The sequence below is a fragment of the Globicephala melas genome, chromosome 10 (genome assembly GCF_963455315.2).
Source record: "Globicephala melas chromosome 10, mGloMel1.2, whole genome shotgun sequence".
Lineage (NCBI taxonomy): Eukaryota > Metazoa > Chordata > Mammalia > Artiodactyla > Delphinidae > Globicephala > Globicephala melas.
Window position 1 is genome coordinate 4,560,090 of NC_083323.1, and position 123,900 is coordinate 4,683,989.

The window sequence follows — 123,900 nt, forward strand, 5'->3', positions numbered from 1 at the left end:
TGGCCGCGAGAAACGTGGGATCCTAGCTCCCTGACCAGAGATCGATCCTGCACCCCGTGCGTTGGACGGCGAAGTCTTAGCCACTGGACCACCAGGGAAGTCCCGACATGTCCACACTGGCTGCTTGACTTGGATTTGTGTAAATGGACTGACTTCTACATTGTGGTTCTTCTCCGGGTACGTGCTGTCACACATCCAATATCCTACGGAGAATATTAAGCAGAAGAAAGGCTTTAAATAACGTAAGAACTACCAAATCTCTCTGCCCTCATTTCTTTTAATAAACTAAATTCCTTCCCTCCCTCCTAAATATAGTGCCGACTGTATCCACTCCTGTTCACCTGGAGTTAGGGAAAAACAAACCCTTTGATAACAAGCAAACTCCTGTTAAAATTTCCACCCTGTACTTTGGGGCTACTCCCCAGATTCTGAGCTGAAATCTCAGAGTTCGGCTCCGTCGAGTTTAGCAATCTTTGCCCACAAGGCAGGAACCGAGCATCATAAGCCCCACCCCCTGAAAAAGACCTGCCCCGCCCCCAGCACGGCTTGGAGAGGAGGCCGCTGCGAGGGAGTGGGCCCTTCCCGTTGGCCCTGGGCAAGGGTTTCAACCTGTGTGTACCTTTGGGGTAATGGTTGTATCTGCCTGGTCCAGTTGGTCTCATCAATAAGTGGGGCTCCCATCTTGGCACTCGAATTCCGTTGCAACACCTGAATTCTTGCTCCAGGGATGCACTAGTTTCCCAGGACTGCCTTTAACAAACTTCGTGGCTTAAAACAAGAGAAATTTACTCTGTCACAGTTCTGGAGGCCAGGAGTCTGAAATCAGGGTGTCTGCAGAGGTGCACTCCCTCTGGAGGCTCTAAAGAAGGATGCTTCTTGCTCCTTCCGGCTCCTGGGGCCCCAGGAGTTCCTTGCCTTTTGGCTCCATCAGGCCAACTTCTGCCTCTGTCTTCACGTGGCCTCCTGCCCTGCTCCCTCTGGGTGTCTCTTACAACGACACTTGTCGTGGGGTAACCCAGGCTTACAATGACACTTGTCGTGGGGTAACCCAGGATGGTCTCATCTTGAGACCTGTAAGTTAATTGCATCTGCAAAGACCCTTTCTTCCAAATAAGATCACAGTCACAGGTTCCAGGAGTTGTGATGTGGATACCTTTTTTTTTGAGGCTACCGCTCGACCCACTATGGGTACTATGCCCAAATATCCTCCTGTTGACTGCATGGTACCAACCTGGGCTAGTTCCGGTCAGAAACAATTACTTACCAGCTGTGCTTCCTTAGCTAAGTCATTAGATAAGTTGGCCTCAGTTTCCTCATCTGTATAATGGGGTTGCTAACACCTACCTCAAAGGATCATTGTGAAGGATTAAAATGAGACAACACGGAAAGCCCTTAGCATGATGTCTGGCATTTGACATGCACTTCATTCAATAAGCAGCTTATTCTTATGATAACTTTAAAAGCCTCTCAGGTACTTGGCACACGGTGGGTGCTAACAAGGGCTCTCTAATTTGGAACCTGCGTGCGAGATGAGAAGCAGGGAGACAGGGTGGGTGAGACAGGAAGCAAGGCCCTCTTCTCTTCTGCTGCTTTGGCATTCAGCTAACTGAATGGGTAGAGAATAAAAGAGATTTTTTCGAAAGTCCTTGAAAGTTTTTGATGAACTATGGAAAAAAATGTGGGCGGAATATGTGAAGGAATAATTGAACTCGCCTTCTAGGCCTGCATCCGTCAGCCACCGAGGGAAGAGGGGGCGGGATTTGAGGACAGCAGAGTATCCAGGCTGAAGATGGGAGAACGCCCTCATCACGACCAGAGGCAGAATGTTAAACCCAACCCTCTGGAGAGTATGGGAAGCACCACCTGACGAAGCCAGGCCGGGTTGACACTGATTAGGAGAATCAGGTCCAGCCTCAACCCTCCAACCAAGGAGATTTAGGACTTTGATCAGGGTGGCTCCGAGAAGGAGGTGGAATTCTCAGGTAGGGTGAGGGGTGAGCCTTGGTTCGGGAAGGAAAGACGGGGAGTGTATTGGTGCCCTGGGGTGGCCATAACGGAGTCCCACCGTGGGCAGCTTTACTTTATTTTAATTTATTTTATTTTTTGACTGAGCTGTGCAGCATGTGGGATCTCCTTTCCCTGACTAGGGATCCAACCCGCGCCCCTGCATTGGAAGCGTAGAGTCTTAACCACTGGACCACCAGGGAAGTCCTCCGGTGGGCAGCTTCAAACAGCGGAAATGTATCCTCCGAAGGTTCTGGCGGCCAGAAGTTTGAGATCAAGGCGTTGGCAGGGCCATGCTCTGTCTGAAGGCCCTAGGAAGGAATCTGCTCCGTGCTTCTCCTTTGGCTTCTGTGTTGCCGGCAGTCCTAGGTCTGATGTCACGTGGAGTTCTCCTCGGTGTCTGTCTCCGTGTCTCTCCTCTTCTTGTAAGGACACCAGTCATACTGGACGAAGGGCCCACCCTACCCCAGGACGACCTCATCTTAACTTGATAACATCTGCAAAGACCCTGTTTCCAAATAAGGTCACCTTCTGAGGTTCTGGGAAGGTTGTGAGTTTTTCGGGGACATATCCGACCCCATGCAGGAAGGAACGTGAAGGAGAGAAGGAACAAGCGGGGCTGACCACAAGTCTTGCTCCCCCCGTGCCTGCCCTGCACCAGGACCCAGCCGTGTGTGGTTCACAAAATGTCCCCCAAACAAGCTTGGGGTAGGGTGGGACCATAGCACCCCAACCTTGTCATCTCCCCAGCCTCCCCTTCCCCACTCACCCAAACCCGCTCCACTGTCCCCTCCCCCAGGTCAGAATCCTGAGGCTGCCCTGGACGCCCTCCTCTCTCTCGCTCCCCTCCCCTCCCCTGTCAACCTGTGTCACTTTCACCCTTCCTACCCCATGGGCCCCACTGCTTCGCTCCATCCTGGGTCCCCGTCCCAGCCTCCAGGGTCGGGGGCTGAAACCCCTCCATCCAGTGGTGGCCGAGTGACTGCTGATGACCGGGCAGGTCCTCGCCCCAAACCTTCAAGGCCTGTCCTCTTGGCCTTTGATGCTGGGACCTCCTCCAGGTGGCTGCTTCGCAGGGGTGCCATGTGCGCTTTGGGGATCCAGCTGAACCCAGCACTGGCAGTTCAGGGGTGGGGGCCACCTTGCCTCCCGCCCACTGCAGCCCGGGCACTGGTCCATCCCAGCACCCACTGCACAGCTCACCTAGCAGTGTTGCCCGGGAGGAGGAATTCCATTCGCTTACTTAACGTTCCCCCGGCACGCAGTGCGCATCCTGTAACTGTCTGCAAGGGCACGATCCCCATTTTATACGGAGAGATGGACACTCAGAGCAAACAGCTCACATCATTCAGCCAGTGGGTGTGACAGCCAAGCTTCAGACCCCCCGGCCTCAGGCAGCGGAAAAGACACGCGCAGGATCCCAGAGTGACACCGTGGAGCCCCGTCACCTGCCCCCAGGAGGCTGACGTCTGGGCAGATTTGGGGCAGCACATCAGGGACCACAGAGGGTTATTGAGCTCTTCTCTCGGTGCTCAGACCAAACTTGCAGCCCCTGCTTGGGATCCCACCCAGGTACCCTAACCATCAGAGTCTCCCTCGGCCGCAAACCCTCCCTGACCTGCCTCTCAGCCCATCAACCTGGTTTGTTCGGGGCAAGATCACCGTCCACTTGGGCTCACGGGTCAGACACGCAGGAGTACTGGGGCGTCCCCTCTGCCCCGCGGTCTCGCCTGAGGTTGGCCTCAGCTCTAAGCACCCCCTCAACCCACCTGCCTCTCCACCTGGGCAGGGCCAGATCTGGCCCGTCCTCCCAGGGCTGCATCCTAACCTGTCGCCCTGACCCACATCCCCTGACACCTGGAATCTGCAGACAGTGACGCTGTCACGGCACTTTACGTGTCAATGGCTCCCCTCACCTACTGACCACCCCAACTGCTTTGGGAAGCGTCTGGCCTCTGCCTCTGTTCCTGGCATACCTCCTATCCTCTCCATAGGGCAGTTGCCGCCCTGCCCTGTCCCTCCCGTGCCCCCTGAGGCTTCTGTGATCACCTGGGACGCTCCAGTCTCCCGAGTGGGCGTGGCCTATGGGTTCAGAATCAACAAGAGAGAAGTAGCTCAGCTCTCTCCCCTTGAGTAGGACAAGTCGGGAACCCTGGGTCCCATCGCGGTAAACTGCTCCTTAAGTCACCTTGCTTGCACTTCCTTCTTAGACCCCACAGGTGCTTCGTGGGATCACCCCCGGGGATCACCTCCCAGCTAAACTCCTTCAATAGAATCCTAGTTCAGGGCCAGCTTCTGGCTTAAATCCAAGCTAAGCCACCACCTCCTTCCTCTCCCGGCATAGCTGTGTCCACACCCACCTATGCATTTATTCCTCCACGCCAGGGCTCACGGGGCCCCTTGCCCTGCAAGGCCCTGCCCCACAGCTATACTGTGAAAGCAACGGAGCTCAGACTCAAGCCCAAGCTTCCAGGATCTCCATCGTCACCGACATCCACCAACTAGGTGACTTGCAAGTAAACTAACCGCCTAGAGCCTCAGTTTCCCCACGCAGAGTGGAGGTGACGGCAATCACCCCAGGGCGTCGTGAGGGGTTAGGGAGATCATAGAGTGTGAGGCTCGCCAGTGGAGATGGGGACTGCCTTCTCGGTGCTCCCCACCCTGTTTATGCCTCTTGCTGGCATCTATCCTGGGCCCTCTTCTGAGGTGCTGGGTTGGCGGTGTCGTCCCCGTCAGCCTGGGAGCCCCTTGAAGGTACCAATGTCCCCATAGCCTCCAGCGCGACACCTGTCACATGAAGCAAGAGCACTCTGCTCCCTGATAATCACTCCCCGGAAGCACTTCGGCTTAGTCCACGGAGAGGAGAAGCAGGCTTGGGGTGAGACAAGTGAAAGAGAACTTCCTCTCTTGCTCTGCAGAAAGGCTCCAGGCTCAGAATCACGGCTGGGTCATGAGTCTGGAAGTAAAACCATCAGCAAATGAGAGAGGAAAGCAGAGAACCAATTCCACTCTCGGCTTCGTTCGGTCTCGCACGTGCAAAGGTGAGAGAGACCGAGGGCTTGTCCCCCTTCCCCTCTCCACCTGCGTGTTCGTGCAAAGGTGAGAGAGACCGAGGGCTTGTCCCCCTTCCCCTCCCCGCCTGCGTGTTCCCTTCCTCCTTATAAGGGTCATCCTCCACGTATGTACAACACATGGACACGTTCTTGAACAAGAACTGCACAGCTGACTTAGAGCCTCTGATGATGTGGGTGTGAAAGTACTAATTAGGATGGAGCTCTAATAATAGGAGCTTTGGGGCAGAGACAGTGTCAGGTGGGACCGAGGCTCGGCTCCCGTGGGGACTGCACTTGCCTTTGCGGTACCCGCAGTGGGGCTGCAGGCCATCAGGGGTGCACCTGGGGAGCACCTATCCTTCTCTGGGCACTTTCTCACTTGATGCACGTCAGCCACTTTTACCAGGGGAACCAGGCCTTGAAAGCAGTTTCTGACTCCCAAGATGGCCAGGTACCACCTTCCCACTCTGTCCTTCCCAGAGAAGTTTGTGCTGGGAGGTGGTGCGGGGATGCTCCGCTGAGGCTGTGGGCATGGCGGCCGCACCTTGCGTACAACCCCAGTCTCTCCAGTTCCCCGCACTCCTCCCGGCGGGGGTCCCGGAGCGTCTTCCTTTGGGGCTACCTCCTCTCGAATTACTGAGAGCTGGCATTCGGGGACCTGGCAGACCCGGGTTCAAATATAGGGCTCCCAACACACAGCTGGGTGCCTGGGTTAGTTCACATCGCTGCACCTCAGTTTTCCCATCTGTAAATGGGGCATCATGTTACTATGTCCCAGGGCTATTAGGAGGAGACAATCAAATAACATATGTAACAATACCTAGTCAGTGCTGGTGCTTGAACGTCCTCTGCAAGTGCTAATTCTAGTCTCCTCCCCAGCCCAGCCGCCACCTTCCTGGTTCTACTCCTCTACCTCAGCCCAGCCGACATCTGTTTTGGGGGAACAGAGGTGTCCACTGGGGCCGAGGCAGAGGAACAGATTGGAGGTCTGCTGTAGCACCTAGCACCTATCATTGGCAGTGCTGCATGGAATACTTAAAATTCTGCCAACAGGGTAGATCTGGTGTCATGTGCCCTTACCACAAAAGAAAAAAGTAAGTGAAAAACAAGTTTTTAATAAAGGAGGCGGAGGGAAACTTTTGGATGAATAAGTTCATGGTCTCCATTGTGGCGATGGTCTCATGGGTGTACCCCTATCTCCGAAACTCATCAAGTTGTACACAGGAAATATATACAGCTTTTTGTATTCCAGTCATACCTCAATCATGTGGTTTCTCTGGGTTTTAAATTCGGTCTCTGAAAATCATACTGTTGCTTGCAGCGTAGGTAAGAAAATGCATGTGTAATAGGAAAACAGCCACCCCACCTCTGCAAAGCTTTTGATCCTGAACCTGTAATAACACCAGGAAGGAGACCCAACTAGAAGGGCAGGTGGCCAGAGGTGGTGGAAACGCCCTGGGTTTGGAATCAGCCCTGAGCTGGAATCTTTTTTTTAAAATAGACTTATTTATTTTTATTGATTTATTTTTGGCTGCATTGGGTCTTTGTTTCTGCTCGCAGGCTTTCTCTAGTTGCGGCGAGCGGGGGCTACTCTTCGTTGCGGTGCGCGGGCTTCTCGTTGCTGTGGCTTCTCTTGTTGCAGAGCACGGGCTCTAGGTGCGCGGGCTTCAGTAGTTGTGGCACGTGGGCTCAGTAGTTGTGGCTCACGGGCTCTAGAGCGCAGGCTCAGTAGTTGTGGAACATGGGCTTAGTTGCGGCACACGGGCTTAGTTGCTTCGCGGCATGTGGGATCTTCCTGGGCCAGGGAAGATCCTGGACCCGAGTCCCTTGTATTGTCAGGCGGATTCTTAACCACTGTGCCACCAGGGAAGTCCCCTGAGTTGGAATCTTGACTCTAGCCCACTCTGGCCAAGACCTGGGACAAGTTATTAGCTTCCCTGGGCTTCTAAAAAGTCCTTTACAAGAAGCGAGTAATTACATCTGCCGCCCGGGTGCGCAGGAGGCATGAGATTTACTTAGATGATGACGTAGTGAAACAGTCTAGTCGGCCTGGCGGGGTGGGCACATATGGTGATGGGTAACCCATCCGTGCCGGTTTCCTTTCTCATCTCTCCCTCTTTAAATACCCAGGGAGCCTCAGCCTGGCACCCTGAGGACCTCCATCTCAACCCATCAGAACCTCCCCCATCCTGCCCCTCCAGGGCAGTCTTGCGTGTGTGTGAAGCGACTTGGGACTGCAGGAACAACCTGGTCTGGTTGACTGTCAACCTATAATCCACAACACAGAGGACGCGTCCTTCCTTGTCAGCTGACTTATCAAGAGGTGTATAGTGTAGAAATGCGACTGTGGATCAGCGAAGGTTTTTGCAGGGAAAAGCTTTGGGACTTCTTGGAATAAGTGTATTTGAAACAAAAATTTCAAACTGTAGTCAACCAATGTCTGGCTGCTATCCATGAGGGGAACCCAGGAGGCCGGAGCTCCAGTCCGTCTCCCCCCTGACCTTGAACAAGGTCTTTCCACTGAGTGCTGGGGCAGGAAGGGCCCTTACAGGTCAGAGAGGGGAAGCACCACCCAGGGATCCCTGGTCAGGGAACTAAGATCCCCCATGCCGTGCGGCGGGGCGTGGTCAAAATAAATGAAAAAAAAAAAAAAAAGCGTGGGGGGGGGAGTGGGTGGGATTTGGACACAGGCACAGAGGGTGGAGACCACGCCAAGACCTAGGCAGACGTCGGGGTGACGCGTCTACAAGCGAAGGAGTGCCAAAGACGGTCAGAAAACCTTCAGAAGCCAGGGGAGAGGCCTGGAACTGTCTCCCTGGGAGCCCTCGGAAGGAACCTGCCCTGTGCACACCTTGATCTCGGATTCCGGCCTCAGACTATGCGAGAGTACGTGTCTGTTGTTTAAGCCTCCCTGTGCGCGGTGCTTTGTTAAGACGGCCCCAGGAAACTTCCACAGGGGCCCCGTAGTAAGTGTTAATTTCTGCTCTGGACCAATCAGCCACACAGAGTTCCTCAAACTCACTTGAGCCAGGCTGCATCCAGGGTGGTTGGATCCCTCTACTGAGAGGCTGTGGGAGGGATTAAGTGAGCATCAGCAGGGGACAGATGCTCAAGGGAAGAACATCCTTTCTGGAGATCATTTCCTTTTTTTTCTTTTTTTGGAAAACAGCACTTTTAGGAAAAAATATATCTATAAGTCTGCGTTCAGAGCAGAGGCCTTGAACACTGCAGGGCGAGTGGGTCCTGTCTGGCGCCTGGAGGAGGGGATGGGCAGCCCTCCCTCCAGTGCGTCAGCGAGGGTCCAAGGGGTGGGGACTGTGCTGTGCTGGACGTGTGTCCAGGGCATTCGTGGCGCCCCAGGTCGTGTCCCCGTGACCGTGAACAGGTCCTGGTCGCTCCTCTGTGCCTGCGTTTCCTCACTCGCTGGGGGGTGGCCATCACTCCTGCCCTCGCAGGCCTCTGCAGCTGCTGTGTTGGTGGCGTCAAGCAGACCCTCCAAGGGCCGGGGCATGGAGTTGACAAGGGATATCGACACGTTTCTGGCGAGCCGTCCATGTGCACAGCCCCCCGGGGGGGAATTCTGAGGCCCCAAACGTCCTGAGTTTCCTCCACCACCAAATGTGATGCTTATTTGGCGGGAAACCCTGCCCTGAGCTGACAGGAGGCTCTTCGCTGCTCTCATTGCACTTCTGGTGAGTAGAAGTGCATCTGGCTGTGGAAATACCGAGGTTTGATTATTGAGGAATGAGGTGACCCGCTGGAGAGGTCAGGAATGTTTGGTACACGCTTCAGGTGACTATTAAAATCTGAGAAATTTTGGTCAGTGTGTATCAGAACGTACCTGGCCCCGTGCTGGGTGCTTGCTAGACCTCGCGCCGTCTTCTAATGAGGAGACGCAGGAGCGAGGGTCCCACAAGCCGCCCAAGAGGCCAGAGAGCCGCGGGGCAGTGGGACCTGGGGTAGAGCCTGTGCCTGCTCGTTGGAACTAAACTGTGTGTGGGATTCCAGGGGCCACTGTAACAAGGTACCACCGACTGGGGAGGGGGCGCTTAAAACCACAGAAATGTTTTTGTTCACGGTCTGGAGGCCAGAAGTCCTAGATCAAGGCGTCAGCAGGGCTGGTTCCTTTTGGAGGAGAATCCTTCCCAAGTCTCCTCCAGCTTCCTGTGGTTCCGACAGTCCTCGGCGTTCCTCGGCTTACAGACGCCAACCTCTGTCTCTGTCGTCACAGGGCCTTCTCCCTGTGTGTCTCTCTCCGCTCCCCTACTTATAAGGACACCAGTCACATTGGACTTAGGGCCCGCCCTGATCCAGTACAACTTCATCTTAACTAACGAGCAGAAGTGTGTGTGATATGGGGCTGGAGAGGGGAGAGGATGCCTCCAGGAACTGATGGGTGGGGCCGATGCCCTGTGGGGCTGCTGAGCTCACACTGGCATGTGTTGAGTGGAGTTGCCCAGCAACCTCCAAGGAGATGCACCGGGGCCGCTGGGGCACAGGTCCGAGCCTGCCAGTGTCCGGCAGGTGTCTCCCAGGTACGATATCGCGCAGCCTCTGAGCTGGTAGGCAAGTGACTGGACAGGGTCTGGCCACGCACTTTGCAGGAAGCAGAGTGACAGTCTGTCATGCTGCTGTTGGCTCTATGGCTCGACGCGAGTGAGGCCTGAGTCTTCTGCACCAGCGTCCCAGGCTCTAGACAGCACCATCCCTGACCTCTAGCCACTGCTCTGGACCAAGGGGAACTGTGCCAGGGTAAGATGAAGTGGAGCATTGGGAAGACAGCCATCCCTGGAGTCACAAAAACTGGAGGGTGACTCCTGTCTCCATCCCTACAGCTGGCTGACCCTGTAATTCATCACCCAAGCAGGGACACATCTGAGAGTAGAAGGGGGCACTGTTAAATATTACCCAGGGCAATAGGCATAAACGGGACAGTCCTAGGCACCTGACGTGTGTGGATACCCCATCTGCAGCTCAGGGAAGTTACTGAACCACTTTGAGCCTCAGTGTGCTTATCTGTAAAGTGGGCATAGCTGGACTCACCTTCATAGGATCCAATGAAATACAGGACGCCTTCTAGAGCGGGCAGAGGAAAGGCTCTCAATAAATGGTGCCTACAACAGTAACACTCATGGAAGTCAAATCTGTACCCTCCCTGAGAACTCACTCACATGCCTGTTCAGACACTCAAGCCCCCCCAGACCCTCACTTCCTCTGTGCCGAGTCTGTGGTAGCCCCAGGAATCTGCACCTGCCTCCCTGAGCTGCTTGTGAAGTCCTTTTTCAACATGCACCTTGGCCTTTTAGGAATCTTTCCCAGGGGGAAGAAACTGAAGACTCATTCTTTATTCTGAGAATATTCACGAAGATGTTCGGTTCTTTCCGGTGGACTAAGGGCTTTTGTAGATGGGCTCTCATTAACCCTCCCCAGAGCGCTGCGTTATGAGAGCTACAGCTATTCCCCTTCTGAGTCGGGTCCTTCCAAAGCACAGGGCAAATCGCGCTTAAAGTCTGTTTCTGAGGCGCAATCCCAGGGCAGCAGGAGTAAGGGAGAGAAGGAGAGAAAAACCACGGGGACGGATTATTGGGCTGTCCGCCACTTCCCACGAACGACAGCTGTTCGCTGGGTTCTGTGGGACGCTTAACAGGCCTCCTGGTGGGCCCACTGGGCCCCAGAGCATTCTAACCAGCTAGGGACGGAGCGATGTTGATTTGCTGGCTCCTTCCTGAATCCTGTTTCTAGTTGGTCCAAGTTCATTTGATGAAGTAACTCGCTCCCCTGGACTTCTGAGTTGTGTTTTTCAGCCCGTTGGTCGGTCCACCCCAAGGTGCAGAGCTTCACACAGAAGCCAGAACAGGCGGGAGCAGCAGGGCCCCCAAGGGTCCACAGGGTTGGACACGGTGCTGGAGCCACTGCAGCTCCCCCTGTGGCAGGAGCGTGGCCGAGGCTGTGCTCCGGCCCTCACTTCGAGGCCAGTTAAGCTGGGGGTGGGCAGAGACTGTGATTGGGGCTCTCCACTGAGCAAGCAGCCAAGGTCTGGGGCCGGGAGGCACCGAGTGGGTCTGGGGGTAACTGTGGTTGGGTGGATAATTCCCATTTTACATCCGAAGAAATGGAGGCTAGGAGATGTTCAGTAACTTGTCAAGAGGTGGACCCAAGTCTCGAACCCAGATATCCAGGCTCTAGTCCAGGCCCCCGTCCACCTGACCACAATGCAAGTAAGAGAAATGTGGACGCTGGGATGAATTGCAGACACGGCTCGTGTCTATGGCCATGATTAACAGCTCACCTTTCCAAAAATGGAACCTACCTTCCTTTCAGCCTTCATTCATTCATCCCCTCGCTCACTTATCCATCAGGTAAACACCTACTTGACTCCAGGGCCCTGTGCCTTCCGTCAACACTCGTATACTATGCTCTGCCCACAAGCCAGACCCAGAGTCGGCTCAGGCTCCAGCGGGGAAGCAGTTACCTTTACTCTGGGGCGGAATGTCCCCCTTGCTAAGTAAGCTCTTCACGGCGAGTCTTCAGAGGGAGGAGTGAAGAATTGATGTGTAGAAATTAGAAGAAGTTCCCAGAAAAGGTGGCATTTGAAGTGACTCTTGGGGGATGAAGAGGATTTTAAAAAGCGGGTTCTGAGAGAAAGGGCATTCCAGATGGACAGCATGGGCCAAGGGAGGGTGTCCCGGCGTGCAGGACGCTTTCAGGGAAAAGTATGTCTGAAGCAGCAGCACAGGACTCCTTGTAGGTTTTGTTTTTGTTTTCTTTTTTCTCCACATAACCAGTTCCCTCACTGTCAGAGAGCACCCAGCCCTAGGCCTTTGTCACTTGCTCAGGAATTAGGTAACTGAAAACAACAGAGAAGAGGATCATTGACGGAAACTTGCCAACAGCACCATCCCCCCAGTCCGCGTCTGCCTGAGGCTGTGTAGGTCATGGACAGCTTGAATATCCTCTCTGTTGATTTAATTACATACATGGTCAATGAAATGATTATGAAATTTTACTAAAAAGCCAGTGACATTTACAGAGATTACAATAGGAACCCTCTCGCATGCACTCTCCCTCTGGCCCTGGGAACACTGGTCCCTGCGCAGTCCACTTTCCCTGGCTGGCGTCCAGGCCAGCTCAAGTGCTAAGTAGAGGGGACACCATCCAAGTTGGGCTGAACCTGGAGTGGAAGGAGCCAGAGTCAGACTTTTTGTTTTGCATTTGGTGAGCCCTGCTTCTCCCCAGCTGGCGCTAGACGAAACCGATGACAGCACTTAGCACACGCATTAGTTTTTTGAGTTTTTAACAAAGCTCACAAAGTAATCAGTGATTCCTCACTGAGTGTTTCCCAAAGGCTAGGTGCTGGGGGTGGGGAGAAGACCCTGGTGTTCGGGGGGGCCCAAGAAACACAGCGAGTCACTTGTGGTAAATGTCCTGAATAGGAGGTCAGAACAACACTGGGGTCCCGACCTGAAAAAAATTCCAACAACTTCTGCTGACAGTAGAAGCAAGGGGCGGCTCGTTGGCACATGCTGAAAGGGGCCATTTGTTAACTGCCTGTGCCTGGGTATTTTTTGTGCTGCAGAGGAATACGAAGCTATAATGATTTATCGGTGTAAACGTTTAACGTTTACTTTGAGTAATACGGTTGCACCATTTCTCCCCAGCATCTCTCAAACATACCAGGATGCTACCGATACGGCACAAAGCTTTCCGACGTTAATTGGTAAAGATGGTAACTCCACGATGCTTATCGACTCGGAGACATTAACCTCCTGGCTGCGGGACTGGGAGTTTTGAAATGGGATCTCGGCAGCTGTAGTTATAATTGTTTAATGTCACATTGACCGGGCACGTTTACGATTTTTAACAAGTCTTAAAAAGTCCAATGACATCTGTTGAGAGTTTAATTGTGAGTGTAAAAAAAAATCATTAAAGGAACAGTCAAGAGATCAATTTTCATACTGTTTAAATAACACGGTGGCCATCAGGCGGTGGCGGAATCTGGCGACATGAGTAATTTAATCTCCCAAGTCGCAGCGCCAGTGCACTGGAGGCAGTAGGGGAGGGAGGCGGACGGAGAGAGAGAAAGAGGCAGCAGCGGGAAAGAGGGATCGGCGAGAGCCAGAGGAGAACAGAAATGGAAAAGTGGACATATCCCCTCCCACCGGAAAGTATCTCCAACCCCGGCCTCAAGCTGGGCGTCCAAGGTTTTCCTCGGGTTTGGCTGGGGGCGGGGGCAGAAAAGAGGAGGAGCGGCCGGCGCGAGCGGTCCGGGGGCTGGCGCCCCAAGCCGCGGGCTCGGGAGTTTGCGCCCCTCCGCGCCGCCACTTTTGTTCTGCGCTCCAGGCGCCGGGCCGCGGCGGGGCGGCAGTGCGCACGCGCGGGCGGGGCGGGGGCGGGGCGGGCGGCGGGCTCCGGCACCGCCCCCCGCCGCCCCGGCCCGCTCCATCCGGGCACTGCCGAATTAGCATCGTGCCGAGGCACAACTTTGCCGAGGCCCAGCGAGATCCAGGCGCGCGCTCCGCAGGAAATATAGTCCCTGCTGGCTGGCGGCTCTCGCGGGCGGCGGCGGCGGCGGCGGCGGCGGCGGGGCGGGCGCGCGCGAGGCTGCGCGGGGCTCCCGGCGCCGGGGGGCCATGCGCCGGGCCGCGCCGGCAGCCTGGGGACCCGGCGCAACTTGCCGGGCAGCCTGAGGAGTTGGGGCGGCCGCGGGCTCGGCGCCGCGGCGCCCGGCCGCCTTTCTTCCCCCTCGCCAGAACCCGCCTCCCTTTTGGCCGTGGGGGAGGGGGCTCGTGTCCCCCCCTCCTCGGAGACCCGGTCGGCCCCCGTCCGCTCCAGCCCCCGCGGAGCCGCGCAACTTCCCCGGAGCTGGGGCCAAAGTGAGCGCAAAGTGCTGCCCAAGTTGCCGGGATGGAGCTACAGAGCCGGCCCGAGGCGCTCGCCGTGGAACTCGCGCGCCACCAGGTAGGCGGTCGGGGGCTGCGGGCCTGGGGTCGGGGCTCCAGGCGCCGGAGACCCGCGTCCTCTTCCCCGTCGCAGGGTCTTCAGGGCTGGAGGGGCTCGGAGGGGCCCCTCCTTGAGCCTGCCCCAGGGGCGGGGGGAGTATGTACATGAACGGACCCCCCTTTGGGCTTCCCCTCTGCCCCCTCCTTTCGTACAATCCTGCACAGTTTGGGGGTCGAGGGCCCTTGGGACCCGAGCCTGGAGTCTTCTCTTTCTCGAGCAGGGTCTGCAGGACAGGGGTCCCGGGAGGGGACCCCTTGGTGCGCCTGCCCGGGGTGCGTGTGAGTGTGTGCGCCGACCCCCTCCGGCCCCCATCCCCCGGTGCAATCCTGCACAGTTTGCAAAAGTAGTTTTGGCGATTGTTGCTCGGGCGAGCAGCGGCGTGGCGGCCGGAGCCCGAGCGGTATTGCGGCGTGCGCGTGTGTGTGTTGGGGAGATTAGGACGCGACTTGAATATTTATGAGCTTTGCTCGACACGGACTCGCCGTGTTTACTTGGCTCTTTGTTCCTCCCCCCTCCCCCGGCACACACTCACACTCACTCGCACACGTACCCCGGCCTGCAAACTTGCACGGCTCGGGCCGCGCCGCCGGGTGGCCACGGCCCCCGCCCCGCCCCGCGAGCTGCCCAGATGCGGCGGCAGCCACAGGTAAGCGGCCCCGTGCGGCACTGCCCGGCCGCCGCGCGTGCGGGACGCGGCCGGGGGAACTTGGGGCGCGCGGCTGGCGGCCCGGGCCGGGGGCTGCGGCCCGCGGGGCTCCGGGCGCACTTGACGCCCGGGGCGGCCGGCCTGAGCCCGCTCCTCCGTGTTTCCGCAGAACGGCGACCTCAAGAAACAGCTCCACGAGAGGCAGCCGCGGATCGCCGCGCTCAGCGACAAACAAGTAAGCGAGCTGGAGCCTGCCCCCCGCCTCCCGCCCGGGGTGGGGAGGAGGGGTCGCCGGGCACTTTGGCAGCACCCTGAAAAGTGCCGGCCTCGGCGCCGCGCGCTCAGACTCCCAAAGGAGTCTCTCCAGCCCTCAAAGTTACCCGCACCCCCTTTTCTGGAAAGAAAGAGCCGGATTCTTGGAGGCCGAGGGGGGAGAGCGCGGCTCCCGCGGTGGCCGAAAGAGAGAAGCTGCACTTAAAAGGCGGCGAGCAGCCCGGCGTCCATTTTGAGTTGGTGGACATGTTTTTGGAATGTGGAAATTCTCCCGGCTCAGTGTCCCCCGCCTCACGCTGTTGTAAGGGTGGGGGGAGAGGGGGCGGTAATTCGGGCCTGGACACCAAACTACTTGGAAGCGATTTCTGGGTTCCGTTGCAAATCTTATTTAAAGAATCGTTCCTCCGGGCCCCCTTCCCCTCCACTTCTCCAGCATCACTTTTATTCTTGGAACCTGACGCCAGCTCCCGGGGAACAAAAGAAAGGCGCCCCCAGGACCCCCCCAGTTCCGCCCCAACTTTGGTCTCCGGGCATCAGGTGTAGACTGGGACACGCAAGAAGCTCATTGCGATGGGGGGCACGGCCGCCAACCCCTCCTGGCCCCTCGGCGAGGAAAAGTTGTCCATTGTGACTTAGTTGCGCTGAGCTCAGCGGTACGGGTTTCAGCACCACGAACAGATGCCGCCGCCGGAGCGCGGCCGGCCGCGCGCCCCCGCCCCCTCCCTCCCCGCCGCTCGCTCCCCTCCTCCTCCGCCCCTCCCCCTGCGCTCCCTGCCGGCACACGCACTCCCGCCCCTTCCCCGAGCCGCCCCGAGCCGAGAACTTTGAGCGGCACAGCCAATGGCGCTCTCGGGGCTCCGAGGCTGGCGGGGGCGGGGGCGCCGGCGCCCTCCCCGCTGCCCCCTCCCCTTCCTCCGCCCGCCCCGCGCGCCCGCCCCCGCCCCGCCGCGCCCCCGGGCCATCGATCGCGCTTCCTTCGGAATGCCGGCCGCCGCCGTCAGCATCAAACTTGGCCCGCGCTGGCCCCCGCCCCCCCACCGGCCGCTGAGCTGGCCCCCTTCTTCCTCCCTCAACTCCCGGCGGGGGCGGCCCGTGCAGAAGCCCCCTCCCCGGAGGGATTGGCGGTGCGGGGAGAGACGTGGACGAGACTGGCGGGGGAGAACTCGGAGGCCGAGTGTTCATTTCGAGTCTTTAAAGTTGAAAAGTGGTGGGAGGGGGCGTGCGGGAGAGGAGGGGGCCGGGGGTTGCGGAAAGAAAGATGGCTGTTCCCGCGGGTCCGCGCCTGGTCGGGGGCGCCCGGCCGGACGGGAGGGTTGGGACGAATGCATTAACCCCTTTCTGGCGGTGCCGCGGCCCCCCTCCCCGGCCGCGCGCGCCCGCCCGCCCGGCCCGCGCCCCCGCTCAGGAGTGGAAGCTTCCATTCCCGCCGGAGGGTGGGGGGGCGGCGCGCGGCCCCGGCGAAGTCGGGGAGTTCGCGGGGGGAGGGGACCCAGGCCCGGCATTACCATTTTGATTGCTTTGATGCCATTTTTGGAGGGGGAGGGGTTGGAAGACCCTTCTCCGCTGAGCACAAAGATGTTTAATCACGGTATGGAATCAAATCAAATACTTTCTTTAAAAAAAAAAAATCCACCACCAAATCTGGTACAGTGTGATAGCCGAGGGTTACTAAGCCTTTTTTCCACTGGGTAAAACGGCAAGTTGTTGACTCTTATGCTCGGAGTAGAAGATTTAAAAGAGAGAGAGAGAAAATCCAATAATCCGGCAGCTTTTATCGCAACAATGTCTCTTTATGTGTGCTTCTGCATGGCAGTAGTTTTACTGTTTGGAGTGGCTTTTCGGAGCTTAGGTTTGATCATTTCTGTATTGTAGCCAACTATTTCAAGGCTGTTTAAATTTTTATGATGATAGTAAATGAGTGGCGATTTATTATCTGTCATGCTTGAATTTAGACGAGGCAGAGAGAAACATTTGAAAATCATGTTTGAAGGTTGCGGTGCCGCCCGGCGAAGGAACTGTCCTACTCCAGGCTGCCTTTCCCTTTAAAATTGAACTCGGAGAAGGATGCTTGTGAACGGCACGTACCTCCATCTTTTTGTGTGTGTGTGAGTGTGTGTTTAAAAAGAAAGAAAGAAAAAAAACAGAAACTTTTGTTTTCTGGCCTTTTAAAAACATTTCTCTTTTAAACGACTAAAAATAACATCCGGTAAGTATCCGGCGTTTGTCCTGGCCGTTGGAACTTGTGTTTGTAACTGTAAGTGTGGTGTTTTTCCTTTTTCCTTTGTGGCATTTTATATAGCAAGGGCTCATAAAAGAGGGAGGGAGGGCCTGGGGCTGTGGTGTAGCATGTTAATAAAGCTGCCTTGTCTCTCCCACGCTCCGCGGTGAAATCCTTCAGAGGTCACCTACGAAATGAGTTGGGCAGACGTAACATTTACTGTCTTTCTCTCCTTGGGAGAGTTTGGTGGAGATTGGCAGCTTGGCTGGGGAAAGGTTGATGCATGAGCCCTTGGCGGTGATTGGGGCTGCACCCAGGGCTTCGAAGAGGAGAAGCAGGCTCTGCTTAGTCACCCCAGCGCCTGCCCAGGAGGAGCGGAAATGCCGGATCAGGGATTAAAAAGCCAGTGTTTCAGAGTTTGCTTTTAACGCAACAGAAGAGTAAAGGTAGTGTCCCTTTAGTGATGTGCTTGGGGAAGAGCTCACACCATCTTCCTCTCGGGAGATGTGGTTTTTTTGTCCTGCTCCCGCTTGGAATATGGGGTAGAAAGGTTACGTTTCAATTAAAGGTGTACACGAGGAGGATGAGCTTGATAGTAAAACGGACAGATGACCCCATTATCCACATTTGTTAGAGGTACAGTAGCGGCGAGTGATACCTTTTGGTGCCTAGCCACCAATTTCCCATTCATGCCCTTGGCACTGGACTTTACTTAGTTACTTCTAGAAACATGGACAGGTGCTTAAAGATGTTTATCAAGGACTCCTAGAAGAAGATGGGTTGTTTGTTGGTCAGAAGTAGAGAGATACAAAGTCTGTGTAAGTGTCCAGCGTTTCTCCCACCATTGGTGGACTAGGGGATAAACAAGAAACCAGCTTCCATAGGACCGTGCTATTTGAAAACAGAGTTCATATTTTTTCCTTAAAGAAAAAATAATGAAGAGAGCTGTGGGGCAGGTGGTCGGATCTGAGTTGTGGGCCAGCCCACTTTGGCCAGGCTGCATTCCCAGGTGTGGCGGCCCCTCACCACTGGGTTGTGATTCCGGTGGAAGATGGACCCCGTCCGTGTCTTTAACAAGATATGATGTGTGAAGACTTCATTAGTTGCTCCAGTGGTTTTATGCCGTGAATTTGCAGCACATGCAGAGAGGCAGTAACATTTTCATCTAAATTGTCAAGCAACAAGCACATCCGTGTAAATAACAGACCCGTCATAAATCCTGGAGGGTTTGTGTTTTTTTCCTCCCTCTTTGGAGTTCTCGGCACAACATGTAGATGCCACGGGAAGCAGGCATCTTCAGACCTGAACTTCACGCAAGTCCAGCTTCCCCACAGAGCGTGAGAGGAGCCTCCTGTCTCAACTGCAGTCCGAGCTGGCATGGCAGAGAGAGCACCGGCCTCCGCCCCAGTGAACTTGGGGCCTTGTGTGCCGCTCCATCCGTCGACTTGATGGACTCCGGATTCCAAGGGGATGTCCTCAAGTGCAGCAATAAAAATGTCTTCTTGAAAGGTATCACGTATGTGGCATTCGCCCAGGCGCTGAATCACATCTTCACAGTGATTCACTAGCTATTGTACCTTGGACACCAGAGGGATTCTACAGTGGAAGCGTCCACCAAACAAAATTGCAGGGTGGGTTTATTGTGAAAGCTCCCCAGTTGTTTTCAGTCCTTCAGTAAAAGGATGCGCCATTGTCCAAGCTCTGCCCCCGAGTCTGCTCTCAGCCAGGAGGCCAAATTTTAATCTTCCTGACCTAGAGTTCAAGATCGCATTCTTAAACTAACACCATTACATGTGAAAGAGAAAACTAATGCTGTCTCTCCAAGCTCCGCCTTTCATGTTCTGGAAAAGAGCATGGGGTTGAGACAGCAGGGGCCTAGTCCTGGCTTTGCCTGCTGCCACCTGCTTGGCCTTGACCCCTGACTCCCCCTCCCACAGCCAGAGTCTCCCAGACCCACACTTTGATCTGAGCCATATTCCTGGGGCCCCTCTTCCCCTCCATCTGTCCACCCCTCTGGTCCCTCCCGCATCATCTCTTAGCTGGAAGATTACAGTAGCCTCCACACTGCATCCACTTAAAAAAAAAAGCTTTATTGAAATATAATTCACATATCACATAATTCACCCATTTAAAGTTTACAGTTAAGTATTGTTTTGTACGTTCACAGATATTTGCAGCCGATCACCACCATCGATTTTAGAACATTTTCATCATCTCAGAAAGAAACCCTTTGGGTGTCATCCCCGCTGCACACCCCACCCCCAGGCCCTAAGCAACCGCTAAGCTACTCTCTGTCTTTATAAATCTACTTTTTATCGCTATAGAGTTACTCATTCTGGACTTTTATGTGAATGGAGTTATATAACGTGTGGTCTTATCTGACGCGCTTCTTTCACTGAGCGTAATGTTTCAGGGTTCTTCCAAGTTGTAGCGCGTGTCAGTACTCGATTCTTTCTTATGTCTGAGTAATAGTCCATTGTATGGGAGACGGCGTTTTGCATCCGTTCACCAGCTGGTGGGCACTGGGCTGGTTTCCACCTTCAGGCTCCTGTGAACAGTGTACTGCGTTTCCTCATGCCCCCTCTGGCTCATCCTCCACCAGAGTAAGTGTCTTAAAACTTGAACAGGATCACGGCGCTCCCTTGCTTGAGACCTTCCAGTGGTTTCCCCGCTGCTCTCTGCGGGGGCTGACCCTGCCCCCCTGCTCGGCCCCCAGCAGTGCGGCTCCTTGGCTGTTACCCAGCAGGGCCTCGGGTACCGCAAGCGTCTTCCTGTCCTGGAGCCTGCTGACCGTCATCCGTCCTCATCTTTTCCTGAACGTCCGACGTCTCTGCTGGACCGTAAGCTCCCTGAGGAGCAGGGGCCACGCTGCTCCGCCCCCCCCCCCCCCGGGATCCGAGAGCAGTGCCCTGTCGGGCTGGATGCTTATGGGGTGAACGAGCAGGTGACCGTGAGAAGATAGGTGTGCGATCGGTGGTGGTGAGCAGCGGGGCCCAACTGGAGTCCCTGGGAGCCATCCTTTTTAGGCCTGCAGTGAACAGAGTCTTAAAATCATATGTTTGGAACGAGCAGGCAGAGATGAATAAGACTGGAAGCTCCCTGGTCTCGGAAACCTCACAGGAGAGTGAGGTGTAGGTAACCACGTGTCAAGGAAATTCCAGAAAAGTTCTGCGAAAACCACGCCTTGTGGCCCTTGGGGATGGAAGACAGCTTCCTGGGGGAGGGGGTCCCCAAGGGCGCCTGGGGTCGTGGACAGGAGGAGCCGGTGGCCCAGTTGACGGCTGATGGCCTGAGGAAACCTGCACGTGCTGGCGAGTTTCTGGCAGTTGAACCATGGGAGAGAGACAGACAGACAGACAGCAGAGAAGGCAGGCTGGGGCCGGAGCCAGGAAAGCACCGAATGCCAGGTGAAGGGCCTGGGTTTTGTGCCAGGGCTGGGAAATGGCCGGGGGCTTTCAGGGCTCTGGTGCTGAGGGGAGATTAGAAGGGGGAAGCGTGAAGGAGGCCTGAACCCACTCCCAGCTTGGCCCGGCCATGTGAGCTCCCTGATGCCTGTCACCTGCGTAGGAGGCTCTTGCAGGGATGGTGACACCCGCGTGTGACGTGGGAGAGGAGAGGAGGCTGCTGGACCCTGGGTGACCGGCACATAACAGGCTGTGAGGGCAGGGACTTGTGCGGACCCTCCCCCTCCTGCCTTCACCAGAGCTTCTTAAGGCTGAGAAGTTAGTGGGGGGACACTTCTGGAACCCTCTAGAAGATGACTCGGTGGGCATCTCTGCGCGGTTGGTTTAAGGGAAAAAAATGTGTGTGTGTATATAACATATTTGCGTGTATAGATTATATTTTTATTGTTGACTTTGGTTTTTTTTTTTTTTTACTGTTTATAGAGTGTATGATAACAAATAGTAATTACAGTTGACCCTTGAGCAACGCGGGGGTCAGAGGTGGCGACCTTCTGCACAGACGCTGTGTATATAGTTGGTCCTACATATAAGGCAGGGCCTCCGTATCCGTGGATTCAACCACCCGTGGATCACATAGGACTGCAGTATGCACTGCTGAAAAAATCTGTGTGTAAGTGGACCCGCATAGAAGTGGACCCGCGCAGTTGAAACCCACGTTGTTCAGGGGTCAACTGTGTATTGATTTGTGCCGGTAAATACGCGTGAAGTCTATGCAGTGTATGTGACATCGGTTGACAGTTTGTCCAGGATTATATTACTAAAATGAGAGGAAGAATTTGTTGAAATAAGACAAATAATTACCATGCCCCTGCTAAAGTAAAACCTTGCTGAGGAAGGCGGTGATTCTTGTTATTATTTCTGTAACATTAGGAGCTAAGGAAGAATTCGACTTTTAACAAAGTTTTTATTGTGAAAGCAACACCTGCTCGTTGGGGGAAAATTCGCAGCGCAGATGTGAGAGTCATAAAGCGTGACCCCTCTTCTGCCCCGTCCTACGCATGGACGAGAGCAGCGCTGGCTCTGAGGTGTGATCGTAGGATGTGCTCTGTGCGCATGCGGCGTCTGTAACATGGATAAACGTGCTTAGTGGATACGCTACTAAGCACGCTATGCCTAAACTTGCTTTTGACCGTTGACATTGTGTTCCGGACATCTCTTGAGACCAATGCAGTTTAATTCCACAAACGTTTAATGATGGGCTCCTGCCTGGCGGAGGATGCGGGGGTGACGGTGGGTGATGTGCTATTGTTAATAATCGCAGCATTGCATGTTATAAGGCTTTACCCTTGCGAGGTGGTGTCGCTTGGTCTCTGCTTGCAGAAAGTTTCACATGTAGTTCGGGAGGCTGGCGTACCCACCGTTACCCCTCCCGTGAGTTCTCTGCAGGAGAGGTTTAGCTCGGGGGCTCAGCCAGCAGCAGACGGGGTGATGTGCTGTGATGAGGTGCATGGGATTGCTCTCAGGAGGTGACATTTGCACCTGTGGGGAAGCAGAGACCTTGCACACCCAGCACCCTGCTCTGTGCAGCACTGGTATTCTTCGGTGGGTCTGTTCCATCGCGTCTTTTAATTTGATTGGCGTGATCATCTCACGGCTTGGGTCAGGCGGGGCAGGTGAGAGAAGGGCAGCTTCCCAAGGTCAGACGGCTTGGGACCCCGGAGAGGGTGCCCTCTGTTTCAGTCCTTGCCTGGCCTCTAGCTGGCCCCCTGCCTCTAGGGTCTGACAAAGCATAGCTGGAAGAGCAGAGGCCGGACAGTCAGGACACCAGGGTTCCTATCCCAGCTCTTTGCCTCCGGCTGTGTGGCCTCGAGCAAGTCATTCTGCTTCCTTGAGCTCTGTTTCCTCTCTGTAAAGTGGGTGTAGTAGTTGTAAAAACTACCCCACCGGGTTATTGTGATGAAATCAGATCAAAGATGAGAAAGTGCATCTAAACTCCCGAGCAGAGCAAAGGGGTTGATTTGAAGAGAACTTTGTTGGCTGCATCAGTGACCCCAGGACACTCCTGCCACGCCCTGCCCTGCACCTGGGGGGCTGGAGCCTTTGCACTGTCGCTGGTCCCTCTTCGGGGCGTATGCTGTTCGTCCCTCCTGGTAGAGGTTGACGGTGACTGCGCCGCCTTCCTGCCAGTCCAAGGAGTTGGCTCTGATACGTTAGCCTCTTAAAACACCTGCTGTCGGAACCGTACAATTGATTTCAATCAACTTTGAATTTTTTCAAGGCGATGACTCTGATAATAACTTTGGAAATCCCATGATGCCTCATTAGAGCTGCTGGCTATGATGATTAGCCCTGTGATTTAGCAAGTTTTTCCTCCAACGCCTTTGTCTTTTCAGGACCGAATCGCGGGCTTGCCGCCGTTTCTGCTCCACTTGCGCGAGCTGCTGCCTGAACGTGGCTGCTATCCGGTCCGCCAGCGAGCCCGGCTCGGGGCCTGAGCACGTGGGGGGCCCTGCCCGCGGGGCAGCGTCCCGGGCACACCCTGGTCACGCACGGAGGGCTTGAGGAGGCCCCTTTGCGGGGTGTGTGTTGGCTCGCCCTCCAAGGCCCTTGCCGCAGACACGGGAGGGCTTTGGGGGCAGAGGCGGTTTTCTGGAGGAGGGTGCAGCTGCTGTTCACCTTCTCCACACTGTTGGAATTTACAGCTTTTCAGGAAATAGGACTCTGGGTTTGACTTCACTTGCAGAAGAGTCCCGCTAAGAAGGCTTTTCACTTTTTTCTCCGAGGAGCACGTAAGAAAGAGGTTAAGCACCGGCTTTACAACTGGGTAGACTGGAGTTGTAAACCCCGCTCCGCGCTTCGAAGGCCGTAAAATGGGGTAACAGTGCAGCGCCCGTGAGACAGCCGAGTGCTGGCGTGTGGGGTGCTCGGGGGACGACACGCACGTGGCGCTGGCGGGATTAAATGAGATGAGACGTGACCCTCGGGCCATGGTGAGCCCTCAGCAGGTGGGGTGCAGGCGTCACAAGTCACAGCTTTCCCATCTGATGCTGACCCTGGGCCAGGCCCCTTCTAGCTCTCCAGGGACCAAGTCGGTCACTGTTCACACAGCCCTTTAGGGAAGGCCCAGGGGACGGCTGAAGCCCAGAGAGGTTGAGTGGCTTCTTGTCATCACACAGCTGGCAAGGGAAGGAGCTGCAGTCCAGTTCTGGGCCCTTGTGGCCTCACTATCTTAGCGCCTACGCTGGAGCATGTGGCGGAGACATGACAACACTGTGCCCTGCGTATGAAAAGTTTGGTGTGTCGTGTAACTCCAGGGCATGTGTTCCAGTAAAAGGAAATGGAGATGGTACGTCAGAGAGAGCCACCAGCAGGCTAGCAGCTGTTCGTGATAACGAGTGGGAATTTTACCCTGAAGTGCAAGGTCGTGGAACTTGGGAGGGGGCCTGGGTCTGCATCCGGTCTCTGCCTCTGGCACCGGGCTGGGGAGCGTGGGGCAGGCTGGGTGAAGTGAGGGGTCTCGGCAGTGCAGAAGCTGAGCCGGCGGCAGGCGGGAGGTTTGGACTTGACCCCGAAGCAGATACTCCTCCACCCCCTGCTTTGTCATCCCTGCTGTGGCCTGCGCTGCTCTCTGGCTTGGCTACTTCAGTATTTCCTGTTATCACTGTTGCTGTTGTTTTCTACTTTAAGGTGGAGGCATCTTTCTCATTTGGAAACGGCCTGTATTCTCCAAAGGAACGAACACGCTTCTTAAGTTTTTTTCCCCCTTTGGGTCATTACTTATTGTTTGGTAGTAGTTTCCGAGCGTGTGATGAGAAACGCTGATGCAGCTTCTTCTGGTGATGACCTCTGACTGCCACCAGCGGGCGTCCCTGAAGCCTCAGATGGGCTGCGCTTTGCTTTTTTTTTTTTTTTGGCTAGGCACCTGTGTCGGTCTTGTTAAAGTGCAGCAGAAGGAAGTACATCCATGGGGGATTTTTTTTTTTCTTTTTTAGTTCAGGGTTGAGCGGTCCTTAGCCCCCAGGTAAGATAAGGTCAGGTTGTGTGGGTCCTTGTCTCAAAATGGGGACAGTGCTACTTCCCAAGCAGGGTTGTCCCAAGGGTCAATGAGGACGCGTGTCTCGAGTGCCAGGTGTAATTCCTGGCTGGCCTGCAGCGGGGCAGCTGAGTAATAGGGGAACTGTTATCAGCATAGTTTATTAACAATCATACGAGAAGCAGCGATCTGGCTGTGCCCCAGAGATGCTACTGCCATGGAGATGTAGACGGGCAACTGTAGCTTTTTGTTGGGACAGAGACCTCTGGGTTGCTTCTTTGTCTCCACGGACGGGTGTGTCCGCAGTTGGGACTGGGCCCTAAATTTGGGATTTGGTCTTTGGACCCGAGACTTGGTCTGACGGCGTAAAACATAGGATGTGCAAGGCCGGGGGGGCCTTTGCGGGGCGCCTCCCCAAGCCCCCTTTTTCCAACTGGAACTACGGCCCTGAGTAGAGGTGGTGATGACACCCGGGGGCCCCGGGGGTCCCAGGGCTCCAGTCGTCCTGACCGCGGCGCAGCCACACGAGAAGCCCGTGGTTCTCCTTTAAGCCATTAAGTTCTTTCTGTTCGCTGGTGTTTTGTTTCAGAAGCGGCTTGCCCACGAGGGTGGCCGCTGTTTGAGACATGCTGGGGTCCCACACACGATGTTCTCGTGCCGACAGTAGGGCCGCTGGGGGCACAGCACGGTGGTTTTCAGAAGGTGGTCGTACTTTCAGAGCAGCTGGCTTCCGGTTGGCACAGGTCGGGGTGGCAGCTCTGGCAGGACACGGTGCATTCCGGAACTGTCCGTTTCATGAAACTTACTGCATCAAATTGACTGTCGACCTCTAGGTACAGGTACATTGCAGGAGGATGAGTACCTGCCGAGCCTGCTTGCCGCCCAGGCCGCCTGCACGCGCGTCTGCACTGGGGGGTGGAGACTGGTTGCGGACGTGTGTATGGCCGAGGCCGTAACCTACACGTTCACAAACAGGGAAGCGTCTATCAGATTCTGCAAAGTCACCCTCCAAAGTAGAAAAGGTGATAAAAAACACTAATTTGGGGGGGATCCATCTTTAGGGGAGATAATGGCTGCCTTTTGATCTCTTGGGTGGAGGCAGCAGAAAGTTACTTGAAATGGCAGATGGGGGGTTGGCTGTTGGGGCCTCCCTGGGGGACACATCCCAGCAGGCCATCGTGGGGGACACCGTCATCAGTTTGGGGAGAAGCTTTTTGCCCCAGGAAAGAGAACAAGACAGGGATGGGGCAGGCAGAGAGGAAGGGAGAGGGGTGTGTTTCTTTTCGATGTAACTCAGGCGGAAAGCGAATCTGCACCTGTAAATGAACTTGAAAATGCAATTAAAAATATATACGTATTAGAGACTGTGATCCAGAATTTCCTGCGAGATGCAGGTTACCAGGTGACAAGCCGCATTCCTTACAACCAGTGGCACCAACTCTTCTCCGTGATTAATGCGTCTCAGTGGTGACGAACGCACCCCAGGTGAACGCCGCTTTATTCCTTAAGCTACGGCCCCGCTGAGTGCAGGGTTTTCTGTACCTTCAGCACCAGCGTCCTTCTCCCAGCTGTCACTGCCAAGGGGACACGGGCTCAGGAAGCTTCCTCCAAGGGCCTGTCCTGGCTCGACGAGAGGTGACAAAACAGTCAGCCGTGTTGTTGTGGACAGAGGTCAGAGGGGCCCTGGACGCTGTTACGGCTGCAGGCGCTGGGAAGTGGGCACATGGCAAAGAGTGCCCGGCTGGGTCTTAGAGCAGGATCCGGGGCCTGGGAGGCCAGGGAGGTGCGGCGTCTGGAGCTGGAAGGGGACAGGGTGGCAGAGCCCCTGTGTCTCGTGCTCCTTTGTGTTTCCTCCGGGGTGTGCCCACCAGCGTGTGCAGAAGTGAGCGCTTGGGTGGTGAGGGTGGCAGCCACAGCTCAGTACCAAGTTGGGACGTTTGGCACGTGCCACTGGGCACCCAGTCTGTGCTGGGCACTGGGGACACAGCAGTGGACAGAAGAGGCCCTTGAGATGTGCTCACAGTCCGAGAGGGGAAACAGGCAACAGGCAGAAACCATCGTAAATGAGTTACGGAGTTGGTGGGAAGGTGACCAGCGCTCTGGCAGAGGTAGAGCGGGCGAGGCGCGCGGAGCTGGGGGCAGGCGGCTATTTTAAATTTTTAAATAGTGTGTTCGAGAGGGGCCTCGGGCCTTGGAGCCAAGGCCTGCAGGAGTAGCTGGAGGAGTGAGCCCTGGGGCTCTCTGCAGGAGGAGTGTCCCAGGGAGAAGGAACAGCTCGTGCAAAGGCCCTGAGGTGGGTCGTGCCTGGCGTTTCCCACGGAGGCCAGTGCGGCCGGGAGAGTGAGTGACAGGTGAGTGGGGGGGGGTCAGAGAGCTGATGGAGCAGGGCGGCGACTGGTCTGTCCAGCACGGCTGACCCCCCCCTTTAAATCACCGACTGGCCGTGATGAAGAAGCGAAAGCGGCCCTTTCGTGGGGCAGAATTTTGACTAGAAGCTGGAAGGTACTAGAAGGCCAGTTTCAGCTCCAGGTCTGGCGGAATTCCCTTACAGAGGGATCTGCCTGGGGCTAGAATTGGTTGTTCTGAGACCTTTGACCGCCAAGCCAGCACCTCATAGCAAAGGGGAAGTGGCACCAACGCCAGCTGGATGGGAGGCCCGGCTGGCTGGCCCTGTGCTGAGGTTCTGTGGTTCAGAAAAGCCCAGGCTCATCAGGGTTCCATCCCTGACCAATCCCAACCTGAGATGCTCTGACCTTCTCAGGATCACAGACTCTGACGCTGCGGGCAGGCCGGAGAGCGGTCCTGCTGAGGGCCGGGCCTGCTGGGGAGTCATGCCCTGCGGTATGAGGGGACGGGGTCGGGGGCAGGGGTGGGGGCAGCCAGGCCAGCGCCACCCCTGCCATCACTTGGCGTGGGCCCCAGGCAGCCTGCTTTTTTGATTTTTTTCAAGAGGAGCCAGAAACCCATGCTTATGAGAAATCTGCAGTTTAGATGTGGGTGGTACGTTACGGCCTTTTCTAGACGCATTGGCCCAAAGGACACTCCGCAGCCCAGACCGAACCTGCATCCTCTGGTCGCCCTTCCGAGTCCCCTCGTCCGGCTCCATCAGGCTGGCCGTGATCCGGTAATTCCCTGCCTCCGTGTCCCCCGCTCACCATCCCGCGTGGTACCTACATTCAGAGCTATGGGGCGAGTTGGAGTCAGATCGTGAGCCCTGAGGTCCAGCGAGCCCGCCGCCCTGGAGCCCCCAGCGCTGTTATGGGGGGAACGGTCGATGATGCTGCGACTAGAGGGCCGCTGAGTTTCTTCAAGAGCCTTCATCTCTCATTTAGATAAAGAAGTGGCGCTCAAATATATTTCTGTAAATAAAACAGTCCCGCCCCCAGCCCGGGCCCAAGGCGGTGGCTTGTTGAAGTTACTTTATTAATGAGCCTGCTGAGTGGGCTTGAATGGGGGCTGCGCTCTCATATCGCGGATCTAATTATAAACACGAGGGACGGTACCAAATAAGCAGCCTTTAAAGGGAGAAGAGTCTGACAGCTTGGTTTAAAGTGTCCTTTAATGAACTTCTTTGGCACTTGTATCTTAGCAACACATATTATTACGTCCCGGTGCAGCTGGACTCGGGCACGGTAATTTATCCCCCCCCCCAGCTCCCCCCACTCTGACTTTCTTTGGTGACTGGAGGGAGGAATGTACTGACCCGATTTTTCATGGCTGGGCTTGCATCCCTTCTGCTTTGTTTAGTTGATGAAAAAGGCAAACAGGGTGCCAGGAGCAGGGGACCTTGCAGGCCGGCAGGAGGGACGGTGGCCGCAGCCTGGAGGGTGGGCGGCCGCCCAGCTCGGATGCCGGTGTCGCAGGCTGCCTTGTGGACATGCTGAATCTCTCTCCAGCGCACCCTGGGTTTGGGTATTTTTATCTGGACTTCTTTCCTGTTTTGACACTAATTTGGATACGGCGGAAGTAGGGACATTTGCAAATCTTTCCTCGTAATCAGCAAGCCTGTAAGTGGGGGTGGGCAGCGTTCTAGATGAAGTGGACATGGGGGAGGGCAGCACAGGAGCGGGGCTGGGGCACTGGGCTGGGGGGATCTTCCGGCCTGGCTGCTCCTGAGCCCAGGGACCTCGGCCGGTACTTCCCTTCCCTGAGTCTCAACTCCCTCTCGTCTGCTGTGTGAGGCTCCTGCGGCTGCTGTAACAGAGCGCCACGTGCCGGGCAGCTTACACTTACTCCTTCCTGGTCTAGAGGTCGGAAGCCTGAAATCAAGGTGCCTGCACGGCCGCGCTCCCTCCAGAGCCAAGGGGAGGATCCTTCCTGCCGCTTCCAGCTCCTGCGGGCCGCCGGCGCTGCTGGGCTTGCGGCCGCACCACCCTGGTCTCTGCCTCTGTCTTCACGTGGCCGTCTTCCCTCTGAATCTGTGTCTTCTCTTCTTACAAGGACCCAAATCATTATATTTAGGGCCCCCCAATCCAGTATGATCTCAACTAATTATATCTGCAGAGACCCAATTACCAAATAAGGTCACGCTCTGAGGTTTTGGGTGGATGTGAATTCTGGGGGGGACACTGTTTAACCCACTCTAGCTACCAGTTGAAGCTAGTCACGCCTGCCTCAGGTTATGGTTGGGGGTCCAAGTAGGTGGAGGCTGCTCCCTGCTGACCCTGCCAGGGCCGCCTTCCCTACAGCCAGGAGCCGAGATGGAGAAACAAAGGCAACCTGCCCCATTGCGGGAGTGGGCTGGCTGTGTCTGCTGAACGCATTACCTTCTGTGGGTGGGAAGATGGAGCCTGCACCCCGCTGTGGCAGGTGAGAATGTGCCTTTACTTCTTCCAACAACTGTACTGCCGTCCTCATTTTTCTTACTTGTTTTTTTTGGGGGCCGCACCGCACAGCCTGCGGGATCCCAGTTCCCCGACCAGGGATCGAACCCAGGCCCCCCTGCAGTGGAAGCGCGGAGTCCCAAACACTGGACTGCCAGGGGATTTCCACCGCCCCCCGTTTTTCAGGGGAGGAAACAGGCTCAGAGGGGTGCAGTTACTCATCCAGGGGCTTAGCTTGGGCTGACACGAACCAGGGTGGTCTGGGTCCCCGGCCCCTGCACCGACTGTGTATCATACCGGCTGCCACCGAGACAGAACACCCAGCAGGGCCAGCGTGCTGCCAGCCCAGGGACGCCACACGTGTGTACGGCATCTGAGGTTCACCAATGCCCCCCTTCCCCGCATCTGATGCCATGTGGCCCTTGGCACCTCGGGGAGTGGCGGACTGGGGGGATCCCTGTTGCACTGAGGGTGAGGATGCCAAATCCCTGCCACATCCCCAGGGCTGATGGAGAAGCTTTGATCTTTCTGAGTCAGTTTCTGCATCTGTAAAATGGGCTAACACTTTACCATCTTCCTCAGAGGGTAATTGTGAGGGTGAGATGAAAAAACACAAGGGGAAGTCCGGCCTGTGGGCTCGGAGGGCTGGGTGTGGGGCCCACAGGATGAGCAAGGGCCCCAAGGGTCACGTGACAAAGGGCGGGATGTCATCCTGCCAAACTGTGTAGCTGGTTGCCCAGCAAGTCGCCTGCCCAAGTGGCTCCTTTGCACATGTGCATCCCATTCCCCTGAAAGGTCCTGGAGTCCAGGCGAGACTCAGGATGAGCTGTGGGAGTTGCCTCCCAGTGGACACAGGTGGGTCCACGTCCTGCCTCTGCCTCTGCCGTCTTGGCCGTAGAGACCTCTTCTGCCCTGTGCCCCGGGCCGCGCGCACGTGTGCTCTCCTGGCTCCCAGATCCTGCCAACAGGTCAGGGTTCAACCGTCGTCCTTTAGGCAGTGCCTCCCTGACACCCACTGCCCTGGGCCCCTGTTCTTTGCCTCCAGTACCGCCCCCCCCCCCGCCCCGATGCTGCTGCTCCAGTGATTACTAGAGAGTGGGAGCTGCGTGAGGTAGGGCCCCCCCGAGGCCTCTCCTGTCCTGCTGGCTCTGGGCACACTGCAGGAGCTGGCCAATGGCCTGGCCCCTGGGGGACTGGCCGTGTGTGGTTTGTAAAGGAATCCTTTCCCCCTGGGCCACTCTTTAATCAGCTGCTTCAGTGTGGACCTGCAGAAGCATTTGTTGAAAGACCATCATTGGTCATTCAGTTGGTCATTCAGCCAGTGAGTGACCATCGTGTCCTCGGCGCCAGGTGACCGTGGCCTGAGAGAGAAAGAGGAGGAGGTGGCCTGGGGTCATTGTTACTATCAATATTGGTGTCATCAGTCAAAGTCTGCTTTACCCCATGTGGGTGCTTGTGTGTCCTTTTACCCCTACCCCCGCCCCGCTCAATCCACCCCTCCTAATTCTCTAGGTCCTGCCCTGTGGCAGATGTCAGGGACTTGGATGTGTACGAGACACAGCCTCTGAGAACAAGAGTGAGAGGGAGATGGGGGGAGAGGGAGGGAGGGAGGGAGGAAATGAGGGAGGGGGAGCGAGCAGGCCGACAGCAGCTGCACCCAGTTGTCACGGGGGCTCCGGTACAAGCCTCTGGGGTGAAGCTGCCGGTGGGGGGGGTGGCGCTCAGTTCTTGCTGGGAAGCATTAGGGTGTGAATCTGCCCATTTGACAGATGAGGAAACCGAAAGGTAGAGAGATAAGGCGACCTGCCCAAGGCCCACAGCGAGTGAGGGGCAGCACCTGGATTCTGGAAGCATCTGCTTGACTGCAGGAGGCCCTCTCATCCCCACTTTGCAGATGAAGAAACTGAGGCCCTGCGAGGCCAAGTAACTTTCCCACGTCACCAGCTCCAGGCCCCCAGCCAGGTCTTCGACCCCAGAGCTTTCCCTTCCCCTGGGCTGTGCTAGAGGAGGAGGCCTGCAGCCGCGGTTGGAGGAGCCCTGCCGTCCTGACCTCGAGCTGGCTCGGCCGTGCTCACGCTGCCTGCTCCCTTCCCTTTCTGCTGTCCGCTCCCCTCCCAGCTCAGAGTCCAGCTCGGGCTGCAGCTCGTTCGCGTTGCTCTGCGCCCATCACCACGGTCCTCCCGAGCGTCCCCTCTGACCCGGCAGGCAGGGCAGCACTGTCCTTCCATGCCACGTAAGCTTCAAGTGGCTCTGTCCAAACCCTTGCAGAATCCTTCCCTGGAGGGGAAGTTAGTGGTACTTCCTGAGACTGCAGAGGGTGTGGAGGGACGGGAATCGCACGGAGCTGAATTTTGTCCTAACCTCAAGGACTTCCTAAGGAGCAGGGTGTGCATGGAGAGAGCTGGCCACCCCAGGAGGTAACAAGCTTCTGCCACAATGAGGGATGCTGGGGGTATTTGCACGTGGGGTTAGACGGGGCCAAGTGGGATCCCCTCCGACCAGGAGTTGGCGCAGCAGCCTGTGGCCCCGGCCCCGGCTCCGTTCTCTAGCTACCTCATCGACCCGTTACTGAGTGCATTCTGGGAGGCACCAAAGGAAGGGAAGTCCAGGGTTCTTGGCAGCCCCTTCCCTCTCCAAACCCAGCTGACCCCCTGGCCAGCACAGAAAAACCAGTGGGGACGCTGTCCCGTGTCCCTAGGTGAGTCCTCCTGCCATGTGCCTGGATGGAGGCCAGCAGAGCCAAGAGTCAGGCTGGAGGAGGGGCCACATGGGGCACAACTGGGAGGCGGGGGAGGCGGGGGAGGCGAGCGGCAGCACAGAGCCGCCAGCCAGGACACGGCCTCTGGAAAGACCCTTCTTTCTCCAGGCAGGTTTACTCATTCTCACTTCACATCCTTGGTGCACAAAGGCGAAAATTACAAACGTTCATGACTGACTTGTGCCCCAGCTGGAGTAAGCCCCGCTTGCACTGCTCTGGACAGCAGCTGAGGCTGTCCCGTCCCCCGTGACAGCCCCGAGGGGTGGGCAGGCCCAGAAGTAGGCTCAGGAGGGGGACCTGTGTTGACCCCACCGTTGACCGTTGCAGCGTCCCTTCGGAGGTGCACAGAGCTCGCCTCGGACGGGCAGTTAGTGGACTTCTGCCGTTTCTTCTTTTGTTAACACGCCATGGATTTGTTAAGTAACACTGAATATTCCATTGTGGAAAAGTATATAAAACGTAAGGTTTACCATCTCAACCATTTTCAAGGGGACAATTCAGTGGCATTAAGTACATTCACAATGTTATGCACCCCTCACCGTCATCTGTTCCCAAACTGAAACTGTGTCCCCACTCAACACAACTCCCCCCCCCACCAGCTCCTGTCAACCGCCATTCTACGTTCTGTCTCTGAATTTGATGAGTCGGTCCCTCTCTAAGTGGGATCATGCAGTGTGTGTCCTTCTGTATCTGACTTATTTCACTGAGCGTAATGTCCTCGAGGTCCATCCGTGTTGTAGCCTGTATCAGGGCTTCCTTCCTTTTTAAGGCTGGATGACATTCCATCCTATGTATACACCACCTCTTGTTCATCCGTTCACCTGTTGATGGACGTTTTAGTGATTTCCACCTTTTGGCTCCTGGGAATCATGCTGCTGTGAACGTGGGGATACAGGTATCTGTTCAAATCCTCGCTTTCAGTTATTTTGGGTACATACCAGAAGTGTAATTGCTGGGCTGGACTTTCGCTTTTCATCCTAGACAAACCCATGGCAGAGAGAAGCCTGAGCAGTTGCCCGAGTCGTCCCGAGCGTAGACAGTCTAGGGTCAGTCCCCTCCATCAGACCGACGTCCTGTGACCTCGGGATCCCTAGTTTCAACATCATCATCTTCTAGAGAACTTGGGGTGTCCCCGCTGGCTTCCCAGTCCCTGGCCAGTCTCTGCACCGTGGAGGTGGGTGTGGGTCATGTGGGTGCAGCAGAAGCGTCCGTGAAGCCTGTCGGCTCCTTCAGAGCACACTTTACAAAGGGGAGTTCGCGTCTGCAAGGATTTCTCCTGCTGGAGTTTTGTGTTGACATTAAAAACATGGACAATGGGCTTTCCTGGTGGCGCAGTGGTTAAGAATCTGCCTGCCAATGCAGGAGACACGGGTTCGAGCCCTGGTCCCGGAAGATCCCACATGCCGCGGAGCAACTAAGCCCGTGCACCACAGCTACTGAGCCTGCGCTCTGCAGCCCGCGAGCCACAACTACTGAAGCTTGTGTGCCTAGAGCCTGTGCGCTCTGCAACAAAGAGTAGCCCCTGCTCGCCGCAACTAGAGAAAGCCTGCGCGCAGCAACGAAGACCCAACGCAGCCAAAAATAAATGAAATTAAAAAAAAAAAACGGACATTAAACATGTAACCTGCTTTTGGTAGTTTGTGCAAACGTTACAGCATGTGATTTATTTTCCATTTTTTTTCTCTTACAATGATTAGTTAATGCAGATGTGGGACCGATTCCCTGGAGTCCTCTCACTCATTAACGACTAACATCTATACAGCGGTGTTTCGGTGTATCCAGCACTGCCACATATATTAACCTACTGGAAGGTCACGTTTCACGGGTGAAAAAGCCACGTCCACGGCCCCCATGGGTAAGAACCCAGAGGAGGGAGGCCCGTGGGCTTGGGAGGCCGCTTCCTGGAGCCACTGTCACCACGGCCGAGTCTTGCCCATTCCCTGACCAGGCGTTCAGAGGTGTCATTGTTGAAAGGTTCCCCGAGTCTGCTAATGAAGTGGCTGGCTCTTTGAGGGAACCCTCAGCTGGGTTCCCTCGCTGTGTTGGCCTGGCCTGGCCCAGGGTGAGGTGCGCGCCCGCCAGCTTGTACACGGGCTCCTCCCGATGTGCAGAAGGGAGTAGCGTGCACAGACTCTTCGCAGTTAAGCTTCTTTTCCTGGCGTTAGTGTTGCTTAAACTCTTGTTGTTTGGGCTCTAGCGGAGGACAGAGTGACGTAAGTAGCGGACAAAAACGTACAGTTGGCTGCGATTATTTTGAAGACTCGGAGGATGCCTGTTTTTACGTGTAGATAAATGCAGTTCTCTTTTCTACAGTGAAGTCTTTTCTTGCTGGGATTAGGTGTGTCAGTAGTTCATGGTGTTCTGCAGTACGTTATCTCTAGGCTCTGCTTTCTAGAGAAATTTGACAGATGCTGACCAAGTTCTCCAAGGATTCCCTCTTCATCGTTCCCACTGGTTGAGTCCTTTCTGTGACGGGGAGCTTACTACCTCCTGACAGGTCCACCCAGGCCTGGACAGCTCTGAGTTTCAGGGCAGTCCACCTTGTTTTGAGGCCCATCAGTTCTCATACTTCCCATCCATCCATCTACCCACTGGGGGAGACCTTTATGATCCACGGACTGGTAGGCAATGGAGTGCGTGTGTGTGCGTGTTTGTGTGTGTGTGGTGTGTGTTGGGTGTGTTGGGTGCTCCATAGAATTAAGAACCGTAAGCCTCAATGTCTGCTGTCAGGGAGCCACTCATTACCATGGAGGGCAGTTAGGCAGCAGCCTGGGATCAGGATGTGATGACCAGAGATGGCAGCCAGCTGTGCTCCAGGAGGTCAGAAGACGGGGAGACTTCTTGCTCTAAACCTTGACCCTGAACAATTCCGTGTGGTTTCAACTCTCAGGCCCCATCTCTGATTCTTGTTTGTCTTGTGACCTTGAGCAGGTTATTGACTATCCTTCAGCTTCCTTTTACTCACCTGAGAAGTAGAGATAATACGAGCAATTGCCCGTAGAACTCGAAGGATGGGGCAGGGTGATGGGTGGTAGGAGCTTAGCAAAGAGCCTGGTGCACAGTGAGGGCTCCGGAGAAACGAGTTCTCACCCTGTGTCTCCAGGCCAGGCCGTTATCCTCTGCTGCTGAGTTTCGGAGACACCCATCTCTCTGGAGTCCCACTGGCCTCAGCTCTCATCCCTACCACCGTCTTGCCAATTTCACCTCCTAAATATTTCTCTCACTTTTTCCTGCCTCTGCTACTCCAGTTCACCTCTCAGCAGCCTCCTGACTGCTCTCTTTGCCTTTGGGGTCTGTCTTCCACACCACCACTAAGGTTGTCTTTTTAAAGTATAGTCCTTAGGTGACTTCTCTGTGCTTAAAAAGTATGTCCCACACCCCACTGCCCACAGCAAGAGCTTCACATCTTCCTTAACCTCTTGCCCAGGTGAGCTGAGTCAGACAGAGGAGCTGCTGTGTTGAAGCTGGGGCCGGGCCTAGAGCCCCACCATACAGCCTCAGGTCCAACTCCAGGACCACTGGCAGGTGGAGACACCTGGGGCAGCGGGGAACACAGTCTGTAAGTCAGTAACTTGAGGAGGAAGGTTCAGAAGTTCTCTGCAGTCAATAGACAGGGCCTTTCATTTTCTGGTTTCACATAACTTCTTCACCCTCATCTCCCAACACGGAATTGTTAACCATTTCCCAGACATAATAAATGCCTGTGGGTCACGGGTCTTAACCTAGGGCAGCGCTCCTGCCTGGACTGCCCTTTTCTCTTGAACAAGATCCTGCCCACCCCCCAAAGCCCAGATTAGCTCCTTACCCTCAAGGAAGGCACCTCTGGATTCATGTGGACTGGGTCCTACTGGTGGTAATGATGGTCACGGTGGTGATGGTGGTTGTGGCGGTGTTGGTGATGGTGGTGGCGGTGTTGATGATGGTGGGGCCAAAGGGGGTGGCAGGGATGGTGATGCTGGTGGTTATGGTGGTGATAAAGGTGAGGATGGTGATATTGGTGGTAAGGATGGTGAGATGATGGTAATAAAGGGGATGGTGAGGAAGGTGATGTAATGATGCTAGTGATGATAAAGGTGATGGTGATGATGGTGATGATGGTGATGGGGATGATGATGACAACATCAGTGATGCTGGTGGAACTACCATGTACTGGCCACTTCCTGTGGTAGGTCTGAGAGTTTCCAGTTTAACTTACTTACCGTCACAACACATCCCTATGAGGAAATGTCGTCTCCACTATACACTGGAGAGAACAGAGACACGTATCGGGTACTAGTGCTGCTCAGTCTTGGCTTTATTACTTCGTGGCGATCAGACTCCTCAGTAAAATGTCTGTGTCTGACACACAGGCTCACGGCAGTTACGTTTGAATTAATGGATAGTGGATGTGCCTTAGAAACTGTAAATGTGATGGAAATGTTGTTGCTGTTATATTATGTCCTAAAGACAAGATGTTTGTGTAAAGAAGAAGGAAAAAGCTTTAAGAGTTCTAAAGTCACTGACGTGGACACCCACGCAACAAAGTCCCTTGTGTCCCACCCGGGAACCCCCTGCAGAGTTAAACACAAGATGACATAAAACACGAAATGCTGCCAACATTACTTTTAAAGACTGTGGGGCTCAGATTGCGTGTCTCAATGCAAACGCATCTTTCTTTGCAGTTATTTTTGTGACATTTGATGTCACTCAGGTCTGAACATCCCAGGTCAGCTCCTTGGAAGCTGTCTGTCCCTCTTCTGTCTGAGCCTGCAGCTCTGTTGGCCGCCAGTGGGCACCGCTGAGGTCCTGGAAGGAAATCACAGGCGTGGAAAATGGTGTATGATTTTTCTTGAAAATTAAAACGTTAAGTGAAAAACAACAACAAGATAAGTAATCCTACCACCTTAAAAATGTACTTGATAAATTGTGGAGCAAGATTTAATACAGATGAGTATACGTGACAAGTATTTTCACTGATGTAATTGCTGCTTAACATTTTTTAACTCTCAGGTGACCCTTTACTCTTGACTAGTGGTTTCAGGCTTGGCAAAGACTCGGGCCCTGCTTGAATCTTCGCTCAGGGTCCCTCAGAGCCTGCCCCTTGGCTGCCTGCATCTGAATCTCCCAGGATTTGCCAGCAGATGCCTGGTGTCACCCCACACTTGCGGAACCAGGAGCTTCACCACTGGGCCCAAGAGTGTGTGTGACAGGCTCCCCTCAAGATTCTGGAGCCCCTGAAGTGTGAGAACCAGGGCTCAGGGTGAGGATAACCCTTCCCCTGGCCACCTGACCAAACGGAAAGGTATGGACAGCATGCTTCTTCAGCCCTTATTGGGTCTTTTCCTCTTCTGTGCTGATCATGGTGATTATTGTGGTGGTGGCAGTGTTGATGTGATGGTGGTGATGATGTGACGGTGATGATGATGGTGGTGGTGATGATGATGTGATGGTGTTGATGATGGTGGTGATGGTGGTGGTGGTGATGATGTGATGGTGATGATGATGGTGGTGGTGATGATGATGTGATGGTGGTGGTGATGGGGTGGTGGTAATGATGGTGATGGCGGTGTTGATGGTGATGGTGATGATGGTGGTGATGGTGGTGGTGGTGATGATGTGATGGTGATGGTGGTGGTGGTGATGATGTGATGGTGGTGATGATGTGATGGTGGTGATGGTGATGACGGTGGTGATGGTTGGGGTGGTGGTAATGATGGTGATGGCGGTGTTGATGGTGATGGTGATGATGGTGTTGATGATGGTGGTGATGGTGGTGATGGTGGTGGTGGTGATGATGTGATGGTGGTGATGATGGTGGTGATGTCATCCCTTGCTATAACCTCAGGGAAAGATTGAGGAGATTAGAGCCTGGAAGGAGAGGCCAGCTGAGTCCTCAGATTACTCGTCTCACACACTTGGGTAAGGCGTGGAAACTTCCTGAACCGCATCTGCCCTGCCTGCAAAGTGGAAGTAGCAATATCTTTACTAGCTGTAAGGCTTCTGCAAATATTCGTGGTTTTATTATTCAAACTCAGAGGACTGTGCTCGATTCTAATCATGTGACATCGTTGCGTAAAGAGGGAGAGGTGGAAGGAGGGCCAACGGTTTGTGAACGGTCTGATGTCAGGCTGTTGTCCCTTATATCTGATGTATTTAGACATTTCTGTTCACTTGCATTGGTCCCTCTAGGTTGAATTTTAAAACATATTCCTTTTAAAACTTTAAAAAACAAACACAGACAGTGCAAAAGATAATCTTAGAGTCGTCGTCACCTGCCTTTTGGCCTGGGTCCCGTGTCCCCTGTCCTGGCCCTTCCAGGCTGGCCGCTGGTACCCGCGGGCCGCCCCTCCTCACAGCCTCGGCTCTGCCCTCCTCGCGGGGGCCTTGCCGCTCACGGTGCTGCCACCGCCGCAGCCTCTGCCCGGGTTGGTGAGGTCCCCGTGCCGAGTGGCCTGGGCGGCCGGTCGTCGCCAAGAGTCACCAGCCAAGGCTGAGGAGTGAAAGCAGCGTGGCTCTCTTTTCCCCTTTTAGGTTATTGGAAAGGTTTCCCCCCACTTGGCCTTTGCTCCATCCAAATCAGATTTTGTTTCGTCCACTGGAGCTTCATCCCCTAACTCCGCGGGCTTTGATCTCGCCGTCGCAGTTGCGGCGTCTTCTCTTGCTGGCCTCGCCCCCCGTGCCTCCTTCCTGACACAGAGCACGCTGCTCCCGTAATACGTACTCACCCCTGATGAGCTACTTAAAAAATAAGCATTGATTTCCAGATAAAAATCACAATTAGTTTTAAATGTCCTCTGTAAACCTTGTTACAGATAATTGCCAGAAACGCACAGAGTCTGAAATTAATGAAAATCGACGGCCTCATTTGACGCAGGCTGTGCTGCTAATTTTTTCAGTTCTGTATCTGAGCCGTGTGGACATTGCTTGGGTAGAAGCCGTGCCTGCGAGAGGCCGGGTGGGGGCGTTTGCTGGAGGACACCATGCAGGAGTGGGAAGAACATGGGTTTGGGGTTGCCCAGTCGCTGCTGGCAGCCCTGCCTCCTCTTCTGGTGGTTGGATGACCTTCTGAGCCTCAGGCTCCTCATCTGTGAAATGGGTTTAGGAGTAGCAGTCTCCCAGCATCGCTGGCCAGCGATGGCAAGGATGTGCCTGGTCAGAGTCAGTGGTCCGGGCTTGGTCTCACCCGTCTCCCTCCCCACTCTCCCTGCGGCAAACCAGCCTTGCAAAGTCTCCGTGGTTTCATTCATTCCCTCCCTCCCTCACTTCTGCTGCCAGATAAACAGAAGCTGATAGGAGGCAGAGAGGACAGGGATGCCAGACAGTTCCTGTCGTCTGGACACAAGCACTGGCCTGGGGGTGGGGGAATGACGTGGTCCAGGCCGGGCCTGCAGACCCATCCGTGAGGACCTGTTCCCACCAGCCCCACTCCTGTGCTCTCGAGGCTGGCGGGGTGGTCGGAGTTGGCGTTTTCCGAGGCAGAGGGAGCCGCTGAGGGCCGTGGCTGGGAAGCTCTGTGATCACCTGCCCGTCTCTCAGCACTGGGTGGATGTGTAGGGTGAGGAACTTCTTCTGCAGGATCGCTGTAGTAACTGGGTGCCTTTATATTAAGTTGCATTCACGGTCAGCCCTTTGTCAGTTTCCGTTCCGGAATTCTCAGAATCGCGCGGTGCGTCCTTGGGCAGAGCACCCTGGAGCCTTCACTTCCTCATCGGTCCCTGTGTGGCTACTGTTGAGGCCCACGGAGGGGCCAGCGCCACCTTCCTCCCCCTTCCCCTTCCTGAAGGAGCACAGGTGCGGGGCGGACCTGCCCAGGACTGACTCTTAGGTCCTGCTCTTTACTGGTCACAAATGCTAGGCGGGTACTTAGCACCTCAGTCTCCTCAGTCTGCAGGCAGGTAGAGGGGCGTCTGCCTAGTCGTGAGGCTGTTTGTTCGGTGCTGGGGAAGCAGACCAGCAGCACGGGGCCCCTGCCCTCGACAAGCTCACAGCCAGGTCTGGCGACAGATCAGAGCAGCCCCACTGGTGAGTGGCAGTGGGGGGCTCAGAGGTCTGTGGGGTCCTGAGAAGGAGCCACCGGTCCAGCCAGGGGTGCAGGAGACTGCATCCCCGAGAGGGTGAAGGTGACACAGGAAGGGTGCTTAACAGATCATGCAGGCTCCACTGTGACAGTTTCTTGCCTCCCTTCCTTCCCTCCCTCCCTGCCTCCCTCTGTGTCTGCTCCCCGCTCCCCTCCCAGTCCCCAGGTGTGTCTTTCCCTCTGTCTCTTCGGAAGCTCTGGACGGTAAACGCTGGTTCCGCATCAGATTCCTTCTATGCCTTTGGTCCCAGAGACAAATAAATGCCCCCCCGCTCACGTCTCTGCAGACAGGGGCTACAGAAAGGAGAGAACAAAGCTCGGGAGTTACTTACTTATTTCTCGCTCTGCAGAAATGTTTATTGGAAAGCAGCGCGGCAAGGTGGAATGGTTTGATTTGATTAGCAAGTCTAACTGTATTAGCAGCAAGACAGAAACGATATTACAATTAGCGGTAATTAGCTGTGCTGATGACCCTGGGTGGCAGTGCCGGGTGACAGATGTTGCTTCCTGGTCCCGGGTTAGACTGGGAGGGCACTTCTACCCTTGTGAAGGGACTCGGCTCCCCGGAGCGCCTAGGACCCCAGCCCAGTTGTCAGCAAGTCTGAGTAACAGCTAATTAGTCACATCACACAGACGTATGCCAGACCTGCTGGTGCTGTGTAAAGTGACTTCGTGATGTTTGGGGGGCAGTGGGCTTGACTTTGGGGGAGTCTGAGCCCCTCCCAGCCTGCCCTGCGTTGGCACCACTGATGACAGCAGCCGTGGATGGTTTCGTTCCTTTCACATCTCTTTATAGGTCCTTTGTCATAACACAGCCCCTCCCAACGCTGTTCATTCAGGTTTACCTGTGGCCTCTCTCCCCGAGACCAGGGCCCGGCCAGGGCTGCAGCGAGGACCTCTGGGGTGCCTTTGCTGATGCGTGGTGCACGCCAGTAGTGCTTTAAGGTGCTGGCATAGACTCAGAAGACACCAGGAGCTATGTAACTGCATGTTTACAAGTTAGTTGACCTCAACTTGTGTTGTCAGTCACCTTGACAAAGATGGAGGATGGGATGGAAATGCCCAAGACTCTACCTGTCCTCCAGGAGTTTCCAGACTTGCGATGGGGACGCCAGAGAAGCAGCCATCCTGCAGAAGCAACCGAGAGCTTCTTGCTGAGAGATGAAAATGTTGTGGAACTAGATGGGAGGTAGTGGTTGCCCAGCTTTGTGAATGCACTAAATGCCTCTGAATTGTTCACTTTAACATTTTTTTTTTTTTTTGTGGTACGCGGGCCTCTCACTGTCGCGGCCTCTCCCATTGCGGAGCACAGGCTCCGGACGCACAGGCTCAGCGGCCATGGCTCACGGACCCAGCGGCTCCGCGGCATGTGGGACCCTCCCGAACCGGGGCACGAACCCACGTGCCCCGCATCGGCAGGCGGACTCTCAACCACTGCGCCACCAGGGAAGCCCTAAAATGGTTATTTTTATGTCAGTTTCACCTCAATTAAAAAAAAAAAAGTGCCAAGAGATATTTTGGAAGTCCAAACACTAAACTGGGCGCATCTCAGGGGCTTTAGTGAGATAAAGTTTCTGAAAACTCAGCGCTCGTAAGGGGAGATGATCATGGATGCCGAGTCTGCCTCTGAGGTGGGAAAGAGCTGGAAGGGAGAGGAGGGGAGAGGCGTGTCCGTGAGGCCTGGGGTGCAGGGAAGACCCAGGCGCAGAGGTGCGGTGCATCCTTTGGGGGAGAGGTGGAGAGAGAAGCCGGCAGAGGTAAGACTGTGTTTCCTTTCTGCTCCTGGCTGCCCTCCAGGGACTGCAGGAAGGGAGCAGTGTGGGCCATCTTTATGGCTGGGAGGAGGCTGCCCCGATGGCCCCAGGCTGCCTGGGCACATTAGGGACCAGAGCAGCCTCTGGAGTGTGGCCACCCTTTTCCCTGGCATCACGGGTGGACTTGGCCTCAGCAGCTGCATCTGCCAGGGCTGCTCAGAGGGGCGGCCCCCAGACAGCATCTCCCCCCATCCCCGCAGCCCCCAAGCCATCAGGAGGGTCCGGACCGAGTGCAGCAGAGAAAGACAGATGTGGTCTGCCCACGGGAGCCGGGCAGGGGCGCTGTTTGTCCAGAGCTGCCCGAGGCCATGTGGTGGGAGTGTCAGGGGAGCTGGAAGGGGTACAGCTTGAGGAAATGCTTTGTGAACTCAAAGTTCAGTTTCAGTTTAAGGGATTATGGGGGGGCAGCGAAAGGAATGTTCAGCTGTGAACTGGGAACATGAGTTCCCCTGTAAAGCGAGGTCCCTAGGGTGGGTGGGTGGCCTGCCTCGCTAGGGGACTCTGTGCAGAGCCCACACAGAACCCTAGCCTGTACAGTCCCTCAAAGGACACGCGTTTGGTCCCTTGGAATGAAACCGTGGTCCAGAGCTTTCCTACCGGACCTGGGGGATTGGACAGGCCTTCCTAGAAGAGGAAAAGCATAGCTGGTCAACATGTGAAAAGCCCCTCGGCCCTACCTGAGTGCAGGAAACGCCGGTGAAAACCACGGTGAGATTCCATTTCCTCCTCATCACGTTAACCTCGGTGGAAAGTGCTGACAGTGTCCAGGGCTGGTGGGCGTGTGGACCACCTGAACTCTATGCAGTGCTTGTGGGCCAGAAACTGGCTAATTTTGAAAACAATTTGGAGTCGTCTAGTAGAGCTGAAGATAGATACACACACCCTGTGACCAGAAATCCTACTTCTAGGTACATACCTTAGAGAACTTCTTGTACGGTGTACCAGGAGGCCCGCACATTCCCAACAAATAAAAGCGGTGAGAACTTGGATGCCCCCTGACGGTAAATTGATACACAGCTACATGCCTGGCTCGTGTAGCAGCAGAAAGGGATGAGCCGGGTTACGTGCGATGACACAGTGAACTTAGGAAAGTGTACTTGAGTCCAAAAAGGAAGTTGCAGAAAAATGCTTTGGTATGAGTCCATTTATAGAAAGTTCAAACCGTGTAAATATATATATGTTTATATATTTATGTATATTCATAAACATATTTATAAATATATATGATATATAAAATGTATATATATAAATGTATATTATATTTATAAACATATTTGGTAAACTATAAAGAAAAGTCAGGGAATGATAAATACGAAATAATAGTTACTCATGTGGGAGGGAGTAGGGAGGGCAGGCAGGGGTGTTTCAAAGCTAGTGTTCATTTTCTTTTTTTTTTTTTTTAATTAATTTGTGTATTTTTGGCTGCATTGGGTCTTCATTGCTGTGCGCAGGCTTTCTCTAGTTGCGGCGAGCGGTGGCTATTCTTCATTGCGGTGTGCAAGCTTCTCATTGCAGTGGCTTCTCTTGTTGTGGAGCGTGGGCTCAGTAGTTGTGGCTCACGGGCTTGGCTCTAGGGCACAGGCTCAGTAGTTGTGGCGCACGGGCTTAGTTGCTGCACAGCATGTGGGATCTTCCCAGACCAGAGATCGAACCCATGCCCCCTGCATTGGCAGGCGGATTCTTAACCACTGGACCACCTGGGAAGTCCCTCATTTTCTTTTCTTAAGCTGGTACTTTGTACACAGATGGTATTATTATTCTTTAAATGATATGCACTTTATTATCTCTAGGATCTCTTCAGTACTTAATAAAAACCTTAATAAAGTGAACCTGCGGAATGGGGCATCCTGCCTCAAACCCACTGTGAGATTATGTGCTTTAGGCAGGCAGATGGGTCAGGGCTGTCCTTGGCCGTAAAACCTACAGGGACAGGGCACCTCCAGCTTTCTAGAGGAAAAAAGTTGTGTAACTTTTGGAAATAAGGCAGAATGGTCAAAAGTGTATGAAGCCAGCTGCGTATATGGTGAAACATAAGTCATAAGTTTGCTTTTTTCCCTAAAGTAGCGTAAAGGCCACATTTTAAAAGTTTTGTTTTTAACCAAGATGTATCTGGAAATGAAGCAGCACTGATTAGCGCCCCCTCCTGGGCAAGGTGAGAAGGAGCCTTGGCGACTCCAGCGGGAGGAGGGCTGTGCCCGCGCTGGTTCAGCACCACGGACAGCGCCCGCGACCCCCGCGTCCCTGCTTTGGCGCAGGCGCACCGTGCCGAGTGGGGCAGCTTTGCCAGTGAGGACGCCTGGAGCCCGGAGCCCTGGGTTGGCATCCTGCCTCTTGCGCTTGTTAGCTGTGTGGGCTTGGGCATATTTCTTAGGGCCCTGGAGCCTCAGTTCCCTCCTGCCTTCCTTGGAGGGGAGATAAGCCGGGTCCCCAGCGTGTGCTCTGGGAGTGGGCGTCCTGGTTAGAAAACCCTTTGTGCTGTGGGAGGGGAAGAGGCTCCTTTCCCCAACACAGGTGGGTCCAGCACGTGTCTCTGTGAAGTGTCTAATTAGGTGACAGGATGGTTATGGGGGCTAGGGTGAGCAGGTCAGGGTGGGAGAAGCCAGATTCGTCCTGCCTCTGGGAGTCATGTGACATGTGGAGGACATCATGAGTGGTGACTAGTGTCACCAGGCTCTTCACACACTTCCTAGGCTGCTGGCACAGGGGGCAGGGGCGGAGGGGAGCCCTGCTGTCGCTCTGCAAGGTACCTGCCCGTCTGCCACCTGCACTTCCTGCTCAGGACCAGCCTCAGGGTGGCCAGAGGAGGACGAGGCCAGGAGGGTGCCAGCACCGCCTCGGGCTTGTCCCAGGGGTGGGGCAGGTGCAGGGAGCAGAGGTGTCTCGGTCAGGAGCTTGGACCCTTGACCGTCAGTCTCCGGAGAGGGTGGCTTGATGCACATGGCGGCGGTGGTGGCAGCAGCTTCTGGAAAGTTCTCTGCTCTTTTCTCAGTGAAGTGAGAAGCAAGGCCCTCGACCATGCGTGCGGCTGGGGAGCAGGTGGAGGAGGCATGAGGACAGAGGCGAGGGTGGGGAGTCGTCCGTCCAGGAGGGGATTCTCTCAGCTTTAAATTTTGGGGCATCTGCTTCTAGTCACAACAACACCCATCTGTTAATGCACATTTCTTTCTTATTTATTTGTTCAGTGATTGGGTACTGGGAGTATTATATGATCTAGACTCTCAATAGCAAGGAAAACATTCCATCAGTTGAAACAAGTTGGTTGGCATCTTCATCTCCATATCCCACCCTGGCCTTATGAAGTCTAAATCACATTCACACTGGGCAGCTCTGTTTTGAACTCTGAGCCCAGCATGGGTGCAAGGATTCCTGCTGTTTGAAGACCTGTCCTCCTTTCTCCTTGATTTCTGGCCTGACGTGTCATACGCTGTAGTCAGAGCTGGTGAGGTGGTGACAAGGGCTGGAAGTGACCAGCTGTGGGCAGTGTTTGTCTAGCGATAAAACTCAACCTAAGTCCAAGGGAGCCGGTGCTGTGTGGCGCTAGCACATTTGGGTGTGCAGGTTGTGTCTGTGAGAAGGTAAGCGTGGGTCACGTCAGGGCATGTTCGTGAGACCCCTGTGTCCTTACACATATGCGTGTTTACACCATCGCACACCAACGCTTCAGGGCCAAGAGTGGAACTGATGTTTCACTCCTGTCTGTTATCATAACTGCTGTGACCCCAGCCCAAAGCTGATGGTGCTTTTTGGGCAGGGAGGGGTCAACTTAGTCCAGGGCTCCACGGACACAATGGCCCCTGCCAAGCCATAGATTGGATGATCCGTCAAGTGTCCAAAACATATGCACCCGGTGCTGTTTCTGCTCATCCTGCCTGTGTTGTCTCTTTCCTGCCTCTTCTGACCTGCTAATCCTTTTTTTTTTTTTTTAATTTATTTTTTGGCTGCGTTGGGTCTTCGTTGCGGTGCGCGGGCTTCTCATTGCCGTGGCTTCTCTTGTCGCGGAGCACGGGCTCTAGAGCACGGAGTCAGTAGTTGTGGCGCACGGGCTTAGTTGCTCCGTGGCATGCGGGATCTTCCCCGACCAGGGCTCGATCCCATGTCCCCTGCATTGGTAGGCGGATTCTTAACCACTGAGACACCAGGGAAATCCCCCTGCTAATCCTTTAAAAATTGATTTGGCACCTCCTCTGAGAAGTCTTCCCTGACTGCACAGTGCTGGGCTAGGTCTTCCCCTGCTGGTTGCACAGCTCTGGGAACAGGGGCCACATTCTTTTCCCATGGTGCCCCATCCACCTCTCCTGGTGCCTTGCCAAAGCTGGGAACACAGTAGGTGCTCAACGTGTGTTCGTTATATTTCGGAATAGTTATTTTCGCCCTCCCCTTGCCAAACGTGAGAGGACTTTTCTTCAGGTTCACTGTGAGAACCTGATGGGATTCCTGGAGGTAAAACTCAAAAATGCGGGCCCCACCCTTAGACTGGCCCCTAGGAGATTTTAGCTCTCAAACTCTTCTCCACTCAGCTTCTAGCAACTTGCTGAAGTTACCTTATCAGTGTTCCTGCCGGTACCCAGTTGCCCAGCTTCTGCTCCTGGTAAGCTGTGATTCTTTGTAGCCACCTGTCTGTCTGTGTGTCCAGGCAGCCTCCTGCCTCCATCCCCTGCCTCCCCTCCTTTGACCTGCCAGGTACCAGGCTGTACTAGGGCCCCAGTTGTCTGGCAGCAAAGACACCATCCCTGCTGAGTAAGGAGCTCCCTGTCTGTCGGGGCAAACACCCACGCAGCTCTGGTGGAGCTGGTGCACTGCTTTGGAGAGGGAAAGGGCTGGGATCAGATTAGTCCCAGGGGGACAGCTCCACCAGGGCCAGGCTCAGAAGAAGTGCTCCTTCAGTGTCTGTTGACTGACTGAGTGAGGGCTTGCACGTCCCAGCTCTGCACCTGGCTCTGCCCAGAGCACCCCTGAGCTATGCCCCCCAGAGAGAGGAGTTTGGGCTCAACCCTGTGGGCCGTAAGAGCCCCACCCGTTTCCTCCATCCACTCGGAAAGTCAGCTCAGCCAGGACTAGGTTCCAGACTTGTTTGGCTTTTCAGCGTTCCCCCTCCCTTAACAAAATGATGAAAAGCGTAATAGGTCAAAATGCCTAAATCCACAACTCATTACACATTTTCCCAAAGTAAAAAAAAAAAGAAATAAAACAAGAAAGAGGAAAAAAAAGAAAAGGAGTTCTCCTTAATCACCTTTCATATTTTCATTAACAACATCAAAGCGATTAGTTCTGGAAACACCAACCTGAGGTCATAGTCATCTCGGAAGAAGTTGGTGAAGAACGCAAGGCATTTAAATTGCAGAGCCCAGCCTTCATCTCTCATTGACGTTTTCTGCTCTGAGGGCTCCCCCAAGACTCAGCTGTGGTCCGTCAGGGAGCTCACGAGTGTGAACGAAGTGGCATCAGTGCTCACTCTGAAGCATCGGCTGCCGCAGTGTGGGCAGCGCCGTCGTGAGCCCGCGGGAGCCTCTTCCTCACCCCTCCCCACCCGCCCTAACCTGGGAGTGCTTAGCCTCGAGGATCCGAGCCGGCTTCCTTTCTGTCTGTCTGCAGCTGTGGGGCGCCTGTCCAGTGCCCAGGGGGGCTGCGAGGCTTGTGGGATGTAGCACCTCTTAGGGCGCCCTCGGTCCAGCGGGGAGACAGACCCGACTCCTGTGTGTGAAGGGTCAGCACAGCCTCAAGTCACGGCACACTGGGACCCAGGGGACAGAGTGTCTACTGGGCATGTGGCGGGGGCATGGGTGGGTCTGTTCTCCAGCGGGCAGGCGGGCGGGACAGCGTGGGGAAACCAGACTGCCCGAAGGCCAGGCCCCCTCTCGGCTGCCCGTCCTGTCCTGGAGGTAATCAGGGCTGCGTTGGGTCCCTCGGGCGCCTGCAGGTACCTGCGGTCAGTGGTGGACACACTGTGGACACGCCCAGGGTGGAAGTGTAAAGCCCCTTCTTCCCATCTTCCCGACTCGGGAGGGTGGGTCTGCCTTGCGTGCTGGGTGCCTCGGGCCAGTCCGGCCAGCCCTCATTGGCCCCTGCAAGAGGCTGAAATCCTGAATCCAGCTGCAGTGTGTGAAGGGCCACGTCCCAGGGACTTGTAACAGGCTTTGTGGGCACGGGGTGTGGGGCGTTGAATGAGGAAATGCCATGAGTGGAAGACCCCCAGGGTGTGTTAGCACCCCCTTCCGTCCCGTCCAGCCCTGGGGGCAAGGAGGGGAACACTTGAAGTGGAGGCCGGACCCGGACGCCAAGGCGTCGTTCCCCAGAGCAGCCGGGGGAGCCTTGACCACACAGGTGCCCAGCCCCACCTTTGCCCGCCGAGCCCATAGCTATAGGGAGGGCGGGTGAGTCCAGCCTGGGAATTGCTGCTGCTGAGGGTGCCAGCGCTGCAGAGGTCACTCCTCTGCGCAGGCAGGGGTGGGGGTCACCTGCACGTGTGACCTGCGCAGGAGAGGTGGGAACGGGCAGCGTGGTAGGGGATGTGCTGTCCAGGGCGGCAGTGCAAGCACAGCTCCCGAAGGACCAGCATCTGGTGGGTGGGGAGGGGCCGGAGGCTGGGGGAGGGGAAGTCCCACAAAGCCCACCTCCAGGCTGGTGGTTCAGGCCGATCCGCGGCTTCCAAGGCTGAGACTCAGAGCAGCTGGGGCGTCCGCACCAGGCGAGGCAGCCTAGCGGGAGACCCACCAGCCACAGAGGAGAGGAAGGGTGGTAACGAGCCCTGCGAGCATCGTTTCCCAGCTGCCTCATCTCCGCCGTACGGACAGGGAGCTGAGATCAGCGAGGGTAAGGCGCTTGCCCGGGCTCACACAGCAGAAAGCAGCGAGAATAGGTTTGAGCCACAGGCTCCGCTCTGAGAACCGTGCAGAGAGGCAGCTCCAGGCTCAGCGTTCAGTGAGTCTCCGGGACGCCCAGCGGCACGTCTCTCCCTTTGGGTGACTTGGGCCTAAACCGGGGATGGAAGAGCTTTGATCCTCCCACCGCCACATAAATAAATAAGTCGAGGAGACCCGTTTCTTGTCTAAAGCCACATTAGAACCTTTGCTGCAGGCAAGAACTTTCCCCCAGGAAGCTCGCCCTGGGAGGTATCTCCCTTTAAGACGTACTTATTACTCACTGTAGCTGAAATTAGCATAATTGGTTCGTTGGAATGCGGGGCACAGTGACTGGGGCTCTCTCCTGTGGGGTAGGGGGGCTGCTGTCCTACTGCTGGAGGCGGGGTGTGGAAGGGACGCCCAGAGGGAGGGGTCAGGGCCAGGGGTGGGCCACACGCCGTCCCCGCCCTCTCTCAGGGCTGGAGCGCTCCGTCAGCAGAGGGACTCGACTGCAGAGTGTGTCTCGGGGGGTTCTGTGTTTTGAGGGAGATGATGGTAAACACCATGCGGGGAGGACAGGGGCCTGGGACCTGCGTCAGGAATCATGTCATCTGGCGGCAGCCCAGCCAGATGCCTTCTCGTTGGCCTCGTGGTGCTGAAGGGAAGCTGAGACCTCCAGGGCCCTTCCCGACACTCAGCTGGACACGACGGGGCTTGGGTGGGAACGCAGGCCGTCTTTCTCTGGAGCCGGTGCCCTTTCGGAGAGCTCTGAGTGCCCTCTGTCTGCCAGGCTTTTCTCCATCACGAGGGATTCAGTGAGTTGAGCTGAAGGCGGGTCACACGCATGTTCACAGAATCGATCTTTGGGACTGGTCCCCGGCATGTCCCTCCATGTGGAGAGAGAAGCCCTGAGCAGAGGGTTCGGGCTGGGCCCTGACTTCGCGGGTGTTTGCCCTTACAAGAGTTTCCTGGCTCCTGTGGTGCAGACGGTCAGGGAAAGGCCTCGGGGTCTCGGAATTAAAGCGGAGTCTTTGGTTAGCGGTTAGCGTCTGAACTCTGCCGGGCTGCTTAGAAAGCACCGTCCTTCCTCGAGCAGCACTTTGGGCTTGGGATGATGGTAATGATGACAATGATTGCCCCAAAGACTCGGAGAAACAGCAGTTGAGCCATCTTGGGGCCACCGGACCGGCTCCCTGGAGGGGCCTTCGTAGCAGTCGCTCTTTTCTGGGTAAAAACAAACCCGTAGGCACTGGAACAGCAAGAGTCGCTTCATCCCGAGTGCCCTGCATGTCCGGCGTTCCCGTGTGACATTCACCCTGTACTTATCAGCGGTTGCCTCACTCCCCGGGCCACCGCCCAGGCTCATGGGACCGTTCCCTTCTCATCCCCAGATGAAGAGGGGGCCGGGAACCCATTCCACAGCTGGCAGAGGGTCCCTGTGGAGAGAGCACTTGGCTTGGGGCAAGACCTGGATTCTGCTACGAGGTGAGGCCTGGGGTGAGCGCCTGCCACCCAGAGAGCCCAGTTTCCTCATCTGCAGAATGGACTTAGTGCGGCCTGCTCCCTGGGTTGCCGAGAGAACCAAATGCACATGGAGGAGCCGGTCCTCTGTCCACCACGAGACGCTGCACAACTCGCAGGAATCGTTGCTGGTTTTAGCCCCGTGGTCACCTTGGCGCTTGGAAGAACAGCCCTGCAGTGTGTCGATCTGTATCAGGCCAGCAAGGCACTCCTGGGAGACCTCGGTCCTCTGGCCACGTCGTGAATAGGGTCTGCCTTCCTCTGTCCCCCGCCCTGCACCCCAACCCCTGTTCTATGAGGAATGAGAGCAGCTCTCCTTGTATCCACCCCACATGGTGTCCCCTGTGAACGAGACACGGGGGTACAAGCGACTCAGCTTGTGTTAGCTTCTCCAGGGAAACAGGACCAGTAGAATGGGGATAGATAAAGTATAGATATAGACGTACAGCTGACCCTTGAACACAACGCAGGGTTAGGGGCGCCGACCCCCTGAGTGGTCAAAAATTCGCTTGTAACATTCCAGCCGGCCCTCTGTTTCTTTGGTTCCCCATCCACGGACTCTGGCAGCCTCGGGTCATGTAGTTACTACGGTCTGTATTTATTGAAAACATCTGCGTATTAGCGGACCACGCGGTTCAGACCTGTGTTGTTCAAGGGTATGTGACTTATGAGGAGGAATTGTCTTAGGCAGTCCTAGAGGCAGAGAATTCCCAGATCTACAGCCGGCCAGCTGGAGTCCCAGGAGAGCTGCTGGTGTGAGTTCCACCCCAGAAGCTGACGGGCTCGAGATCCCAGAAGGGCCCACGTCAGTTCAAGTCCAAAGGCAGGATCAGGCCGATGTCCCAGCTCAAACGGTCGGCAGGAGGGGCTCCCCGTTTCCCAGCCTTCTGTTCTCTTCAGACCCTCAGTGAATTGGGTGAGGCCCACTCACATCGGGGAGGGCGGTCTGCTGTCCTCAGTCCATGGAGTCAGGTGTGAATCCCAACCAGAAATGCCCTCACAGACACCCCCGGAATCAGGCGTGACCTCCTGTCTGCAGCCCCACAGCCCAGTCAAGCTGACATATATTAACCATCACACAGCTTTTGGGGGGACCGGGCCTTCGAAAGAGCCAGCAGCCCCGGGGGTGCAGGACACATCCCCTACTGCAGCCCGGAAGCGTGGCCAGCCACAAGTGACTTCTAACTGGCAGAGGAGAGACGGGGGCTTGGCGGGGGCGTGTTGCAGACAGGGGATGGCCTTGGGCCTCGAGGGACGGGAGGGCCCGCCGTGTCTGCACGGTGCCAAACCGCATCGCGCCAAACAGATTTCCTTAATCTTTAAGGCAGAAAAAGAAAGGAAGTCTCGACGTTCTCTCTCAAAGCCAGCGTTTGACGTTGAACTTAGGTGGCCGAGGATGGAGGTGGGCGGGGGATCGTCTCTGCAGACCTAGGACAACTGGACATAATCAGCAGAAATACGTTGGGGAAGTAGGTCCCTTGGCTCATGGAGCCTCCGAGGATGTCTCGGGATGGTGGTTTCTTCCAGGTGGATGTTTATTTAGCATTTACCCTGTGCCAGGCCTCGTGCTGGACATTGGCTGCACGATGGTGAGTAAGCGCCCTTGGAAGTGGGCTTTCAGTGAGGGTGGCACGTGGAGAGAAGCGTGAGGTTGCCGGAGCACCTTGGGAGGGCGTGCTCCCCACTGCACACGGGCGGCGCGTCCACCCTGCTCCGGTCCCGGGGCTCCCGTGAATTTGGGGAGCTGGCCGGGCTCACTTGTGCCTGGCTCGCCCCATGCCCTTGCCTTCGCTCCAGTTGGACCGCATCCCTGCGTATCCCTAAACACACTGGCCTTGTTCCCGCCTCTGGTCTTCGCCTAAGCTGTGTCCTCTCCTAGAGCGTCTTCCCTCCTGTTCACCCGTCTCCCATCCGCACGTTTTTCAATTCTCAGCTCTTCGTAAAGACCTTCTGGCTCTCCCTTCCCTTGGGTCCTTCCGCTGCACCCACCACGCTGTCCTCCAGAGCCCCGGGACCTCTCCTGCCTGTCTCTAACACCTGCCCACCTCCCCACCCCTACCCCCCGGCTTCCTCTGGGGGTCCGAGCCACTGCAGCAGGTGTTACAGATGCCTGCTGAGTGAGTGGACACTTCCAGAGGGCTTGGGGTGGGATCCTTCATCTGGAGCACAGTTAGAAGAGGGACCACAGCAGGAGCAAAGGCACTGAGGCACCGAGGGGCCTAGGAATTGTGACAAGTTCCGTAGTTGGAACATGAAGCATCCAGTGGGCACGTGAGAAGATGGATCAGGGCAAAGGGCCCCCATTTTGTAGAAAACTTTGATGACCCAGACAGACCCCCAGAAGGCTTTCCAGTCCCTTGTTCTGAAATGGGAACATATAGTCAGTGGTCACCGTGCATTCAGGGGTACTTCTAACAAGGAAGAGACCAAGACAGACAGAAAACAGGGTTGAAGAGGATGAGGAGAGGAGCTTCCCTGGTGGCGCAGTGGTTAAGAATCCGCCTGCCAATGCAAGGGACACAGGTTCGAGCCCTGGCCCGGGAAGATCCCACACGCCGCGGAGCAACTAAGCCCGTGCGCCACAACTACTGAGCCTGCGCTCCAGAGCCCGCGAGCCACAACTACTGAGCCCACGTGCCACAACTACTGAGCCCACGTGCTACAACTACTGAAGCCCGCGCGCCTAGAGCCTGTGCTCCTCAACAAGAGAAGCCACGACAATGAGAAGCCCGCGCACCACAACTAGAGAAAGCCCGCATGCAGTAACAAAGACCCAGCGCAGCCCAAAATAATAATAAATAAGTAAATTTATTTATAAAAAAAAAAAAGAGGATGAGGAGGCCATGCAGGAAGCAGGAGAAGCTCCCCCAAACTTTCAATCAAAATCCTCCAAGAGGGCTTCCCTGGTGGCACAGTGGTTGGGAGTCCGCCTGCCGATGCGGGGGACACGGGTTCGTGCCCCGGTCCGGGAGGGTCCAGCGTGTTGTGGAGCGGCTGGGCCCGTGAGCCATGGCTGCTGAGCCTACGCGTCCGGAGCCTGTGCTCCCCAATGGGAGAGGCCACAGCAGTGAGAGGCCCATGTACCGCAAAAAAAAAAAAAAAAGAAATGGGAACCACTGCCCTGGGAGGGCCCCGCAGTGGCCGTGGGGGCGGGCTCCCCGAGCAGTGAGTGGAGGGTCCCCCAGGGTTCCAGCCCCTGCTCGCCTGGCCAGCGGCTGCCTCGTGGAGAGAGCCCACCAATTCTGAGTCCCGTGATGCGTGATAAATCCCAGGATGTCTGCCATTAAACAATAGCATCACGAGGGCTGCCTTGCCACCCGCAATGAGTAAATTAAATATTGACAATTTCATTGACTGTTAGATTTAATTTGGAGCCATCTTGCTGGGGCTGTAATGGGGCTGGAGGTGACTTACTATTTAATCCTGCTGTCATCCCCGTTAAGAGTTGAGTAATGAGGAAAAGATGTACTTGTGACGGTGACACGGTCCTGACTGTCAGGCGCCTGGTCAGGCCTCCACCCCATCGATCTGGTGCCCGGGTGGTTGGGCCTGCTCTCCATCTGGACAGCCCCCGTCTCTGTCATTCCTACTCAGCCCCTGCCCAGGCCGGCTCGCAAAACCTCGTCCTCCTCCTGGGAGATCTCGCCTCACTTTAAAGTGTTTCCCACGGAGGAGCCCAGATCGCTGGCCTTCGGGAACAGCCTGTTGGGACTTAGCATCTGCTCCATCATTTCCTGTATCATGGCAGTTAATGGTCACAACCGCCCTGCGATCACAGGTCGTGATTACCCAGATGAGGAAACTGAAGCCCAGAGAGGTTCCTGATCTTCCCGAGGTCACACAGCCAAGGAGTAGTGAACGGGATTCTGCACCAGGCTAAGTCCAGAGCCATTGCTTCTGACCAGGAACCGTGCCACCACCTTCTGCCCACGCAGGCCTGAGCCAGCTGGATCGCTGGCCTGTGGTCCGTTCTGCGGTTGCTCTGGGCTTAGCTTGACCATGACTGCTGGGCTGCCTGCCTGCCCACCCCACCCCATGGCACTGCTGTCCTTGTTGGCTCACACCTTGCCTTGGACATCCCTTCTCTTGTTCCTGGAGGGCAGCCCCTGTGCCATGTGTCAAGATCTGCCCCTTCTTCAAAGCCCGACTGAGGTGCCCCGTCCAGCGCCACCTGTACGGTTGGGTGGGACGGCTCTTCCCCGGGGCACACCCTTGGATGGAGTGGATCTGGTGTCGGAAGACCCAGGTCTAGCCAGATCAGCTACATCTTGCTGCGTGGCCTCGGGCAGGTCACATCACCTCTCTGAATCTATTTCAAAAAATGTTAACAAGGATAAGAATACTTAGCCCACTATGTTGTTTGGGAACTGAGCTGAGACAGCCTGGTAATAAGAGCAGCAGCTACGATGTCCTGAGTACGTGCCCTGCGTTGGCATTTGTCCTTCTGCTTCACGTCCCTTCTCTCTATTCCTTACAGGAGTCCTTCAGAGTAGATAGTGGGGGAGATGAGGCCCAGGGGGCGTGTGCCCTCCCCAGACCCTCGCAGGTACGGAAGGACAGAGCTGGGAATCAAACCTGAGCCCATGGGATTGCTTAGCCCAGGCCCGGAGCCCCATCCCGTCGTGGTCCAGGCTGCCCTCAACTTGTCACAAGGCCACCACACTCCTCTGCTGTGGAGGCTTCTCTGTTTCCAGCTTCCTCAGTGCTGTGTAGGTGTTTGCGTTCGAAAAGCACCCCTCACGTCCCTCCTGACACTGGCAGCCTGGCTTCTGAGTAAACTGTGTTTCGTAGTAGCTGTACTGTGGGTGGCCTGTCCCTCTGGCTGTCCTGTCTGGAGCCCTTGGTGCAGTCAAGGCTCTTCCTCCTGAAAGGAGTGGATGGCGAGGCCCAGCCACAAGCTCCAGCCTTGTTTGACCCCCAAGTGTCCCCGGAAGTCACAAGCAGCCCCAGAAAGAAACGCATCGTCTGCACGCACATACACACGGTTGGGTCTGGACGTGCCCTTCATCTCGCTTAGCTGGGGTGGTCAGCAGACTTCCTGAAAAGGGCCGGACGGTGCATCTTCTCAGCTCTGTGGGCCGCAGGGCCTCTGTCGTAACTACTCAGCCCTGCAGCTAGCTGTCAGGCAGCTGTGGACAGTACGGAGAGAACAGGTGCGGTTGTGTTCCGGTAGGACTTCATTCGTGGACACCGAGTATGTGAATTTCATGTAATTTCCACATGACACAAAATATTCTTTTTTTTTAATTTTCTTTTTGGCTGCGTTGGGTCTTCGTTGCTGCACACAGGCTTTCTTTAGTGGCGAGCGGGGGCTACTCTTCGTTGTGGTGCGCGGGCTTCTCATTGTGGTGGCATCTCTTGTGGAGCACGGACTCTAGGCGCGTGGGCTTTAGTAGTTGCAGCTCTCGGGCTCTAGAGCGCAGGCTCAGTAGTTGTGGCGCACTGGCTTAATTGCTCCGCGGCACGTGGGATCTTCTCAGACCAGGGCTCGAACCCGTGTCCCCTACATTGGCAGGCGGATTCTTAACCACTGCGCCACCAGGGAAGCCCCTGAAATATTATTCTTTATTTGATTCCCACCCCCGCCCCCGCCACTGCCGCCGCGAACCATTTTGACAAATCCTAGCTGGGGGGCTGTACAGAAACAGGCAATGGGCCTGATTTGACCTGTGAACCGTAGAAGCCTGGTGGCCTTCCGGGGACCCAGGGCCCCCTCGTTAAAGACGGAAGGAGCAGAATCCGAGTCAGGATTCCTCGCTCTTCCACGTGTGTTCTGCAGGTGCGCTGTGGGAGGGTTTGAACCTGACGGGTAGACTCCATGGACTTGGTGCGGGAAAGGATGTTGCCGTTGGTGAAGTGATGGTTTTGTGCTTCTCAGTTAATCTGGAGACCCGAATGGCCCCAGAGAGACCAGACAGATGCCTGCAGAGAAACAGGTGTGACGGGGTGGAAGCTGGTAAAGTCGGGGCAGGACCTGACACGGGGATGCATCCCGTGTGGTTCAGGTTGGCTGGGTTGGTCCGAGGGGCCCCTCACCGCGGAGGCTCTGCTGGGGAGGGGGCAGCTTCATTCGCTGAGACCGTATAACCCAAGTCTTCCCAGGACCAGAGAAAAGAATTCGGCAAGATCCCTGTGTGTGCGGGGCTCAGAGGTGAAGAGGAGCCGCTTGCTCACAGGAGAGGCGCGAAGTCCCCCAGCGTCTCTGAGATGAAGGTGCTCGGCCCCAGAGGAGGGAGGGGCCGATGTGTCCTGGTGGCTGCGGACTCTTTCAGGGGCAGGAAAGTGCTGAACGAGTATCTTGCAAGGGGATTTGGGAAGAGAAAGGAAGAAGCTGTGGCGGATCAGTGCCTTCAGGGAAGGCGCCCTCGACAGCACTGCCTTCACCTCATGGGCTGTGCGGCCTCCCTCGCTCCCTGCAAAAGCAGAGGCCCTGCCAGGGGCCAAGGAAGGTCCTGAAGAAGGTGGGCCGAAGCTGGAGGGCCGGCCTGAGGCCTGGGAGCAGTGACGGGAGAAGGGCGGGTCCATCCGGGAGAGGAGGCAGATGGGGAGCCCCAGCTGAGGGGGGAGGGGGCACCTTCAGGGCCAAACAAGACAAAGTCGCAGCTTGGAGGCAGCGTAACCCCGGGAAGCCAAACCCGCACACCTGGAAGCTGCGGGTCTTGGGCGGGGTCGGGGCAAGCTCCCCCGGGGAGTCTCCATTGTAGCAGGAAGCCCCCGCTCCGCTCCGCTCCGCTCTCCTCCCCAGCGCCCTGGAAGAGAAGCAGTCAGAGGCGTTGGCTGCGTTAGAAGATCCCCTCCGGGGCCGGGATTACGTTGCGAGCAGAGAGACCAATGAATAACTCAGAGCAGGAGACATAAAACGAAAGGGAACATGGGAAACCGAAAAGTGGTCACACCACCAAAGCCCAGTGGTGCCTGTGACTGGTAGGGTCTGCGGAAGGCTTGGGGGCGACTGGAGGGGGCCCTCGGGAGCCCCCAAGGTGGAGCGCCCTCGTGTTACAGTTTCCAGTTAAAACCAAGCAAACGGGGAAGCCACAGTGAGACCAGCAAGCGCCTCCTGTCCCGAGGTGCGGGACCAGTGTCCCTTCCCTGGGACCAGCGTCCCTTCCCCGGGACCAGCGTCCCTTCCCTGGCAGGGGTCCTCGGTGTCCTGAGGAGGTCACAGTAGGGACTGTCTCCTCTGGCTCCAGTGCTCAGGCCGGGGTCCGGCCTGGAATGTGGGCTCCTGGCACCCAGCCCACCCACCCCCCGCCCTCCCTGGGCTGCTACGGAGGAAACCCCAGGGTCTCCAGAATGGGGAGGAGCTAGGTCAGTAGGCTGAGCGCCCCCTGCTCAGCTTTCCTGAGGGCCGGCCAAGGGGGGCCCTGAGAGTTTTCAGCGCCCCCAAGATTCCAAGCCCACCCCGTCGTGCAGTGAGTAAAGTGGTGATGTAGGCAGAGTGAGGAAAGAGTGATCCGGGCAGAAGGCACAACCGTCAGCCTTCTGTGGAGCCCCAAGATTCAGGTGTGTCCAGGCTGCCCGCCTTGTGCCTGTCCACAGCTGTCTGCCAAGGTCAAGGTAAGCAGGGACCAATTAGCCCTGCCCCCATCCTGCCATCAGTATTTGGGGGAGCCTTGTCGGGTGGCAGAAGATGGGGATCCCAGGACCCCCACCACTGTCCCTGCCTCCACTGCAGCCCTCTCAGAGGTGCTTTGCCCTGAGCCCAGGTGCAGGAGCCCTGAGCAGAGCAGAGATCTGGGGCCAGGGCCATGGATGGGAGACAAGCCCAGGCTGCCTGCTGCTGTCCCGGGACCCAGGCCACATTCACTCACAAAGCAGGGGGTTTGTAGAAAGCAGAAGCTTCACGAGCTCTGGGTTCCCTCTCGGGAGTGGAGGAGGTGTGTGTCTGCATGGGAAGCACCAGACCTCACATCATCTGGCCGGAATGAAATTGCCCCATTTCACAGAGGAGGGGGGAGCCGGATCAGACCCCCATCTCCCTCACCCTCTTCCTACCGGCTCCTGCGAAAACCACGTTGCCTATTCTTCCCGGAGAAGCACGGAGCCTACGGGCCTCCCAAGATGCAGGAGAAAGATGGAAGAATTTACTCGTGAATGAGAGCTTGAGTCCTCCTCCTGCAGCCCTTTCTGCGCACTAAGGGCGTTTCTACTCGTTGTGTTATTCAAGCGTCGTCACCGGCAGTTGACAGGAAATTAAGGCAGGAGGAGGTAGGAGCGGGCCATTAGTAAGCAGGTTCTAGACACACAGTCTAACCTTTATGCAGAAATCTCGTGTGATCCTATGAGGAAAGCATCTTGCTCCGGCTTACAGGGGAGGAAACTGAGGCTCAGAGAGGTGGATGTTGGACAAGGCGAGAACGAGTGAGTGAGCGAGGGTCCTGCTCTGCCTGACCCCGAGCCTGATGTGCTCTTCCCCGTGTCCTTCTTTGCACGTCCACGGCTTTATTTTTGGCTTCAGAACACGTCGTTCCTGGGCACTTCCTGGTGGCACGGTGGATAAGACTCCGTGCTCCCAATGCAGGAGGCCTGGGTTCGATCCCTGGTCAGGGAACTAGATCCCACATGCATGCCGCAACTAAGAGTTTGCATGCCACAACTAAGGAGCCCATGTGCTGCAACTAAGGAGCAGGCCTGCCGCAACTAAGGAGCTTGCGAGTCGCAGCTAAGACCTGGTGCCACCAAATACATAAATAAATAGATACGAAAAAAAGAAAAGAATGCGTCTCCTCAAGTCACTCACTCACTCACTCACTCTGAGGAGCCCTGCCCACTTCCTCCTCCCCTGCCCTGAGGACCCCACCCACGGTCCTGGCGTCCCACACCCATATCCACCGATGCGGAACCAGGGTGTGCCGGCCTAACCCAGGGTCGGGTCAGCTTGCTGATTGGCAGGCTGGCTTTGGAGCAGGCAGGGGCCAGGTGAGGCTGGGCGTCCTGTGTGACTGTCAGTACATCTTCCAGCTCTGCTCATGCCTGTCTGTGGGTCCCTGTACTGAGGCAATAATGCATTCGTGTTCCTGATGGCCAGGCCCTTGTCAGGGCCTCCTGGTGGCCGTCATTAAGTCATGATCATTCCCAGAATCCAGAGGGCCTTTAAGGGACTGGGGGAGGAAGAACAGCTTGAAATGGGTTTTAGAGGCAAATATATGGTCTGGAGGCACGCCCCCCGCCCCTCCCCCCCGGCCCAGGACGCCATCCCTGGTGCCACCAAGGCATGAAATGAGATGCACGTGGGAATGAGATGCACGTGGAAACGAAGCTTGTTTCCTCCTGAATTTCCCTGGAAGGGATGTGGTTTTAGAGCACATTCGTTGTCAGAGTGTACACAGCCCGGTGATGCGAGTGGTAGGTCAAGCTGCCTAGGTTCAGAGCCCTTCACAGCCTACAGAACGTCCTCCACATCCCACTTGATTCTTACCAGTGGGTGGTGGTGTCATTCCCACGTCACAGATGGGAAAACTGAGGCTTGAAGGGGGCTCAGCCTGTTACCGAAGGTGAAATTGTCCGTAGGGGACAGAGGATGGACGGTGAGTCCTGCACACCCTCTTCCTGCATTGACCCTTCACGTTGGACCTCAGGGCCCATCATACAAATGGGGAAACTGAGGTCCAGCCAAGACGAGGGCTTTGCTAGAAGTGAACCAGGTCCCTGCACACCCACCTCCTTCCCCGGCTGGTCTCCAAAGACGTACTTGTGTGTCCCTGGCAGCTCGGGCGGTCCTGCCCCTCACGCGATTTCTCAGCTGCTGCCCTGGGTCTCAGCTCAGATGCCAGGCTGTGCCCGAGCTGCAGGCGCACAGCTGTGAGAGCGGTTAGAGCAGCGGTCAGAGCACAAGCCCTGCGGCCAGGCGCTGGGTTCAGACTCAGCCCCCTACCCCTCCCAGCTTGGGCAAGTCGCTAAGCTGAGTTTCCTTTATGTTGAGTGGGGATGAGACCGGTGCTTTTTCAAAGGGCTGTCGGGGGAGATCAGCCGCGCCCGTGACGGGCCTGGACCAGGGCCGTTGTGCCCCGTGTCCCTGTGGCTGTTCTGACCCAGGTTCTGTGTTCCGTGGGGCCCGGGGCACTGCCCTGCGAGTGGTGCTGGCGCTGTGTTACCAGGCCCCACCTCCAGGTTTCAGGTGAATGTCAGTCTCTTTTGTGAGTCCAGCTGGGAAAGGGGAGTGAACCCTCGGGCAGTGCCAGCACGAGTGTGGCCCCTGAGCCTGGCCTCCGAGGCCCTTCTGGCCCCAAACTTGCTGCCTGGCGCAGGCTCCTCCCCGTCCCCGAGGGCCCCTGCTCCTGGCCAGGCTTTTGCTCAGCTGTGCCCTTTCCTTTTGTGGTCTGGTTCACTGTCGCCTCCTCTGGGAAGGTGACATGCTTCCTCTGCCTCCCATGAACAGAGCAGACGGTCTGTCCACACTGAACTGCAAGCCCTTGAGGATGGGCTGCACGGAACAGGATGCTGCACGAAGGAGGGGAGGCAGGAGGAAATCGATGAAGGAGTGAGTGCAGCTCCGAAGGCTGGGCAGGGCCTCCCCACTCCCTCTGATACGGCCCCCAGTGCCCTGACCTTGGCCTGTCACCACGGACTGGACCAAAGGCCTGCCCACAGCCCCCGTGCCTGGCACACAGTAGGTGCACAGCTCAGGTCTTTGAATGGGGGAGAGGCTCTGAGAGTCCAGGTTGAGGTCCCCGCACCGTTAGTGTGGCTGGTGGAGTTGGCCAAGTTTCACCAGTCTACACTCCGTGTCCAGCAGCAGGTCAGAGAATCAGGACATTCTCGGCTTCCATGGGACGTGTAATCTCTGGTCTTTCTGCCCCCCCCGCCCCCGGTCTCCTATGCCTGCTGTTGTTCTGAGCAATTGAGATGAAAAGCAGGGCTGCAGGAGAGGAGGGGGCGAGCCTGCAGGTGCAGGACCTGAGCCACAAAGGGGCAGGCTGGCCTGACCCACTCGGGCAGACCGCCACACCTGGCCCTTGCTGTGAGCCCAGTGCCATGCAGCTCGCGGGGAGGCCTGGTGCCGGGGACATGGGGAGGGGCTGGGAGGCAAGCCTGCAGCAGGGACCTGGTGGTCCTTGCTGCCCCACGACCCGGGGTCTCTGGGATTGCCCTCAAGTGGATCGCGGGCTCAAAGCCGAGTGACCTTGGGCAAGTCACTCAGCCCCTCTGGTCCTCCATGTCCTCCTGTGTGAAAGGGAACAGTCGTCGTGAGTGCTCTCCGGGGTCCTGAAGTAGTAAATAAATTCCGGGCTGCGTGACACACGGCAGGGGCTTGGTAAAGATGCTGGAATTATCATTCTCTAATTCCTCTTCTCATTCGACAAATATTGGTTGAGCTTTTAAAAATTGGAACAAGTTGGAGTGTTTAGAAGTTGGCATACTAACACGAAATTAAATTCCACGAAATGGCGGTAAGCTGGCCAGTCCCCCTTTGCAGGTCAGGTGGACGCCCCCCTCCCAGCCATGCCCTGCAGCCCTGCCCCCGCCCATCGCTTCTCCTCCCCCTGGACCGCAAGTCCGCCTCCCTGGAGGCCTCGGGCCCTGGTGTGTCCCACCCCACACCACCCCGGCCCCCCGGCCTGGCTGGAGCAAGTGGGCGGGAAGCGGAGGTCCCAGTGGTGGGAGAGCCCCCGTGTGTCTGCCGCGCCACTGCCCAGCCGACTCCTCAGCAGGGCGATTCGGGGAGCAGGTGTCCCAGGTGCACAGAGGCCTCGCGAGGGAGTTTGTCTGTTGGTGTCTGTTCCCGCCCTGGCCTCCCGTCTGGTCCTCTCCTTCCTCGAGGGCTGCTCGTTCACTGTTTTCACCCTCGGCACTTTGGGGGACTCCAGGGCACCCACCGTCTGCACCGGGGACAGGTGTGGGTGCGCTTGGAGGGCTCCCTGGCCAAGGGCGGGGGTCATGGCTGAGAGCGACCCTCCTTTTCCCCCTGAGTGAGGGCCAACGAGATGGGCTCCCTCTGAGCTGTGCCCCCTTTTGTGTCCTGGCCCCCCGGGTGTGCAGGGACAGACCCGGGCAGGGATGGTGCGAGGGGCCCACACATCTGTGCAGCTTGAACAGAAAGCCCCCCGCCCCCACCCCAAGAGCCCCGCCTCGCATCCCAGCCTGGTCCCCGACGTCCTCCGAGAGCCTGCCGGACCCGGGCAGTCTCTCGGCCTCCTGCTCTGGCCCCCTGGGGTCGTGCCTGCTTCTACCTCTGGTTGTCCCTCATAACGCGAGACCCCAGACGTGAAATTAAAATATCTCTCTATCCAGTGAGGCTTGGCGCTCCGCACGGCCTCGTTATTCCGGCTTATTAACACGAGGACGGGTAGGATGCAGTGCTGGACCACGGCCACCTAGGAAGTCGCTCGCAGCAGGAGGGCGGCAGTCAGCAGCGCTAACGCCGGTAATTAGAACCGCGCCGAGGACGCAGGCTCCCGCGGAATCTAAGGACCGGGTTTCCTGTTTGGAGTGTGGAGATAATTAAGTGGACCGGAGGGTTTGGAGCGGGCCTGCCCAGAGACCGCAGGATCAGGCCCTCTTGCCGTGAGGAGGCGTCCGTTTCCTTGTGATCTCACCGCATGGTGCCTGGTGCAGGATGATCATGTTTTGGGCACGTCCGCATTTTACCTTGACGGTTCCCTTTTACAGATGGGGAAATCGAGGCTCAGAGAGGCAGTAGTTTGCCCACACGCTGTACTCCCCCAAGCCCTGGTTGTGCGTTTCTTGAAGACGGGGACTTCACCTTTTTCATAGCTGTGTCCCGACCAATGAGCTCTGGGCTCTCGCTGGGTTTTTCATGACTTGTGTCACGTCCTGCTTGAAACACGCCCAGGTCTCCATGCTGCCTTGTCCGTCATATCATGTGGCCTCCCTGGGGCCCCCTGCACCTCCTCCCTGGCCTCCCTGCCTCCACTTGTGCAGCCTCTGGTCCCTGTTGCACCTCCGAGCTGTCCCTGCACTGCGGTGCTGCCGTTGACTGGTGCCGCTCTGCGCGTTTGCTGCAGGCATCGCGTGCCCGGCCCAGGAGCCTGAGTGAGGTTTGGGACGTCCTCCGTCCGTCTTAGTCCTCAACCGGCGCCCCTTCCCTGCTGTTTCAGGTGCTTTTGATGCTGTTCAGAGACATGAGAACAAAAGTACGTAACAGGACAGTAACGTCCTGTCCACGATTGTGAGGCCCGTCCGCATTTTAATTTCCATAAATGGCCCACGTCCATTCCAGTGCTTTCCTCAGCGCTCCCCAGAAATCATACCGATCCGATTCCAGTCCTGGGTTCCCTCCCGGAGACGGGACCTTGCTGTCCAGGCCCTCATTGGCAGAAGTAGGACTGCGGGTTCCTATCCAAATGCAGCCGGGTGCCTGTGAAGCCTCTGGAAGGCGGCAGGTGGGTGAGTGGGGTGATCTGGTGATCCCAGATCCGTGGGCGTGGGGGGGTCTGCACTCGCCTCCGGGGCACCGCCCCCCTTTTCCTTTCTTCCCACAAGTGCTGGAGGTACAGCTCTCGCTGTTGTTTTCTTAAATATATAATTTTTTTCTTTAAGATATAATTTACAAACTTTGAAATGTACAGGTCTTCATTGTACCGTTTGATGAATTTTGACAGTTGTATACGCCCGAGTAACTTACACCGCGATGGGGATGGAGATGCAGACGTTCCCATCTCCTCTGGAAGTTCTCTCAGGCACCTGCCCCATCAGCTCTCCCCCAGGGCAGCTGCTCCTCTCACCTCAATGAACTCCGTGTGGATGCAACTGTCAGTAAATGGCCCTCCTGTCCCCCTGGGTTCTCTCGAGGCCCCTCCCTGATGCTGGCATACCCACCATCCATTCCTGTGCGTCCCGCGGCCCTGCTGTGTCACCACGCTTGTCCACTCTCCAGTTGATGGACATTTGGGTTGTTTCCACTCTGGGGCAATTATGAATGAGGCTGCTCTGAGCATTGGTGCACACGTCGTTTTGAGGACACTTTTTCATTTCTCTGTGTCAGTACCTAGGAGTGAAATTGCCGGGTCCGAGGGCACAGGGTGTGTTTAATTTGCTGAGAAAACTACCAAATTCTTTTCCAAAGTGTTGCACCTTCTCCCACTCCCCAGCAGTTTGTGAGGGCCCCAGCTCCCACCTGGCCCGGGGAGACGGAGAAGGCTTCCAGGACAGGAAGAGGGGCAGGGATGAGCCCAGGTGTGACACGGGCAGAGAGGGGCAGTGAGGGGACCCCTTCCTGCTGTGGGAACCCAGGAGGAAGAGATGTCTTGAGAGGAAGGGGAGGGTCTGGAGCTCAGAGGAGAGGGGTTTGGGGATGGGTGCGTGCACAGTGAGAAGATGAGGGCTGTCGGCCAGGGGCCGGCGTTTCTGCCAGGTCAGGGGGAGAGCGTGTGGCCTTGTGGTTGGGTGCCCACGGAAGCCTCTGCACGGCGATGCTTTGAACTGGTCTGGTTGCTAGTGGCTTCTCCGTCCCTGTCCCCGCCGCCCCGGCAGCCCTGCCCCAAATGGACGCTGCTGGGAGGAGGCCTCCAAGGGCCCTGTAAGTGGGGGCAATGGAACAGGCCCAGCCCCGTTGCCGTAGCGCTCGCCATTCACCCCAGGAGTGAAGACAGCAGCGCTGCCTTCCTCAGGACCCTCCCACTGTTTTCCACTACATTTAGCCTATGAGGATCTGTCCCTCCCTGTTCCCCACTCCCCAGCACATTTACCTCAAATTCTAGAGCTTATTTTTAACACTTTACTCATTTCCAGCCGGAAGTACTGTTCCCTTGTAAAAAAGACCTCAGCGGAGAGGACAGAGTGTCGAGTGTCCTCCGAGGGCGGCGGGCTGGGGGCGCCCCATCCCCAGGCACGGCACAGCTCAGCAGGTCACTGGGTCCAGCTCGGCGGGCTCTGCGTGAAGCCTGGGTGTCCTGGGGGAGGGCAGAGACGGGGCAGGACCACCTCTTGGCGAGCTGGACTCCTTACGTTCGTGATCTCACTGACTCTCCACCACCCTGTGGAGCTGCTTTCCACACACCCATTTTATAGGTGAAGAAACTGAGGCTCAGGAGCGTAGGGAGCCTAATCAAAGTCCCGGCTGCCCGAGGACGTGTCGTCCTCCCTCTCACGGTAGCTACCGTTTTTTCCGGGACTCCTGGGCTCCAGGTGTGTGCCACACACTCCTCTGTTACCTGTCACAGCAGACCTGGGTGCATGTTACGTGTCGCTGCTTTGCAGATGAGAAAAGCAGGGGCTCTGAGTAACCTGTGCAGGGGCTCATAGCCCTGCGGTGGCAGGCCCCAGGCCGCTTTCCTGCTGCTCGCCGCTGGCCTCCTGGGGAGCGTGTTGGGGGCGCAGGTGACAGTGGACTCTTCCTGGGAACCATCAGTGGCGGCTCTCGTCCGTGTGGGCACTTGGCTGGAGTGGCATTTTGAAGGCGCTGCGTTTTTCCTTGATTCAGAGTAGGTATTTATGTTGTGTGGGCGTGTTTAACCAGGTGTCAAGATTTCAGAGGCCCCAGGAATTTCCCCTTGGGCGAAGCAGGCACTGCTCTAATTTCTAAAGCATAGAGCCGCCTGTACGGGGCTCCCATCCTGTGTTCTCCCCTCTACTCACTGTGAACCAGCCCAGTGGGGATGCTCTGGGGCCCCAGGGCTTGGGGGACAACCTCCGGTCCCTGAGCAAGGAGGACGGCCTCTCTCTCTGTGTCGGAGAATCACTCCCAGGGAGGGATTCTGATTGGCTCTGCTGGGTCACATGCCTACCCACTAGCCCATTAACGGTTCCCAGATAATCCATTGTTGTGATTGCCCAGGCTGGGTCTGGCACGTAACCGTGCACTGTTGTACCCCAGCCTGTGTGTCTGAGATGACCGCGCTGAGCCCCGCAGGGACCCCGAGCTCCTCTCCGTGTGTCCTGCCTTTCTCCTCTGGCCTGGTCTCATCCTGCGGGACAGGGTTAGGAGGAAGCGTATAGGAAGGGCAAGGTTGACGTAGTGGAAGGACCATCCACTTTGAGGGCCAGGGCCCCCCTCAGGTCCCCTCCCACGTGCATCTCAGCAGCCTGTCGCCTGGGGCAGGTCACTTTGCCTCCTTCCACTTTCCTTGTCTGCACGCCGGGGTCCTGAACTCACCTCCCAGAACCGAGGAAGCCACCTAGACACAGAGGTGCTTTGTCAACGGCGGTCAGCACCCTCCCACCCCTGCCTTCCTGGCGGGACCTCCATCCACCTGCATCTCCACTGGCCGAGCACTTGCCTGGAGCTTGTTCCCCGCAGGCAGGGCGGCCACCTTGCCTCGCTCCCTTCTGTCCACATGGGGCCCGGCGCAGGGTAGCTGCTCCATAAACGGTGCCCATTAGCGCCAACAGGTTGAGAGAGTAGTGGCGATTGAATCCTGTTTTTCTGTTGGCTGTTGGGTCAGGCAATCAAACCAGGAGCCGGTTGCCAAGGGCAGGACGTTGCTCCCCCAGCCAGACCCTCTTTGCAGGGCTCTTGGGAGCCTCCAGGGTTGCTAGTGTGTCCTGGATCTTGGTCTAGGTGGTGGTGACTTGGCTGTAGGCATTTGTCAGAATCCTTCGAGCCATACACTCAGTTCTCCGGTTCACAGTGAGTAAACTGTCTCAGTCTTACCTGTGGGCCCCCGCTTTGGAGAGCCAGGCGCCGCTGGGGGACCGGTGCTCCCCCACCCCCCGACTGCCCACCTGAGGCTCGCCACAGGGGGCCTCTCCCGATAGGGGAGCGAGTCGTGGCCGTGAGCGGGCTCCCCGGTGCGCCGTGCAGATGTGCGTCCCCTGAATTAGATTCCGGGCCGTCGGAGGCGGCAGGATGATGAAGCCAGGGCTGGTGGGGGCGGGCGCCAGCCGATCACGCGTGGAAATTAGGTTTCCTAAGTGACTGCTTTCCGGACGTCCAGGGTCGGTGGGGGGCGGGCCGGGGCAGGCCGTTAGGACGCTCCTGTGGATTGCATTTCGCCGTCACTGTGATTCATGTTGAGGACGTGTGGTGGGCGGTGGCTGCCTGTGGCCCCCAGAGCCTGGGGAGCAGCTCCGGAGCCTCCTGGCGAGGAGCAGACACGACTGCTCCCAAGTCTGGGGTAGCGGGTAGCGTGAGGCCAGGGGCCAGGCGGTCCGTGGGCCCCGGGGAGGGAGAGGGGCCGGCACCCGCCACTCGGTGCCTTCCTTTCGCCCCAGGCCCCGGGGGCGGCCCCTCTCCTCCGGGGGAGGGAGCAGCCCCGGTGACCCCTCTGCTGAAGCCCTGGACAGGAGCCCACGCCCTTCCGGTGTCGGATTTTGCTGCGTCGTTCCAGGGGACGGACAGAGTAAGGAGAGCCGCCCCCAGGGTCTTCCCAGGGTCCCCGTGAGGCTGCAGCCCCAGCCCCTGGGTCCTCTGTGGGTGACACCACCTCGCCCCTCCTGCCTCAGGGCTGAGAGGCTGGCCTCCTCCCCAAGAGGCAGCCCCTTCAGTGGGGACGGGGGAGCTTCCAGCCAGGGGCTGCCATCCAGGACTGTCCGCCCCCCATCCCTGTGACTTTGGACGTGCCCCACAGGCGGAGCCGGGCAGCAAGGCGGGTACCTCGCCCTCGGGATACAGGGACCCAGGGGGCCCGAGTAGGGGGATTCGACAGGGGGTCCTGACCGGCTCCAGCCTCCCCCAAGTTCAGTTCTCTTTCAGACCCGGCATTTGCTTCCCATCTGAGTTGATGGGACGCGGCCACGTAGCTGGCCCTGTGGACATCTCCACCCCAGATCCCGCGTGGCTTCAGAGACTGCCGTCTGTGGGGGGGCTTTCCGGCGTGCACCCACCCCACACCTGTGGTTGCCAGGGGCTCGTGGCTCTTTTTTTCTCCGCACTCTCAAGATCACAGCCCCCAATACTTAGTCCACGATGCCATTTAGAGTGTGTGTCTCCTACTAAATAGGATAAAATTACACCCTTTCAAGTTAATTAAACCACTTTGCCACACTGGGGGCTGCTGAAAGGGTGTTTTAAATGTCAGCGCCGGTAGCCACTTGTGTTTTCTGGGGCTTTCTGATTAAGAACGGCCTCCCCTGTAAAGACCTCTGCATTGGTTAAGTGGCCCCGGGCAGCCTGCCTCGGCTGGCCCCGCTCGGTCGGGGTCACCGGGACCCAGCCTGGCTGGAGCCACCTGTGCCAGCAGCTGGTTCCCCCAGGCGCACTCAGTAAAACTCAGTTGGCAGCAACCCTGGGATCCGAGCTGCAGAAAATGACTCCCCTCGTGAGGCTTGAAGAAGCGGGTTTTGGACGAGGGTTCTTGTTTTAAAGACCCAGTGTTATGGTCTCCCGAGGGTCCCCTGGGTATAGCTCCCTTCCCCCAGGAGCTGCAGTATACTGGGGACCACTCCGCCAACCCCGGGAGAGAGCAGGATGCCCAGGGTGTGGGCGCCCATGGGCAGGAGCCTCACGACCATGGCCAGCACCAGGAGGGGACATCTAAACCGGCCTCTGCAGCACTGTTGGCCACTTTGACCCCTTGCCCCTCCAGGGAGGCAGCTGGCATGTCCCAACAGGTGAAGATGCGCCCCAGCCCCCCGCTCCCCCAGCCCCAGAGGGCTCCGCCCTGGGCCACAGTTGGCACGTCACACCTGGCCTCCGATCCTGCCTCCGTTGCAGCAGCCCCGCTCGGCCCCCTACACCGGCCAAGAGCCTGCATTGGCTCCCCGTCACCCTCGGGAAACGGCCCGAGCTCCAAGTGCGGCATCCAAGGCCCCTGCTCACCAGGAGACGCACGTACGGTGGTTCATTCACTGTGGCGGCTGGGCGGCTTCCCGTCCTGAGAACGTTCCCGTCGATCGGCCCCCTGCTCACCAGGAGACGCACGTGGTTCATTCACTGTGGCGGCTGGGAGGCTTCCCGTCCTGAGAACGTTCCCGTTGATCCGCCCCCTGCAGATGGGCCGACGGCTCTGTTCCCAGTCTTGTCCGTCGCAGGTGCTGTCGTGAGGCTGCTCCCGTGTGGTCCCTGTGCACGTGGGCGCGGGTGGCCCCGGGTGTGCCCAGAAGGGGAGCCGCAGGCTTGGGCGTGCTGGTCTTCACCTCATCAGGAGACCCCACTGCCCTCTGGGGCCAGTGCTGTCCCCCTCGAGTCCTTCCCTCCCCCTCCCTTGTCACCGGGACACCTGGTCCCTGATGTGCATGTGGGAATCGAGGACCCATTGAAGGACTCACACCAGTGGCTCGGTGCCCGGTGACCCCCACCTCTGGTCCTGGGCACAGGGAAAGGGGTTGGTTTTGGGTTTTTTTTAATATTTATTAATTTTTTTGCCTGCTCCGGGTCTTAGTTGCGTCATGCGGGATCTTTAGTTGCAGCATGCGGGATCTAGTTCCGTGACCAAGGATCGAACCTGGGCCCCCTGCATTGGGAGCATGGTGCCCTAACCACTGGACCACCAGGGAAGTCCTGGGAAAGTGGTTCTTGATCCTCTTGCTTCGGAGGTGAGGACAGGGGTGCTTGGTGTGACCCAGGCCAACAGGGGAGTGGAATTCAAGTGCAGGTTGGTTGGTCCCCAGCCAGGTACGTGCTGGGTCCCAGCTGTGGACCCAGGCGTGGGCCGGGAGGAGACATGGGGCAGCAGAGGCAGACGTGCCTTTCCCTGGGTTTTCACCTGAACCCCCAGAGGCCTCTGAAGGTCCCATGTGGACGAGCTCGGGGCCAGTGGAGGCGGAGAGCAGGCATGGGGCCGAGGAGCTGGGGCCCGCAGCACAGGGAACGTCTCAGTTCCCGACAGTGATAAAGGCGGCAGTCGGATTTCATCTGAGAATAATAAACTGGTTTCATACGACAGTGAAAGTGGTGCTTACGTTTTATTAATACTTGCGGATGTCGCAGCATCGTTGTTACCTTTGCCCCACATCAGAGTGATTCCATAAAGATACGAGGAAAATTGCAGCTCGACAAGCTGCCCAGTCGCTCAGTGGGCGCAGGGCGGGAAGCAGGCCGCCTTCTCCTGGGGCGCCCGGCGTGGTTCCTGGACGTCTGGGGCTACTGCCCCACTTTCCTCACCCAGCCGGACAGAGGCAGGAGCCTCGTGGGTGTGGAGAGCAGGGGCCCCTCTCTGGTCAGCTCAGCACACACTTTCCCAGACGGCGGAGGGGCTGGAGAAGCGGCCACTACCGTCCTTGAAGGCCCGCAGACCTGACGGCGAGCGTCCGGGGCCCCAGCTGCCCTGACCTGACCCCAGGGCCCACTGTGGGACACCAGCCTCCCAGAAGGGGTTAATCGAGGTCACGGGCACTGTGCCCGGATACAGGATGCTCAGGACACGGGGCATTCCTCCTCCTGCTGGGAGCCAGGCTCCCAGGGGACTCCTGCTCTGTGTCCACACTGCTGGCTGGATCCCGGCCACCCAGGTCAGACGAGGAGACAGAGGAGCGTGTGCTGTAGAAACGTTCGTCCCTGTGTGGTTAGCGTCGTTCCTCGGGGACCACCGCTCCAGTGATGAACTCTGAGCCCCTTAAGGGTCAGGCTGTGACCCGGCCTCAGCTCTCCCTGCCCAGCCCGGAAACCCTCCACCGGCTGATCGCGCCACGGGCTCCCGGCTCCCGGGCCGCGCCCGCTGGCTCTCCTCCCCACCAAGCTCCGAGTCCCGAATCCTCTCCTCCGACACAGCGTCCCAGCCCAGGGTTCACCTTGCACCACGAGGATGTTTGTGGGCATCTCAGCAGGGGGTGATGCCAGGGAGGGGCCAGCAGCCCACCGGGGATGAAACCAGAGGACAGATCTGCAGGGACATTTAGGGACTGAGGACACGGGGGCCCCAGGAACGCCCCCCCAAAATTGTCTGGGGTTCCCACGTGGTGGCCAAGGGCTCAGGCTCTGGCGAGAGCCAGGCCCTACCACAGGCTGGCCGTGGGGCACCGGCCCCCTTTCTCGACATCCCTCGGTGGGGAAGGAGGCGTGGCAGAGGTAAATGGGAAGGGAATCGGCAGTACCTGGCTGGCTGCCTTTAGCGAAACTCAGCTTCTGCTTTTTCTTTCTTGGTGGGCGACGAAGAGACACAGAAGCCCTGGTCGAGCTCCTGCCCGGTCCAGGCATGGCGCGAACCCCCCTGCAGCAAATCGCTCCTGTGCAGACGACCGTATCCCCCACCACTCAGGAGGCAGCCCTTTCCCGTGAACTGATTTGGGCTGTGCTTCCGGAAGTGGGCGGGGTGGGCGGCTGAAGGTGACCAGCTGGACGGCTGCTTTCCCTGCTCTTTTTTTTTTTTTTAATATTTATTTATTTAGGCTGTGCCAGGTCTTAGTTGAGGCATGCATGTGGGATCTAGTTCCCTGACCAGGGATCGAACCCGGCCCTCCTGCATTGGGAGCACGGAGTCTTGCCCACTGGACCACCAGGGAAGTCCCTGCTTTCCCTGCTCTTGAGTGATGGCTTCCCCTCCCCCTCCCCCCCACCTCCCGCCCCGGGAAGGAACCAGGAAACATATCCTGGGGTGGGCCCCGGGGGCACAGACGACCTTCTCTTACACCTCGGCAGAGGGCAAAGGCTCAAGCCTCTGGGTCAAGAGCGTGGCCTCAGAACGTCCCTCTCCAGCCCCAGGGCCTCAGTTGACAAAGACTGCCCCGCTGGCTGCCTTGTGGTAGCAGGTGAGCCCTCTTAGGAGCCTTGCCCACCGTGTTCAACGCAGTCTCGACAGGAAACACATCGTGTGATGTCATTTCTTTAGGACGGCTTCCCTGTCGGTTTTTCTAGAGTTTTATCTGCATATCTGTGTTGACATAGACACTGGGCTTCATACAGACGAGGAGAAACCCAACCCTCCTGAATGTCCCACAGCAGCGGCCTGGTGCGGAGGGGGCTGAAGACCAGAGACACCGAGCTGTGGCCACCTGACCAGCGCGTTCCCTCCCCAGGGCGGTGGTGCCAGTTTCTGGGGCTTAATCCCAACGTCCGTGGCCAGTGCCGCCCTCCCCTTGAGGGGCCGGGGACCCGCTTGGAGCTCCACGAATATCACTGCCAAGTCTTCAGAAGCCCTATGAGAGGGGAAGGCTGAGCTCCCATTTATCAGATGGGGAGACTGAGTCCCAGGTCCCACGGGCAGCACTGTGCGTGGGAGACGGGAGTGAAGGCTGCATCCTCTCCCCGGGAGGCCTTCAGGAAGGACCTGGCTTAGCCGGAGACTGATGTCCAGGGCCACCGGGAGTGTCCTGTGGGAGCTGGCCCTGCACAACCTTCTTCAGCTCCCACCTTCCACCGCCCGCCGGCCCGGCACCTCCTTGGATGGATGGACTCTTGACGTCTGAATCGTCCATGGCTCGGCCAGTCATCCTAACCTCCTGACGGCCTTTCTTCCTGCGTCCGCTGGCGCTCCGGGCTCCGAGCGAGGTTAGCGGACGACGAGCCGTCGTGGCTTCCTGTGTGTCCTGCGCCACGGCGTGGCCTGTCCGGGACGGGGCGGGGCAGGGTCCAGCCTTTCTCCAGCTGCACATTCCTTCTCTTCTCGCGGCCGCCTGCTCTTAGCCGAGAAGAGACCTGAGCTTTCAGCCGAGAGTCCCGTAGCCTTAGGAAAACGCCTTCAGCCGCTGGGCCTGAGTTCCTCCACCCGTAAACCGAGGGGGGGACTGCGTGGTGCCCACCAGACACTCGCTTCGCGTCGTTTGGTTTCTCTGAAGGGAAAGCAGAGCTCCCTTGGCAAGTCCACTGAGCACCGATTGAGAAGTTTCTGTCCTCTGGGTTCTGAGATTTTAAAATAGAAAACTTTTCCCTGGGTCCATACCCCGCAGCCTCAGCGGCGATCTGTGGCCCTTTCTGCCCAGCGATGGGGTCATGACACGTGGACGGGAGTTCAGAGGGCGGGATGTGTGTCTCTGGTGACTGTCGGTGAGGACAGTCACTGCTGTTGGAGCTCACGGGGCAAGGCGCTCCGCCCCCTCCACGTGGGGACAGGAGCCCGGGCTCCCGGGAGCGTGAGAGCCAAGTGTCCCCCACAAGGTAGTGCGAGACCGCACGGCCACTACCCGCCCCAACTGCATTCCCAGGTGGCTCTTGCCATGGCAACCCCCCTCTGTGCGGCCAGCTCTGCCAGTGCTGCATGGAAATAAGTTTTTTAAATAGCTTCTGGTGTCCCGGGTGCAACCGGAAGCAGGGTTGGGTCTCCTCTGGGGGCACGTGTCTGAGGGTCGGTGGTTTGGGTTCGGTGGGTCAGGCTGGGGAAAAGGCGTGTGGAAGCCCTCAGTGTCTGTACATGCCCCCACTGCACCAGCCTCCCAAGCTCACACCCCAGGGAAGCCCTCTGTGCCACCAGCGTTAAATCGAAACTGTGCGAACGTGGCCAGTTTGGGGATGGGTGCTCGCTCCGAGCGTCCGGAGGGGCTGCGTGTGGCCTGTGTTTGGCCCAGGGCTGGGCTTGGTCTGCCTCGTGCTCTCCCGCCCGCTGCGACAGTTCACGCTGACAGCCGTCCTCAGAGGTTGGCGTGAGGTTGTCTGTGGTTGACAGCTGTGGAAACTGAGGGACGGAGAGGCTAGGGAACAGCCCCCCAGGGCATGCAACTGGTCAGGGTCGGAGGTTGGGTTCAGGGTCAGGAGAAGACGCATAGTGTGTCCAGGGACAGGCCGGATTAGAGCAGGCGTCAGCCCTGAATTGTGAGTCCCGTGAGTGGAGAAAGTTCTGGAAAAGGGCATCCAGGTGGGGCATTGCCCTGCGTCTCTGCCTCCCCAGCTGTGAGGCTTGGGGAACTCTCTCTCCTCTCAGCCCTGCCCACGTGGCCTGGGGGGGGGCCATGAGGCCACGTGGAGCGTGGGGCAGGGCTCAGTGTGGCCCCCATCCCACTGCTGCCCTCCTCTCCTCCTGCAACCAGGAGAGAGGACTGAGTTCACCGACCTGCTGCGTGTCGCAGGGCCAGGGCGCGTGGGAGACACAGCCGGCCGCGCGGCTCTGGCGCTTCTCGTGCCGCGGGCTGTGACTGCCGCTCTCCCTGCTGCCAGCATGCAAGGCCCTTGGACTCAGCTTAACAGGCCCATCTGGAAAGCCCGGGCAGGAGGCCTGCTCATGGATGGTGGCCGAGATGTGGCAGACGAAGGCCAGGGTGGACCCTGGCTTGGGGTGCCGCGTGGGGTTGTCCTGTCCAGTCCTGGAGAGGGGCCGGTCCCCAAGACTGGCTTTCTGCCTGCTTTGGGAACACGTTCACATAGACAGGACCGGGCCACTTCAAAACCCATTCACACACGCCAGGGGTCCCGCTGGGAGGGGGGCTCTGTGAGGTCTGGGGTCTCGCTGGGCGCAGGAACTGGAGCCAAGCCCAGGGGGTCGGGGGCAGGCTTGCCTCATGGAGTGGGGCTCTGGGTGACCGTGTGTGCAGGGTTCAAGGAGTCCTGCTCCCCTGGCCCTCAGCCGTTCCCTGAGCATCTCCTGCCGGGGTCCCGGAGTTGGACCCTGGGGGTCCGCGGCCCTCCTTGTCTGACGACATCCATCAGTCACTTCACCAAGCTTCTGCTCGGGCCGGTACCTGGGCTGGACTCCAGGATCCGCCATCCAGCAGGGCAGCAGAGATGAGAAAGGCCAGTTCTGAGCCAGCCATCGGGTTGGGGTCTGGGATGAGAGCAGCCTTTGTGAGGCCGGGCACTGCCCGTCCTGTTCACCACCCTGTTCCCCTTCCTGAGCCACACAGCCTGGCTGCAGGCTGGCTCCGGGGTCTGTCCCCTGACGAGGGAGAGAGCTGTTGAACCGAGCACAGCAGGAAGCCTGGGACACCCGTTTCCTGTTCTTACTTCTTCACGCTTCCTCATGTTCGTGTACTTTACTCCGGTCGTTGCGCGGGAGGTGAGCACGTATGCCCCGTGTTAGAGACGGGGAGGTAGGAGCTGGCGAGCAGAGGGGGCTTCCCCATCAGGAGAGGGGCCACTCCAGGACTGGCACCTGGACAGGCTGACCCCGAGGCGGTCCCTGCCGGGACACCAGGGTTGTACGTCCCTCCCAGGCACCCGCTCAGTGCCCCAGTTCCGGGCACAGCCGGGTCTCACCCGCTTCCTCTCCACCCGGGTCTCACGGAGCCAGACGTGCACCAGGCTTTGTGCTCATCCTTGAGGCCCATCCCTTTAGCCCCCTCCCGCCCCTGCAGCGGGAACTCTTCCTGTCGTGGACGAGGAGACTGGGGACAGAGAGCAAGGGTGCCACACATGGCTGGTGTTAGAGCCAGAACCCGAGCCCAGCCCCAAGCCCAGTCCGTCCCCACCCCGTGTACAGACACCTGTCTCCTGGGCGTCTCCCACCTGCCTCGGCCACGACCGAGCTTCTCCAGGGTTTCCCAGGCTGCCCCAGGGACTCCACTGATGCAGGAAAAATGTGAAGTTATCTTTGACTTTCTTGCCCCTTTTTGTCCCCCTTAAAATGCTTAGAGCTGTAACCGCAGTTATAAGGAGCTCGTTTTTTTTTTGTTGTTTTTTGTTTTTTTGTTTTGCGGTACGCGGGCCTCTCACTGTTGTGGCCTCTCCCGTTGCGGAGCACAGGCTCCGGATGCACAGGCTCAGCGGCTATGGCTCACGGGCCCAGCCGCTCCGCGGCACGTGGGATCCTCCCAGACCGGGGCACGAACCCGCGTCCCCTGCATCGGCAGGCGGACCCTCAACCACTGCGCCACCGGGGAAGCCCAGGAGCTCGTTTATCTCGACAGAAGTGTGGCTATAAGCTCTCCGGTGCTTGTGAAATAGTCTCTGAGATGATTGTTTCTGCTGGTATCGATAAATTCCAACACGGAGCAGAAAGGTCAGGCCCTGCCAGATAAAATGTCTCTTCGACTTGTTAATTAAAGGTTTATAAGGATGTGGAAAAACGCGCTCTGGGGTAAGCCTTGGAGCGAAGAGAAGCAAATAGACGGCGATCACAGGATGGACAGGGGCTGGAAGGGGGCTTCGGTGTTCCCGGAAGGAACCCACGGTTCCCAGAAGCGGGGCGGCGGAGGGACCCTGCTCAGCGGCCTCTTTGTAGCAAACTCCTCCCCAAAGCCTGGGACTTCGGCCTTTGACCCAGGGAGTCATCCATTCTTCCGTGTTCTTCCTGCTGCTGTGGCACAGAGGGCGCCCCACACACGGTAAGGTGCTCCTTAAAGAGCCGTCGGCCACCCCGCGTCCTGGCAGTAGTATAAATGCCAGCCGTCGGGTTGGAGTCAGCAAGTGAACCATCTTTGTGCTGTGAACATCCCGCAGGCGTTTGGTATTTCCCCCGTGGCGGGTCCTGTTTCTTTCTTGGTAACTGAGTATTTGAGAACAAGGTCAAAGTAAAGCTCCCCCTATCTTCCCCCCTACCCACTCTGACCTCGGGGGCTCTGCCCCCCCCAGCAGCCTCCACCCACCCCTCCCTCTCGTGGTCCCCTCCCTCCCCCTCCCTGATTGCAAATTTCTAAGGTGTGTAGATAGATGTCCCCCGTGTCCCAAGTCAGGAGAGAGGACTGAGTGCCGACCTGCAATGAAGGCTTAGAACCACAGACGGTGGCGTCCGCAAGACACACGGACCAGAGCAAAAGAGGTACCCAGAGAAGAGTCCATATGGAAACACACAGGACACAGGCACCCACGTGGATGCCAGAGAATGGAGTAGCTGGTACGAAAACACACCCGGAAACAGACACACAGCAACCCTCACGCCTTTCCGTGCAGAGACACACGGACTGGAAAAGCACACAGACGGCACACACCCCTCGTCTGGAGGCCTTGACTGGGCATCTTAGCCAGAACGGAGTCCCCAGGGAAAGCAGCTTTGCGCCCGTTCCCTGGCTCCTGTAGGTATTGGGCATGGATTTGCCCTTGTGTTCCCGGGGCCCTGGAATCTTCTGGCTACCCGTCACCCGCACAGGAACCCCTGCACCCAGGGGACCACACAGCTCCGCTCACTGATGGAGTGAAGTGCCCGTGTGGGCCTTTCATCACAGAACCTGCTGGACGGACAGGCCAGCTTCTTCTCATCCTGTGGTCCCCAGGTTGATGGAATCGTCTGGAAGCTTGTCAGTCAAATGGTGCTCCCTTCGTGCCTGCCTCTCACCTGCCCAGGTCTGGGCCGGGGCCCAGGGGCTGTGAGGCCGATGAGACCGCAGGTCCAGGGGAGGGAGAGGGCACAGCCTTCTACGCGCATCCCTTTGCAGAAGGCGGGCAGAGCCTTTAAAACGGGCATTGGGCAGGGCTCGCCAAGCGGTGCTGGAGAGGGACTGGAAGCGGCGCTGTGGATTGGGACGCTTCCTCTTAAACTGACCGCGTCTGTTTGGGTGCTCGCTGCATTGCATTTAAGCTCTGTTCCGGCAAATGTCCACAGGGACTTTCCAGTTAAATGTGGATAATTTGGCTTCATGCAGAGGCAAGCAGCTGGCCGGAAGGACGGGAGCCTCAGAGCTTCGCCCACTTTAGGGCAGGTGGAAAATTCCAGAGGAGGGAGGAACCACCCCATCATAATCCGGAGAAGCAGCCCTGTGGGTTGTGGGGCTCTGCTGTGTCATTTGGAGAAGGATGACGCTCATTCCAGGGACAGAGAGCTACAAGGGGGGAAGTAGGGGTGTGCAAGATGTTTGACATAGGTCTACACCTGTGAAACCATCACCGGAATCAAGATAGTAGACACACCCTTGACCCTCAAAAATTTCCCTGTGTCTTTGATCCCTTCCTCCGATCCCCTCATCTCCACACAACCTCTGATCCCTTTAGATGAGTTTGCATTTTCTGGAATTTCCTATAACTGGCATCATACAATAATAAGTCCTTTTTTTTGTCCTGCTCCATTCAGCAAGATTACTTTGAGATTCATCCCCGTTGTGTGTATCAATTGCTTATTCCTTTTTTACTTCTGAGTCATATTCCACAGTTTGTTCATCTGTGGACCTGTTGATGAACATCTGGGCTGTTTCCAGTTGGGGCGATCGCAAGTAGAGGTGCTGCGAACTGCTCTGGAACAAGCCTCTGTGTGGGCGTGTGCTTTCATTTCTCTTGGGTAACGCCTAGGGCTAGAATGTTTTAGCTGGGACTGCTATAACAAAACACCACCCACTGGGGGTGGGGCGGGGCTTCAACAACAGACATTCATTTCTCACAGTTCTGGAAGCTGGGAGGTCCAGGATCAAGGTGCTGGCTGATTTGGTTTGCGGTGCAAACCCTCTTCCTCATTTGCAGATGGATGCTGTCTTTGCCCATTCGGGCTGCTGTAACAAAATACCACAGACCGGGTGATTACTGTAAACAGAAGTTTATTGCTCACAGTTCTGGAGGCCAGAAGTTGGAGATCAGGGTTGCCAGCATGGTCAGATGAGGGCTCTCTTTCCGGCTGCAGACTTCTTGGTGTATTCTTGCCTGGGGGAAGGAGCTAAGATTCTCTGCAGGGCTTCCCTGGTGGCGCAGTGGTTGAGAATCTGCCTGCTAATGCAGGGGACACGGGTCCGAGCCCTGGTCTGGGAAGATCCCACATGCCGCGGAGCAACTGGGCCCGTGGGCCACAACTACTGAGCCTGCGCGTCTGGAGCCTGTGCTCCGCAACAAGAGAGGCCACGACAGTGAGAGGCCCGCGCACCGCGAAGAAGAGTGGCCCCCGCTTGCCACAACTAGAGAAAGCCCTCGCACAGAGACGAAGACCCAACACAGCCAAAAATAAAAATAAATTAAAAGAAGGCTCAACATTTTAAAAAAAAAAGAGTCTCTGCAGCCTTTTTTATAGGCACGAGTCCCATTCATATCATCAGGACTCCCCCCTCCTGGCTTAAGCACCTCCCAAAGGCCCTGCCTTCTAACACCATCACATTGAGAGTGAGGATCCCAACAAGCGAATCTTAGGGGGACACAAACATTTAAACCATGGCGGACTCCTTGCTGTGTCCTCACGTGGCAGAGAGAGAGGGGAAGCAAGCCCTCTTAGGTTTGTCCTGATGAAGACACTAATCCCATCGTGAGGACCCCACCCTCATGACCCGATCACCCGCAGAGGCTCCGTCTCCAAAAGCATCACCCTGGGGATTAGCATTTCAACATACACGTTCTGGGGGGACGGACATCAGCACTCAGTCCATAGCAGTAAATGTATGTTTCACTTTCTACGAAACTGTCGGACTGTTCCAGTGCGATTGCACTGCTTTACGTTCCCAAGAGTAGTGCGTGCACCTCACCAGCTCTGGACTCGGTCAGCCTGTTTTATTGTAGCCGTCTGAATGGGTGCATGGTGGTGTCTTACTGTGGTTTAATTCGCATTTCTCTAACGAATGATGTTTAGTAGCTCTTCATTTGCTTATTTGTCATCAGCATATCTTCTTTAGTGATGTGTTCTGTTCAAATCAGTTTTTAATTGGGTTGTTTGTTTTCCAGTTATTGGGTTTTGACAGTTGTTTTATACATTCTGGATACAAGTCTTTTATCAGATAGGTAATTTGCACATGTTTTTTTCCCAGTCTGTGGCTCGTTTTTTCATTCTTTTAACACTGTCTCTCCAGCTCAGGAGTTTTTAATTTTTCGAAGTCTAGTGTATTAATTTGTCCTTATATGGATCATGCTTTTGGTGTTGTATCCAAGACACTGTGCCTAACCCGCAGCCCCCAAGACTTTCTCCTGTGTTTTCTCCTAGAAATTTTACAGTTTTAGGCTTTACATTTAGATCTCTGATCCATTTGGGTTTTTTAAAAATCTGTGAGACGTATGGATTAGTTACGTCTCGTTTGTTTTTAACATACGAGTATCTACTTGTTCCAACACCATTTGTGAAACTATTGTCCTTTCTCCACTATGTTAATGGAGTTTGCAGCCTTTGCTGAAAAATCAATTGACCATATATGTTTGAGTCTATTTTTGGACCGTATTCAGTTCCATTGATCTATTATTTGCATAACTTAACACCTATACCACACTGTCTCGATTACTGTAGCTTTATCGTAGGTCTTAAAGTTGGGAAGTATAAGTCCTTCACTTTGTTTGTTTGATGTTGTTTTTTGTTTGTTTCAAGTTGTTTTGGCTATTCTGGGTCCTTTGCATTTCCACATGCATTTAAAAAGGACCTTGTCATTTTCTACCCTTTTTGGGGTGAATTTTGATGGAGGCTGTATTGAAGCCATAGGTCGATTTGGGGAGCATTTACGTCTTAATAACACTGACCTCTGATCCGTGGTTATGGTATGTCTCTCTCTTTATGCAGGTATTTTTAAAATTCCTCTCATCAGTGTTTGAAAGTTCTCGGTGTATAGCTCTTATACAGCTATTGTCGTATGTATCCCTAAGTATTCCTCATTTCTTGATGCTGTTGCAAATGGCAGGTAAACATTTTTTAAATTTCTAAGTGTTCGTGCTAGTATATAGAAATACAGTTGCTTTTTGTATGTTGAACTTGTATCCTACAACCTCACTAAGCTCAATTATTAGTTCTAACAACCTTTTTTTGTACATTCTGTCAGATTTTCTCCGTAGTTGCTACTGCTATCTGCAGAGACAGTTTTATTTCTTCTTCCTAATCTGAAGGCCTTTTATTTCTTTTTCTTACCTTATTGCACTGGCTAGGACTTCTAGTCCAATGGGAACAGGAGTGGTAAGAGAACATCCCTACCTCATCCCTGATCTCCGTGGAAAAACATTCATCATTAAGTATGATGGTAGCTGTTCATTTTTTATAGATGCCTTTTATCAGGTTAAGAAGTTACTTTCTCTTCCTAGTTTGCTGAAATATTTTATCATGAATGGATGTTGAATTTTGTTCAATGCTTTCTCTGCATACATTGAGTTAACCATATCATTTTTTTCTGACTGATTTTCACATGGTGATGCAGCCTTGCATTCCTGGGATGAGTTCAACTTATTCAAGATGTATTATCCTTCATATTATTGCTGGAGTTGACTTGCTGACACTTTGTTAAGAATTTTGGCTTCTGAGTTCAAGAGAGAACCTCTCTGGTCACTGGTGGTTTGGCTGGCCCCAAGTGAGAGATGCCTCTCCCCATCAGGCAGGCTCATGGGGTACAAACGTGGCCATGTGGAACCTCCCCTTCATCAGCTGTAGGTAGTGTTGATTCCTAGAAAAGGGACCTTAGGCAAACGGGCACCCCAAAACACATCCTCTGTATTTGTGTGGGCCTGGAGTCCCTGGGAGTGTGTCGTCTCCCATCTCCACACCCTGAATATCCACCCTGCTGCAGGTGTGGCCATCCCATCATGCATTGGAAAGAGCCCTGACTCGGAGGCTGAGATTTGAGGGTGTGTTGGGGTGAGCCCTGGTCATGGCCCCTCCTGAGTTAGCACAGTGGGGACATATATCAAGGGCCCAAAATAGTCCTACCTTTTAAAATTTCTACCCATTGATGGACTTCCCTGGTGGTGCAGTGGTTAAGAATCTGCCTGCCAGTGCAGGGGACACGGGTTCAATCCCTGGTCTGGGAAGATCCCACATGCTGCGGAGCAGCTAAGCCCATGTGCCACAACTACTAAGCCTGTGCTCTAGAGCCCGTGAGCCACAACTGCTGAGCCCAAGTGCCACAACTACTGAAGCCTGCGCACCCTAGAGCCTGTGAGCTGAAACTACTGAGCCCACGTGCTGCAACTACTGAGGCCCACATGCCCAGAGCCCGTGCTCCGCAACAAGAGAAGCCACCGCAATGAGAAGCCCCCGCTCACTGCAACTAGAAAAAAGCCCGCGTGCAGCAGCAAAGACCCAATGCAGACTAACTAACTAACTAACTAAATAAATAAAATCCCTACCCATTGATTCCTGTTTTCAGACCCTGTGCTACAGAAATACTTCGTGACGTGGAAATGGCTTTATCCATAGAGATGTATATTGCACCACTGTTTATTAATCAGAAAAGGATGGGAATAAAACCCAAATTCCTAGGAGGACGGGATTGGCTGAGGAAATAGCATTGATGTCTGCTGAATGAAAGACTCTATAACCATTAAAGGGTGATTTATGGAGATTCTAACAACTTCAGGAAACCTTACATGTGTCCTTAAGTACAAGTAGAAAAACAGGTTACACATCACATTCTGTTTGGTGTGAGTGGTGCTGGGTCTTTGGGTAAAATGAGAGTGGATTCCACTCTGGGGAAATGAGAAAAGACAAGTCCAAGGAAACTGGGAAGGAAGGAAGCTCCAAGTTTAGCATGATTTTTTTTCTTAATTAACCTTCGCTGGTTCTTATTAGTAGCCTCCTTTATTTTGTCAAGATATACATCATGTTTACTAAATAACCTGTCCTGAAATTGGACAGGATTATTGAGGTCACAACTATAGGCAAATTGAGCTGTGTGTGCTTAAGGTGATTTTTATAAATCGAATAAACTCCTTATTCTCCCTTCTCTGTCTTTCCTGCTCTATTCTCTCTCCCTCTTCTCTGTCTCTCAGACTCTCTCCTTCCTTCATTTTCTTTCTGCCCCTTCCTCCCTCCTTTTCACTTTGCATGTTTGTATGTTCATAGGTCAAATAAAATAACAAAAAATGTTTGCAGGGAATCAATATGAAAAAACCAAACAAACAGGTTACAGAATTCCATGTACAGCTATAGAGAAAACGTACTTAAAAGGAAGCTAATGTGAGACAGTGATAGTTTTCCGGGGATGCCATTCTCTTTCTGGTTTCCAAAATTTCTTGCATGTTACATATTACTTTTGTGATTTAAAAGCTTACCATTAGGGCTTCCCTGGTGGCACAGTGGTTGAGAGTCCGCCTGCCGATGCAGGGGACACGGGTTCGTGCCCCGGTCCGGGAGGATCCCACATGCCGCGGAGCGGCTGGGCCCGTGAGCCATGGCCGCTGAGCCTGCGCGTCCGGAGCCTGTGCTCCGCAACGGGAGAGGCCACAACAGTGAGAGGCCCGCGTACCGCCAAAAAAAAAAAAAAAAAAAAAAAAAGCTTACCATTAAGAGAGAGGAGAGCAGAGCAGAGTTCGCTGTCTCCAAGGCACCCCTGTGCCGCCAGGCTGGGGAGAGTCTCCGGGTGCCGGCCGGGTGGGGTCGCATGAGTCCCAGTGCCGTGTCCTGTGTCAGTGCCACCCTCCTCTTGTCTTCCAGGCTTTGGGAACCATCACTGCAGTGCCTGTCACAGGTCCTCAGGTGAGCTCCTTGCAGAGGTTGGCCGGGCAAGGAGCGGCAGTGCTACCTCAGGTAAGCAGCCTGCGGGTGGGCCCCGGGCTGTCTGTCTGTCTGTCCACAGCCCCTCAGCAGTGAGGTTTAGGTGAGCCCTGAGCTGGGTGTGACGTCGTGGGAGCCCCTTTCCTCTCCTGCCTCCTCTGCCTGCCCTTCAGAGGAGATGTTTGGACCAGACCCAGTTTTTCACACAGTGAGGAATTGAGAAATCAATTTAGTGGGTCATGACCAGGATTTTTTTTTAATGGAATAAACTAGGCTGGACTAGAAGACAGCAGAAAATACCAAGACGCGTCATAAGCATTTTTTTGTGAAAAATTTGTTTCTGGACTGGATCACGACGTAATGGAGATTTTTTTAATATAAATTTATTTATTGATTGATTATTTTTGGCTGCATTGGGTCTTCGTTGCTGCACGCGGGCTTTCTCTAGTTGTGATGAACAGGAGCTACTCTGCGTTGCGGTGCGCGGGCTTCTCGTTGCGGTGGCTTCTCTTGTTGCGGAGCACAGGCTCTAGGCATGCAGGCTCAGTAGTTGTGGCACGTGGGCTCAGTAGTTGTGGCTCGCGGGCTCAGTAGTTGTGGCTCGCAGGCTCTAGAGCACAGACTCGGTAGTTGTGGTGCACGGGCTTAGTTGCTCCGCAGCACGTGGGGTCTTCCCAGTCCAGGGCTCGAACCCGTGTCCCCTGCATAGCAGGCAGATTCTTAACCACTGCGCCACCAGGGAAGTCCTAATGGAGATCTTTGAATATGGGTCACAGTCAAAAAAGTGTTAGAAGCTTTGGACAAAAGGGTGCATTTCAGGAGACGGCGCAGACGCCAGGCCTTGGGCCTGGGTTCCAGCCGGGGTCCCCTGCCGGGCTCTGCACTTTGGGCAAGTCACCTGGGCTGCGTCTCCTCGTCTGCAGAGAGGGTGGTGCCAGTGCCTCCCTGGCGGCCGTGAGGACTGAATCGGGGCACAAAACCTTTGTAGCCGGGCCTGGTCTGGAGCAGAAGCCTGCTGGGTGTCGCCCGGCACGCAGCTTTGCGGGGCACCTGCTGCTGAGCTGCGAGGGGCTGCCGGCTGCACAGGCGACAACGGCTCCTGCCTGTCCTGGGGCCGCAGGCCTGGGCCGATGCCCCCAGCTCGAGGACAGTGAGCGGTGGCTGCCCTGGGCCCGCTGGTCCTTGTGGCAGCCTCGCTGAATGCCCACCTGTGCTGAATCAGACAGGATCCTGTCCCCAAGAGGCTCAGATTCCAGGAGGGGGACAGACAAGGAGCCAGACGATTTGAACCCAGAGTGATTGGCCTGAGTCAGAAGGAGTCACGGGGGCTATGGGAGCCTCGAGGAGGCTCATAGCCTGCCTGGGGGTCAGGGAGGGCTTCCTGGAGGAGATGGTGCTAGAAGCAGGGCTCCGAGGGTAGGAAGTCTTGGTAGTCCAAGGTGGAGGCAGGCCTCAGGGGACGAGCACCCCAGAAGGATACTGGAGCATGCGGACACGGGGGTGAGAAAAGGAGGCAGGTGGCAGTGGGGAGACCAGAACCGCAGGCCTGGCGGCACTGGAAGGGGAAGTGGGAGCAGGCATAGCTCTGGAGACGTCAGCAGAGGCCTTCTGGGGGCCTTGGATGTGGAGTAATGGAGCTGCGCTTTGCCTGTCCGTGACTTAATGGCCGTGGGGAGCTACGGAAGGCTTTTGAGCAAGGGAGGGTCAGGACTGGGGCTCCAAGGAAAGGCTTCTGCTCAAGGCCAGTGCTGTCTTCCTAGGAGTTTTCACTCCCACGTACACCCCTCAACTGTAAAAGTCCAAGGGCCACCTCTCCCTCTGCCCCAATATATGCGCGCGCGCACACACACACACACACGCACACACACGCACACACCCGCGACCAGAGCCCCCAGGCCAGTCAGTGCACGCCCAGGACCCGGGCAGCCTTGGCAGGTCCATGGTTTCTCCGCTGCCGTCTCCTCACCTCTAACGTGGGAGTCCCTGACCAGGTCATGTCTGTGCCCCTGTCATCTGCCATGGCTGTCATCACCCCGTCTGTGTGTCTGTCTGACCGTGCCACTGTCCCTCCCTCCCCAGGTTAGGCCAAAGACTCTGATTCCAGACAGCCTCCCCGTCACCCCGGGCCGGGACCGGCCACCCAAGCAGCCCCCAACCTTCCAGAAGGCCACCGTGGTCAGTATCAAGAACCCCAGCCCAGCCCTCCCCACTGCCAACAACACCGTGAGCCATGTGCCAACGCCCGGCAGCCAGCCCCGAGCCCTCGCCGAGCCTGCCACCGTCACCTCTCCTCTGAGCAGTGCCGGGGTGGCCTACGCCCTCATCTCCACCGCCCCCAGCAATGCCACCGCCATGGCCCCCAGCACCGCCGTGTCCGTGGTCAGCGACAGCGTCAAAGTCCAGCCTCTCCTCATCAGTGCCGACAACCAGGTGAGGGCGCCCGCGGGCAGGCTCCCCAAGGGGCCAGGTGAAGGGGGCCGGGCAGAATGAATGACCGGATGGCAGAACGATTAGGTGGCCAAAGGAATGGATGGAGTGTGAACAGAGGACTGAATGAACAGCGTGGGAATGAACAATAAGTGAATGAATGAGTGCATAAAGGGGGGGTGGGGTGGGGCGTGTACAAATGAATGAATGAGTCAGTGGTAGAATGAACGGTGTGTGAATGAGGGTGTGGATGAATGAATGAATTGGTGTGGGAATAATGGGGGTACAAGGGAATGAATATGTGAACAAAAGACTGTGTGGCTGGATGAATTAATACCAGTAGGAAAAGAATGATTGGTCGATGGATGAATTACTTCACTTGTTGGAATAATTAATTAATAAAACGTGTGGCCACGTGGACCACTGGAAGAGTCTCTGCCAATGGAGGGAGATAGTCAAGGACTTTTTGGACCCCGGGTGCCTGAACGGAATATCTATGATTTGTTGCCAAGATTTAAAACTAAAACTAAGATCCTCTTCCTGTTTCCGTCTGAGCTCCTTGATGACTGTGTGAGGTGTTTGGGCTGCATAGGAGGTTCCATTTCCTCTCTTTGGTCTCTTTTCCTCTGTTTCCAATTCAGGGGTCCACCAGGCTGCCCCTCTCTTGCTTATGGCCCGTGTCCCCTATTTCCCAGCCCTAGCGTCAGCCACTTTCCTGCAGCCGTATGTTATTGCACTCAGTATATTTCTGGGTATGTTTTTGAGCTCTCCCACTTATGGACAGTATCCCCAAGGATTCTCCAAGCCTAAAGAGTTATCGCCAGCCAGGGTCGGATGGCAAGTTCCAGTGAGGAAACGCGCACCCCAGGATGGGACCTGGTCCAGAGGGGGAGCTTAGCAGACGTTTGTTGGTTGAGTGTGCTTGTTTCACTGCAACCTCACTAGCATCCAGTGTTGTCATTTTTAAATGCTTTTTGCTCCTTTAGTTGATGCAGACAGATGCTGGTCGTTGAAAGCGGAATTCCTTTGGTTAGTATTGAACTTGAAGGTTTCCCTGTACTTTTCAAGAATCCTGTCTCCTTCCATGTGACTCACCTGAGGGTATTCTTTACCCCTTTTTCTGGGGGGATCTTACTGTTTTCTTCCCATGGATATAAAAAGGGAGCATTTTTTTCCATCCAGAGAATTCTGGGATTTCAAAATTATGTTACAAAGAAGAACAAAGTCCTTTCCCTTAAGCCAGCAGAAAAACGGGATGCATTTTCTCTTCATGTGTAAGAGGTTCAAATTCACAAGTCACAGAAAAAGAAAAAAAGAAAAAAAAAAAGTCTGCTGCAAGTATCCGAGGAAACAATTCACAAGTCACTATGTGTTCTTAGGAGGGAAAAACAGTTCGAGTCACTCCTGGTTGAGGCCAGACCCAGGGCTGCTCCTGGTAGATTCTTTCACCTAGATCCATGAAAAAGATAACGATTGTTTCCCAGTTCAATGTCCAAAAACATAAATAAGCTAGATGATTCACAGGTGAAGGCGATTGTGGCCTAGGGAGAGGCCGGGCAGCAGAAGTCAATCTCAGACTTCTCAGCTCCAGGCACCTCACCCCAACCAATGAGCCCTGAGCCCCATGAGGACCGCTGGATCGGGGCTGCTCTGCCTGATGCTGAGTGGGGTCTAGACTCCCCTCCCCCTCTCCATCCCCCCAGGATTGGCAGGGCCCCTCAGAGTGAGCAAAACGGGACCTCCTTTCTCCCACCTGCCCGAACCCCCAGGCCAGGTTTGAGCACCTCGGAAACAGTGGCCTGGGGAGGGGGGAGCAGGGCAGGCAGCCAGACAGACCCGGGAAGGGTCCCAGCCCCTCTGCTACCTAACCTGATGAGCTCAGGCAGGGAGCAGTTCTGAGCCCTCTCAGCCTCAGTTTTCCTGCATGTGAACTGGGGAGAAAGAAACCAACCTGCCTTGAGTGTTCCTTCCGCCTGAATCTTCACAGCCTGCCTGGAAGTAGGTATTGCGAAGGTGTTACTGATAAGGAAGCTGAGGCTCAGAGATGTGAAGTGACCTCCCCGAGGCCACACAGCCGGGAGCCAGTAGCACAGGATTGGACCCAGGCCTTCTGGTTCCTAAACCAGGACCGTTTCTTGTGCAGACTCTCCTTAGGGTGCAGGCACCCCGTGGACTGGAGAGGTGGGTGCAAGCCTCCTCGTTCCTCTGTGATACCGCCGTTCGAGGCCCCGTGCCCGTCTGGGGCGGACACACCTGGCCCTGGGCTCTGTGGGCCTGCCCTCCCTGGGCCCTCCCGTTCCCCCCTCACCCCTCTGCCCCGTCCCCAGGTCATCATCATTCAGCCTCAAGTGCAGACGCAGCCCGAGAGCACGGCGGAGTCGCGGCCGCCCACAGAGGAGCCATCTCAGGGAGCTCAGGCCACCAAAAAGAAGAAGGAAGACCGGCCCCCGAGCCAGGAGAACCCCGAGGTGGGTGGCTGTGGTCTGGGGGCCGCTGTAGGACACGGCTGCCCAGGGAGTGGGGACGGGCCTCACCCCGACAAGCCCAGAGCACAGCCGCCCTGGGCCGTGGGAGCTCCAGGCAGCACTGGCCCAGTGAGCTGAGGTCTCAGCCGTTGTGTGTCCGGGATTTGCTGGCTAAGCGGCAGCGTGGGGCAGTGGTTAGCACCAGCCGTAGACCAGACCGCCTGGATTTTCATCGCAGCGCAGGTGTGGCGGGGTGCGCGGGGGTGGGGAGCAGATCGCGTCCATTTCCTCATCTGTGAGGACGGCGCGGATGAGTCTGCCTTCCTGGCGGCGTTTTTGGGAGGATCTCGTGAGTCAGTGTCTGCCGAGGCCCCAGAACAGTGCCTGGGCACTGCTGGCTGTGACCCACCACCCCAAGCCCCCGCTGTCCCCACCCGTCCCCCTGTCCTCAGGACCCTCCGTCCAGGGGACAGCGCTGCTCTTGGCACATGTGGCCCTAAAGCAGCCCTGCTCCTCCCTCCACCCCACTGTTCACTGAATGTCTGAAGGTGGCACAGCAGGACCCTGAAGGCCTTAAACATCAGCTCTTTGCGGGATTTTTGGTCACAGCAAGCGACATCCTTGTGTTCCTGCTTGCATCCTCGGCCGTCCTGGGCCCAAATCACCACCCCCTGGGCCCTTCTCCATGTGACTGCCCCTGCTTAGCCCCCATTTCTCTCCCTATTGACTGCTTTATTTTATAAGATTCCCTTCAGAAACCATCTCCTCCAGGCAGCCTTCCCTGACCACCCATCCCCAGCAGGCAGAAGAGATCCCTCTGGGCTCCTCCCGTTCCTTCTGATTCTTTTTATCAAAGTGCTGTCATCCAAAGAAGTCATTCATCCATTCATTTATTTGTCAATCATGTCTTAGCCTTTGCTGCAGGCCAGGCTTTGGGCTGAGGGTGGAGACACTGAGACGGGGCAGATGTAGTTTGTCCCGGCTCTAGGGAAACTCACTCCTACTGGCAGACACAGGCACGGCCACTAGGACTTGAACTTGGGTTAAAAAATTGTCAGGTGTCATCAGAGAGTTACAGATTCTGAGCTGTGGGAGATCCAGGGAGAGGGAGAGAGCCGTGTTTCCGTCTGGAAGGACTGCAGAAGGCCTTGCAGGGGAGGGGCACAATCGAAGGGACATGGGGAACAGGTAGGGTTTCAGTAAAAGAGCAAGAGGCAGGGGGAGGGCACTGCCCGGGCAGAAGGGAAAGGACTCAGCACTCCCAGGAAAGTCAGCTGGTCTGTTTGGACCGTGGGTAGCATGTGTGCCTGAGAATTTCTAGACATGGGGTTACAGACGGACATCGGAGCCCAGTCCTGGAAGACCCGATGCACGCTACTCAGGTGGGACTTGATTCCGTGGGTAGTGGGGAGCCATGGACTATCTTTGAGCAGGAGAGTGACTTGGCTATTGTCTTTTGACATGTCTAGAAAGCCTGCTGGGAGTTCATAGAGTCGACCACTCACGGAGGCTGAGATGGAGCCAGTCTCCTCTGTGGCCTGAGGCCCAGTTTTGTCTCAAGAGAGACAACCCATTCCATTTGGTGGCAATGTATGAGCTCCTACCGTGTGCGGGGTGAGGCCCGGGCCAGCTCGCAGCTCAGGCTCCCATGAGCACGCTTCTGTCCTCCCATGAGGTTTGCTGCACCCTTAATTTTCGGGAAGGTTTTCTGGGTACATTCTCTTTGTTCTTTCAAAGTATATCTTAGTCAATTATTGTGCATTTATACAATTAGTATAATTACAGCTAATTACATAATTAGTGTAAATACGTGTAATGACTTAAATAGAACTTGCAATTACAACACGTCCTGGTGTAAAAATCCTTATTAAAGTTGCTTTCAGAAGAGGGCTGGGAGCAGTCGTGCTGCACAGACACGGGTTTTGTGGCGGCCTTTGAACCTGTTCGTGAAGGATCTGAGTCAGGAGCACTTGAGGCCAGAGCAGCAGCTGCCCCAGGAACTTCACCAGCTGAGCCAGGCGCGGGCTCAGGGCCCTGGGGTGGGGCGTGGATTTGGGGTAGAGACACTGACGGTTGTCTGTAAGGCTCAGCTGTACGGTGGCTTCTGGGGTAGCGGCTGTCGAGGTCCCAGTGTCCATACATCCCACACGCACGGCATCTCTGAGCCCGCAGGCGCCTGTGAGATGAGATGAGATGACAGTGCCCACCCGAGACATCGAAGGGACCCGCGCAGTGAGCCCACCTCTCTGCCGAGTGAGCCTGCGTAGCTAACTGTGCTTCCTCCCCTTTTCTCCCGCATCCTCCCAGCAGCTCTGTGAAGCAGGTGGGGCAGGAATTACAGTGTTCATCGTACAAACGAGGAGGCGGGCTGAGAGAGGCCAGCGTGTCCGCCCCTCGACCCAGACAGAACCAGGGCTCCAGACTCCTGCCCCAGGCCCCGTAGTCTCCTTCCTGTCCCAAGTCCTCTGCCTTCTTTAGGACAGAGCCTGGCCTTTTCTGTGCTACTCATTATTCTGGCCTCGGGCAGCATCTGTCCAAGCTGGTCACCCTCAGATTAGCACGTGCCCTGTGGAATGACAGCCAGAGCAGGAGTTCCAGCCCTGTTCCAGCCCTGCCACACGCCAGCCCCGGCCGCCTCTCTGGGCAAGACCCGTGCACACAGATGCTCCCTCCTTCCACGCCATCCCTGCTGCCACAGCCCCGGTTCCTGCCCTGGCCCTGCCCAGGCTCCGAACCCCTAGATGGGTTCTTCCCTGCAGCTAGATCAGAAATAACCAAGTCACCCGTCTTCTTTTTAAAAACATTCTTCCATTTAGAATTTATTGAGATGTAATTGGCATATTACATGGTATAAGTTCAAGGTGTGTAACGTAATGATTTGATATATGTGTATATTGCAGAATGATCACCAGGGTAATTGTGGTTAACATATCCATCACCTCACATGGTTATTTATTTTTTGTGTGATGAGCACTTTTAAAATCTACTCTCCTAGCAACTTTCAAGTTTACAAGACAGTATTGTTAACTTCAGTCCAGTGCTGTACGGTACTTATTTATCATATAGCTGGAAATTTGTGCTTTTGACTTACCTTCACCCAATTCCCCCAAGCTCCACCCCCTGTCACTGGCAACCACCAATTTGTTCTCTGTTGCCAAGAGTTGATTTTTTTTCAGATTCCATGTATAGGTGAAATCATAGAGCATTTGTGTTTCTCTGTTTGCCTTAGTTCTTTCAGCGTAATGCCTTCAAGTTTCATCCACATCATCAAAAATGGCAGGGTCTCCTCAATTTTGTATTGGTCACCCCCTTTCTTGAAAGCCATCAGAGCACAGCCCCCATTAGTATGGCTTTGAGTTCTCGCTTGGACCATACCTCTCTGCTGCAAACCCTCAGCAACAACAGACAGCATGCAGGAAGAGCCAGTAGTAAAGATGTGACTGTGCATCGCTGTGTCCCAGAAACACAGGCAGTGAGCACGACAGATGCCCCAGACCGTGGCCCCCAGGTTCAGAATCAGATGAGGGTGACCAGGCGGCTCCCAAGGGGCAGTGGGTCCCCTGAATTCTTCTGGCAAGAGAGGAGCAGAACCAGGCTTCCCTGCTAGTCCAGGAGCCAGCCTGTGCCTGGGGCCACCCCTGGGCTGGGCAAGGCCAGGGTGACTGCAAACTTGCTATAAGGCGAGGGTAAGCAGTAGGGAGGGAAAATGAAACATGAAACAGAGAAGAAAAGAAGCAGTGCCCGAGGTGAGTCTGCGGACAGAATTGTAAAACACATGATGCGATCTAATGCTAAGAAGGACAATCAATAAAATCAACTTTTGGAACGTGAATTTATTCAAGATGAAGCTAATTTTGTGGCGTATTCGTAGCAGTGACTTTTAAATATGTTTAGGATACTCAAAGAAGTTAAAAATAAAGGAATAACATTCACTTGAAATAAATAAGGAATAATGAAGCAAAAAGATCATGAAAATAAAACATCAGACAGTTACAAAAATTATTTGAACATCTGGTAATGAAAAACACGGTGATTGAGATAAAAAAAAATTACTAGACAGGATGAACAGAGGTAATTAGTGCTTTGGAATATGGTACCACAGAGATAGCACAGAGATGCAAAGAAGCGTAAAAAATTATATATGTGTAATTTTATATATAAAATTATGTATGTATAAATTATATATTCACATATATATATGAAGCAGCAGAACTGAGTGGTGTGGGCGGGGCCTTGCTGACGGCCAGGGAGCTGCAGGTTGCAGAAAGACTCATCCGTGCTGAGGATCACAAGTCTGTATTCAAGTGCAAAAGGACAGGCAGTGTCTGTGAGCCGCACTTGGGGTAGACAGGGCTGGGACCACACAAAGGGATATGGAAAGAGAACCTCCGTAAGGCCTCCAGGAGCAGAGAAGTTGCCACAGACCCTCCTTGACCTTGTTGGGCAGCAAGGAGGCGTGATAAAACAGAATCCCACTGAGGCACCGTATGTGAAGAGTGAAGTCAGTACAAAGCCACCGTAAGGAGAGAAAGAGAAGCAATTTTTACCATAAATAAAAAACACTACCCCCAAAGCCCAGTATTCTACTATGAATCAAAAGAAAGAAATCAATACGGTAATCACTACTAAGAAGGAAGCTGCAGTGCCGAAAGACAAGGGCTGAGGGAAGAGATGGCCATTTAGGCCGAAGTACTGGAGAGAGGGAAACGTGAGCTGGAAATTTTCAGGAAAAATTAGGAAGACCATCACATAACTACATAACTGGGGGAGCACAGGGCACCATAGTCACAGCAGAAGACAGGAAGACCTAGCAGGCAGGAGCGAGAGAAGTATACAAAACAAAAAAGAAAGAATGGATTTTTAAATATTAGGAAGTGGTACCTAGAGAAGACAAGCAAAGAAGATACAACAGGTGCATAATTGGAGGCTTTAAAGAAGAAAACCGGGATGACGGGGCAGAAGAGCTACAGTAAAACTTTCCCACGGTTCCCTGCGATATGAATTTGGCTATAACGTGGTAGGCAGTTTGCTCCTGTTATGTCGGTGATGGTGGGCTGAAGTTGTGTTCTGCAGAGGAGGGGCTGGAGGGAAGGGAAGGCCGAGTGGGGAACCAGGAGGCAGAGCATGGGCTCCACTAGTATTGGCCCAGCCCAGCCTTCCCAGTTCAGGCCAGTGAAGGGGGTGCCAGGACTGGCAGATTCCTAGAGGCCACTGTCCATTCAGCCACAGGACCCTGGAAGTGACACTGCAACCAGGTGGCACCAAACTGCAGCCTGCACTGGCATCGACTGGCTGGAGACTTGCTGGACCTCAGAACCCCTGTTTGAGCAGGTCTGCGGCCACCTCAGTCGTCTTTCGTAGTCTTGTGTTGACGTGAGCACACGTCTTCCAGGACTGAATCTGACGGGCCTGAGTTTTCACGGTGTGGTGTTGCTTCACTGTTTTTAGAAGGCAATTCAAGGGGCTTCCCCGGTGGCACAGTGGTTGAGAATCCGCCTGCCAATGCAGGGGATGTGGGTTCGAGCCCTGGTCCGGGAAGATCCCACATGCCACTGAGCAACTAAGCCCGTGCGCCACAACTACTGAGCCCATGTGCCACAACTACTGAAGCCCACGCGCCTAGAGTCCGTGCTCCGCAACAAGAGAAGCCACGGCGATGAGAAGCCCGTGCACTGCAGGAAGAGTAGCCCCTGCTCGCCACAACTAGAGAAAGCCAGCGTGCAGTAACGAAGACCCAAAGCAGCCCAAATAATAATAATTTTAAAAACTTTAATTAAAAAGTAATTCAAGAAAATTTACTGAAATGAAAGGAGACTTTAATTTCTATACTGCAAGGACACACTAGGTTCCAGAGGAAGTTGACGTGTGTGCTGGGTTAACATTGGGTCACAGCCCAGTAAAGTCATTGGCTTTTTTTTTTTTTTTTTTTGCGGTACGCAGGCCTCTCACTGTTGTGGCCTCTCCCGTTGCGGAGCACAGGCTCCGGACGCGCAGGCTCCGCGGCCATGGCTCACGGGCCCAGCCGCTCCGCGGCATGTGGGATCTTCCCGGACCGGGGCACGAACCCGTGTCCCCTGGCATCGGCAGGTGGACTCTCAACCACCGTGCCACCAGGGAAGCCCAGTCACTGACTTTTAATGGAAACGAGAGGATCCGTAGGCATCCAGGCAAAAGCAATCAAGTCGCTTTAGAGGGAGAACAACTGGGCCGGCTTCTAACTTTTCCACGGCAACATTCAGTCCAGAACACAGGAGAGCGGGAAGAGAGAAGAGGGGACCCAAGGCGCTTAGGTGCAGCCAAGATGGCCTTCACGTTGAAAGGCCACAGACTAAAGGTTCTAAATCTGCCAAGAACTCAGGAAATGTTGTTCCCATGAGCCATTCGTGAGAAACTACTAGAAACTCAACCCCCATCGACCACGAGACGCTTGGGAAAGCTTGGCACCAACGCTGGTTGAGCGTCGTGCATATTTAACTATGGAGTAAAACAGGATAAGGGTGCTGGCACAGAATGTAAATATTACATGTACGAGATGACACATAAATATTAATGTGTAAGATTCACCTAAGTGAGCAGAGAGCGAGGGAGAGAAGGGAGAGAGGAGGAATGAGCTCTCAGATTGTCGCGTTTGTGGAGTTGGAACTGTCAGTGGATCGAAGAATATGATTTAAAGGTGACAGATTGAGGCAAACTATTTTCAACAGCATTGAAGTAACTGGAAAGAAGGAGTAAACAGTCGCTATTTGAGATGCTGTAGAAAACCCAGGAGACTCTCACCGGAAAAACTGCTGCAGACAATGAGAGAATTCAGCGTGGCGGCCGGTGTGGTAACTTACAAACGTCAGTAGTCTTTAGAGAAACGCACAGCAACCTGTTAGAAGCTTTCTAGAGAACTGCATTTGCGATCGCAACAGAAGGATGAAATGCCAAGGAATAAACACGATGATCGATACCTGTTTGAGGAAAAGTTTGAAACTCCTGAAGACAAAGAACAGAAGCACCTTGTGGTTTTGGAGAGGAAAATGTAATATTATTAGGTTGTCATTATGTCCTAAGTTAATTTATAATTTTAGCATCATCCCAGGAAATATACCAACTGATTCCCTCGTTCTCAGAACTACCGAAGATGGTTTCTAAATTTCACATGAAAAAATAAACGAGAAGAGCCGAGGAAGCTCGGAACAGGAAAAAACAGGGACGGGATTCTAATGCCGTCAGATTACTGTAAAGCCTTGAGAACTACAAGTGAGGTGGTAGCTTATGAATAGATGGGAAGATTTAAGGAACGGAATGGAGGGCCGTGTGTGTGTGTGTGTGTGTGTGTGTGTGTGTGTGTGTGTATGATTCACTCCTCAAATCAGTGAAAAGCGGAGAGATGGAATTTTCAATCAATGGTATTGGAAAAAACGAGTGGCCACGTGGAATAAAATGAATCCATATATACCGTATACAACGGGATGAATGCCAAATAGATCAAAAATTTAAATGGAAAAAGTAAAACTCTAGGTACTAAGATAAAACGTAAGCAACTTGCTTTCTAAACTCAGAGTCTCTAGCTAAGATGCAAAAATCCAGACACTGCAAAGGAAAATACTGATAAATTCTACTATGTACAATTTTTTAATGGTCTATATGGCCAAAAAAAAAAAGCACCAGTGGGACCTAATCCCCACCTCCCTAGATGTGGGCCGTGCGTCGTGACCTCCTCCCAAAGGTGACAGTGTGGACGGTGGGTGGGGTAAAGAGGAACTTCGCAGAGCAGACGCCTGACAACCGCACCTCAGCCAGGTGACCAAGGTCAACATCACAGTGATCGGCCATGTTGACGGCGCGTGCAGCGCGCCGAGGGGATGGGACGAGGGCCCTTCACCTCTGTGGTCTCCCTGCAAAACCCAGGACCCCAGTCTAATCCTGAGAAAAACACCAGGCAAATCCCAGACAAGGGTCTGCCTACAAAATTCCTGGTCAGTCCTCCTCAGACGGCCAAGGTCATCCAAAAGAAGGCAGTCTGAGAAACCGTCGCAGCCCAGAGGAGCTGAGGAGACAGGATGACTGACGTCATATGGGGTCCTGGGTGGGGTCCCGGGACGGAGAAAGAGCATGAAATGAAAACTAAGGAAACCCAAAACAGAAAAGCTGCGTTAACCCTTCTCTGTTTCCTTCCCTCAGAAAATCGCCTTCATGGTAGCGCTGGGCCTGGTGACGACGGAGCATCTGGAAGGTGAGGACCCTTGTGGCGGAGCTGGGCCTGGCCCACGGGATGGGGCGGGGGGTTGCTGAATTGGCATCAGACAGAAGCAGTGGGTCTCGGATTCCCGGTCAGATGGCAGCGCCCGGGTGTGACCCACCTTCTGCGTGGTGGGTGCCAAGTGCCAGGTGGTCATCACGAAGACCAGGGTGCCTGCCCGCTCTCCCAGCTTGTGACTGTGCACGAAACCCACTGTGTCTATTGAAGGGACCTTGGGCATTCCCGGCCCCCAAGTTGGAGGCAGCACAGTGAAGTGATAAGAGCAAGGTGCCCAGCTCGGCCGTTACTAACTACTCAGGCTTGGGCAAGTCCCCCAGCTCCTCTGGGCCTCAGTTTCTCTGTCTGTGTAATGGGATAACAACCCACCCTTCCTCCTGGGATTGTTGTAAAGAACCAAGAGGAATGCCCAGCACCACCTCCCCTGCTGTTGAACTGGTCCATGGGTCCCGTCTGCCCCCAAACCCATCGGTGGAAATCAGAACATTATTTGAGCAGACAGGTCAGTGTAACACTACAGGTGCTGCTTGACTTTACCGATGGGATCAATCTATGCATCGTCATAGAATCTAAGGGCCTGGAAAGCATGGAAACCAACCTTCTGGTTGCACTTGTGGGGAAGCTGAGGCCAGAGAAGTTGATTCTCTTGCTCGAGGTCCCACAGCCAGTCAGTATCAGGCCCAGGCTGGAATCCAGGTCTCCTGACTCCCAGCTCAGGGTGTTCTCCACGATTCTGACCTCACCGCTAAAGATATTTTATAAAGTGAAAACATCCCTACACCCCAAGTAAATCTGGATTTAGGAAGGAAACTTCACTTGCTTTTCCTCCTTAAAATCGAGGAAAGGAAAGGAATGAACTGAATCCCCCAGTGCCCGAGGCACTTACAGGCTTTAATCTCAGGTGGAGGTTCTCTCCATTACAGCAGGTGAGTAACTGAAGCCTGGGGAAGGGAAGGGACCTGGGGAGCCCACACAGCTCGCCCGGGCCTCCTGTGCACAACTGAGTCAAACGTGCCCAGGAGGTGGGTCCAGGCCTTTCCACGGCCACCTCCATTTGCATTCCCTGGGTCTGACTCACTCTCTGGCGGCAGCTGGGGTGTAGATCTGGGTGGAGAGGGACAGGGGTGTGGCCCAGCCCCCCAGGCTCCACTGACCTGGCCCCAGTGGGCAAGTCTCATCTGAGCAGCCCCTGCTTGCGGCCCCCTTCCTTCTGCTGTGCGGGGCCGGAAGGGGTTCTCTGAGCTTTCCATCTGAAGGTCTGAATACTCCTGCTTGAACTTGAGTGTAAGGAATCCAGCTGTGCTTGGTAGCCTTTGAGAGCTGTTTATGCTCTGCCTTTGGGGTCATGGAGGCAGCCTGGGGCCGTGGGACTGGCCTGCACATCCACGTCAGTAGTCCCGTGTTCAAGTCCTGGCCGTGCTGCTTACAGCTGGGTGACCTTGGGCAGGCTCCTTCCCCACTCTGAACCTCAGTCTCTTCATCTACAACGTGAGGAAAACCACATTTTCAGACTTTTCAGGGGTGTCGTGGCAACTGAGATAAAAACACTCTGCGAATACATTTGGGAATGTTACTATTTTTATAAATCATCCTCATTGTGAAAACTCTCCTCTCTCTCACCCATGATACCCTAAATACTTATTTATTTGGACCCTGTCTTTTCCCAAAGAGGGTCTGAGGTGCCTTACAGGAAACACACGAATAATATTGAAACAGTTTCAAAGAAGAAATCAGGTCCAAGAGACAGAGGTTCGGAAATAATGTCAAAGCAGCTACAGGCAGAGACAGGGCCCACCTGGCAGTCAAAGCAGAGGAAGGAAATGAAAACGAGAAGGGGGAGAGGAAACCCAGTTCTCAAGCTGCATGAGGCCCACCACGCCGGCCCCCATCAGGAGGACGCGTGCCTGGCGTCCTGGGGGTCAGGCTGCCGAACAGAGGCTGCCCCTGCCCTTCCCAGGAGCCCGGAGTCCCACCCTGCGGCTCAGCCAGGCCAGCGTCTGACCAGTGGGCATCTGCTGTCCCCAGGGTCCCATGAGAGACATCCCCGGGCCGGAGGATGGCACACGGGGCCTTGCAGAGAGCAGGTGCCTGGATTCTGGGTACCTCACACCCTCCCACCAGTCAGTCCTTCAGCCTGGGGCCAGCAGGTCTGTCCTGCCTCAGAGTGAGCGATTCCGGGGGCACCCACCCGCCCGGGGCCACTCCGGGGCGCGGATGCTGGGCAGAGAGGCTGCAGGGCAGGAAGGGATGGTGGCGCCTGGGGTTTGCGGAGGAGGCATTCAGGGTCCTGGGGCAGGAAGATGCCAGTAACTGCTGCGTCTGTGCCTTTCCAGAAATCCAGAGCAAGCGCCAGGAGCGGAAGAGAAGAAGCACAGCGAACCCCGCCTACAGCGGCCTCCTGGAGACAGAGGTGAGGGACCCGCCGTCTCCACACCAGCGAATGGGGAGGCTCCCCTGGGCTGGCCTCCCTCACCTGCCCTTCCAGGGATTAGAGTTCAGGGAGTGCTATCAGTAATTCTTTCTTCACCTCCTGGGCTCAGAGGCAGTTGAGAGACAGATGCAGAGGCTCGGGTGTCAGTGGGGCACCTCACCTAGGCTGCCCTGGGGGGGGTGTGGGGATGCCGGTTGCAGATTATCCGGCACGAGGTCTGGTCGCAGGCAGTGCTGGCCGCCTGGGCCTCCCGGGACCACTCAGGCCCAACTCTGGAGCCCGGCCGGCTCGGTGGAGCTCATGACTTGGAGAGCCGAGAATGTGAGGCCACGGAGAGAAAGGCCCGGAAGGGGCCGGGCTGAGTGAGGGTGGTTCCTTGTCTCCCCTGGGGAGGAGGGAAGGGAGCAGCCGTGACTCCAGCTGACTTCCCTCCGCGTGGAGGCGCGAGGCCAGGAACAAGAGATGTGGCCTGGCACGCCCGGCTTCCCCTCCTCCCGACGCACTGAGCCCAGCTCCCCTTCACACGGCGGTACCCCGGCTCCAAGACTGCTTCCTCATGGTGGGCAGCGTGCACCTTCCCCGGGTAGCCGAAACTGGTAAAATAGGGCATTAAAGTGAACTCCGAGGCAGGGAATCCCCTCCCAATCCAAATCCCGTCCAGGCTGCCCGCCCGGGGCCCGCTGTGCCCCGTAAGGAGATGATGAGTAACCAGACACCAGCCAGCGATGCAGCGTCAGGACTTAAGGATGCCTTCCAGGGAGCGCCTTGGCCCCCTCCCATCAGCACATTCCCAGGGAGGACCTGAATCCACAATGAGATCTTCTTGCCTTTGCAAATTAAAGTCCACAATTCTAGGCTAAAATCCAGATGTCATCTCCCAGAAGCCGGCTCTGCAGAGGCTGCCAGCGGCCTGGGCTTTCCTAGGGAAAACTCCCTGGAATCTTCCCCTAGGATGGAAGCCGTTGCCTGAAGGCCCCGAAGTCGGGCAGCCCCCTGACGTGGAGCCACGTCTGCAGAGGCCAGGGCCTGGCACATTCCAGAGGGCCCGGAGGAGGGCCACCGAAATGCCGTGCTCGCGTCCCCGGGGGTGTTCGTCAGCCTGGGCCAGTGGTCCCAAATCTATGGCTCACAAACTGGCCCTCACTGGGAGGGGGGCTCCCGTGGGTGGCCCTGTGGGGAGAGCCCACCTGTGTCTGCGTTGCCTGCCTCCCCAGCCCACCCGCCTGTCCTTGCTGTTACTGTCCCCCGAATCCTGCTCGGAGAACACACGTGTTTATACCCGCTCACTTCCTCCCCAATTTTCTGAGCAAGCCATGTCCTGAGACAGGGCCCCAAGCACTGGGCCCCATTTGTGAGAGTCACGGAGCCGTTTCCGCATCTCCACCCAAGGAGACGGTGTGTCCTCTGTGCTCACTGATGGAAGCATCCCCTGCTCTGTGGGCATGGCCGTGACCTCTTCTCTGAAGCCTGTGGCCACGGCCAGAGATGACCTGATTAGCGAATCAAGAGCCGACGCAAAGCCCTGTGACCTTGAGCCCTGGACACATACGTAGCCCAGGAGCAGCCCTTCCGTGGGTCCCTCCCCTGGCCCTGAACGCGGCCCAATCACGTTGAGACAGATGGGTTTACAGCCCGTCACCCAAGTCTAGAACCATCTTCTTGCCACAGCCAAAGCCGTGTCGAACCACCAAAGTCTGAAGCCACGTGGCCTGTGGTTGCTAAAGCCACCTTCTGGAACACACCAGGAGCTTCCATCTACCCGTGATGTTTTGGGCACTGGGGGCCACTCTTTGTTGTCAGGGTTCCTGGAACTCATGCCGAGAAGTGGGGTTTAGCGAGCCAGTCCATAATACACCTCATTTCCCCACCTGACCCCAGAACCAGCTGAGAAAGAAAATACAGGAGGAACACAGAGGGACAGCCACGTGTCAGCTTTGTTACTGATTTGCCCCCATCGGAGAGCCCTGACTGCCCTTCCTGAATGAGGCAGATGTGCCCACGGGGAGCAGGGACGGACCTGTTGGGCAGAGCCTTGGCTGGCTTTTGCCCTGGCCGACCTGTCTCTCCCCCTCCCCACGGCCCTGTGTCTGTACCCGTTTCTACCTCTGGCCGTGGGTGTCCGGCTGGAGGCCGGAGCCCAGGATGGGGAGCCTGTCCTGGGTGAGCCCTGGGCGGGGTCAGTGTTGCCAAGGAGGGCTCCCCATGATCTGGTGGTTTGGTTTGGTTTTCTGTTCCTGCAGAGGAAGCGGCTGGCGTCCAACTATCTCAACACCCCCCTGTTCCTCACAGCAAGAGGTAAGCACTTCTCCCGCAGGGTAGCTGTGGGCTGGGCTGGGCCGTACCTCCCTCCACTGGCAGCGGCCCGGCTACCCAGCCTGCCCTGTCCACAGCAGCGGCCACATGGCTGCTGACCGGTGGATGGCGCATCACAGCTCACCAGGCCCTCTGCGCCGTGGCCACGCTTGTCCTCACGTACCACGTTACCTCCCTGGGCCTTGGTTTGCTGATCTATAGAAAACGGGCCCATAATAGTCCCGGCCTCTCAGCTGGGACAGTGACAGGAGGGGTGAACATGACAGCACTTTGTAAACCGTCGAGTGCTGTGTACACGCAGGAGCTGTTTTTGCCACTGGATGGTATGATTTCCAGAAATTAAAAAGAAAACTGTTTTTTGTGATCATTAAAATATGTGGTTTGGCATCACTCACTAGAATGGAAGTGCTTTATGGCTGAAGACGAGTTGACAGTAAGTCACTCTGAGGGATCCCTGGAGCAATGTTTCCTCCGCAGGACAGCTCACTGCTGCCATGTGCCTCAGGGAGCTCAGGGGCCACGGTGAACCTACCTCTGGGTGGGTCCTGGCCATGACTGCGGCAGAGACCTTTACTTCCATGGTGCCCTGGATGAGAACCCAGGTGTCACTGGGGCCTGTGATACTCCCATCAGGCCCTGGGTGAGGACCCAGGAGTCACTGGGGCCTGTGACACTCCTATCAGGCCGTGGGTGAGAACCCAGGTGTCACTGGGGCCTGTGACACTCCCATCAGGCCCTGGGTGAGGACCCAGGTGTCACTGGGGCCTGTGACACTCCCATCAGGCCCTGGGTGAGGACCCAGGTGTCACTGGGGCCTGTGATACTCCCATCAGGCTGACCCAAGAGTCACTGGGGCCTGTGACACTCCCATCAGGCCCTGGGGGAGGACCCAGGAGTCACTGGGGCCTGTGACACTCCCATCAGGCCCTGGGGGAGGACCCAGGAGTCACTGGGGCCTGTGACACTCCCATCAGGCTCCTTTCACACTGGGCCTCGTGGACTCCAGTCCTGGCTGGTGCCCCTCCCGTGCCCTCTAACATGCTCTCCACCCTTCTTCCCCGTGCTAGCCAATGAGGACCCCTGCTGGAAGGTACGTGTCCCCTGGTCTTCACGCCTGGTTGGGGGGGTGGCGGGCATGCTTTCCATGCAGTTCAGGTAGGGTCACTCCTGGCAAGGGGCGCGGGACCCCAGCACCCTGCTGCCCTGGAGTGGAGCTGAGGGCCTCGGCCTCCATCCTCGGTGCTGAGGGCTTCGTACACCACCAGTCCACTTTTCAGCCTGCCCGGCAGAGTTGGACATCACCACAGGGCTCAGCCCGCAGGTTCAAGCAGGAGCCCTCCAGACGCAGGGACACCAGGAGCCACGAAGGCCTGAATGGAAGCAGCTGATGCTGGGTGCCAGTGTGTTCTGTCTGGCCTTGCTGTGTGACCCTGGGCAGAGCTGGTCCTCTCTGGTCTTCATTCCCTACCTCATAAGGGACTGGACTTGGGTCTCAGGGTCTCACCCCACATGCCCACATTTCAATGATCGTGTGAGACCCCAGCCCACCACGCATGCACCACGTCCCCGCTTCCCAGGATGCTGGCTGGTCGTGACCTCATTTGTGGGCGCAGCTTCAGAGTTGATTTTCAGTGTCTGTCTTTACTAAGTTTCACATCTGATTGTAAAAGGCATTTCCAGTCCCTACACGCCTGTAACAGTCAAACCACTGGAAAGCACCACGTGCTGAAACTCCGTCAGGCCGCGTTGTTTGCAGCCATAACCCTGCGGTGTCGCAGATCGCAGCCGTGGCGGGCAGGCGTTGTCTGCAGCCTCCCTGTAGCTGTAGGCCGGCCCGGGCGTGGGGACAGCAGGTGCCTTGAGCCCGAGGCCTGCTGCGCGGAGCCCACACACCTGCAGGGGTGCTGGCTTTGAGGCAGGAGACCCGGATGCTGCTGGTTTCCAGGCCTGTGTCCCCTTGGTCATCACCCCTTCTCCTCCCCTCCCGAGCTGCTGAGAACCTGGCAGAAGAGCTGGGCCCCAGGCAGGTCCTGCACCCCACCCCCCAACTCCCAGCCCGGCTGACCCGCCCCCCACCCTCCCGTCTCTTCCAGAACGAGATCACCCACGATGAGCACTGTACTGCCTGCAAGCGAGGGGCCAACCTGCAGCCCTGCGGTACCTGCCCAGGGGCCTACCACCTCAGCTGCCTGGACCCGCCCCTCAAGACAGCACCCAAGGGCGTGTGGGTGTGCCCCAAGTGCCAGCAGAAGGTACAGGAGGCCGTGCTCCTGGGGAGCGGCCGCACCCTCACCCTCACCATCTCCCGGAACCGCGGGGCCCTCCCTCACCCGGCACAGTGTCTGAGGCCACTCACCGTCTCTTTTTCCTGGGTCGTCCCCGCCGTGAGCAGAGGCGGGGAAGGCCGTGGAGGGCTGAGGAAGGAGCTGGGTGAGGAGCAGCCTTTTGCAACTTGGGCACAATTGCCGTTTGGCCCAGGATAATCCATTTTGGGGGCCGTCCTGTGCACTGCAGGGTGTTCAGCAGTGTCCCTGGCCTCCACCCACTAGATGCCAACGGCAGCCCCCATCGTGGCCGTCTCAGACACTGCCGGTGAGGACCACGGGTGCGGAGTGAGCAGAGGTTCCCTCTGCAGCTGTCTGACTTGGTGACTCCAGATTTCCCAGGGAAGAACCGCACTAACAACACAAACCACAAAAAACAGTGCCAGTTAGCACGTTTGATCTCACTGATGACAACATGCAAATGAAAAGCTATCAAATTAGCAAAAACGACAGCACTCCCTTCTGGCGATGGTGCGGTGCAGCGGGCACTCGTACGTGTTGCCTTAAAGACGTGTACACTTTTTAAACCCGGCGTCTTGCTTTGGGGAATAGAGTCTAAGGAAATAGTTCTATACAGGTAAAGTTCTGTGCAAAAAGAAGCCCCTCAGCCTTTCTTTATAAAAGGGAGAGAAGGAACCAGCCTGGCTTCCCCCCAGGAGTTGGTGGAGTAGATTCCAGCGCTTTCCTCAGTGAGATGTGGTCACTGAAAATGATTTTTTACAAGGATTTTGAGGTTCTTTGGGATGTGTTCATTATTTGGGATTACGTTTAAAAAAAAAATAAAAATAGGACTTCCCTGGTGGTCCAGTGGTTAAGACTTCACGCTTCCAGTGCAGGGGGGAGCGCGGGTTCGATCCCTCGTTGGGAAAGATCCCACGTGCCATGTGGTGCGGCCAAAAATAAATAAATAAAACACAGGTTTTATAGCTGCTGTAGAGTTTGATCATCAGCTGTCTGAGAAAAAACAGTGTGCGGAATAACAAAAACCTGGGAGAAAATACCTGTGTTTGGCTGGGTGGTGGGGAAGTTATCAGTGTTTTTAAAAGTAGGCTTTTCTACAGAATGTATTACTTGTAAAATCATTGGGGAGTCATCTTTTTTTCAAAAAACATAACTCTCGGGGCTTCCCTGGTGGCGCAGTGGTTGAGAGTCCGCTTGCCAACGCAGGGGACACAGGTTCGTGCCCCGGTCCGGGAAGACCCCACATGCCGCGGAGCGGCTGGGCCCGTGAGCCATGGCCGCTGAGCCTGCGCGTCCAGAGCCTGTGCTCTGCAACAGGAGAGGCCACAACAGTGAGAGGCCCGCATACCGCAAAAAAAAACAAAGAAAAAACAAAAATTAAACATAACTCTCGTGATTGCCTGTCACTCTGGGTTTTGTGGGGACCTAGGGAGAGGGTGGATATGACAGCCCAGGGAGCTCTTCCCCCACCCCGGCCCCTACCGCCAGCCCGGGTTACACAGCCAGGGCGTGGCGGGCCCCCAGGCTGTCCGCTGCCTCAGTTCCCCGTCTGCCCTCCAGGCCTTAAAGAAAGACGAAGGTGTGCCCTGGACCGGGATGCTGGCTATTGTGCACTCCTACGTCACCCATAAGACAGGTAAGAAAGACACCCTAGGGAGCTGGGAAAGGGCCCCGATTCCCTTTTGTCCAACCCCGCCCCTAGACCGCTGGACTCACTTTGGGCCCAGCAGAGGCTGTTCTGGGCCAAAGACCCCTGGAACTAGTTCTGTGTGCAGGGCAGTTACTGCGGGGATGGAATTCCAGTCCCCGTGCATCCAGCGAGAGCCACCGGCCCCTGCAGGAGGATGTGGCCAGAATGACCTATAGGCACGGGCCTAGGATTCTTTCTACCTCTCCTGCTCAGCCACGGCCCAGCCCCTGCTTGCCTGCAGTTCCCTGTGGGGCCTGGTCTTCTCTTTCACAGTCAAAGAAGAGGAGAAGCGGAAGCTGCTGCAGAGGGGCAGCGAGCTACAGAGCGAGCGCCGGCAGCTGGAGGAGCGGGACCGGCTCCTGGCCTCGGCAGTGAAGGTGCGCGGGGCGGGGGTGCGGCGTCGGCCCTTAGAACCACAGGGTGTAGAGCCAAAGCGTCGCTGTCTGCTTACTGAGGCCCCAGGAGGAGACAGACTCACCACCATCACTTAGCGAGTCAGCAGGTGGAGAAGGCAGCTGTGTGACTCATTCCACAACTAGTTGTCCAGCAGTTGAGCATCTGGCTCTGTTCCTTCTCAGCTCTGTGACCTCAGCAAGGCCCTGACCATCTCTGAACCTCAGTTTCTTGTATAAAGTGAACACAGTGATTTCTTCTCTGTAGAGTGGTGATAAACAAGATGATGATAATGGTGGTGGTGATGATGGTGATGATGGTGGTGGTGGTGATGGTGGTGATGGTGATGATGGAGGTGATGGTGGTGATGGTGATGATGGAGGTGGTGGTGATGGTGGTGATGGTGATGATGGTGGTGATGGTGATGATGGAGGTGGTGGTGATGGTGGTGGTGGTGATGATGGTGGTGATGGTGATGATGGAGGTGGTGGTGATGGTGGTGGTGGTGATGATGGTGATGGTGATGATGGTGGTGATGATGATGGAGGTGGTGGTGGTGATGGAAGTGATGGTGGTGGTGGTGGTGGTGGTGATGGAAGTGATGGTGATGGTGGTGGTGATGGAGGTGATGGTGATGGTGGTGGTGGTGATGATGGTGATGATGGAGGTGATAGTGATGGTGCTGATGGTGGTGGTGATGTTGGTAACAGCAACTGGTAAAACCCTTTAAATGTAGTATCCCGTTTAATCCTCTCCATAACTCTATGAAGAGCCTCTGTGATTATTCTTAGAGTTTGGGACTCAGACTCAAGGAGTTTATTTGCCCAGGCAGCAAATAATTAAAACTCTAACTCGAGGCGTCAGTCCTTAACCACTTCACTGTGTCGCTATGATATATAAAGGCTAGAAAAACCCATGAATACAGCAGGCAAGAGGAAGAGCAGAAAACTGGCCAGCGGCCTGGAGGTCTGCAGGGCTGCACTTGAGCCAGAACAGGCTCGGAGCTTCCTCCGGCAGCAGAGGTCGATGTGGTCGGCTAGGCAGCCTCACAGCCGCGAGGCAGGGCGTTCCCGCACTCCTGCACGAGCACATCGTTTCCAGCCTGAATGTTCAGAACAGGCTTCTCCTGCGGGCCTGGCTGCCGTTTAATTCCATTTCTCGCTTCTGCCTGGTGTGCGCGAGGCCCTCTTCCTGGTTTCTTTCAGCCTCTGCGGTGGAAGGGAGGGGCTTTCCGAGAAAGCGCTGAGGGGTGGCTGCCCCAGGTGGCTTGTGTCACTGAATTCTGAGACCCTTCTCTCTGACACCCTCCCCCCAACAGAAATGCCTGGAGCTTAAGACGAGCCTGCTGGCCCAGCAGAGGGGCACCCAGTCGTCCCTGGACCGCCTGAGGGCCCTCCTGAGACTGATACAGGGCGAGCAGATGCTCCAGGTCACCATGACGACCACCAGCCCCGCCCCGCTGCTGGCCGGGCCCTGGACCAAGCCCTCAGCAGCGGCCATGCACTCTGCCCTCCAGCACCCCCCGGGGCACAACTGACCCCAAGGGACCCGTCTTCACACCCACGGAAAGTCACTGGGACCCTGTTCGCAAGACCTGAGGGTTCTGTCAGCCTTAATTCATACACACTATGAATTTCAGACAAAAATAAAACCAGACAGAGACAGGAAAGAAGGGAGAAGAAGCTGAGTGAGAGTCCTAGAGCCAGGATGGGTGGGGATGGAGTCCTGCGCCCTCCAGGTCAGATGGGACGCCCGGAAGCCAGGTCGGGGCACAGAGTCAACTCCCTGCTGTTGGGGGGCTGCCCGGGCCTCCGGCTTCTGGACACAGCTGTCTCCTGGGCCTCATGCCACCCCCGCGGGAGAGAGAAGGGCCGAGGTGCCCTGTGGGAGGGGAGCTGAGGACACGACGTAGCCAAGTAGTAGAGCTAGTTGGGGCGAGAGGCGGGTAGCAAATCTAGGTAGACTCAGCCGCCCGCCCCCACGGGGCCGTCGGGCTCACGCCAGGCCTTCCAGAACGCCCATCCCTGTTGTCAGTGTTATTAGCGTTCAGAATCGCAGCTGTTTAACTTGAAGGACGCTCCCCAGGGGACGCTGCTGTGGCCCGGCCAGGCCTCCGTCTGCCCCCCGGTCTTGGGGGCGCCCTCGCCGTGCGCCTCCCTCCTCCGCTGACTTTTTGGACTCCTCTTGCCCTCGATGTCTTTTTCTCGTGGAGTTTCTGGGCGAGAGATGGAGCTGCAGCCACGCCAGGGAGGCGTTTGGCAGGTTTTCTATTTTGGGTTGAATCGTTCAACTTAACGACTGAAGCCTTTTCTTTCCTCCTTTTGAAGAGCCGATATAGTATTCCATTCCTCTTTTCTTGCCAGTACAGACACTATGCCAAAAAATAACTTTACATTTTTGTATGGCGTTTTTATTGTGAGATATTTAATGTGAAGGGGACACTTGGTGACTTCTATTCCTGTTCACAGTGGTCTCTGCTGCCAGGATGAACGGAAAACCCCTCGGGCGGGGGAGCTGCCAAACTGGAGGGACCCAGAGGGTTTTTTAAGAAGTGGGGGGAGGGGGAGGAAGAGAGGGCAGTGGCCTCGGGAGACTAAAGGGTCCCTCTTGCTGTCTCCATGGGAGCGAAGGGTGCCCGCCGCCCTGCATCCGGGATGGGCCGTGCGGGCTCGTCACGCCCACTGGCTTCTCCAGTCCCGAGGGACTTAGCACAACAAGATGAGCGTCCGGGAGCCACAGGACTCCCACCCCCAGCACATCACACGGTGCCGAATTGCATTGAACATACGTGTGCGTGTGCACACGTGGCCCCAGACACGCATGCACGCACGCTGCCAGGTGCAGAGCAAGGAGGCTGGCCGGAATCCCGCAGACTGCCATGGTCCCTCCTGTCATTTTCACGACTCCGGGAGAAACTGTGCTGTACGATACAGATCTATTTTAATACACTTAACACTGGGTTGAACAAGATTTTTATATTCTTTTATTGATGAACTAAGTGAACTGTAAGACACACGTCTTACATATTGGTTACCCTAGATGCCAATTACGCATTACCGCGTGGCTTGCGATGTAAATGTCTTCAGGTTCCTTCTTTTGTTGGTTGGTTTTTCTTCTTGGATGGATTGAATTAAATTTTTTTTAAAATGTAACGGGAAGATATGAAAGGTTGGACCCGGGAGGGGTAGCTGCCAGTGTGTCTTGAGACTTAGTTTTTTGGACCAAGGAGGACCGTCCAGTGGATAGCGGGACTAGAGAAAAAGTGTCTGTCTTAAATATGCCGATGTAGTTCTCCTCTGTGCGATGCATTAAACTCGATGGATGGTTTCAAAGCCCTGTGGTTCGTTTCCCTGCCTTCAACAGAGAGGCCTCTGGGAGCCCATGGGGCAGGCAGGTGGGAGTTGGAGAGGTTGAAAATCAGGGTCCTGCCTCCTGGTCAGGTCCCCACCCCAAGGGAGGGAGGGAGGGAGAGAGGAGAGAGCTCTGGGGCGCCCTCCACGCACAGATCCCCCCGCCCCGGGAGGTGCAGGCGCACCTGTTGGGGCCAGGATTGATGGTTGCGAGGACCAGAACCCAGGCCAGGTATTGTATGGAGCCCAGGGGCCGTGTCCACACTGGCCCCTCTCAGCATCAATGTGACCGCTTTCTCTGCCTCCCGGGCAGTACCAAGCTCCCACAACCGCCCTGGGGCTTAGTCAAACTGGGAACAGCCCAACTGGGAAGCCGGACCCTCTGCATCCCTGCTCCAGACATTGTGCAGACGCCTCTGGTTGGCCCAGCGGGGAGAGGAGCCCACCGCTGGACCAGCTGTGGCCAGAGAATGGGACTGGATACAAAGTGACTGCCCCCTGGAGCCCCCAGTGGGAGTCCTGTCCCCCCCCGGCCCAGGTAACAGAGTCGGACTGCTCCAGCTTTTCTGCCTGATCACTGAACGCTGTGGACCCCGGGTCTGTGCTCCCTCCAGTCCTGAATTCTCACTGGCCTTGTCCAGCCTCCTGGCTTTCTGTCTCTGTGCCAGCGGCTCCCCGGTCTTCATCTCCAGCCCTGACCTCTGCCATGGACTCGAGCTGCCCACGGCCAGCCCCACTGATGTCAGCAGACATCTCAAACGGCTCGGTCTCCACCAGGCCAACCCCTCCCTCACCTACCCCATCCTGGGGGGATTCAGCCTTCCTAAGATGTGGGCTGGACCTCCACCCCTGGCCACTGGCCATCTGTCAGCTGTGCCCTCAGAATATTAGCAGGATGTGCCCATGTCTCACCACCCACACCACCACCTGGGTCTCAGCCATCCTCTCCCCTGGATTACCGCATGGTCACCTTCCCCTTCCCCCGGCAGCCAGTGTGACGGCGCCTCTGTTAAACCCCTGCTACCCCTCCTTGCTCAGCAGAAGCTGAAGTGCCCAAGGCCACAGGACCTGCCTCCTCTGACCCCTTCAGCTTCCCTTCCTGCTCTGCTCCACTTTCATGGCTCTGTTCCAGCCACGTGGCCTCCGGGTGCTACTTGGAACCCACTGGGACTGCTCCCACCACAGGGCCTTTGCACATGCTGTGTCCTCACCCACCTGCTCCTCCCCAGCTGTCTCCCTCACTTGCTTGGGGACATGACCACAGCCCCCTCCCAGTGCAGCTGTCCCCAGGCTCCCTCAACAAGACCTGGCATTTTCTCTCCTTCCCTGCTCTGATTCCTGAGACTTTCATAACCTACTATGAGTCACCTTCGTATGGTTTTGGCCACTTCATGAAGGCAGGCAGTTTGGAGACTGGAGGTCCGAGATCAAGGGGTAGCAGCAGGGCTGGTTCCTTCTGAGGCTGTGGGACAGAATCTGTTTCTGGCTTCTGTAGGCTCATCGCCCCGTCTCTGCTCCACCTGACATGGCCTTCTCCCTGTGTGCACGTCTGTGTTCAAATGTCCCTTTTTCATAAGAACAAGTCAGATAAGGACCCACCTTAATGATCTCACTTAAACTTAGTCATCCTATTTCCAAGTCAGGTCACATTCACAAACACTGGGGGGTTAGGACTTCAACTTCTTTTCAGGGGGACACAATTCAACCCATAACAGACACCTTTCCGTAGGGTGTCTGTAAGCAGCTTCCCTGCGGCTTCTGCCCCCCGGGACCACCCAGGGCTGCCCCCCTTGCCTCGTCCGTCCCCACAGAGCCCACAGAGTGGAGAGGCCATGATGTCATCCTGCAGAGGAGCCTGTTCCCTGACGCCCTGCCGTGTGCCCACCCCACCTGGCTTCTTCCTCGGACCTGCTCTGACACGTCAGCCCCTCCCAGGGAACCTGAAGCACAGGGACCTAAAGGGACACACCCAGGTCACACGGCCAGCAGGTGACTTTATCCCAGGTGGTGGTTCCCGGCCACTCTGCCTCTCTGGACACTGGACGCTGGGCACATCGTGGGGCCTTTGTGGCTGGCTGGAGACCACCCCAACCAAGCTGCATGCATGCGCACTCCTGACCCGGCTAGCGGGCCAGTCTGGGGCTGCAGATGGCGACCTGCCCTCTGGGTGACTCCACCGAGGCGTGAGGGGACAGATGAGGGAGCACAGGCTAGCCAAGTGCTACTGACACACACTGCCCTTCCCCACTCTTTCAGCCCAGACTGCGTGTCCCACGGTGGGGGGGGGGCGCAGGGCTTCTTAACTAAACTCTGCTCTGCCCCCAACCCATCTCTCAGACTCCCCCATGGCTCCCCGAGAACAGTGCCTGCAGTTTCTGGGGATGCCACTGGGTGGTTTCTGGTCCCCACCTCGATGTCCCGCCCTCCCCTGAGCAGCAGCTCTGACTGTGACTGGGGGCTCCCCCAGGGACTCCCAAGGCGTCCTGGGGAGAAGTCTGAGCAGGTGGCTGCCATCTGAGAGTGGTGTGAGACCACCTTCCAGGCCACACCGTCCACACCCTGTCCTGCCTGCTCCGTCCCCTGGGAGGACCCACAGAGCGCTGGGTGCTGGCCGTAGCTGCTGCTACATCCACTGGCCACCTTCTGCATGACGAGGCCCCAGCACCCATCCCCAAGGATCCCCGGTTTCCGAACAGAACGGAAGGACTCCCACCTACCGGCGGGGCAGCTCCGAACGCGTCCCTATTGTTGTCAGGTGACAGAGATCCACTGGTGCTAGTAGCGGCCCGCAGGTCCCTGCGGGGTGAGAAAACCAGGCTGAGGAAGGCTGGCTCCAGAGGGTGTGTGCAGATGTGCTTCTACCCCCAGTTTCTCCCACACCTGGAGTTAGCTCAGCAGGAGAAGCTGTCCCCACGGCCTCCACTGCTGAGGCTCTGGTGCCATGGAGGCACTGACCGGAAGTGGAGGGGAGGCCCAGCCAGGGATGGGCCACCTCTGGAAGTATGGCTTGCGCCAGCCCCAGAGAATCACTGTGTGTGTCTCTTCCAAATCCTCATTCACTGACTTCATGGTTTTTTTTTTTTTGGCCTCACTGTGTAGTAGGCAGGATCCTAGTTCCCCAGCCAGGGATCGACCTGTGGCCCCTGCAGTGGAAGGGCAGAGTCCTAACCACTGGACCACCAGGGAAGTCCATGACTTCATGTTGATAGTTCATAATTGGCCATGGTGGGAGTATTTACACCATGGAAATTGCAAATGCCACAAATCGGGGCTTTACATTCCTAGAGAGCCAGTGGTTAAACATGTAGAAGCAGACTGCTCTCTGTATGCATGTGTGTACACGTGTGCAGATGAGAGAGAAGTCGAGGAGGGTGGGTCCAAAGTAAACTTGTGTCCAGCATTAGCCAAAGTTGATGGGTTTGAAAATGCAACCCTAGATTCCTCACAAAACTTCCAGACAGAAGGAAATTCTCTGGTCTTAGCAGTTCACCAAAAACGTATGTCTCTAAACCGCAACAGTTTCACAAGGAGGCCGATATGTGTTAATTAACACATTTTCCGGCACTGATGTGAATGAGTTTGGCCAAATACTACCAAAATGTAATTTGACCAGTTTTTGGGGGGATCAAGAAAAATTATCCAAAACTTGGAGGTAAGGTATGCCTTTAATGTAATTCTAGGGGAGCAGTTCTCAAACCTGAGTGGGAATCAGAATCATCTGAGGGGCTGGTTGAAACTCAGATTGCCGGGGCCACCCCAGCTATGCTGTTTTGTTAAAGGATGGGCCACACGACCCAAGCCATGCAGGGAGAGAGCTCCCCAGGAATTTCACTGACACCATCAGGAAAGAAGAATCTGGTACTCAAGGTCCACGTAAGCTGGAGTACCTGGGAGCCATCTCTTTTCTTTTTTTAAACTTACAGAAGTATTTAAAGCCCCAGTTCCCTCTGTATGAGCACCCACCAGCTTCCGCTTACCTGCAACCCTTGGGGTGTTTCCAGTATATCCAGTGACGGTGGATCAGCTCTGCCCAGGCAACACAGCAAACTTCAGCCTCCAGAGGGCTGCAACCACACTTTTCCAAAGGGGTCTGAATCCTAGCCTTGGGGAGGGGTGTTTTCCTTCCAGGTGTCCCTTCCTTGGGTACACTCTCTTGCACTGTTCTTTAGGGATCACTTTATACCTTCATAGCTACTTCCCTGTTACACTTAGTGATTGTTTATACCAAACTTTTCCTTTTAAAATTATTGTGTGGTTTCTGTTTCCTGGTTGAACACCTTATACCCTGAAACCATGTTAAATCACTTATTAGTTATCATGGCTGTTTGGTAGATCCCTCATGGCTTTCTACATAAACAATTATGTCACCTGCAAATAGAGACAGTTTTACTTCTCTCTTTTCAATCTTTATGCCTATTATTTTTCTTGCCTTATTGCAATAGCTAGGACCTCCAATATAACTTGAATGGAAGTGGTGGGCATAAGCATCCTTGTCTTGTTTCTGATTTTAGGGAAGAAGTTTCAACAGTTTGACCATTACGTATGTTATTTAATAGAAAGAGGAAGTTCTCTTCTATACTTAGTTTGCTTACATTTTTTGTTTGTTTGTTTGTTTGTTTTTTGCGGTACTCGGGCCTCTCACTGTTGTGGCCTCTCCCGTTGCGGGGCAACAGGCTCCGGACGCGCAGGCTCAGTGGCCATGGCTCACGGGCCCAGCCGCTCCGCGGCATGTGGGATCCTCCCGGACCGGGGCACGAACCCGTGTACCCTGCATCGGAAGGCGGACTCTCAACCACTGCGCCACCAGGGAAGCCCCATTTTTTTTTTTTTAAATCATGAATGGTTAGTAAATTTTGTCAAGTGCTTATACTGCATTTATTTAAAAACGTGGATTTTCTCCATTGTTCTCTATATACAGTGAGTTATATCAATTTTCAATGTTTAACCAACCTTGAATTCTTGGGGTAAACTCTATGTAGTCATGATGTAGTATCTGTTTTATATTACTTTATTTGATTTACTAATATTTGTTAAGTATTTTTGTATTTATGTTTGTGAGGGATATTGACTATAGATTGCTTTGCAGTGTCTGTCAAATTATGTTATTAAACAAGTGGAAAGTATTCTATTTTCTGAAAGAGCATCTTTATATTTGTTAGAATTCACCAGTGAAGCCATCTGGGCCAGGAATTTCATTGTGGGAAGACTTTATTTTTAATTTCAACATATTTAATATACAAGACTATTCAGATGTTATGTTTCATTTTGTGTCATTTTCAGTTAAGTTGAATTATTCAAGGAATTTTCCATCTCACCTATTTTGAATTTTTGGTATAAAGTTTCTCATAATATTTTAATTATCATTTTACCTTCTGTAGACTCTAAAGTGATCATTGCTTTCTCATTCTTAATTTGTGGTTTATTTTATCTTAATATATCTGGCTAGGGGTTCATGAATTTTATTTATCTTTTCAAAGAAGTAAAGTTTGGCTTTGTTAATTTCTCTGTAGCTGTCTATTTTTTGTTATTATTTCATTCTTTATCATTTTCTTCCTTCTACTGATTTGTGTATATATATGTGTGTGTGTGTGTGTGTGTGTGTGTGTATACACACACACACACATATATATAATAGGCCCAGTAGGTTGAGGACCCCAGGCCTGGATAATCAGCTGTGTCCAAAGGGTGGCGTCAAATATATATACAGGCAGACCTTGCCTTATTGCAGTTTGCTTTATTGCACTTCACAGATATTGCATTTTTTTTTTTACAAATTGAAGGTTTGTGGCAACCCTGCATCGAGCAAGTCTATCAGCACCATTTTTCCAATAGCATTTGCTCACTTCGTGTCTCTGTGTCACATCTGGTAGTTTTCACAATATTTCAAACTTTCATTATTATTATATTTGTTACGGTGATCTGTGATCAGTGATCTTTGATGTTACTACTATGACTCACTGAAGGCTCAGATGATGGTTAACACTTTTTAGCAATGAAGTATTTTTTAAATTAAGGTATGTACATTGTTTCATTAGCCATAATGCTATTGCACGCTTAATATACTATAGTACAGCGCAAACATAACTTTTATATGCACTGGGAAACCAAAAAGTTCATGTGACTCACTTTATCGCAGTATTCACTTTTTTGCAGTGGTCTGGAACCAAACCTACAATATTTCCGAAGTCTGCCTGTATGTATAGTTTCTTAAGGCAGAGCATTAGTCATTGATTTTGGACTGTTCTTTTTTATTTTTATTTATTTCTAAAATAAGCATTTAGATTTCCCTCTAGGTATTGCTTTATCTCTGTTTCCCAATTGTCGATATTTTGCATTACTGCTCAGTTCAAATTATTTTCTCTCTTCCATTATGATTTCTTCTTTGACACGTGGATTCTTTGGAAATGTGGCTCCTTTTTCTTCCCCAAATTTTTTTCACACATTTAGGTTTTTCCTAGATATGCTTTTTATTACTAATTTGATTTCATTGTTGTCTTCATGTGATTTCAGTTCTTTTAAATTTATTGGGACTTGTTTTATGTCCCAGAATCTGGTCTATATTGGTGATTATATCATGTGCCATTGACAAGATTGTATATTCTTCTGTTGGTGAGTGTAGCACTCTATAAATATCCATTAGGCCAAGGTGGTGGTAGTGTTGTTCAGACTATCTATGACTTTACCAACTTTTTATCTAGTTCATCTTTCAGTTGATGCAATATAGTACTAAAATCTCCAACTACAATTACGGAAATCCCTTAAATCTGTTGTGGGCTTTTTGCTTTATGTGTTTAAGTTATGTTATTAGGTACATTCATATTTATGATAGTTATGTCTTCTAAATAAATTGACCATTTTATCATTATAAAAGGTCACCCATGTTTAGTAATATTCTTTGTCTTAAAGCCTATCTATTATTAATATAGAGACCCCAGACTTCTGACGCTCACTGTGTGCGTGGTATATATTTTTGCATCCCTTTACTTTTGACCTATCTTTAAAGTGCATGTAGTTATGCCCTTTTTTTTTTTTTTCTATCCATTTGGACAATATCTGCCCCTTAACTGTAGAGTCTAGTACATTAACACTAGAGATAATTTTATCAATACAGATGGATTTAGGTTTACCGTTTATATTATTTTTTTCCTTTTGTCCCCTGTGGTTTTTTTCCTCCTGTTTATCCTTTTTTGCCTTATTTAAACTTTTCTGAGTATTTTTAAGAAGTCACTTTTAACTTAGCTATTTTTAAAGCTATATCTCTTTGCATTATTTTTTAGTAGTTTTCTAGGGATTGTAATATACATCCTTACCTTTTCAGTTTACTTAGGATTAATATTGTACCACTTCATGTAAAAGGTAGAAACCTTGAAATAATATAAGTCCCTTGCTGCTGTACTCAGTGCTACAGCTGTCATATGTATTACGCCTACATATATTATAAATCCTATCAGACAATATTATATATATTTGCTTCAAACAATCCTGTTTACTTCTTTTAAATTAAGAGGGGAAAGTACTCTTTTGTTTAACCCAGATATTTATTGTTTCCAACATTTTTTTTAACATCTTTATTGGAGTATAATTGCTTTACAATGGTGTGTTAGTTTCTGCTTCACAACAAAATGAATCAGTTATATATATACATATGTTCCCATATCTCCTCCCGCTTGCGTCTCCCTCCCTCCCACCCTCCCTATCCCACACCTCCAGGCAGTCACAAAGCACCGAGCTGATCTCCCTGTGCTATGCGGCTGCTTCCCACTAGCTATCTACCTTACGTTTGGTAGTGTATATATGTCCATGCCTCTCTCTCGCTTTGTCACAGCTTACCCTTCCCCCTCCCCATATCCTCAAGTCCATTCTCTAGTAGGTCTGTGTCTTTATTCCTGTTTTACCCCTAGGTTCTTCATGACATTTTGTTTTTCTTAAATTCCATATATATGTGTTAGCATACGGTATTTGTCTCTCTCTTTCTGACTTACTTCACTCTCTATGACAGACTCTAGGTCTATCCACCTCATTACAAATAACTCAATTTCGTTTCTTTTTATGGCTGAGTAATATTCCATTGTATATATGTGCCACATCTTCTTTATTTATTGTTTCCAACATTCTTTATTACCTCCTAAACATCCCGGTTTCAATGTGTTGTCATTTCCATCACCTTGAAGAAATTCCTGCGGCATTTGTTTGTGATGAAGATCTGCCAGTGAAAGAAGTTCCTTGGTTTTCTTTTACTTAAAAAGAGTTTTTATTTAACATTCATTCTTGAAGAGTATTTTTGGCTGATATAGAATTCTATTTTGAAACCTCTCCCCTCCTTTGGCCTTTTTTTTTTTTTTTTTTTACGGTACGCGGGCCTCTCACTGTTGTGGCCTCTCCCGTTGCGGAGCACAGGCTCAGCGGCCATGGTTCACGGGCCCAGCCGCTCCGCGGCATGTGGGATCTTCCCGGACCGGGGCACGAACCCGTGTCCCCTGCATCGGCAGGCGGACTCTCAACCACTGCGCCACCAGGGAAGCCCTCCTTTGGCCTTTTATTGTGCCTTTATTGTATTGGAACAAGATGTTGTTTTACTGTCTTTCGGCCTTAGAGTTTCTGCTGATAGGTCAGCTGACTTCCATCCTTCGTCCTCTGTATGCAATGTCTCCTTGTTCTCTGCATAATTCCCAGAAGTCTCTATATAGTGTGTTTAGGTGTATTGTTCTTTGATTTTTATCTATCTTGGGGTTTGCTGAGATTATTGAATCTGAAAATTTATGTCTTTCACCAAATTGTGGATTTTTTTGGCCATTAATTTTCAAAATTTTTTTGTGCCCTATTCTCTCCCTCCTCTGCCTCTGGAGCTCCAATTATGTGTGCGTGTGAGACATTCTGATATTGTCACACAGGTCCCTAAGGCTCTGATCAGATTCTTTCAATCCTTTTACTTTTTGTTATTCAGACTGGGTAATTTCTATTAGTCTAGATTCCAGATAACTCTATACTATAAACTCCATTCTCCTATTGTATACAAGCAATGGGTTTCTTTTTCTTTTCTTTTTAAAATAATTTTAGATGCTGTATTTTGCTCTTATAGAATTTCCCTGTGTTTTTAATGCTTTTTATTTTTCACTGAGATTTCCTATCTTTTCATTTACTTTAATCATATTTTCCCTTATATACTTGAGGATGTGTGTAATAGCTACTGTAACATCCTTGACTGCAATTTCTAACACCGGCATCATTTTAAGATTGAGCTCTGTTGAGTGCTTTAGAGTGGGTTGCATTTTCCTATTTCTTTGTATGCTGAAAACTTTTTAATTGTATCTTGGATGTTGTGAATTATATTGTAGAGACCCTGGGTTCTGTTATAGTTCTCTAAAGAGTGCTGGGTTTTTTTGCTTTAGCAGGCATTGAACTTGGATGAACTCAGACTGCAAGCTCTGTCAGTCGGTAGCTCAAACCTCAGTTTATTGTTAGCTGGTGTCTGTCCTGCTTGTGTGGCTCTGGGATCAGGCAGAACTTTGAGCAGAGTTTATGCACAAAGTGTAGGCTCTCCCTGTCTGCTTCTCTCCTGTCTGGAATCCTCTATCCACCTTCTAGGGACTCTGGTTGTCCCAAATTCTGTCCTCTGTTCTTCAAGCCAAAAAGACTGTCATTTTCTCCTGTTGACATAGCCATTCTATCAGAATTGAAGCTTTGGCCTGGCTTGGGTTAAAAGCCACATAATGTAACCTTAGCCCCTGCCATTCTACGAGTGTGGACTTCCCTCCAGAATCTGTCCTGGTTCATTCTCCAGTGCCTTTCAGTCGTTGTTGGTTTTCTCTTTGTTTACTTTTGTTCTTTTGTATTTTGTCTGGAGTTTATAGATGTTGTCTGTGGGAAAGTCAAATCCCAACAGAGTTACTCAGCCATACTGGAAGCAGAACACTTAGATATAGTAAGAATCCTTAGAAAAACTTAGATAGAATGAAACAAACGTTAAAGACCCTTTTGTTCTTCTCCTCCATGAGGAATTTGGTATGTCTCCTTCCTACTCACTTTTAAAAAATTCCTTCTGTATATTCCAAAAGTGTAATATTTTCAATTCATAAACTATATATAGGATAGGGGAGTTTTAACACTTTACATAAGTGATAGTGCCCTGTGTTTATCATTCTGCAGCTTTTTCCCCTCTCAGCGTAATATTTGGAGGTCTAGCCATGTGGAAACATAGAGATCCAGTTTATCCGTTTCACCTGCAGGACACGATTCAATCACGTGGATGTAACTTTCATTCCTCTGCTGTTCCTTCTCCTGATGGACACTCAGGCTGCCCCTAATTATCTGCTCTGATGACAATGCTGCGGTAACGCTCTGTACCTACGTTCTTGGTTATTTCCCTCGACTTACAATTGCCAGATCAGCTTTAAAGTCAACAGCTTGCTAAGTTGTGATTGTACCAATTTACATCTCTACGAGCAGTGTAGGAAAGTGCCCGTGCCTCCAAATATTAACAATGCTTCTCGCTGGGTGGTAAAATGTTAAAGGATGCTCACTTTGTTTGCACTTTCTGTCAGTGAATTTTTTTCCCTGAGCAATTATTTTTCCGATAACAAAACAGTAAAGCTTTTTGTTATCAAACCAACAGCAGGGTTCGCCCTGCCTCTTCCATCCCGTCCACCCCAGGGGAGGACCCCACCCTCAGGGGCCCACATAGCTCAAGCCTGGGAGCTGCCCGGGACTCTCCTCTGTCTCCCATCTTTCTCCCCGCACTGCCTGAGTCCTGTGCATACTGCAGTAGCTCTAAAAAGACGTAGTTTGTGCATTTATTTGCTTTTCTTCCCAACTATTCTGCAAGCCCCTTGAAGGCAGGAAGTGTATCCCCCTCACTTCTATAATTGTGAGACTGGCACTGCCTGGCACAAAGCAGAGGCTGAAAAGCACACGGAACCGCAGAGTGGAGGCTGCCCTTCCATTACACAAACAAGAAAAAGCTCAAAGAGCTTACCCCGGCCTCACTCCCACCGTGGAGGACAGAAACCCAAGCTGAGCCTTTCGACTCTGAACCCCCCGCGCTAGGTGACATGACTTGCCTAGGGTCACACAGCTGTGAGTTTGAGCTGTACCGGAAGTGGGGAGCCCACTGCCTGCTCCCCCAGGGACGGCAGGCTGGATCCCTTCAGGGTAGACTGGCCACTTGCTTTGCCTACAGACGTTTCTGTTCTGGGCAGGATTCATTCATTCCTGGTAGATGTCAGCTACAAGTTCTGGGCAGCCAGTCTAATCTCCCAAATCACTTAAAATCTCCGTCATTTCTGCAAAAGTGAATGTTTGGACAATTTCTTTCACACGTCCTGTCAATAGAGACACCCTGGAGCCCTCATTTCTGCATCATGTTTCATTGTTTTAGGCTGATACGCACCGCATGTGTCTCCAACACGTTATCACCGTAATCGCTTTCTTTGGCTGTGGAAATTGTGCTTTGATACAAGGGAAGGGTGACAGGGCCACGCCTGCTGGAGCTAGGATTCCACAATTATCTTTTGTGAAAGGGAGACTGTTATCAAAGCAGCCACAGGAGAACGTCTTGGGGCCACCTCTCGGAGTCAGAAAATTTGAAACATATATTTCACAAATGTGCTTCGCACTGTAAGCCTTTCTGCATAATGCATGAGATTTGATTTAATGTCGTTGTTAATTCTGGTGTTCACAGTGCTGTGCTCTTAGGGGAGCCGTCATTTTTATTTCAGATTTCTTTTTCCTGGCAACAGAACTCTGAGTCTGTTTCAGGGTTGTTCTGAATTGTATGAGAACAAGACACCTTCCTGGGGGCAGGGGAGCAGATGCCAGGCAGGTTTTCCAGAGGCTGGAGCCAGGGGGGACAGGCGGTGGGTTTGGCTCGGGCTCCAAACTGAACCCCTCTGGGCTGGGGGCTGGGCCCCTAGGGCCTGGCTGTGGTTGGCTGGAGCTGGAGGGTGTTTTAAAAAAAGAAAAAAGAATGAAAGAGGAAAAAAAAAAAAACGCTTTGTAGCAGAATAGAAAAGAAAGGAAACAATCATCACTTTTCAAGTTGTACAAGAGGATGGTTCTGGCCGGCTTAGTGGTGAGAGAGGAAGAGCTGGAAGGAACAGCAAAGACAGATAAAGAAGATGGACGGAGGGGGAGGGGAGCAAAACCAGAACCAGGAAGCGGGGGGTGCGGAGAGACCGGTGAGGGAGAGGGAGCTGGGAGGAGATGGGCGATACCACTCAGACCAGCAGACCCTGGGCGCCCCCCAGATGCCCAGGACACGGGGCTGAAGAGTTGTGGAGGGGGCGGGGCACACGGAGGGAGGCGTGTGGACAGCCATCCGGGCAACCAAGACATATTTTAAACCCAAAGGTGGGGGCTCCCCTGGCGGCGCAGTGGTTAAGAATCCGCCTGCCAATGCAGGAGACACGGGTTCGAGCCCTGGTCTGGGAAGATCCCACACGCCACGGAGCAGCTAAGCCCGTACACCACAACTACTGAACCTGAGCTCTACAGCCCGTGAGCCACAACTGCTGAGCCCGCGAGCCACAACCACTGAAGCCTGTGCGCCTGGAGCCCGTGCTCCGCAACAAGAGAAGCCACAGCAATGAAGAGTAGCCCCTGCTCGCTACAACTAGAGAAAGCCCACGCGGCAACGAAGACCCAAGGCAGCCAAAAATAAATAATTAATTAATTTAAATAAATAAATAAAAAATTAACCCAAAGATGTAGATGGTTCTAGAACAACCAGGAAATGCCCAAAATATAGTGTGGCAGCAAATCTTTTTTCCCAATTTTATGGAGAAATAATTGACATAAACCACTGTGTAAGTTTAAGGCGTCCAGCACGATGGTCTGATGTGCGTATATTGTGAAATGACTATCGTCATAGGTTCAGTCGGCAGCCATCAGCTCATATAGACAGAATAAAAAGAAAAAAATCTTCTCGTGACGAGAACTCCTAGGATCTACTTTCTCAGCAACTTTCTTATGTATCATGCAGCCAGGTTAGCTACAGTCCTCGTGTTGTGCGTTACATCCCTAGTATTATTTATCTTATAACTGAAGTTTGTAACTTCTGACCACTGTCTTCCAGTTCCTATTCCCCCCACCTCTTGTCTCTGGTAACCACAAATCTGATCTCTTTTTCTATGAGTTTGGTGTTTTTTGTTTGTTTTTGTTCCACATATTAAATGAGAACGTATGGTATTTGTCTTTTTCTGCCTGATTTATTTCACTTAGCGTAACATCCTCTAGTCCATCCATGTGGTCAAAGATGGTAGGGTTTCCTCGTTTTTTATGTCTGAATAATATTCCATTGCATGTGTAATCACATCTTCTTTGTCCATTCATCCATCGAGAAACACTTAGGTTGTTTCCCAGTCTCGGCTGTTGTAAACACTGGGCAGACAAACCCCTCCGTCCAGCCTCTAGTTGGCTCCATGCTCCTTCCTACCTTCAGCCTTTGCACGTGCCGTTCACTCTCCCTGAGGGGGGAGGGGCTGGTCCCTCTCTTTTTTGCTGAGTGACTGCAGTAGGCAGAATTCTGAGATTCCCAGACCCTGGGGTCCCAGGTATTCACTCAAACACTAATCCAGATACTGCAGTGAAGGGACTTTGCAGATGGAATTCAGTTCCAATGCAGTTGACCTCAAGATATGGAGATTATCTCGGGTGGGCCTGACCTAGTCAGGTGAGCTTCTTTAAAGGGACTGGGGTCTTCCTGGCAACAGAGATTCACAGCATGGGGGCAGGGATTACAGGTGTGGGAATTTCTCCAGGGAGGGGTCACACGGCAAGGAAAGCAAGGGGCCTTTAGGAACAGAAATAGGCCCCTGGCTGACAGCCAGCAAGGAAACAGGCATCTTGGAACTACAACCACAAAGAACTGAATTTGGCCAACGATCTGAATGAGCAAGGAAGTGGGTTCTTGCCCAGAGCCTCCAGAAAGGAACACAGCCTGGTCAACACCTTGAGTTTAGCCCTGTGAGACCCTGAGCAGAAAATCCAACCCCCGTGCGCCCGAACTTCTGACCTCCAGACACTTTAGAAATAATAAATTCATGCTGTTTTAAGCTCCTAAGTTTGTGTCTATTTGTTACGCAGCACAGGAAGCTAATACAGGGACCTCCAGCCCAGGCGTCAGAGCTCAGGTTCCCCTGACGTCTATGACCAGCTCATCCCTGTGCTTGTGAGTTTGTGGTTGTCACAGTTACAGGCCCCTGGAAGGCAGAGGTTATGTGTTGCGGTCACCATGGCAACCCCAGTGCCTAGACCCGGGCTGGATACAGCTGAGTGCCCAATGAATATGTGTTTAATTCACATATTCATCCAACAAATATATAGTGAGTTCCTACTATGGGCTGTTTTTTTGTTTTGTTAAATTTTTTTTAACAAATAAAGGAATTAATATGTTAAAAAAAAAAAAAGGAAGACTCCCTTTCATAGTTTCTGTGAAACTGTTTATACACTAGCTTTTTTTCCATTCCTGAAATACATAACAGAACGGGCAGTACTACAAATGAAAAGTAGAAACAAATGTCAAAGGAGAGACAGCTCCAAATGACAACCACAGACCCGACAGCCCGACAGCCTTGTCTCAGAGAACTTTTTACGCCTTGAACGTACACTTCTTGGGGCACACTGGGAACCACTCCCAGGGACGCCACTTCCTGACTGATGCTCCGCCCCCTGCAGCTCCTGCATCTGCACCTGCAGGGGGCCACTCCTCCCTGGCAGCCCATTCCTCCGAGGCAATCTTCTTCCTGTTAGGGTAGAAACGGCCTCCATGCACCTGCCCCGTGTATCTGAGCTCTGGCCTCAGGAGTCTTGGAGGAGCCACAGGGCTCTCACCTCCAAGTCACTGAGGGCACCCACCCCACTGGCAATGGCATCTACAAACCAAGCTTCTCTCTCATGCCAAAGGAGTCCCTTCCATGGTGGG

General features: G+C 54.8%; 1 protein-coding gene across 3 annotated transcripts; it reads left to right on the top strand.

The window, feature by feature from the left end:
• The first annotated feature begins 13,746 nt into the window (after window positions 1-13,746).
• PHF21B (PHD finger protein 21B) lies at window positions 13,747-109,042 on the top strand. 3 transcript variants are annotated; one of them, XM_030855672.2, is made up of 13 exons: window positions 13,747-14,015; window positions 14,873-14,938; window positions 83,325-83,417; window positions 85,464-85,814; window positions 88,139-88,279; window positions 96,446-96,497; window positions 98,855-98,931; window positions 101,193-101,247; window positions 102,333-102,355; window positions 103,359-103,517; window positions 105,111-105,186; window positions 105,514-105,617; window positions 106,952-109,041. In XM_030855672.2, exons 1-13 carry the CDS (start codon window positions 13,962-13,964, stop codon window positions 107,168-107,170), a joined length of 1,470 nt encoding a protein of 489 aa, XP_030711532.1. In that variant the 5' UTR covers window positions 13,747-13,961; the 3' UTR covers window positions 107,171-109,041. The 3 variants fall into 3 exon arrangements, with proteins under 3 accessions (XP_030711532.1, XP_060162369.1, XP_060162368.1); XM_060306385.1 differs by lacking the exon at window positions 13,747-14,015 and adding an exon at window positions 14,629-14,703 and having other exon boundaries at window positions 106,952-109,042; XM_060306386.1 differs by lacking the exon at window positions 88,139-88,279 and having other exon boundaries at window positions 106,952-109,042.
• Window positions 109,043-123,900: the final 14,858 nt, after the last annotated feature.

Bases quoted from the DNA above. Each gene is read 5' to 3' on its own strand.
- PHF21B (XM_030855672.2), top strand. From the start codon at position 13,962: ATGGAGCTACAGAGCCGGCCCGAGGCGCTCGCCGTGGAACTCGCGCGC. The intron at 103,518-105,110 runs GTACAGGAGGCC...TCTGCCCTCCAG, and splicing joins GCCCCAAGTGCCAGCAGAAG to GCCTTAAAGAAAGACGAAGG. The intron at 105,187-105,513 runs GTAAGAAAGACA...TCTCTTTCACAG, and splicing joins CTACGTCACCCATAAGACAG to TCAAAGAAGAGGAGAAGCGG.